Consider the following 144,179-nt stretch of genomic DNA (forward strand, 5'->3'; position numbering starts at 1 on the left):
ATTTTCTTCTCTATTACATTGGTTGCAAAGAATTGTCGTAACTTCCCTGTGAAATAAAAATCAATAATTGCACCCGTGTATTTCACTCCTCTGTTGTCATAAAACAATAGGTGTTCGACGACGTCACCTGGAAGCAAATTGACAATGCGTAGAAAAAGATACAGTTCCTTATTTTTCTACTTCAATTCCAGTTAAAACCTGATTGGCTATTTAATTAAAGAAATAACAAGATAGAACATTCAAATATAAAAAAAAATCAACTTATATTTAACTCATGCGCTAATGTGTTTCGTCATTTGTTGAATATTTTTCTATATTTAGAATGAGGACACTTGAATGGTCTTTATTTCTTTTTTTGTCACCTATGCTAAGTCAAGAAAAATGATTGAGTATTCTGATATAAACTTTCTATCAGTGATATGTGGTAAGTATGTTCGCTCCTCTTGTTTTTGAATTTTGCCAGATATTCGGAATCATCTTGTTTTGTCTATATAGTGATATTTAAAAAAAAGCCGCACTAACAAGCATACGGACCCTTATGTTTTTCTGCTTTTCTAGTTCCTTTATTTATATACCATCAATTTAAAACAGTCTTTTAAAAAGCTTGTTATTTTGAAACAGAGTAGCCAACATCCTTAAACTGTCAAATATGTTCGTTCGTGCATTTAACATTCATGTTAGTAGATTCACAAGTGTCAGAGAACTTGTACAAACATTATGTAATACTATGTAAAATATAATAATTACAATAATTACTGCACATATTCTCTCTTTTTTAGATTTCAAAAGGTGAAGAGAAAAAAGAAAAATTGTATAGTTTTAAGAATCTTATAAATGTTAGTTTTTCATATACTTTAAAATTATCAAGTGAAATTTTAATACTAATGTGTATATAATATTAATTATTTGATGTTCAGTTATGTAATAACGGCTGTTACAAATCAAAAAAAATGTTTTACATTGTCATATCGGGGCCTTACTATGCGGTATGGGCTTTGCTCATTGTTGAAGGCCGTACGGCGACCTATAGTTGTTAATGTCTGTGTCATTTTGGTCTCTTGTGGACAGTTGTATCATTGGCAATCATACCACATCTTTCTTTTTTATAAAATAGGTAGTTTTTTGTAACATTCTTTCCAAGTCCCACCTAAAAAAGTGGCGTTATTATCATATCTGTCCCTACGTCTGCTGAATTCTGGAACAATGTATCTGACAGAATATTGATGTGGTCACATAAATTAACAGGTTATCCAAATGTTAATTATAGGGTGTGTACTGACATTTGCTACACGGCGGATGGCACATGTGAAACTCTCCATCCAAGACACAATTTGTCATAGAAAAACCATTATAGGTCTACAAATGGTAGGCTATAAAGGACCCAAATATTGACAAGTCTAGTGTAAAACCATACAAAAGGGAAAACCAACGGTCTAATATCTATTCAAAACGAGAAACTTTTTTGAAAAAAACTTTCATTGTGGTTAGCCTCAGACCAAGAACTAGTTAATTAGTATCGTCACATTTATTGACAACTGATAATATTGGATGTTGTCAGGTCTTTGTTGGTTTATGTTTTATTAAGATATTAAACAGTTCTTAAAACACAGTGTGATGTATGTTTGAGCGTAATGAATTACAAATATCAGTATATTGATGAATTTGAGTTTTATTGTGCTGCGCATTAACGTTTCACTAACCTGTTCTATTACCGCATCTAACGTTATGGTCATGTGAGCATTTTCAAGCTAGGCTTTGTGCCGTACGGCGACGTATAGCTGTTTTTTGTGTCATTTTTGTGTATAGTAGAGTGTTGTCTTACTTGCAATCATACCACAACTTCTTTTTATATTAATCATTCAACGTTATGCATGGTTTTGACAAATCTCTGTATTTGTACGAATGACATGGCTAATTTAGAGCAAAAATCAGCAGCAAATCGGTAGGTAATTAATACTTTTTTTTTCATTTTCGGCATCCAAGCAGCATCAGATCATTATAAAATGGCGATTGTTTTCCCTCTGGTCCTTTAATTTTTTGGCGCGGCGCTTGCTGTTTTTTTTTCGACTTATGAGTTTGAATTTCCCTGTTTTATCTTTCGGCTTTCTTCTTCAATAAAGTCAGCTGATATTGTTTTATTAATAATATTACAAGTTTTAATCCCTTTTACCTTTTCGGACATATGTTATATTTTTTTTAATAACATGAATAAGTGTATGTTTTTGTTTCATTACGAGATACAACTTGGACTCTAAATCATGTGAATGTTGTCTAAAAATACTTTTTCCTATAAATGTGTATTTTCGATATTGTTTAGTAACATAACCATGATAACAGTGAGCGATTTTATTGTCGAATAATTGATACTAGGTTTTAATTTTTATTAATATGTATTTCATTTAGCTTTGTTGTTGCCATCTTTTGACTTTAATTAACTAGAGGAACGAAGACAAATGTAAAGTATAGTATCAATAACTGCATATGTTGTTTGAATAATCAGCTACAAAAAAAAAAGAGTTTTCTGTTATATTTCGATATTAACTAAGTAAACGACGATTTTAAACTAATCCTAGTCCATTTTTACATTAATACAAATATTTTTTTAGTTCTGCTTTCGATTCTTATTTTAAATAGATCATCTGCAAAATGTGAACTATTCAGTTTAAATACAAAACGGTAGCATTTAGATTAATTTTCCTCGTGATTGGTTGGTTATTAATTGATCATATATTGTTTGTTCTCTTATTGTAATAAAGATTGGTCAGCAGTGAACAGCTGCAGGTTAGCTTTTTCGCTATCTTTTTCCTGTGACATTACCTGAAACACTCAAAACGTTATGTGTGCGGTAGTTAAACCCAACTTTACTGTGGTATTCAGTATGTGGGAAAACGGGATGAGAGTATTAACTGTTATATATCAACGTATTTTATTTCATGTCATATGTTTTATAAACCATTGTATTTATTGTATTGTATATTACTTAATCATAGAATTATACAAATTTATGAAGTCCAATTGTGATTTTACATATAATTGTTTGTTATTTTAGTGATTTAGATGATTACACAATCTTGACCGATGGACCCCTAATTTTGACATTTTTACCTATTTGTTTTGTTCACGCATCGTTGTCAATTTAATGGAAATTTGATGTGACTGTCACACAACTGAGAGGTTAAGCTAGCAATAAAACAAGTTCATTCACCCATTTCTAACATAAGAAAATGCCTGTACCAAGTTAAATCTATGACAGTTGTTGTCCATTCGTGTTTGAGCTTTCGATTTTGCTTTTTGATTAGGGATTTTTCTTTTTGAATTTTCCTCGGAGGTCAATATTTTTGTTATAATATACTTTTTGCTATGAATGTAGATAATAAAAAGTTTATAAGTATAAAATGCAAAAAATAGCGAATGAATAACTGATATTCGATATAACTTAGAAGCCGATTGGATAATGTTTATTGAATAATACTCATGTATGGGGTTGCAGGCATACATAAATAAACAAAATAACTTACCAATACATCATAAAAGATCAATAAAAGAACAAAACATTCTAAACATATGCAAATGTCGAGTCTACCCTCCTCACTGACCTTGCCTTTCTCACAAAAAGCACCATACTGCATTTAGACCACCTGAGACAAGTGTTTAAAACAACAAACAGCTTCTTGACGACAGGTCAAAGCAATTAAAAAGATGGTATACTTGAACAATACAAACAGACATATATTTACAAACAAATAAAATTTAAATGACTACTAAACTGTAGGAGTAATTAAACAATCATCCATCGTAGGAATGCAAACTAATGACTAACATAATAACGACACAAATAAACAAATTTCAACGTTAAAGGTGGTACAAAACACTATAAAGAGATAAATCAGCTGAATGTTTTTATAATGTTCTATTGTTGAGGAATCATTTAGCGTCTCAATGATTAAAATCAGTGTTTCACAAATTGTTTTATTTCCAATGTTTACCAATAAACTATGTATTTCAATTTATTGAAAGTTTTTACATTGTTGTCAAAAGGTCAAAACAAATATGTTGTCAACATGTAATGAAAATTAAACGAGCAAATATGAACTTAGTCGATGTGTTTGGTACAACCTTAAGCTAGTAGTGATCAACAGATAGTTCCCCACATACATTTGACATATACCGATGTATGATTATTTTGTGAGGCTCGCATTTTCTAACAGTTAATTTAAAAGAATAACAAATAACAAGAAGTTCATATTCCCTATGTTTAAGTATCAGTCAATAAATTGACATATTATCAGAAAAATCTTTCAACAAATCCTAGTCTCGTTCATTGTCAAAGTGAGCACATCTTTATCATAAATTAAGAACAAACATTCAGAAACAAACAAGTCAATAACGATTATTAACACATGACATAGGTAAATAAAGGCAACAGTAGTATATCATGACACGTCTTATAGTAAGCTGAATTCACACTCAAATATAAAAGGAAAAAACATATCTTTGCTGTAACGGTGCTATAATCTGAATAATGCACAGTTAAGGTGTACATTAACTACCTCAGATATACTGCACAGTTCAAATCTATTTTTATACCTTTAGGGGCTGATCCTTGATTTTGAAAGTAGTGTTATTCTATAAAATAAAAATAAAAACCACCGAGTGTAGCAAGACTAAAAACAATTTTGACGATGTTATGCTTAGACACGATACGTTGTCCAATCCAAAAGAGAACGACCTATTCGCCCCCTCATCCGAATCTGCCATCTGCCTTGACGTTTTGACAAAGTTGAACTTTGTACAAATATCGAAGTTTCAAAAAAGGAAAAAAGAAAGGTTTCACATTCCTTTTTTTTTATCTGAGCTTGGACATAAAATAATTTATTATATTTTGTGTACAACGTAAATCTTAAATCAGTATCTAAGAATATCCGAATAAATAAATTCTGATTTGGATTAGTTTTACACTCAATAAAATTTATAACGACTTTTTGAATATTTATTCCTATAAAGTGACTATTTTGGGATAGAATTTAATGAGGATCATATTTAAGTTTGTTTTAAAACAGGGGGATTAGCTAAAGATTAATCAGACTTTATTTAGATTGAGGTGTCTTAAAAAATTCATACAGTAGACAAAAGAAATTTGGGGGGGATGGGGGAGTAAAAGATTGGAAAGAGAACGTATTTTCTCTTTATTTATTCTTAAATGTAGGTACTATAACATCTTCCTTAGACCTCGATTCATCTTTCTCTAAGCATAACATTGAGGGAAAGAAATTACAAAGCAATTAATCCGAACTCAATAATTTTTCATATACCGATTTGAAAGTACACAATATGTCAAAGTCTTAATCGTCACTATTAAATAAAAAATGGAAATAAATTTAACAGAAACGATAAAAAAAAAACTACCATTTAATCACAATTTAAGAATAAGAAATTAATTTAAAACTTACCCCTTTCTTCACCCTACAAATTACTTTTCGAGGAGCCGTGGATTGCGGAATATTGTCCCATTTCTAAAACTTCCACGTAAATTGGTTGCGTTATTTGTTTAAATAGAATAAAGATAGAAAAAACAGATACAAGATTCAAACTCCTAAGTTGAAAAATGTTATGACATGGCAACAAAGAACAATAGTCAAGACCACAAAACAAACCGGATGGTCAAACTAAAATCTATATAATTATTAACACCAGAGCAACGCAGACCTTGCTAACAATCGGAGAAGATACCAGATTTGCAGATCCTACTCAACAATCATAACCCGTCATGCTGCATATATTAATGCACAACTGGAATTAACAATGAAGTGTGTACCATCATTTTTTATGAATGGAAAAGGTTAACATGCTTATATATAGACTAATTCTCTCATACTCGTCCGCTGTAGACTTGGTACACATTTGCGTCACCGTTCTTCTGCGCACTGCGTATGGTAAGATGTTTGTTGTTCTTCAGCGATTACCTGTTGTTATGTACTGTCATGTTATTTATTAATGTTAAAAGTTTTTGCGTTTGTTAGTACTGTATTACTATATACGCAGCGTTTTTCATCAGTTTTGTTTAACATTGCCATACAAGCGGCATGTTTGATGAGAAATACAACCAGGTGCAACCACTGTTTTATAATGTCTTGTACCAAGTCAGGATTATGCTGCTGTTATAATACAGTCCGTTTCTATGCACGTTGGCGTTTTGTATGTGTGTTGTTGCTGTTCATTGATAATGTTTTTCTGTGTTCTTTTCCTCTTATAGTTTTGGATTTTGTTGTTACCCGGTATTGATTTCTATAAATCGGATAAAGACTTTGAACAACGGTATACTATTGTTGCCTTTTTTAAGCACGGATGTACTAAAAAATCAATTAAAATAAACATAACAGTCAAGCTTCAGTTCACATAATAAGTGTGTGGTTATGCGAACAATCATAATATAAAAGAAGTAATTATAACTGCAAAACCAAAATGATTCAAATATCATAATAGTTATAAAAGCAAAGCATTTAAAATCATTAGCTGTCAATTTCAAAACTATTACTAAACGTCAACTTGGTATTCTCTATTTCATAATGAAACTTTACTTTTATTCTTTATTTACTGTGGATTCATTATTATTTGTTGGATATCAATTTTCGTGGTATTCGTGGGAACAGGTAAACCACGAAATTAAATGTTCAACGAATATCTTATTTTCTATAGGCAATTAAGCAGATTTCTGCAAAACCACGAATATGCAAATGTTCCTCAATCCACGAAAATTGGTACCCAAGACAATAAAAGAATCCGCAGGAAATACATTATTTGTAAAAAAGGTGTTGCAAATTGCCATTTCAATGCTTTGTCTACTATTGGTGGCACTTTCAAGATAAACAATCGATGCCACTCTCTAGTCTCATTTTGTAAAGAAGAAGATAGTAAAAGGTAAAATAAAAAATCCGAGAAAAATTCAAGAAGGAAAGTCCCTCATCAAATGGCAAAATCAAAGGTCCATACACATCAAACAAATGAATAACAAATGGTGGATTAAACCTGGTTTTAAAGCTAGCTAAACCTATCACTAGTAAAAGTCGAAAACGTATTAAAAATGTCTAAACAAATAAGAAGAACGAACAAAAGACAAAAAAAAACAGTCTATAAAAACACATTTAAAAAGTACAAACCCAGTATCATCCTATTCGGGTGGTAATATTCTAACAATATTGATTGGAGTTTAGTTATTTCATTGTTTTGAAAGCTATATTGGTTTCAATATAGTCATTGATTGTGAAAAAAATGTTTAAACAATATTTTATTTTCATCAAACTGGCTCTAAAAGATAGTGCGGATAGTAATTTTGGAAAGCCATAAAAAATGCCGGATTTTAAGAAATTAAAAAAGAAGATAAAATTTACAAATACATATGAAAAACATATATCATACAGTTATGGTTTTTTTATTCATGAAAATAAATCTATGACTTCAAATAGTTAAAAGCGATTTAATTCAGGTAAATGATTTCATAGATGAAAAAGGCTTCGTTTCAGATGATATTATTTTGAATAATCAATTATAAAACTGGATCCCTAAACCAAATTCAGTCAGGTAATCAATACCAAAGAATCGGACAGCCATCTGTAAGTCACAAATTCAATTATTTTAGACGGAAACCAAGGTTTACTCATACATGTACTTAGTATAAATATCAAACAAAATGTATATAAGTCTTTGATAAGTTATACATTTATCAAAAAAATAAATTACTTTATCCGTATTTGGCACAACCTTTTGGAATTGCGGGACCTCAATGCTCTTCAACTTTGTACTTATTCGGCTTTATAACAATTTTGAACTGAGCGTCACTAATGAGTCTTATTTAGACGAAACGCGCGTCTGGTGTATTAAATAATAATTTTGGAAGTTTTGCTAACCATTGAACAAATTTTTGAACTCTTAAATGACCATTTATACTACATTTGTAATACAGCTGAATTTTATTAAACAAAATAATTATATGAATCACGATAAAAATATTTGAAGGACAATCTTAAACGTTTTGTCGGAAATTACTACAGCATATCCCATTTTTTGGCGGTGTTCGTGTTGCTTAGTCTCTAGTTTACTATGTTGTGTCTTCTTTAATTTTATCTGTCTGTATGTCTTTTTATTTTTTATCCCAATGGGAACAAACTGTGCCCCTCTACTTGCCGACTTGTTTCTTTACTATTATGAGGCTGACTTCATGCAGGAACTTCTTAGGAAGAAAGATAAGAAGTAAGCAATACTCTACTTTCCGCTATACAGATGACGTTCTTTCATTAAACAATTTAAAATTTGATGACTATGTGGAACGCATCTATCCCATCGAATCGGAGATAAAGGATACTACAGATACAGTTAAGTCGGCTTCATATCTTGACTTACATCTAGAAATTGACAATGAGGGTCGGTTAAAAACAAAACTTTACGACAAAAAGATGATTTCAGCTTTCCAACTGTGAACTTTTTATTTCTAGGTAGCAACATTCCAGCAGCACCTGCATACGGGGTATATATCTCCTAATTGATACGATATTCCCGTGTTTGCATTTATGATCATGATTTTCGTGATAGAGGATTACTTCTCACACGGAAGCTATTAAACCAATAGTTCCAAATGGTGAAGTTGAAATCATCCCTTCGTAAATTTTACGGACGTCATCACGAGTTGGTTGACTGTTATGGAATAACCGTTTCACAAATGATATCGGATATGTTCCTTACTTCGTAACTACAATCCCCTTCCCTTTCATAAATGTGACCTAACGAATTAGACTACTTACCGGAATTGTAATCACATAAGCAACACAACGGGTGTCACATGTGGAGCAGGATCTGCTTACCCTCCCGGAGCACATGCGATCACCCCTAGTTTTTGGTGGGGTTCGTGTTGTTTATTCTTTAGTTTTCTATGTTGTGTCATGTGTAATATTGTTTTTCTGTTTGTGTTTTTCCTTTTTAGCCATGGCGTTGTCAGTTTGTTTTAGATTTATGAGTTTGACTGTCCCTTTGGTATCTCTATTCCCTCTTTTTTTACACATAAATATGCTGCTAATCTACTGTGTTTGTATTTTGTTAACTCAATATTTGAGGAATATAATATCTTCAAGGTAAACTAAAAAAAAGATATTTGTGCACATAACATGTAAAGAATTGCGATGAATATATAATTCTTTTTAAACACTGGTTAGTTTTGTTTCTTAGTTATTTGCAGAGCAAAAGACAATAACATGTCATTGTTGTGCTATGATTTTTTGACTTGCCGTTACATGTATAGTATTTCTTTTGACAACTGAGTTATCAGCCTTTCTCTAAAATCATGACAGAAAAAATAAAAAGGGACAATCAAAGTTCATAACTAGAGAAGTAAACTATATCTTAAAAATCGAATCACAACGATAAGATTAAAAGAAGACTTCAAAAAAGATTTAATGACGCACCAATACAATATAAAAATGAAGATGTTGTATGATTGCAAATGAGACAACTCTCCTTAATAGAACAAAATAACACGAATTTAACTACAGGTTACCGTAAGGCCATTAACAATGAGTCAAGCCCATACCACATAGTCAGCTATAAAAAGCAATATCCGTGCCCCCGGGTGATCCCACGTATAACAGAGTTGCCATTGTGTTGCTCAAAGTCTCTCTGTCTTATTTCGATCCGCGGGTAGGTTAATGCGGTTTCAAATATTTTTTTACAATTTTTGGTGATTGCATCGAAATCTCATCTATTACGTCATTTTCGAAACTATACGAATTTTGATTGGCTAAATCGGACGTTGGGAGAATTTGCTATAGAGTGGTGATTTTTTGGCGTCACCGAGGTCAAAGATTTATCAACTTGTTGTTTTTCGACAACGGCATTGCGACATTAACAATATCTTCATACATGACCATTGTTCCCTTGAACACTTACAGTTTTAAGTAAGAAAATCGCCAAAAACTAAGATTCATCAACGTCAATGTTTAGCTTGTCACGTCACAGTCATTATTATCAGCTGTTGAGCACCTTGTCACAGAAGTCGGCACATGGAAATCACAATGAAAAGGTGGATTTGGCATACATTTTGAGGTAAATACGTTGTAAATTGTAACTCTTTATCACCGGTACCCATTTCTTCTTATTGAATTTGTTGAAGTGAATCAAAACATTTATAATTCGTCATTTATTTGGATAACCGACGACGAAAACCGTTGACCTATGAATCAATCAACGAATCAATAAAGTTAGCTAAATGGAAACAATGCTCGAAGAAAGATTGTTTTAATATTAGTTATATTAGACTTGATTTTTCCCAAGCTAACTGTTACATAATAATTACACCCCCCCTTAATTCCCCCTTGGTTTAGTGTATGCAATAAACTTTTCATTTTTACTTTGGTAGTAAGGGCTGCACCCCCTATATTATCATACCCAGTCTACCTATCCTTAAGCCTGGCCTCACCTGGCTACATTAAGCTTAGTCATTTTTTGTTTATACTTTTATACACCACTCACGCAAATGAACAGTGTTGGTGTGTTTACATTTTAAACAGAGAATGACATTGCTTCAATTCAGAATTATTTTTTTTTCATTGTGATTTAAGCTTAAATTTTATTAAAATAAAACATGGATTTGTTTCACAAATAGTATTTATATATATCCATTGTCATTTCTAAGTTTATAAAAAAATACCAGAATTAAAAATTATAAATGCATGTTCAAACAAATAAAATGTACTATTATTAAAGTTATATTTCAGTTATCAGGCTACTGAGATTTTACAAAACAGAGAATTTGCTCATCTCAGTAAATATATTATCCAATTTAATTTTTAGTAATAGACATGAAAATTTTTAATTGATCACCACTTTCATTCAATTGACATAAAGACTATTGATTACTTGTAGGATTTGCTAATCCAAATAAGTGACTTTAAAAGGTGTCAATCTACATTGATGTAAATATTTCAATATCATACAGATTAAATACCTAACAGGTTTTTTTAAGTATCTCCTTTATTGCCTTTTTCCTACATGTTTAACAAAAAACTTTTGGTGTGTTTATTGCTTTTAAAGTTTTGATTATGAAATTTTTATATTTGTCTTTTGCAGAATTTGTATTCACTGGGTTTTTTACTGCTTCCAAGTGAGTTGACATGTAGAAAGTCTGCATTATGATGTAAGCATTCAAATATTATATTATTGTTACTGACACTTTAATATTTTTAGCCACATGAAGTGATATGAAAGCTATTTAAGGATTAATTGCTTATGAGTTTAGATTACTCTGTCTATTATATTTATGTGTTAAGAAAGTAAACAAGCATGGCAATTATTTTATTACAAACATGTAAGTTTACTATTAGTTTTACCAACTACTGCTGATTCTAAGGGCTATAGCTTAATTAAGCTTACTAAAATTTGATTATTATATAATATTGAAGTTCTCTTTTTATATCAGAATAAGAATATAAATAAGATAAATAATTGTTATGTTCAAAATATTAATAACAGGGCACATTAAGAGCATATTATTATATAAAGCAAGTGCAAAGATTGAAGTAATAGATATTATGCATATATATAGCAATGGGGCTTATAAATTAATTATATTGTGTATAATACATGTAATATCATTTTTTTTTGCAGGATTTTAAGATGAATGAGAAACAATGGCTACTTCCAATACAATAGCACAATTGATAAAATGAACAACACACAAGGACTGCACTTTTCATGCTAAGGAAGATCAACAAATGATACCCAAACAAGGATATTATTTTCATATCAGATTCCTGTACATGAGATATAAAGAGAAAATTCATTTTCCTGAAAAGACAACTCTTTACTTATACATATGTGTGACAAAATTAATGGAATCAAGACTGTTTTAACTGTGCTAAAAGGAATACAAATTAGAAGTTAATTGACTGTATTAAAAAAACGTGAGAAAAAAATTTACTGTATGAAAAAGCAGGTTCAGCAAAAGGAAATATGTTGAAATGAATGAATAACTAACTGCAATGATTCTGGAACATGTGTTAGTTCATGATCAAACAAAGGAAAAATTTATAAGAAAGTGGAATACATATATGTGATATTGTGTCCTAATTATTATGATCACTGAGGAGAGGATGTTTCACAGAACTTTTACTTCATAAATGTGTCACTGTGTACAAATTGTGATTTCATTCAGTGGATAAATTATATTTAGCTGTGGAATATTAAAATCAAAATCATTAATAGTGTTTATTGATAATAATGTGAAACAAAAGCAAAAGTGTTAGGAATGATGAAATGTTTTCACATACAAATTAGCATATATAGATTCATCAATAGGAACACTCATTCCCTAATTTCAATGATTGTGAAACATGTTTTATAACAAAAACAAAAAATATCTATGTTATTTGGTTATGATGGTAAGTTGTGACACATTGAAAAACATACCACATGAAGTAAAATAAGTCATGTTAGCTGCATTTTATACATAATTTCAAATCAATCAATCAATGAATGTATATTTTAAATTACTTGGGTAATATGAAAAACTTTGAGGTTTTCTGTCAGACACTGATCATATATTCCCTTACAAAAACATTCACACCCCCTTTTCAGAAAGTACCAAATAATGCTTATTGAGGAGCAATTATCAATATTAATTCAATTATCTAATTACATGAAGCTTTAAAAGATGATAAATATTATAATAACTTTTCTTATTCAGTTCAACATGATTTAAACTGATGTCTGCTAGTTTTATGCTGCTTTATCCTTAAAAATAAACACCTCATTGATGGTTAGCATTGCAATTATAAAAGATAATATATTATATTGATATTAATAAAATATAGATAATCAAAACAGTTACCCAAGTTCATGATTTTTCTAATTATACAGATTTAGGCCACAGATTCATTAATTGGGGTCTGAACTGGGGGGTGAGGGGGGTTGTCAATTAGTTGCTATGATAATTTTTCTCTATTATTTTTATTCATATAGCATCTTTTCTTTACCCTGCAAAATTATTATTATATATTCTTAAAATAAACTTTACACCCTATATATACCTATATTTCTGTTTCCTGTACCTTAAAAAGAGATTACAGCTAATTTCCAAAAGCATTTAGAGCAAGACTTAGGTTACCTTGCTTGCTTTGTTTGATATTGTACCATTATAATTTAGATAACATCCAATTGAATTTCACTATAATATTTACAGGTTTAAGTTTGTCTATATTTATTGTTTGAAGATGACAATCTTAAGTGCTTTAAGCTTTAAGCTTGGGTAAATATTTATACAAACAAGACAAGCAAGTCAACCAAAGTTTCACTCTACAAGCTTTAGGAAATTAGCTGTAAAAGAAAATATTCTGCAAATTTATAAGTTTCAGAGATAATGGTACATATATTATACATACATAGAATAAATACATATTTTGGAGTTTTAAGTATGCTTGAATGAGACACAGAATACTCATTGAATGTGTACATGATGTATAAAGGGTATGTGTGAAAAAAATGTTGCAGGATTTGAAATATAATTAAATTTCCATTAGCTCTTGCACTATCATATTTGGTATAAATTGATTTAATAGTCCCATACTTACTGACCATGGCACCATAAGTTTTTTTGTTATGAAATCATCATCTATTTTTCTTAAAGTATGTTTTCTATCAGCATGTGGTAATTAAATTTATTGAGAGAGAGAAAAAGCAGGACATTGAATATATATTTCAAGCTGTCATTATATATGATGTGATTGCCACTGTGACCAACGACTGAATGATGTACAGTGTATGGGTCTGTATGATTTATGAGGAATGAGCAAGATTCATGATTTTATTGTACACTCTAAAAGTTTACACTGTTACAAGTGGCAAAACCCAAACATGAGAGGCACCTCACCTGACAAAATAGAATTCAAAGAGCTATCTGATTGATTGAATGGTGTTTAACGACACTTCCCACACTGTTGTGCAAATACACGGAGGTCAGGTTTTATTGGTAGATAAAGCTACAGTGTCCGTAGAAAAATTCAATACATAATTTTTTTGCCAAAAAACACCAAACAGAAAGAAAAGGGGCTTTATACCCCAAGCCGATGTGTAATTATAATCATTCTGATCTATTCTCCGAGTAAAATATATATATTTAAATAGTTTGTTTCTTTTATTAAATATTTGGTTATGGAGAAGATGCAACAAAAAGTACATTTAAATAAAGATCAGCAATAATTTCCCGATGACTGAAATTTTTATTTCTGTTTACAGAATTACTTCCCTTTGAAAGTCACTTGTGCGTTTGTAAACAATGTCGGACACAAAAAATTGTGAAACACGTTAACTTTGACTCAAAAGTGCTAGCGTGTAGAAATGATGAATTTTTGAGTCAAGTTAACGTACAGAAAGCTGAATATTAATATTTTTCGAAAACTGCTACTCGGTTCATGTTGTTAATACCGTTTAAGTGTTAGACGTTGTAATATCTGAAGGTCAAAGTATTTTTGGCACAATTCAGTCGAAAATCTCCGTTTATGTATTTAATCTTTTTATTCAAAGGAGGCGAGTAGCACTTTTCTAATACTTTGGTATATAAGCTATCCACAGATAACAATATTTAGAAAAACAAGACTGTCTACACGCTAGCACTTTTGAGTTTACTGTTTTCACGTTTATAAATAGATTTTGAGTGTCACGTGATAACCACGTGATAATTTGAGAATGTTATTTTTGAAAACGAAAATTTATATTGTCAACTTACTAGCAAAAATAAAAAATATAACAAATTACACTATAAATGAGTCAAAAAGTCTTTTTATTAAAAGTCGAAATTTAAGTATCATTTTTTCATTTTTTCGAAAATACAGCATTAACATACCCGCGATCGATCGATGATATATTTTTCTGTTAGTATTTGTTTTAACTCTGTGCTTGGTAACATGTTCCTTTTAAACTTGTACATTAATCACACTTATTTATTAAATTCTTTCTGTCTATATGATAAAATTTTCAATCAACCTATTGTATTGAAATGAACAGAACTGATATGTTTATGAAACTACAAATATGTAAATAAACCAAAGGATGTTTTGCTGAAGTTAGAGATACTGAAATAATACTTAACCAAAAGTATAGAAAGATTTTTGGTATACTTCATTCAATCGAAGACTAACAAAACACAAATAAATGCAAAAAAAAGACTTCTTGCGTGTTATATGCGATTTTAAGATTGGATAAATGTCTTTTACAATATGTCAGGCATGTGATAGTAAGGTTGGGAGCAGAGTTATCTCTTCCTGTAAGAAAAATTCGTCATTGGAATTCAAAACATCGAATTTGTTTCCACTTAAATGTCGCACTCCACATTCATACTTTCGGAATTTCATCTTGTTTAACAAAATATGTATATACAGTCAGGGGCATTACTTAAACAAGTAACAATTAAAATTACCTATACAAGTAATGTTGAAAACGAGGCTAATTTAAATATAATTTATATAAGTTATTTTTCTGAATATTTTTATAGGTGTCCAAGAATACAGATTTTACTAGCTTCAAATAATTTTCAAAGTTATCTGGTTATTTTTCACTTGATATATAAAAACTAGTTCTTCTGAAACACTAATTAACTTTCCGACGCACTTATCTTTCATACCGACGCTTCTGGGTCAAAGATTGGTCTCTTGGGACTATTAAATTATCATTTTCCTCTAAAATCTTGAAGGTAGACTGGTATAAATAGATAGATACTTGTGAATTAATTAAGACCTAAAGTTAATTTATAATTTGTAACCTAAATCATTTAAATATGTGCCTTAGATAAGTGTTATAATTATTGTTATTTTGTTCAAAAATGTTTAAAATAACTTATTCAGGTAATATTTTTGTCATTATTTTCAAAGTAACCCTTTATGTCTTTACTCCTCTCAAATCTGATAAATTCTATATTTTATGATATAAAATGTTGTTTAAAATCATGAAAATTACATTTTGTGTAAGTTTCTAATGAAAATTAAAATAACTCTATTAAGTAATTTCATTATTTTTAAAATAAAAAATTACTTATATAAGTAATTAAAAAAAATAACTTGTATAAGTTACGCCCCTGACCGATATAAATGAAATAGAAAAACTATCAAGTAAGTTTGATTATAATTATAAGTTCGAAACATTCAGTGCACATGATTAATATTGCGTTTTTTTTAACAAGTATGACATTCACAAAAGCCATTGGACCAAAGAGCCAGAAAATATGGAACTTTATCCTCTATTGCAAAGCTTACAAAACTTTGCCGATCATCAATAAATTAAGACGAAAGCTGAAGTCATGTATAAATTTGTATGATAATAATTAAATCCTTAGTCGAAATCAATAAACTAAAAAATATTAAACAATTGCAAGTCATGAATATTATTAGCACATAATTTATTGGTTGTTACAGTTTTATCTAATCATGCATTTCCAGTTTTTGACACAGAGTGCGGTAGTTGTGCTATATTTTTCTATCGCATTGTTTTGTGTTTTTTATTTTGGTGACAAGAGTTAATGAGAAATCATCCATTTGCAGAAAACTACATGTAAAATGTGCAATACACCAACATTTCAATATTATCTTGTTATATGTTGTTTAGGAGTTGGAATTCGATTATGCGATGCAGTCATTATAACCGGTGGCACTCTACATAAAAACAAAAGCATGGTTGCTGACACTATTTTTTCACTAGACAATATAGGTTTACAAATGTGTATAAGAGAAGCTATGCGATACAAATCATGTACTGGTTTAAACTATTGGCATGACAAGCTTCAATGTAAACTTTTGTCGTGGGACCGAAACACATCTAACTTGCCTGTATCATTAGATGACCAGCTTATCGATAGCCCAGGACATATATATACAGATATCGATAGTTGGACAATGGTAAGATCAGGACATGTATTAACTGATAACGATAGTTAGACGATGGTAAGTCCAGAACATGTATTAACAGATTTCGATAGTTGGACGATGGTAAGTTCAGGACATGTATTGACAGACATCGATAGTTTGACGGTGGTAGGTCAAGGACATGTATATAAAGATATCTATAGTTGGACGATGGTAAGTCCAGGACATGGATATACAGATATCGATAGTTGGACGGTGGTAAGTCTAGGACATGTTTTAACAGATATCTATAGTTGGACGATGGTAAGTCCAGGACATATATGTTTATATATATATATCTCTAAATCTCGTCTAAACATCAACCCAACAATGTTAGATCTGTAAATTTGCTTTCGCAAATTTTTGGTTCTTCCCTCGCCGGGATTCGAACCCATGCTACTGTGATATCGTGCCACAAAATCGCCTGCACTGCAGCCGTCCCGTTAGACCACACGACCACTTTGGCTTCACAAAAGTAAAGCCATCGGTGGGCATGTGTTACCTTTCCTCGTCAGTTTTAATCTAGCGGCGCACTACAGTACATGATATATTAGGCATGGATATGTTATTGTTACAGATCAGCTAAATTATCTATAGTAAAGGATCCTAAAACTTAATGTAAGATACAGTCACAGAAAATTATTATATTTATAAGTACGTCTGAGTCAGTGACAACTCTACAACAGATTTATCCATCGGATCACCATCAATGATGGTGATACATGGCTGTGTACAATGTCACAGAAAATAATTGTATTCATATAGATATCGATAGTTAGACGATGGTAAGTCCAGGACATATATATACAGATATCTATAGTTTGACGATGGTAAGTCCAGGACATGTATTAACATATATCGATAGTTGGACGATTGTAAGTCAAGGAAATGTATTAACTTGTATCGATAGTTGGACGATGGTAAGTCCAGGACATGTAAATACAGATATCGATAGTAAGACGATGGTAAGTCCAGGACATGTATTAACAGATTTCGATAGTTGGACGATGGTAAGTCCAGGACATGTATTGAGAGTCATCGACAGTTTGAGGATGGTAAGTTCAGGACATGTATATACATATATCGATAGTTGGACGGTGGTTAGTCCAGGACATGTACTAACACATATAGATATTTGGACGATTGTAGGTCCAGGACATGTATTAACATATATTGATAGTTGGACGATGGTAAGTTCAGGACATATATATTTAGATATCGATAGTTGGACGATGGTAAGTCCAAGACATGAATATACAGATAAGTATCGATAGTTTTATGATTTTTTTATCCAATGCTTTTCGTAAAAGAATATCTGATATTCCGTATATCGAACGTAAAAGATGCTACATATATTGACCATGATTTGTGTGCTCCAAGGACTGAGCAAAGGTTTATGCCTTCAAGGCCAGGAGTTAAATCATAAAACATGTGATTAATGAGATAAAGACAACAACAGTCTAAAAACAATCTACACAGGGACTTAGGAATCAGTCGTAATGTCGCTCCAAGCCAGGGGAATGACAAAGGAGGGGATTATGATATCAGATAGACATTCCAACTCATCAGTCGAAAATAAACATATGAATAAAAAGGAACAAGACAGACACTTAAACTATAGTACACAAAACAAAACAAACACACTTAAGATTAAACAAAACGAACCCAACAAAAACATCTGAATGATCTCCGGTGCTCCAGAAGTATAAGCATAATATGTTCTACATGTGGCACATATAGTGTTGCTGATATTAATATAAACCCAGTAGGTTTCATTCGTGAAAAGGGATGGTATTGTAGTTACGACAGAAGGAACATATCCGCTATCATCTGTTCAACGGATTGTTTATATTAGTCAACACACTTATGGTGGCGAATGCCAGATTACATTTCTCGTTTATCCTAAATATTTCAATATATTTCAAGTCGGATATATGTAGTTAAAAAAAAATAAAAATAAAAAGCTTTGTTGCACTATTTAGCAGTACACAAAACAGACATACAATTTTGGTCTTTTTGTTTGTTAGTCATAGCCATAGAGATTCAAAATTTGATCATTCTAGTGACTATTGTGTCGTGTTAATAACTGCTTGTACGAAGGCAATGTAATGAGTCATCTTCTCCCTTTGATATTTTTTTAATGGGTCTTTTGTGAACTCTACGAATTGAGTAGGGGTATATATTCCAAAGGCATTTAATCAGTTATCTCAATGTTTTCTCGGGTATATCAAATAAACGATACTTTTTTTCATTTCTTCCATTTTTAAATTTTTATTTTTCATTGTTTTGGAAATAATTAATAACACATTACACCAGTATCAATATCAGAAGGTTACCGACATGAGTAGCAATGCGTTCATCATGTACATGATGTATATGCCATAAAGTGTCCTTGCGTCCTGAAAACATTTGAATCTAGCAACATTAAATACTAAAAACTATTTAATTGAAATTATTCACATTATGTATAGAACCAATCAGAACGAGTTGGATGTAGCATGTATGCATCAGATCATTGTTCAAAACTGCAAGTTGCCTTATTGAATTGTTGTTGTCGTTCGGTGGCTGCTTTATTGCTTTATACCCAACACCTGAATGACTTAAGATTCATATCAATTTTTTTTTTAGAATTAGTTCCTGTTAATTAAGATATTATTGCTATGCTTTTATTACTGCAAAAAGGAGGACAGGGGTTATCATTTCAACAATTTAAACTTGCATTTTTATTTATTTTATTTTGAGTAAAACAAGTTTTTTATCAATATCGCAAAAAATAAAATCGTATTTTAGTCTGAAATGACAAGTTCGCATAAATTGATGCACGCAATAACTTCATAAGTCACAGCAATCTCCGTACAGCGCTCGTTTCCTTTCCGTATACCTAGTACACTACAATACAATGACATGTTTAGTGTAGTGATACGAAATAAGTACGGAACGGATGTGAGCTCTGCGCCGGAGATTGAAGTCACAGTCTCATTTAATTTCATTAACAGGATTCCGATAGCTGTTGGCCCAATCCCTGTCCTGATGGTACAAAGTGTGCTCTGTCCAAAAGTAACGGTGATTTCTGCTTATCATATGGTGAGTTTATCTGACTTTTTATTTTAATTATGAACATGATAAAAGAGAGAATATATAGTTTTAAGGCATACATCATCAATAAAGTCGGGAAAATTGTAGAAGAATTTATCTTATCAAATCAATAACTCATTTTCCGTAAAGATAATCATAAATTAGATATTGCGTATATGGGTTTGTCAATGCTAGAGTTATATCATTCAATAATAGGTCAAGCATAATTTCAATTAAGTTTGAATGGAAAACGTCACATGCTATGAATGCATCACCCAACATGCGAATCTTGATAATGTCGAATTTTTACAATCATAAAATAGTCAAAATTGGCAGAATGAAAGATCACATGACTATACAGCTGGTGTTAAACTTCTCGGACTGCAAGCACATGTCGCTATTTAGTTACGTCACCGACACATCTTTCAATTAACCGTTTGTTAACATTTAGGTTCATGTTTCAAAGGTTTTGGTTTTGCCATTTGCTTTGGGATTTTCCTTTTAGAATTTGTGACAAAGTTCGGTGATTTTCTGCAGAAACAAACAACCAGCGTTATCTGCCGCAAAATTTCCCAATTGTACATGATCACACTTAAAGGGATTTTAGCAACATTAATCTGTTTTTTACCTAAAATCATCCGAGTTCCTGTTAATAAATGCAGACGCTTCTTTAGTATCGAATCTCTCTTATTTCACAGTTCATTGGATTACCTTAGACTTTGTTCCTTATCTTGATGTTCTGTATAATTGATTTACAAGATAATGATACGTTACACCACTGTCGCTAAATAGATACACCGATATACCACTGTCGCTGAATTGCAGCATTGGTATACCACTGTCGCTGAACTGAATCATCGGTAGACCATTGTCGCTGATTTAAAATATCGGTAACCCGCTGTCGATGTATTGGATCATCGGTATACCACTATCACTGAATAAGAACATCGGTATACCGCTGTCGCTGAATTAGGACATCGGTATACCGCTGTCGCTGAATTAGAACATCGGAATACCGCTGTCGCTGAATTAGAACAGCAGAATACCACTGTAACTGAAAAAGAACATCGGTATACCGCTGTTGCTGAATAAGAATATCGGTATACCAACGTCACTGAATGAGAACATTGGTATACCGCTGTCGCTGAATTAGAACATCGGAATACCGCTGTCGCTGAATTAGAACATCGGAATACAGCTGTCGCTGAATAAGAATATCGGTATACCAACGTCACTGAATGAGAACATTGGTATACCGTTGTCGCTGAATTATGACGTCGGTATACCGCTGTCGCTGAATTAGAACATCGGTATACCGCTGTTGTTGAATTGAGTCATCGGTATACCACTGTCGCTGAATTGAATCATCGGTATACCACTGTCGCTGAATTGGATTATCGGTATACCGCTATCGCTGAATTAGAACATCGATATACCGCTGTCGTTAAATTGAATCATCGGTATACCACTGTCGCTGAAATGGATCATCGGTATACCGCTGTCACTGAAAAAACCGGTATACCACTGTCGCTGAATTAGAACATCGGCATACCGCTGTCATCATTGATATGTTAATGATATTAAACTAACTGTTTATAAAACTTCCAAAATTCTCAAATATTAAGGCTTTTCTACCTCATGAATACATCACTGTAATTGGCAAAACTTTTAGGAGTTTTGTTTATCCTCAATGATCTTTAACTTCGTACTTTATTTGGTCTTTTGAAAAAAATTTTGATTCGAGCGTCACTGATGAGTCGTATGTAGATGAAACATGCGTCTGTCGTATATATAAAATTTCAATATTGGTATATATGATGAATTTTTTCAGAACATCAATATACCATTTGCTTAATTTCAAACGTTAATGGTCCTTAAAACCTGATCTGTTTTCTTTTTATTTTGACAGACTGTCCAAGTGTTACGCTCCACAGTTGTGGATTTGAGAATGAGAATGATACATCATGTATTTTCAAGAATTCATTGCAGGATGATTTTGATTGGACACGTCATTTTGTAAGTTAAAACACTTTGGTTTCATGGGAAAACGTTCAAACTCTATATATATGTATATAATTAAGACCCTTTCAAAAATGTAGAATTTATTATAAATTAAAAACGGATATTATCATCATTATGTTGAATAGTTTTTTGGCAAAAGGATTTTATTCTGTATCTTGTGAAAAAATATCAGACATCTAAACGTTTAATAACAAATTTTAAACCTCATCGAAGTACAGCCTTATTACTTATTACTAATACTAGTAACTAATGCGACAAGTGTTTGATATTGAAATGCTATGATTTTATTTATTTGACATATTGCCATGCGTTGTAATCCAATGGAGTTATTCGTTAAAAATATATGTCAATTAAATAATTATGTAGATAAAGAAAACAATATATGGCAATGTAACACTCATGAATGATGTTCGTTTTGAAATATAAGAGATATATAAAACATATTGACCCAATATGGCCGACTTTGATGAAAATAAAACACGGAGAGCAAAATGCAGATCTGGACTTAAAGCGCTGAACCTAAGGCCTTAAGAGCAAATCCGACAAGAGATAAAAATGTCCATCAAGTCTAGTAATTTGTATTGAAGTTGTTTTGTTGCTGCCCTTAAATTATTAATTAAGTTTTGCAGTTAGTTACTATTATCTTGAATATTATAATAGATGAAAATAAACTGTAAACAGCAAAATTGTTAAGCAAAGTAAGATCTAAAAATACCTTTGAGAAGTAATTGCCCTCGTTGTAAAGTTTTAACATTTTTTTTTGTAACTCTTTTTAATTTTTACTTACATCTTCTCCTCTGAAACTACTCAGGCAAATTTACCCAAATTTGGCCGCAATCATCGTGTAAGTCTTTATATAAAAATGTTTCAGATGACCCCGCCTATCAATCATTATTGCTGATATATCTATTTATAGAACATAGGGGTAAAATGCAAGTTTTGTCTTCTATTGTTTTAAGCTTCATAGATAGAGAAAATCGGAAAGGTACAGATATGTTCAGAATAATGCACTCTACCAACGATCCAATCGATCAACGTCAAAGTGAAATTTTTACTGTTGATGTCAACTACAATTTCGAGTCAACAAAGAGTTAACGCAATGTGTTCATGAAGAGTACGAATTGAATTTTCACGCATATCTTCATGCTTGATCTTCTCTAGGCTGAAGTTCTTATCAAACTTGGTCCATCCAACATTATAAAAAGTAATAAAAAGAAAGTCACTTTAACATTTTGATAAACGGAGGCTTTTGATATAAATAAGTAGGAACAATTGTATATTATAATCGAATGTGTTTCTTATTCCTGCGTGTTTTAAAATATTGAACTGTCACTTAACGTTGTCTTTTCTTTTTGCGTTAATCTCGATATTGTCATACTCGCGCGAGGTTTGGCTAGCTATACTAATGTTTATTCATGCATTCTTTAAATTTTAAAATGTCCTGTACCAAGTTAAGAATTCTTTTTTTTTTGTATTTGATTCGTACATCTGAATAGAATAACTAATCAGAAAAGCATTTAAACTGATGAATTTTGAACAGCGGTATACTACTGTTGCCTTTATTATTCATAAAAATAAATGAAGGTTATTTTCTATTCTATTTTAGTTTTTTTTGTTTCATCGTCAAACTTTCAAATATCATGGCATACATCTTTGTGAGTTGATTAACCCCAATTTTAAATAAGGAATGATCCTTAAAACGTTTTCTGTCAATGATGTTCAAATCTTAATATTACCAAACTTTCCGTTAACTAGATGACACTATTGATATTTTAGGGTGGTACCCCTTCATCAAATACTGGACCAACAAAGGCAGCTTCCGGAAGTTACTACATGTACACAGAGGTGTCAAACGTACAGAATGGGGATAGAGCTGTACTTACAACACAAACAGCTAGCTTAACGGGTATGTTCAACCCACCATTGTTTCCTTAGAAAGTCCTGTGCCAAGTCAGGAAAATGGCCATTGTTATATTATAGTTCGTATCTGTGTGTTACATTTTAATGTTGTGTTTCTGTTGGGTCGTTGTTCTCCTCTTATATTTGATGGGCTTCCCTCAGTTTTAGCATGTAACCCGGATTTGTGTTTTTTTCATCAATTTATGAGTTTCGAACAGCGGTATACTATTGTTACCTTGTTGAATAATAAAGAAACAACACTTTATACAGATTATTTGTCCGTAGAAGTTTTTCAAATTTGTCAATTTCGAACATCTGAAACCAAATTACTAAATGTAACAAATATCAATTAAAATGAACCAACACACGTAATGAGATATATAAAACAGTAACGTACTATTTTGACATTATTAAAATATATCTATTTTTCAGCAAGTAGTTTCTGTCTGTCATTCCAGTATCATATGAAGGGCGCGCCTGGAACATTAAAAGTATTTGCTGGAGACAAAAATTCTTCTTTAACAAGTATCTGGGAGAAATCTGGAGTGCAACCATATCCTGAGCAATGGAAATATGTTAATATACAAATACCACAATTCAATAACCCAGTTGTAAGTATGTTGTTATTTTATTAGGATTTAGTGATCTTTAACTATATGTTGTATTTTTTTTAAAAAACAACAAAGACTCGGTATCCTCATTTGTAATGAAGTCAAAGAAAATGTAATGGGATTGAATTTCGTAAAACTGCAGAGTTCTGTTTTAGTTTAAAATTCTGTCATTTGCTTAGGCACTTATCGTTGAGACATCTCCTTGAAGGATCGTTTTTGTTGTTTTTGTTGTATTTTTCTTGTCACATGTATGTGTGTGACCAAACAATGAAATTGACGTAGATGCAAACTACAATTCATGCAATAACTCAAATAGCACCAGATATTCTGAGGAAAAAAAGATGTAGAAAACTGGTTTAAAAAAGGACCCACTATTATAACCGATTAATTAAATATCTATATAATAATTCGGTACTGACTTGATTTTATAGTTTACTATTTAAATGAACCATTTAGAAATTTTGTAATTAAACAGTAACTAAGTTTCCAACTGCCTCATGTAAAGTCAGCTTTAGATGAACTTTGCTAAAAATTTTGCCCTGTTTTGTTTACAGCTCTTCAACGTTTACGGTCCGGTCCGTAATTATCATTGGCTTTTAAAAAGTGTCTTTGAGCGTTCCAGATGAAAGTACATGTATATCCAGAAAATCGCTTCCAATGCATTGAATTCATTTAACGTGTTGTTTTTATATTTGTACATGTATATACATACTTACAATGTAGACATACCAGACTTTGCTGTTTCCTTCTGGTTATCCAGCAGTAAAAGAAATAGTCTAAATTTTTATTTACTTACCCAACTTTAGGTAGCACAATACAAAGATTTTATAACTCCAACTCCAAAATTTTAAAATGCTGTTACTTTCTTAATAATGCTTGAACATTTATAAAAGTGGTAGTTTTGGATAAGTAACAGATTACACTTTCAAATTAATGCAATGTTAGTATTATGCAACAATTTTGTAACCAATTATAATGTTAGCTGTGTCTAAAATATTGTTCACAAAATTTCCACTTTCAAATGAATTTAGCTTCTGCATATGTATCCCTAGAGGGTTGATTTAAATATATGTTGTTCCTATGGCCATTATTTACAAAAGAGTGTCTCAAATTTCAGATAGAATGTCTAGAACAAATTTGACACCTAATTAAACATTATTTTCTTTTATATGGTTAGGATCTTTACACTAATTAGAGATTTATGAGAGAATGGAATACCATAGAGACAATCTGAGACACACTTTTCAAGCCAATGATGTGTTGATTAAGATTTCGTTAAAATTTTCTGTTTAGTTAAAGAGATGATAGAGCTAAATTCATTCAAGTGAACTTACCCTGATTTTTCCAGTAGTTATATAATAATTGATTACATAATGATTGCATCATAAAAATATTGCATTCATTTAAAAGATTAATCTTTTATCCATCTATATATACCTCTTTTATTATTTTCTATGCATTCATAAGAAAGTTACAGCATTTCAAGGGTTAGTGATTGGAAGAAAAAAAATCTTTGTATTGTGCTACCTTAAATGTCTAATGCGCATACACTAGTAGCACGATTTCAGTCTGAAACGGGCATTTTTGTCTGATCACATTTTGATTGTCTGGATTTACCGCTAGAGAAAATCGTCAAGATTTTTAAGATCGTTAAGTCGCCGTTCAGATCGATAGCCTCATCAGGTAAATCAGTTCGTTAAGCCTTGTCAAGACGGAAAAGACTGAATCATCTAGCGGGTTGTTTAGACCCGTTAAGACCGTGTCATACCAAAACAGACCATGTATACAAAATTACGTTCAAAATTTTCAGAACTTGTTTAGATCCGTTCATTATACCGGTTTCATACCACGAGTTGCGCCCCTTCTACTCGATTACGTACTTTAGATTAATATGTATATATGTTTTTAAATTAGGATTTGTTTGAAGTATATTTTGATTAATTAAAAAAAAAAGATTAAATTTCATGTTGATTCTTTATTTCTTTTCTTGTTTTGTTAATGAACTATATATGTTGTTTATTTTTTTTTAAATGTAAGTTTTATTAAAATATATATTGGTAATTAAATCCAAGGACGTATGTTAATTGTATACACACCAGAATGTATCCCATAAATTAAACCTTAAAATGTTGTGAATACCGGTGAAAATGTTTTTCGTATTTGAAGATTAGTAACGGAAAATCCTAAACGTAACCTAAATAAAGGCAACAGTAGTATACCGCTGTTCAAAACTCATAAATCCATGGACAAAAAACAAAATCGGGGCAACAAACCAAAACCGAGGGAAACGCATTAACTAAAAGAGATAAGGATCCACAGAAATGCAGCGGAGGCAAATTAACACATGCAAATTTTTGTTGTATGTATGACATTTGCTTTAATTCGTTTTCTGTTGATATATGTCCTAGTTAACCGTTGAATATGTTGCTTTTTGTTTGTATGTTTATTTTTTTAGTGCGATTTACTCTGTTAAAGTTGGAAAAAAAATATTCCCGACATCCGGAAATTCGAAAAATGACTTCTCGGATCCCGAAACCTGAGCATAATATTGCATTTATTCAGCCTCTGTCGGGACGGTGTTAAAGTATCACCGAATAAAAATGTTCATTCAAACAATGTATCCTTATAATATTTATTTTCTAATCAATATGATATGTATATAGTACTTAGTACTTAGTATATATATATATGGCGTTAATTTAAAAAAATCTGTTTTAGTTAAAATGGTCGAGTTCGATGGCACGTGCTAGTAATCAACCGGGTCAACAGGTAACAAAATCAATGATCCATAACGTAAGAAAGTACATGCTTGTTATATATTACAATTACTCTCATCATCATTCTTAATAGAAAGGTGCCCTAGGGCTGAACGTTAATAAATAATTAATGAATTTGTGTATTCACGTATTAGTGATGTCTGGTATTCAGTTTTTAATATACATGCTTATTTTTTCAAGTTTTTAAATTGAGCAAAAAAACATGAACTGTTCGGAATTTGTTTAGTATTCAAAAGAAACTTTTCGCTTCTATTCTGATATAGTTTAGAGAGTATTCCGATAAATTGTGTCAGTTAAATAAAGTACTGTGTATTTGTATTTTATTTATTTTGTCCTAATTGTATCATTATAATATACATTTTGTATTTCACTACTATATAAACTATAAGTTGTAATGTGATTGATTATTGGTTGTTTAAAGTCCAGTGGCAAATATTTCATGCATTTCCAGGACCAGCTGTAAGTTTATGACATATATGGAACTCACCGGTGTAGTTTTCACGTGTTAAAATAGTTAAAGAATAATTAATTTTTAAAATATCGAAACATAAAGGAGGCAAGGCGCTTGGAATACCCGCACTTCAGTTCGTTTCTCTGTTTTGTCTTAAAAAAGTAATGTTATTTTGTTTTATATGTTAATATAATTTACGATAACTGCGGTGTATTCGTGCTGTCAGACGAAATATGAATATGTGCCCTTTAAATGTTTTTTTGTAATATGGATCGTTTGCTTTCGTATTGACGTTTAACACGCAGCTTTAATTACTGACTGTGATGTATGTAGAAATTGAAACGTACTAGAGAATGAAGGATGCAAGTCCAAGCTTTGAATTAAAATGGTCATTCAATAGACTAACAAATAATAGAACAAGTGTAAGTGTTGGAATGACATATACAATATATCACCTTGTGCATTGTCGAAGAATTTAAATTTGATTTTACATTGGTAACTGGACAAAATTGAAGAGAGACAGTCCAATCTTTTCTCTTTTTTGTTACGAGTACAAATAAACTGTTCTTAGTTATTTCGTAAAGCATTTCCTTTAAATAATAAAATCGCGCGTGATCTAAAAAATACTCACATTGCAGTGTACTATACTGCTTTCGAGAAAAATTATATCAAATTATAGAGCAGTCTAACGGCTCCAACTAAAAATTTAAACGCTTTTATGTTGGGGGTTGGGTCTACCATTTAGTTTGACAGATCCAATCATACAAGCTGTTTCACCCTTTTTATTGTGATGATTGGGAATTTGCATTAAGCCGTTGGTCACGTGTTGATCACGTGCCGAGTGGCACACGCTGATTTAAAAGTCATTTAACTTCACAATTACTATAGCTATTGATACCATAGATATGAGTTATATACTAATATTCTCTTATATCCATGTTCTCCGGGGCCTTAAAACGTCGTTTAGTTAGAGCCATTAGTGCTAAAACTTTCTTCTTAGTGAACTAAAAAATCTTTTCCGGTATATACACAACGGACTCGACACTTTTCTCAATATTTATCAATGATCTAGTAAAGGAATTGAACAATCTAAACGTAGGAATAGATTGAGATTATAGAATATTGTCAGTTTTATTATATGCGGACGACATAGCTATATTAGCGAAATTGGAATTGGACCTTCAAGGTATGTTGGATAAACTTCACCAATGGTGTAAGCGATGGCGAGTATTGATTAACACTGAAAAGTCGAAATGTATTCATTGTAGGAAAGGGAAATCTAAACAAACTGAGTGTAATTTCACCGTGGGCAGGAATAAGTTGGAATTAGTTAACGAGTCCAAATATTTACGTATAACATTTAGCTACAACGGTAGTTTTTTGTCAAATGTGGATCTTCTTGCGAAAAGTGGCGGACGAGCACTTGGGAATATAATTGCTAAAATCCATAATGTTAACATGATTAAGGACTTTGGATATAAATCATATGAAACATTATTCAACTCAGGTATTGTTCCTATTCTTGATTACTCGTCTGGTGTATGGGGATACCTACAATATCAGCTAATAGACAATATTCAGAACAGGGCTATTCGTTACTATTTAGGAGTACACAGATTTGCGCCTATCCTGGCTATACAAGGATATATCGGCTGGATCCCGAGTCAGTATCGGCGTTGGATCAATATGGTGAGATACTGGAATAGACTCATTCGATTTGACAACAACCGCATCACCAAATCAGCATTGAATATTGACTATGATTGTTGTGAAAGTAACTGGTGTAGAGTAGTAAAGGATATACTGGACCAGCTTGATCTAGGACATTTTACGAACTGAAATCAGAGGTCGGTTTATCTTTGGTTGAAACTAACATTTTTCGTGAATTTGAACTTGAGTAAAACTAAGCGGTCACAATTTCGATGTGGAATTTTACCATTAAGAGTGAAAATTGGTAGATACTCAAACGAGAGGATAGAAGACAGACTTTGTATATTTTGTAAAAATCAAGAAACTGAAAGCTTAATTTTTTTATCACAAATATTTTTATGTCTATATATTTTTGAAATTTACTTACGTCAACAAAAGATTAGAACGTGATATAATTGTTTAATAATTGTTTTACTTTATTTGAGGTGACTTATAGGTCCATTGGGCCGGGTGTATTACTTTTTATCATATATTATATGTTTATAATCTGTACATAATTTACAAATGTCACTATAATAAATAATTTAATTACTTAATTACTTACTGTACACGTAAAACACGAATTTGGTAATTGTCATTGTTTGTCGGGAATACACGTATTTGTCATAATTATCCATTCATTTGACTGTTTCTCCCCGAGGGCTAATCATAAACTATGCCATACGGCATGGAGAGATTACTAGAATACTTTGAAAGGGTTAAAGCTATTATTTCGTACCCAACTGTATTTAAATTTTAATTCATTTACTTATTTACTCATTCATCAATTTTATATCAAATTTTTGCTCTCTAAAATTTTATTAATTGTTTTAGTTCGAAATTATGTTAATTACCACATGATTAAAAATTAAATATTTAATGCCAAATAAGGCGCAAGCCAGAGCCGACCGTAAAAGGGCTGTATAATCAGTCAAGGTCGTTAAAAACTTCCAATTGTTCAAATGTATTTGACAGAAAAAACAGTTATAGTGTATTCATTCTTCACACAAAAAATAGAAGTAGAGAACGAAGACGACCTATGCACAAATTACACTAATTTTCAGAGAGGATTTTTTACATGCTTGATCGTGATCAAGTGTTTATATTATCTTGAATTAAATCGAAATACCCAAATAAAGTTTTAAGCGTCGTAAAACTATATATGCAGCAACGGATGCAGACATTATTTCTCGCTGCATTGAAGACCATTTGGTAACCTTCTGCTGTTGTCTTCTCTATGATCGGATTGTTGTCTCTTTGACACATTCCCCATTCCCATTTTCAATTTTGTTATAATGACTTTTGTGTGTATGAACACTATTCCTTAAAAATTGTTATATATTTCAATGATTTCTAACGAAATATTAACAAAACGTTCGCCTTGTATTTTTATAATTAATACTTTTATTGTCATATAAATAAAAAGAACTAATCTCTGACAAACATAACATATATACAAGATTATACAGTACAATATTGAAATACAAAATGTAGCAGTTCAAATTATTGTTTTGGGTCTCCCGTCCTCAGTTCTAATGACTCTTATTAAGGAAACTGTATTTTTAATTTGACTGTGAGATATGAGTTTAGTAATATTCTAAATTGAAGCATGTTTTCTTTAGAAGTGTTTTTCGACTTCGAATTGATTTTTTCGTGGAGTCAAAATATCTTTTTTTCTATAAAAGTTATATATATCATGTAAATAGTAAGAACATTTGAGAAAGAAGTGTTTTTCGTCCTCAATCTCATTACATAATTTGCAATATCTCTGATATCTAGGAATCTTAAGATGTCTGACCTTTTCTATTAAAAGAGTGTGTTCGCTAATATTATTCCATTATTCCAATTTCCTACTTTTTTCCCTATGAATTGTAAGTTTGCTATTTGTTCAATTCACAATTTCCTTTTTGTCCAATCAGAACATCCAATCAACATCATGGCATAATGCTGTTAGCTTTATCAACGTTATTTCCAAATGCAATTAGTAACTCAAAATTATGAATGAATCCACCGTTTCACAATTTACAGCTACAGGTTCAAATGAGGTACCGTATGAGAGTAAGTTAGGGACATTATATATTTCCTATGTATATATATGATAAAAATGCCCCTTCATAAATTATCTGGCTGGGAATCATACTCAAACCAATGTGATATCTTATCTACAAAAAAAATATACATTAAGAATTAAGTATTTATTACATCTATTACATTCGACATGTATATCATAAAATTAAATAAGTCAATACCATTTATACTATTTTATATATAACTACATGTATTTGATTTGTCATATTTGTAGTAATAATAATTCAACAAATTCTTTTAATAATACTTTTTTATTTCAAAATAGAATTTGTAGAATATTACTACATACATGACAAGGCAAATAGTATGTATAGATTATAACATATATTTAAGTTCTACAAAATTTAGAGAAAACAAATCATTGATAACAATTCAGGGGCGGGTCTAGCCATTTTGAAAAGGGCGGTTCCTAACCCAGGACAAAGGGGGGGTTCCAATTACAGGTCCCCATTCAAATGCATTGATCCTCCAAAAACGGGGGTTTCAACCCCGAGAACCCTCCTTTGGATCCGCGCCTGCAAATTAATGAAACATGCCTGGAAAAATCTTAAATTTCTCTGTCTCGTTAAGGACGCAATGCTGTCACATCATGTGGAATCAGGGCACAATATCAATACACTCTCTTTTTTTTTGCCCCAGGCAATTTTGAGGTTATTGCATATGCAAACCCAAGCCTTGAAGGTATTTATAACAAATATGTGATAAATTCTAATTATTGTACATCACCCACCAGTGGCTATGTTCCGGACCATATGAGTATTTGGACCATACGCGTATGGTCATGAACATATGCGTATCCTCATATGGTCCGACCATACGCGTATGGTCCGACCGTACGCGTATGGTCCGACCGTACGCGTATGGTCGGACCATATAAGTGTATACTCGTTTGGTTATAAACGGGACGGACCATATGAGTATTTGGACCATACATGTATAGGTATTTTTTTTAATAATATACATGAGAAAACTTTATAAAATAGCAATGATTGCTACATGCAATTGTATTATTTACAATTCAATCAACATTAAATAGTGAAGCCAAAATTAGTTTTCATCGCTAATTGTATTCTTGCATGGATGCGTAGGGTGACCTTTACATCCACACGGTATACCATAGATTTTATTGGGTCCTGGGTCATTCCGATATGTCTACGGTGAAAAAGCTCTAGATCTCAAATATCGTAACATCATCATGACGGAGTACATCTTATCACCAGACAACTTTAAAAAAACAAACTTGTGTCTTTGCCGGTGACGTCATTAATTTTTTTTAACTTGACAAAACACGTAAAAGTATAAAAAATTATGAATATTGCATTGCTAATGCTAATCATATTAAGTTTCAAAAGTAAGCAATTTATTTGACTCTTTGTCCTGTCGACTTTTACGTCAGGTTATAGTAAAACAGTTGACTTCTTGTGTAATAGTTCATTAAAATATTTTTGGAAGTTATCTTCCCAGGTAGACATTTTGTCATGCATTCACTCGTAATAACATATCGGTATTAAATGAAAAAATATGTGTTTACTATAGTTTTGACTAGTGATGAAATTAACTGTGTGAAACTGCTTATTTTATTTTGTTAATCTTGGTATTACTAATTTTAAATGAAAAAGTGACCTTTTGTAGTGTATTTTAAATGACGTGACAACTAGACGGGGTACATAAAGAGGTTAGCATAAATATACCTTTTAGTTACCCCGACCATACGCGTATGGTCGGACCATATGAGTATATACCCAAATGGTCATAACCATACGCGAATGGTCCAAATACTCATATGGTCCGGAACATCTATATAAATAGATTCATCATCATCATGATCATTGTAACATGTGAAGATTGGTTGGTTATGGGTTATAAAAAAATCCAGTAACAAATATTTCATAAAAATTTTAGGACGTGACAGTTATCAATACATTATTAAACATACAATACATATGAATATGTAGGGTTACTCCATCAGGGGGTTAGGTCTGGTAATAGGCCATCCCCACAACTAAACCATTGTGAATACACACAAGGGTTTAGGCAATACACTTGTGTGTATCCAGCCCTTTAAAAGGGGGAATTTAAACCATATTTTATATGTACCCTTTTCAAATCATGCATTCATCTTCCAGAAAAAGGGGGGTCCAATCACAGGAACAATTTTTTTACTAGCCCAAATTCTTACTTTGCCTTTGAACAATTTACTGTGCAAAAATTTTGTGTATTAGAACGTCGATTCATACCTGTATGCAAAAATGTTAACATTTTTCCTTCAAACTCTTGGGCGGATCAATGATTATATTCATGACTGATAGGCATGTTTTAAAATATTATTAATTTCTACTCACTAATTGTAATTTCCAGCTCAGCTTATACTGTACTGTAGTGTCCATCTACCATGTCAACGATTTTATGTAAAATAAGTTTGCCATTTGAAGCTGCCGACATGCGACAAGTAAAGAGGGTACGGTAACGTTAAATCGTTTACGGGCATATTTTCCGTTTTTAATAAAAACTTGTCAGATTTGATTAATTATCGTCGGAAAATGACCCTAATGGATAGTAATTCAAATTAAACCAGCTTTATTATGCTGTATTCATGTAATATATATAACCTGGTCTTTAACTGTACTTCAGGTACACTGGCCTTTTTCTGCTATAATATTCAAACTTTATTTTTTAACGAACTCTTCTGGTATGTAATTTTTTTTTATAAAAGGCTCTCGAATAATAAACACATTAAAAAATAAAGATGGAAAGTCAAACGCATGAGTCTGGCAAAAATGAACGGACAATGGCATGACATTAAACGGAAAACGATAAAAGACATATATTCTAGTTATATATATATATTTTTCCCTGCCTCAAATTTACTCAAATTCAATTTATATAGCTAACATTTAAAGTTAAATGAGAATGCATTCATTTACAATATTAATAGAATGCTACATCTTAAATTTAATTAATCATAATTATAAAGATCACGCATTTTCAAGTGTTCACTGCCGACATCCGTAATTATTTGATAAGGGTGTAAAAATGATCTATTGCGTCAACATGACAAATTTTTCGCCACTTACGACAGTCTGTTATTGCAAAAACATGTATTGCAATCACTTGTAAACCTTTAATATAAAGGTTCAGGTGCTTACATTCAATGAATAAATGTTATTTCGGCAATCTGTTTATTTTTTTTAGTCAATTCGCGGCGGTTTGTTCAGCAGTATGACTTTGAGCTACTTTTTAAAATATACAAAACATGTTAAATAGAAAGTAGTAAGAATACAAATGGAATATTTTTCATATTTAATTAACATGATTAAAGGGACGTGGTAGACTTTCAGTTAAAATAAACCAATAAACCGTCTTCTTTCTATTTTTTTTAAAAGGGGAGCAACCCCTGATAAACAATGAGAAAGTTTCACTCGTTTTGTGTCCAAATGATTAAAATCTGAACACGACTAGACACGGTTTGACAACGTCTCGACGTGACTTTGTATCCATTATCTGTTTTGGTCTGACACGGTCTTAACGGGTCTAAACAACCCGCTAGACGATTCAGTCTTTCCCGTCTTGACATGCCTTAACGAATTGATTTACCTGATGAGGCTATCGGTCTGAACGGCGACTTAACGATCTTAAATATCTTGACGAATTTCTCTAGCGGTAAATCCAGTCAATCAAGATGTGATCAGACCAAAATGACCGCTTCAGACTGAAATCGTGCTACTAGTGATATGTACACGTTATCCGCCATATATTTGAAATACTTGTTTATTTTTTTGGTTTGTATTGAAACTTTCATTTTTTTTTACTTGTATACGTAATTGAGTTGGAGATGTACAAAAAACAATACGAAATAAATGTCTGATGAAAATCACTCTGTTCTTATAAAATTATGAATATTACAGTGATTATTCTCATAAGAGAAATATAAAAATGCTTAAAAAGACATTCTGTCTCGGACATTTGATTGAAGTTTTAAATTTCTACAAGTTTGAGCTTTCAAAAAAGCTACGGACTGCTCAGCTCTATTCCAATTCATTTAAAGTCATATTTGTGCATGTTGTTGTTTGTTCAGTACTGGAAATATAGTATCTTCAGATCTTGATATATATAAAAGTGATGATTTAGTTTTAAAATATCAATTTTGGTTTACATACAGTATTAAGATGAACTTTTAAACTGGCTGTTTAGTAACAGTTTACTTATGTCTGCAGCGGACTATCAGAGAAGATTTATTTTTGTTCACTAAACTTGTTGAACATTCAAACATTTGAGGAATGACTGTAATATTTTGTTTCTGTCTATGAAATACATAACATTAAAAATGGGATGCACACTGAATAACGCGCGTGGCGTATGGAACGCCACACCTGTCTTATGTGGAACCCTGGTATTACTTTATGTTGTTTTATCATTACTTAATAATAGTTTGTCTTTATTTGATATGGTTTTGACTTTACGTAATGATGTTTAAATATTACTGAATATGTAATAGTTATTACTTAATGACATTTCGATATTACACGATGTGGTTTCGTATTGACTTGATATAGTTTCGTTATTATTCAATATGGTTTTGTCTTTACTCGATGTGGTTTAACCATTATTTAATATGGTTGTGTCATTAGTCAATGCTGTTTTAACATTACTTGATGTGTATGTGACTTAACGTAATTTAATTGTTTCATTATATGATATGATTTTGTTATTTCGTATTGATGATTTGTCTAGTCTTTATATGGTTTTAACATTACGTAATGATGTTTCAACACTACTTGATGTGTTTGTTTCATTATTTGATGTGGTCTTGTCATTCTTTGATGTGGTCTTGTCATTCTTTGATGTGGTCCTGTCATTCTTCGATGGAAAATTTACAAAAATAGGGCGTTTTCATATACATGTGTAACTAGTTGTAACTTGAACTCTGCCTTTAAATGTGACTTAAATTCGAAGTCCAACTCGATAACCAATTCTCACTAGAACTTAAATTATAAGCTTGACTTCTATTCGAAAACTAACTCATAGTTTATCTTAAACAGTAAGCCGAACTGTATTTGAACACTAATTAGATGGATGGCCAAACGCATTCAAGGCACATACAATATGGAAATCTATCTAAAAATATAAAGGGTTTTTCCGAATTTGTCACGTGGTTTTACCTAATCAAGTAATGGGATAACCACATCAAATAATGACAGGACCACATCAAAGGTTGACAAGACCACATCAAATAATGAAACAAACAAATCAAGTAGTGTAAAATGGTCAAATGTTGAAGCACCATTACGTAATGTTAAAACCATATAAAGAAAAGAAAAATCATCATTACGAAATAACAAAACCGCATCATGTAATGAAACAACTACATTACGTTAAGTCACATACACATCAAGTTATGTTAAAACCACACTGACTTATGACGCAGCCATATTAAATAATGGTGAAACCACATCGATTAATGACCAAACCATCTTGAGTTATGACAAAACTATATCAAGTCAATACAAAACCATATCGTGTTATATCAAAATATCATTAAGTAATGACTATTCTATATTGAGTTATATTAAAACACCATTACAAAATGTCAAAACCATATCAAATAAAGACAAACCATTATTAAGCAACGATAAAACAACATAAAGTTATATCAGAGTTCCATAGAACCTTTTTAAGATATTTGAGATTTAAAATATGACTTGAAAAGGCTGACTTGGACCATTACTTTATATTTGCATTGGTATTATTTGGGTCTCAAAACAAAAGAAAGGAAATCAAGAATTTTCGTAAATTTTTAGAAATGACCTTTCATGAGCTATAAAAAAAAATAATGGGTGTTTTACGAGGAAAAATATTTTAACTTGAATTGTATGGAAAAACAGAAAGGAGTCTGAACATTTGACACGAATTCCAAAATTTACCTAAGAACGTCCTTAAGAAAAGTCTGAAATTCTGTTTCTTATTGAATCACAAAGCTGTTGATGTATCTCAATCGCATTATACAGCAACCAATAGCATATATATGTGATGGGTAAATAGTTATCAAAGGTGCCAGGATTATACTTTAATACGCCAGACGCGCGTTTCGACTAAATAAGACTCATCAGTGACGCTCGGATCAAAAAAAGAAATAAAGCCATACAAGTAAAATGTTGAAGAGCATTGAGGACCCAAAATTCCAAATGATTGTGCCAAAATACGGCTAAGGTTATCTATTCCTGGGATAAGAAAATCCGTTGTTTTTCAAAAAAAAACAACAGGAAAGTATTAGGTCCAGTAAAACCCTTGTTTTGGCCCAAAAAAATAACAGTTTGACAATACTGTTAAAATGTAAAATGGTTGTTATTAATTGGAAAGAAGAATGCTTCTGCTACAAAAATATGGGCTGTTTTTGACAATATAATACACATATATCGGGTACTAACATCATTTAAACATGCAAAATTACTAAAATTTTCACAATTTTAGCATGTTAGTTAAATTTCAGACGGTTTACCTCTTAAATGAAAGTGGCCGAATGTGTATTCCTTCTTAATATTGAAATGTAAATTGTATGATAATACATAACATATATCATGTATATAAAGACTGAGGATGAACACAGATGCGGCCACTTTCATTTTTGACAAAACCAATCTGAAAAGTGACACTTTTGACATATTTGATAGATTTTTCAAATTTGAGCTTAGATGGGATCGTTGTAAATGACTGAATCAGTTAAAATATTTCACATCAACTAGTTGAATCAACTGAAATAGACACTTTAGTGTTTAAAGGGGCACTAGCTGACAAATTCATTGTAACCGATTTGACTCAAATTCTCATATTTGGTTTATAACAATGTAAAACATTTATCCAAACTATAAAAAGTCTAAAATAAACAGTTTACAGAGCATGGGGTAGATAATATATAGGTTCGTTTCGTGTGTATTTTAGTCCAGACGCCATCTAATTAACTATCGATTTGACCTCAGATGACCATATAAGCGATGTAAACAAAAATAAAGATACGAATAGATTAAAACAACACGTGCAATTGCATTTTTATAGGTCTGTTTGATTTGATTTTATAGATTAAAAATAGATGTTTCTAATTGTTTTTAACCATATAAGAATGATTTTATGTGCATCCAATTAGTAATCAAATGATTTACCGTAGTTTCACTTTCATTGTTGACATTCTTTTTATTTAAATAACCAGTACACGTACAATGCATGCGTTGTCAATCTCTAGCTAGGGGTTAACTTGAAGTTCACATGAATACCGGTTAGAATGATGATGACGTTTTCACTTGCAAGCGAATCAGTCAAAAATTATGTTTAATCGCTTATTTCAACAAAATTAAAGGAAATTGATTGCTAAAAGCAAATTATTATTTCATTATTCCAATTTGATTAATGATTGATCTAAAAAAAATCATACTTTATTTTTTTATATATATCGTAGCTAGTGCCCCTTTAAAAAGTATACAAAATCTTTCGTCAGATGAACCTGAAATGTGAAACCAAAACCGCTCCCTAACGGACCTACTCCTTTACAAACATTACCATATGATTGATATTTATGTCATTACCGAAGTGCTGACTACTGGTCAGGTGATATGTACCAAGATGACTTGTGTGTCGAATAAAACTAACCTAGAAGCGAAGCAAAAATTAAAAGATAGATTTAAAAAATACAGACATATGTTTGTCAAATTTGAAGAATAAGGTTGTTTCGTTGTATTGCAAGACTGTTTGATTTTTTTTTTCAGATCACGATAGAAGGAACCAGAGGTACTCACTTCACAGGTGACATTGCTATTGATGATTTGATTCTAAAAATATCGAGTCGTTGTTGTAGGAAATGGTACGTCATTATTTCAACATCATAAGAATGCTTCACACCATTGTCACTGAATTTTGTGCTAACCTTGAAAAATACCTATACACGATCAAGAACATGGCAGTTATTTTTCACTTGTCAACGTGATTTAAAGTATTTGATTTTTGTCAGTGTGTATGGCTTTTCCGTTTTCAGTGTGGCTTGTAGATTTGTCTTTTGTTTTTCTGTTTGAGGTTCACAAAAGTAAATTAACTTTTAGTTTTAAAATTTTCCTCTCTTTTTCTAAATCAACTACATTGTTTTTTTGCATGGCATTCGGTGGCATTGTGGTATATATTTTCATTAAATTTGTCAACAACAAATTATTAGCCCCACCATTTTCTTTATGTGACGGTTGAAAAGGTTTAATGTGGATCAATGGTTGACGTTGGCTAATGTCTGTCATATTTGCTTTTCGTATATGAAAACATAAGCTGTTAGTTTTCTCAATTGAATTGTTTCACATGTAGGGGCTTTTTTATAACCATTTGTAATTATAATTCATGGCCATATTGTTGCCAATAATTGCTGCCATTCACCTCATGCTAACTGCGTGGATTTTATCACATCTTCTGGTTTTGATAATGAGTTATTTAGTTTATTAACGGTTGGCACACGAGGATCAAGACTCCTCCTCTCTTTCAGTTGTTGATGGAAGTTGTGTTAATTAAGGTAGTACAATTTTTAAAATATTAATAAACAAGAGACACTTCTGTAGTTACTAAAAAGTAAAATCACAAAAATACTGAACTCAGAAGAAAATCAATACGGAAAGTCCATAATCACATGGCAAAATCAAATAACAAAACGCATCAAAAACGAATAGACAAGAACTGTCATATTCCTGACTTGTTACAGGCATTTTCAAATGTAGAAAATGGTGGATTAAACCAGGTTCTATAGCGCTAACCCTCTCACTTTAATAACAGTCTCATCAAATTACTAATTCCACCAGAAGAAAACATTACCGTAGCAGTATTTAGAGAAAAAAAGGTAAAAAACATGTTTTGGTTCTCAATGCTTTTCTACTTCGTTTTTAATTCGTCCTTTTTAACATTTCATGATTCGATCGTCAATGTTGAGTCTTTGAAGATGATACGCGAGATCAATTGCACAGTTCAAATTGGTTATTTTGTATTTCCTATTTGTGGGCATTAAGTTTTTTTATCTGTGTGTTCGTATGCTGTACATTCGTTCTCTCGTCCGTCCGTCTGTCCCGTTTCAGGTAAAACGTGTTCGGTTAAGCTTTTCGGTTAAAGTTTGTGTCAAGGTAGTTTTTCATGAAGTCAAATCATCTTTAAATTAGTACACATGTTCCTTTTGATATGATCTTTGCAATTGTAGTGCCAAATTAGAGTTACTACGTCCCATTTCACGGTCCATCAAGCAGAAAAATAATAGTGCAAGTGGGGAATCAGAAGATTTTCTTATTTCGAAAATACAATTAAGATGTTATTGGGAATATCTATAACAGTCGAATAATTCAATATACTAACATTGCTTCTCATCTGTGACGATAATAAAAGAATCATAACTTGACTTGCTGTTTGTGGTATTGATTTAACTTTAAAAAAAGGTATCACAAGTATTATTGACAGTTTTCAATAGAAAAAAACACAAGTGACATAGGAATCTCGTAACATATGAGGATATTAAGATACAACTTCAATTTACCTTAGTTTGAATTTTGTTAAAAAAAAATAGAGTGAATTTGTACAAGTTATCGGTGTTTTGGCAATTATCCTCTTCTTTATTACATTGGTTGCAATGAATTGTCGGGATTTCCCTTAAAATGAAAACCTATAAAGTACAGCCCTTGGATGGTGTAAACTTCCCAAAACAACGTGTATGGTGTAATGGTGTATGGTGCAAAGGTGTAACGTGTATGGTGTAATGGTACAAGGTGTATGGTGTAATGGGGTATGGTGTATGGTGTAATGTTGTATGGTGTTAGTGGGAAGTTTACACCATCCAAGGACTGTAACCGTGTATTTCGATCATTTGCTGTCATACAACAATAAATGTTCGACGACGTCACATATAAACAATTCAGGAATGCGTAGAAAAAGAAACAGTTCCTATTTTTTCTACTTCAATTCTAGTTAAAAGCTGATGGGCAATTTAATTAAAAAAATAACTAGATAGAAAATTCAAATATTAAAAAATAATCAACTGATAATTAACTCATGCGCTAATGTGGTTTTATGTCATTCGTTGAATATTTTACTATTTCAAAAATGAAAACACTCGAATATTTCTTTTTTTATCACCTATATTGACTTGTTTTATCATTGATATGTTATTGACTTGTTTTATCATTGATATGTTCATAATTATAAATTAACTGTAATTAATTTCATTTTAGATACACTAAACTTTGAATATTTTAAAACCTAAAGCTGCTTTACCCCAGAAATAGATTACCTAGGCTGTATTTGTCAAAATGTTATGAATTTTTGGGTCCTCAATGGTCTTCAACTTTAAAGCTTATTTGGCCTTTTTCATTTTTATTTTTATTCGGGCGTCACTAATGATTCGTTTTCAGACAAAACGCGCGTTTGGCGTAAATATGAAATTGTATATCCTTGCATCTATGATGAGTTTATTCTGCTAAGTCTAGAAAAATGATTGCGTTTTCTTATATAAACTTTCTATCAGTGCAATGTAGTAAATATGTTCGCTGTATTTGGCATTGAATTTGCCAGGTATTCGGAATAATCTTGTTTTTTTATTTCTGTATAATGAAATTTAAAAAAAAAAGCCGAACTAACAAGCATACGGATCCTTTATATTTGTCTACTTTTCTAGTTCCTTTATTTATATACCATCAATTTATAACAGTCTTTTAAAAAGCTGGTTATAGGAAACAGAGTATTAATAGATTCACAAACGGAGATATTGTTTAAACCTTATGTAACACTATGTAAAATATAATATTTACAATAACATGCATTTATAAATAATGCACATATTTCTTCTTTTTTAGATTCGTTGAGAGAAGAAAAAGAAAATTAAGACTTTTAATGATCTTGTAATTGTTATTTTTTGTAAACCTTTATAATTAGCAAGTGATATTTTAATATTAATGTGTATTCATTATTTAATAGTAAGTTATGTACTAACGGCTTTTACAAGTTACCAAAATAAGTATTTTTTTTAACATCTTTCCAGTCACACCTAATTAATTGGTCTTATTATCATATCTGTCCCTACGTCTGTTGGAATAATGATGTGGTCAAATTAATCAACAGGTTATAAAAACGGTAATGATAGGATGTATACAAACATTTGCTACATGGCGGATGGCACATGTGAAACTCTCCATCCAAGTCACAATTTGTAAAAGAAAAATCATGAAAGGTCTACGAACTTCAGGCTATAAAGGGCCGTAAAATTACAATACTAGTGTGAAACCATACAAAAGGGTAAACCAACGGCCAAATATCTATTCAAAACGAGAAAATGTTTTGAAAAAAAACTTCATTATGGTTGACCTCAAAACAAGAACTAGTCAAATAGTATCGTAACATTTATTGACTGATAATATTGAATGTTGTCAGTTCTTTGTTGGTGTATTTTTTTACTAAGATATTAAACAGTTCTTAATGCACAGTATGATGTATGTTTGAGTGTAATGAATTACCAATATCAATGTATTGATCAATTTGAGTTTGATTGTCATGCGCATAAACTTTTAACTAATATGTTCTATTATGTTCGAATCAGACGTAATGGTTATGTGAGCATTTCCAGCTAGGCTTAAGGTCGTACGGTCACGTACATTTGTTAAGATCTGTGTGATTTAGCCTATCGTAGAGTGTTGTCTTATTGTCACACAAACCACATAAACTCTTTTACATGTAATATTACTCAATCAACGTCTTGACAAATATCTATTTTCGTACGAATAGCATGGCTAATTTAGAGTAAACATCAGTAGCAGCTAAGTAGGTTATTGATACTTAATTTTATTTCTGGCATCCACACAGCCTCATATCATTATAAAGTCACAATTTCTTTTCCTTTAGTTGTTTCCATTTCTTTGCGCAGAGCTTTACGTGTGTCTTTTTCAACTTATGAGGTTGAATTTCGTTGTTTTATCTTTCGGCTTTCTTCTTCAATAAAGTCATCTGGTATTGTTTTACATAATGTTATCTTTTTAATAAGTGTATGTTCTGTGTTATTATAAGATACAACGTTGACTCCAAATAAGTTAAATGTTGCTAACATCTTAGATTATGTTCGTGCTTTTTCATAGCAATATATAGTACCATTTTAACGAAGATTTTGTTTTAAATTCCGATTATATAAATAGATCATCTACAAAATGAACACTTTTAGTTCAAATAAAAATGGTAGAATTCCAATTGATGGTTTCTTATTATTTGTTGAATATTAATTAATTAAGAAAAGACTAGATAATATATTTTACGTTAATATTGACTTAGCAATTTTAAATACTGCACGAACCTTTCGATTTCAGCTGTTCTTTTGACATTTTTGCACAATTAGGAACGGTCAATATTCAAAAATTGTATTATATCAGAGAAACCAAGATGTTACGATAATATCACCGCCTCTCTTTATTCTATTTCATCTTAATATGCAAAATTCTTTATTGTATAATTTACTTTTGTAATTTGTATATCAAGTAATTAGCATGCGTATTTTAGTCGGGGTTAACGTTCTGAACTTTATTCTATTTCATCTTAATATGCATAATTCTTTATTGTATAATTTGCTCTTGTAATGTGTATATCAAGTAATTAGCATGCGTATTTTAGTCGGGGTTATATTTGTATTGATTTTATAGTTTAATAATTTTATGCACTAAAGGAATAGCGGAGAAAATCCAAAAAATACCCAATAAAAGATTCTGTGTGTTTTATTTTAGTGTTTCTGTTGTGTTGTTGTTCTCCTCTTAGAAATGTCTCAATATCTTTAATTGTTTTTACATAGGCGGTAATGGTAACGTTTTTTCCTGTAGCTCAGTCCATATCGTAAACTTGGATATGTATGATAGCTCGTTTCGAAGCTGTGACATTTTCACATATGTTGTTAAATTTTCGGGGTACGAAGTGAGATTACTTTTTCTGTAAATTAACAAACCCCGAACATCCTCATGTGATGCGGCCCCTTGTGGTAAAATATCCCATTTTTAACATTATAAGTTCTTTGAAAATTTAATACTTTGAACACATTCAATAGCTCCATAGTTTTTACACATTTATTCTATGTTCCTCTACTTTCATAATCGCCACAAATAACTAAATTCAGTCATTTGTTAAAAATAGAAACATGTCCAATATCACTACACAGAGATTTTTTCTTTACACGTGACTTTTGGGTTCCTCATTTCGAGGTGCATTAGGGATGTTTTCCCATATTGCAATCCATAGTTCTGATTTTTCTAAATATTTTTGTGTGATCTTCATTGGTATGACATTCTGAATAAATCTGTATTTTTGTCTATTTCTGAAAAAAATAAAGTTGTTTCAGCACTATAAGGCAATGACACTTTTATCGGTATATTTATTTATTTTGAATACAAATTGTATGCATAATTAATTTCTTCCAGTATACCTTCACTAGTCAAAAGAAGGACAAAACATCTGAATGTGACCTTATATTACAATACACAGACCCTGTTAAAGCATTCAATAAAAATTTCTGGGGCCTAAAAGTGCATATTGACAGAGAAATTTTACAAAAATGAAGATTACATAAAAAACCACCAAAATACTTCTAGCCAGTGGGAATCTGGTATTTTATACTGTAGAAACCACTATAAACTACTGTAAAAGTCATTTGAATCATATAATTAGAGTGCAATGAAGTGCAAATTTTCAAAACTTGTTCTTTCACATAATTCTATTTGAGAAAAAAATGTTTTTTACATGTATTTTTGTTCAGTGAAAATCCTTTATCAGTGAGAAATCTGCATGAGGTTTTAAAGGAAACATTGCGACATCACACGTAGTATGGCGTCATTAAATAACAACATATCAAAATACGGATAATTAAAGTTTACAGTGTTACATGAGGAACAGTTGCCGCAAGGTTTAACTTGAAATATGGAGTCGAAAAGATCAGTAACCAAGCATTTTCATTCAATACCAAGACCATAGAAACAGTTTTCATATCAGTATACTTTTAACAAACCGACTGTAATTTGAATTGCATTAATACCATAAATAAACAATTTAGATCTTGCCAAATAAAACAAAATGCTTATCAGTTATTCGGGACTTTTTAAAACCTTTAGTTTGCCATCTCAGGTTAAAAAAGTAATGTTATGTCTGGAACTGAAATATGACAAAAAATTACTCAGGCTGTGTTATTATTTCGTTTAGATACATAAGTATCATATTGAGAGAGGAAAAATCAAATTCTTGAAAGTTTTATCGCAAAGAAAAAAAAATGCTTTTCCCTTGTGGCTTAAAAACCTTCATTTGAATCTTTAATATTAGAAGCAGCGAGTGTTAGCTAACTAGCTCAATATTGTTTTCAAAAGGTTTGTTGAACCTCCCCCTTTTTCACTGAGAAAAGACAATATCTTGTAATTTGCTAGTGTACATTAAAAGTAAAAATTCATGATTGTCTTAATACATGTTCATAAAATTGAGAATGGAATTGGGGAATGTGTCAAAGAGACAACTACCCGACCAAATAGAAGAAAGGTCACCAACAGGTTTTCAATGTAGCGAGAATTTCCAGCACCCGGAGGCGTCCTGTAGCTGGCCCCTAAACAAATATATACTAGTTCAGTTATAATGAACGCCACACTTATTTCCAAATTGTACACACGAAACTAAAATTAAAAAAATACAAGACTAACAAAGGTCAGAGGCTCCTGACTTAAGACAGGCGCAAAAATGCGGCGTGGTTAAACTTTACCTCTAGCCAATGTATAAAAGTAAACGCATAACAATACGCACATTAAAATTCAGTTTAAAAGAAGTCCGAGTCTGATGTCAGAAGATGTAACCAAAGAAAATAAATAAATACCTTAATTTCAAGATCAAATTAAGTACTGTAAAATACAGGTATCTAAATATTAAAATAACTTTAAGGTAACAAAATAGTACTGAATATTAAAAGTAAATTTCTAGTACTGAAGAATTTTAGTACAGAAATAGTACCTATGCAAAATTGGCTGTGTAGCTACATTTAGAAGAAACAAATAACAGTGGCATTTCCAAGTCACTTGTCATTAACTGCACATTTCTGTATACTTTAATTTTGGCTGACGTTATTTTGTTATGAGCCCATCGACATAATTTAGTCATGTGACCGTAACGTCATCAACATTTTTTCATGGTTTTCTACGGTTTAAAATGGAATTGATAATTAAATTATGAGAAATGACTGTAATATTTCTTCTGTCTATTCGAAATAACATAAAAAATGTGGAGCACACTGTTAAATTACCCGCTACGCGCGTTATTCAGTGTGCACCAATTTTTGTATGCTATTTAATCATAGACAGAAAAAATTATAACAGTCATTCCTTAAATACAATCAATCTGAGTATAATACCCTTAAATTTATAAATTGAACAAATTTCGTAAACATGTTTCAAAGATAAATACCGATTGCATTGGTGTCCGTAAAAAATACGAAGGCTTGATTTCAACTTCATCATTTTGAACTCTCGATTTACTATCTCCCTTTTCAGCAGCAATCCTCTATCTAAGAAATCATGATAGGAAACACAAGCCCAGGAATATCGTGTCAATTTGGAGATATGTACTCCGTTTGCTGCTAGAATGTTGGCCGTTCGACACAAACCGTGAATATAATGTGGGGTGACAAAAGGACAAGTACAAAGCAGGTACGGTAGTTTATCTTCGAGGAAAAGAGACAGTGATTGTGTTAACAGTTTAAAAATGTCCAATGAAGTCTTAAGCATCACTAGTTAAATAAAAAATGGGAATAAATTTAACACAAACGATAACAAAAATAAAGCATTAAACAGCAATTCAAGAATAAGTCTAAATATATTTTTTTCAAAATTAAAAACATACCAAAGTCGTTTTCATCCTTCTTTACCCTACAATAAACTTTACTAGGAGTCATTGATTGCGCAATATCGTGCACATTTCAAAAACGCTCACGTAAATTAATTCCGTCATGTGTTAAAACAGTTATTAGCCAATCAAATCGATATATAGGATTAAATGTGCACCGCTCGTATGAGCCTTTAACACGAACTTATCGTCGTTTGGGTTAATTATAGTCATCGAAGTCGTACTGATTAAATCCTATATACCGACTTGCTTGATCAATAAATATAACCATTGAACAAACTTCTTTAGGTCAGATTGTCAAATTGGTATAGTATTTGTCAAGACTTTTAGGAATGTTGGTCCTCAATGCTTTTCAAAGAGGGACGAAATATACCAAAGGGACAGTCAAACTCACAAATCTAAAACAAACTGACAACGTCAAAGCTAAAAATGAAAAGGAAAAACAGAAAAAACAATAGTACACATGACATAACATAGAAAACTAAAGAATAAACAACACAAACCCCACCAAAAACTAGGGGTGATCTTAGGTGCTCCTGAAGGGTAAGCAGATCCTGCTCCACATGTGGTACCCGTCGTGTTACATATGTGTTTACAAATCCGATAAATAGTCTAATTCGGTAGGTCAGGGGAAAGGGAAGGGGATTGTAGTTACGACGTAAGAAACATATCCGATATCATTTGTGAAACGGTTATTCCATAACAGTTAACCAACTCGTGATAGCGTCCGTAAAATTTACGAAGGGATGGTTTCAACTTCACCATTCGGAACTATTGGTTTACTAGGTTCCTTGTGAGCAGCAACCCTTAACCAGGAAAATCATGAAAGGAAATGCAAGCACGGGAATATCGTATCAATTGGGAGATATATACCCCGTATGCAGGTGCTGTTGGACTGTTGCTACTTAGAAATGGAAAGTTTACAATTGGAAAGCTGAAATCATCTCTTTTGTCGTAAAGTTTTGTTTTCAACCGACCCTCATTGTCAATTTCTAGATGTAAGTCAAGATATGAAGCCGACTTAACTGTATCTGTAGTATCCTTTATCTCTAGTTCGATGGGATAGATGCGTTCCACATAGTCACCAAATTTTGAATTGTTTAGTGACAGAACATCATCTATATAGCGGAAAGTAGAGTTAAAGGATATTGCTAACTTCTTCCTAAGAAGTTCCTGCATGAAGTAAGCCTCATAATAATAAAGAAACAAGTCGGCAAGTAGAGGGGCACAGTTTGTTCCAATTTGAATGCCAACTTCGTACTTTATTTGCCCTTTTTAACTTTTAAGGATTCGAGCGTCACTGCATAGTCTTTTGTAGACGCAACGCGCATGTATCTAGCGTAAATATAAAATGTAATCCTGATATTTTAGATGAGTTTATGTATAACATATATGCCAATACAATAAGCCCGTTCATTGAAATATAAGTAAAACACCAAGAAAACAATGGAAAAAAGTTCACTTTATACTTAACTATTTCATCAGTTATGAATCGTTTAAAGGAAAATATGTTTCATATAACCCAAAGAAATAGTTCTGCATGATATGTGCCTTGTACAGTGTATTTAAAATACTAAAAAAGGCATATAATATCATTGCTGTTTATGAAATGTTTGTCATATACTCCCTGACTTTGTATTTTAACTTTTTAATGTTGTTATTTATTTATATTTTTTTTTTGGGGGGGGGGGGGGGGGGGCTGGCGTCACTGCTGAATCCTTTGTAGAAGAGATGCGCGACTGGCGCAAATACAAAATTTCAATCGTTGTATTTATGATGAGTAATACATGACCGAACAGTTCTTTAACATTTAAGTTATCATATTTCGTGTTTAACTTTATAGTTATGTTGAGTCTGATTGGTTTGGCTATATATTTCAATCAGCTAGGAAATATATACAACATACAAACCTTGAAGAGTTGTATAATATGACAGGACCTTGACATATAATATGTAAAAGTTTGTTATACAATATGAAACAATGTGATATTTCTTTGGTTTAAGTCACTAAAGAAGTTTTAACAATAAATTTTTTCCAAGACTAATTCATATTTTCTGTTTAGGATGTTATCTTGTAAACATTAGCACTGAATCCAGCTTTGTAAACGGAACCGTCCGTTGTCATGATAATAGCTATACAATGTCTGATTGATCGAACTTCTGGTGGTAGTTCCTCACCAGTAAAGCTACCTAAAAGTCTGTTAACACCACATTCGTAGACCTACAACAAGTAAAAGATATATATAATAAAACACACAGCTTTCTGTCTTATAACATTTATGAGTGTGTTTTGGCAAATAAAGCCACTAGAAGTTTACCACTGTTCAAAAATCATAAATAGATTTAATTGAAATAAAGCCAGGTGATAAACAAAACCAAGTTAAACACATCAACTTTATGAGGAAAACAACGGACCACCATATACACTAAACTGCTTCAAAAACAAACCCTATCATACATAGACATTGACCATTATAAAACACCTGCTGACTTGGTACCCAAAGTCCTACTTTAAGTTTGGAGGCAACTCTTTGCTTTGTATCTTGTCTTGAGGAGGGATACATCCTATTTTGTAAAGATTCACTCTGATTCAAACAAAAAAAATCTCTCAAACTGACATTGTCAAGTTGCTTGATTTCTAGATTGACAACATATATGTTACGTTTGGAGATCGTATTTTTCATCAGACTGTCGGAATCCAAAGGGAACAAATTGGGCCCGTCTTGTTGTCGACTTGTTTCTTGATTATTACGAGGCTAACTTCATAGAGGAACTTCTAAAAAGTTAGCAACATCCTTTGACTTTCCGCTATATAGATGATGTTCTCTCTTACTAAATAACACACCATTTGTTGACTATGTTGAACGAATATATCCCATAGAATTAGAGATAAAGGATAATACAGATACAGTTAAGTCGGCCTCATATCTTGACTTGCATCTAGAAATTAACAAAAGAGATGATTACAGCTTCCCAAACGGAACTTTCTATTTATATGTAGCAACATTCCAGCAGCGCCTGCATACGGAGTATATATATCCAAATTGATACGATACTCCCGCGCTTGTATCTCCTATCATGGTTTCCTTGATAGAAAATTGCTGCTCACCTGGCAGCTATTAAACAAAGAGTTCGAAATGGTGAAGTTGACATCATCCTTTCGTAAATTTTACAGACGCCATCACGAGTTAGTTGTCTGTTATGGAATAACCGTTTCACTGATGATAGCGGATATCATCTTATGTCGTAGCCCTTTTCATGATTGTGACCTACCAAATTAGACCTTTTACCGGATTTGTAATAATATAATAATATAATTTGAGACGGATGCCACATGTGGGGCAGGATCTGCTTACCCTTCCGGAGCATCTGATATCACCCCAAGATGGTGGGGTTCGTGTTGTTTAGTCTTTAGTTTTCTAAGCTTTGCTTTCTGTACTACAGTTTGTCTGTTTGTATTTTTCAGTTGAAGCCATGTAGTAGTCATATTTTTTTCAATCTATGAAATTTACTGTCCCTCTAGTATCTTTCGTCCCTGTTTTATGTTTGAATAAAAGTCTACGCTTATACTTTGATGGTAGTTTTTGCTAATGTTTGGACGAGAGTCTTAGCTTATGTTTGGATGTACGTCTTAGCTGATGTTTGGATACAAGTGTTAGCTTATGTTTGGATAAATATCTTAGCTTATGTTCTGACAAAAGTTTCATCTTATGTTTGGGTGAAAATTTTAGGGTATGTTTGGGTGTTAGTCTTAGCTTATATGTGGATACAAGTGTTATCTTATGTTTAGATGTAACTCTTAGCTTATGTTTGGATGCCAGTCTTAGCTTGTGTGTGGATTAACATATAAGCTGATGCTTGGATTAACGTATTAGCTGATGTTTAGATTAACGTCTTAGCTGATGTTTGGATTAACGTCTTAGCTTATATTTGGATACAAGTGCAGCTTATGTTTGGATGTATGTCTTAGCTGATGTTAGGATTAAGTCTTAGCTTATGTATGAATGAAAGTCGGAGCTTATGTTTGGATGACAGTCTCATAACGTTGGATGACAATCTTAGAACCAGACAGCCTTGACTCTCTCGGCTTCTTGTCTGTTTAAGCTTGTTATTTGCACTCGTTATGAACAAAAGTAACTCCAAAGTAACTCCAACACAGAGTTGTCAGTTTATTTATAATCTGTGAGATTGACTATCCCTCTGGTATCTTTAGTCCCTCTTTTTTTAACACAGTTTCTTTCAAACTTGAACATCTTATAAATACCTCTATGCTATAACAAAAATACTTACCCAACGCAGCACAATATCCTAGTACTGCATTTATTCTAAAACCAGTTGTCAGCATGATAACGGGTTGTTTTTTTTATACATATTTTTTGTTAATAGTATGATACATCATTGATAATATTATGACACTAATATCCCTAACGGTATGTATTAAGAGGTACGAAAGATACCAGAGAGAAAGTAAAACTCATAGATAGAAAATAAACTGACAACGCCATGGCTAAAAATAAAAAGACAAATAGACAAATAATAGTACACAAGACACAACATAGAACACTAAAGACTAATCAACACGAATCCCACCAAAAAACGGGGGGATGTTAACAATGTTATTAAAGTTTCAGAAACGGATTTGGTTTTTCAATTTATCGTATGATGTTACCTTTAGTTACATCACATGCATGTTTAGGTAGTTCGATAATATATTGGCAATCATACAATATATATGTTGACATGTCTATTGTTATTATGATATGGTTGACAACTGTAAAAGAAACGATCTTAATGAAAGTTTTTATTTGAAATGGTATTATAAAGCGTATAGATATTTCATTGATTCGATCGTCAAGGGAAATCTTATGTGTACGGAACGCGCGTAGTCAGGAACAAAATGTAGATAAAATGAGTTTGCATATATGACTTATTTATAAACAGCTTCAAGAGAATATCAATTATACATTCAGACACCGTTAATGTTTCAAAATTAAAGTTTATAATATTTGATTGATAAATATATCTTATATAAACTGTTATTTATTACGTGAACTAATTTATCTCAAATTACCACCAATCTCTTATATTAAGATTTCATCGGAATTGATAAAGCGCTCGAGTATCTGTAAATTATTTTGGCTCAAATGTATTTGCTTTCCATCATAATTAACAAATAATCGTTTTCTTTGCGCTATATCATCATTGTTCAAACAGTTCGATATAAGTAAGACTAATGTGATTAAGTTATCGAATATTTAAAATTTATACATATGATTTACAATGTGTGAACATTAACTAAAACTGCTTTATCAATGATGTCTTGATATAAGTTTTTAACTTTCTGTCTATTCGAAATAACATTAAATAAGAATATGATGCACACTTAATAACCTGCGTAGCATGTGCACTAGATTTGTTTAATGTTATTTCGGATAGAAAGAATAGACAAAAAAATACATAACAGGCATTCCTTATAATTTAATTCAAAGTTTCATTTTAAGCCGGAATAAATCATGACAAAACGTTGATGAAGTCATAGTCGCATGACAAAACGATGTCTATGAGCTGATAAACAACATATGGTTAGCCAATAAGAAGACGCGTTACATTCAAAATCAAATTATTATCAAATGAAACAAATTCGATATCACCTTTACATAGTCACAGCAGGATTCTAAGTCGAAGTGTGTGAACCGTAAGGCGACTTTATTACCAATTCCAGCTTCAATCTTCCAAGTTTCGTTCATTTTGTGAACATACTTATTTGGGAAACCTGGTGAAGATATATTCTTCAGAAATGTTTCTAAAAGTAAACACAATGAATTTTAGACACTTTCTGCACAGCCTAAAAAAATATCTTATAAAAATGTTTTGAAATAATGATGAAGTTTTTATCGGATTATCGCAACAATATAGTTATAAATTTTGCAAGTTGTGATTTTTTTATTTTTTTTTTGGTTTGAAAGTTGCATTATCTTTATCCATGATGTATGACATCAGCGCATGAGTGCAATCAGTGAAATTCTTTTTGAAAGTTTTGGAATTGATTTGAGATCTTAATGACTCTCCTGATGTTATCGTTGTTCTTATATTAAGTTGGTTCATGTTATTATGTGAAACTCAGATTTCAAAAATAACCAAAAAAAAAAAAGACTAATGAAAATATTGGAAATACCAATTGTCTTTTCATACTTGTGGTTCAAGTAACAAAGTTCCAGAATAAATAAATTTGTGATTGATTTCATGATATGTTAAGATTGTTTTCTTTAAATCATAAAAATCATTTTTAACATGGGAAGCAAAAACTGTTTATCCAACAATAACACGTCAGTTTACCCCGGCCTTGCATAGGGTTCTTGCTCATCAATTTTAGACTTATGAGTTTTACTGTCCCTTTGGTATCTTTCGTACATCTTTTATAGTTATTACATGTAATAATTGCTGTGTGCTTTTTAGTTCAGTTTTTGTCGTTTTATAATGTTAGTATTAACTGTGTATCTTTTGTTATTGTGCATTGAGTTTTAAAATCTTAAACTAAAGAGCTGTAGGACTGAAAATAAAACTAATAAATTAAAGGAAAATTTTACCCAACAAAAAACAACAACAAAAGCTCAAAAATACCAAACGATTAGCAAACGACTGTCAGATTCCTGAATTGATGTTACTCTGATAACTTTTTCTATCGTCATATTTTTGTGAGAAATAGTTAGGAATTATCAAGATTAAGTGTGGATGTAGTTACACAAGTATACGAGTATTTTAAGAAATCAAAAAGGGGATAATGGGTATATATATATATCATACCACATCTTCTTTTTTATATAGCTTGGAAAAGTTTTGAATCCTATCTAACAGAAATTCAAGAGAAGCTTTTTACTTAAAGAAGCATGACCGAAATTACCTGTGAAAATTATAATTATCATTATGAATAATACATGCTTGTAAGATTTGGAAATAACTTAGTACATAATTATATGGTTCGTTCCGTAAAATTAAATATCCTGTTAAATTGATACTTGCATCTCCAAAAGATCATTATATTAAAGAAAATGCAAATTAAAATAAAACATTTAAATTGTGTTGGTTGTTTTTATAATTTACGAAAGAAACGTGAATAATTGTTAGAATTAAAAATTGATAAAACAAGAATGTGTCACACAGTTCCAGGATGCCTAATCCTCATTATAATTGTTTATCTTCAGTGGACCGTGAAAATGGGGGAAATCTCTTATTTTGCATTAAAATTAGGAAGATCATATAATAAGTAACATGTGTACTAGTTTTCAAATTGATTGGACTTTTAACTCATCAAAATTTACCTCGATCAAAAACTTTACCCTGTAGAGGAACAGACGGACAAACACGCGGTAGAACAGACAAACAGACGAACGAACGAACAGACGGCTCCACAGACCAGAAAACCTAATACACCTAAATGGGGCATAAAAACTTACCGTTCACAATGTACTTTAAGCAAACATGATCATTTGATGTTAACGTTATACATCTTGTTTTTTCTGAGCAAGGATTGTTAGGCCAGCAACTATCTTTCTTCTGAAAAAGGTTGCAAGAGGTGGTTTAAATAAGCACATTATAGATACCAGGATTACATTTTGTATCTACGACAGATGCGCGTTTCGTCTACAAAAGACCCATAAGTGACGCTCCAATCGAAAAACGTTTAAAAGGCAAAATAAAGTACGAATCTGAAGAGCATTGATGAGCACAATAGCTAATAAAGCTTCGGTTATCTATTCCTGAGGTAGAAGAGCCTTAATATTTCAAATATTCAAAAGTTGTAAACAGTTAATTGACATTGAATTGAAATTCACATTTAATAAAACAAAATTCTTTGATATCAGCTTGTGATATATTAATTACTGCAGGTCCCTTTGCAATACGGATGAATAAAAGGCACAGTAATATACCAGTGTTTGGAAGTAGAAAATTGATTTATAAAAAACAAATTTGGGTCACAAAATAAAACTAAAAGAAACACATCAAGTATAAAATAACAACAAAAAAACAGTAGAAACACGAAAGAACAACAAAAAAACACAAAAAACGACAATAAAACACACAGAGAAACGAATTATAGTATGATGATTGCCATTGTCTGACTTGGTACAACGTTTTAAGAAAAATGGATGGTTGAAAAGAATTTTGTGGCTAGCCAAACCTCTCGATTTGTATTGCAATGTTAGATATAAAATAGTAATTCTAACATTACATGACAAATAAATGAAAGAATATACAGGACAGAGAAATACAATATTAAACAGTGTTTTTCTGTCCTGTTAAATTGTTCCTTTTAAAAGTTTTGGATTCTCATAAATTCCATGTAAAACTTTTTGACTAGTTTGATTTCTGTAATTTATTCTTACATACTTTTGATTTTTTAACCCTGTATGCGTTCATTGCCTATGTAAATTTTAAAATTGTTTATAATCCTGGTACTTTTGATAACTATTGTATGCACATTGAACGACAAATTTATGTGACGTATATAATTTTTATGACGTCAGACACTCAAATCAATCCATGTGTTCGTAGATAGTAGATGTTATTGTGTCCTGTTAAATTGTTATACGATGATGACTGATGTACCCATATTTTGACTATTTTATTAATTGTGACTGTTTATTTAACGCATCATGTAAATGTAGCGGAATTTGATGAGACTGTTATTAAAGTGAGAGGGTTAGCGCTATAGAACCAGGTTTAATCCACCATTTTCTACATTTGAAAATGCCTGTACCAAGTCAGGAATATGACAGTTCTTGTCCACTCGTTTTTGATGCGTTTTGTTTTTTGATTTTGCCATGTGATTATGGACTTTCCAAATTGATTTTCCTCTGAGTTCAGTATTTTTGTGATTTTACTTTTTTCTGTATATTGATCTATTTTCTAGGGTATACATTTTTGCTAATTGAATAAAAAATGTCGTGGATATTTAATTTTGATGTTTTCCCAGTCTTTGCATACACGTCTTTAGACAGTTTATAATTCGTTGAACATTTGAATTTGTGGTTTAAATATACCCTCGAAACCCACGTAAATTGATATCTAGCGAAAAGTAATGAATATGCGGTACAATTGAACATTACCACATGTGTATAGTTAAAAAATGAACCAGTCTAATAATTTGTATACGCCAGACGCCGGGATCGACTACATAAGACTCATCAATGACGCTCTGGTCAAAAAAGAAACGAACGCCAAACAAAAATGAAGAGCATTGATGGCCCAAAATTCCAAATAAATGTGTCAAATGGTGCTAAGAGATTTCTTTTTATTTCTCATTATGTTTATAGTTGAATAGCTCCGTTCCCGCAGAAAGGGGTATGTAAGTAATTACAATTAGTGTATTACTCAGTCCCTTCTGTACAACCCATATTTAAAAGAACAAAAGAGTTCGAAACTGTTCAACCGATCTTTGAAATAACAGAAGAATCCGAATTGCATTTCAGAAATTGAATACAGAAACCGTAAATAGAATATTTTGTTCAGTTCATTCGGTTGCAAAAAAAATACATTGGTAAGATTATTTCCTTTTTAATATTTGAAATGCTAACAGGGGATTCAAAACATTTGAATAGAAATAAAAAAAAGTTTAAAACACGTAAAAGAAGAGGGACGAAGGATACCAAAGGGACAGTCAAACTCGTAAATCTAAAACAAACTGACAACGCCATGGCTAAAAATGAAAAAGACAAACAGAAAAACAATAGTACACATGACACAACATAGAAAACTAAAAAATAAACAACACGAACCCCACCAAAAACTAGGGGTGATCTCAGGTGCTCCGGAAGGGTAAGCAGATCCTGCTCCACATGCGGCACCCGTCGTGCTGCTTATGTGATTACAAATCCGGTAAATAGTCTTATTCGGTAGGTCAAATTCATGAAAGGGAAGGGGATTGTAGTTACGACGAGAGGAACATATATAATCAACTACTTCAATCTCTTTTAAACAATTTAATTAGTATATCCATATTTTTTATAAAACAGGCTATTTATTAATTTCATAGAATTATTAATCTAAATATAAAAGAAAACATGAACGATCCTTACCATTTTCTGAAATGTCTGAATAGCTATACCCTGGCGTACTAACCAACTGACTTTCTAAGTTCGAGTCTGACAATAGCTCGCAGCTAAGAAAATCCTTTTGAAAATTTATACTGTCGCAATTCTTTATTCGTAAGCATCCCCGAATACACATTTTAGGACCAATATTATCGTGAGTTAATATTATGTGAGAGGTAATTTTCTTGTCATTTTGGAAACTTCCACCATTTACAGTATCTTGGAACCAAATTCTAAGTTAAAGATACAAAATATAAATAAAAATGATTTTCATTTTAGATGAAACAGAAGCGCAGTTATGTTTCATTTAGTCTAACTCGTTTTGAATTATCTTCGTCAGTGCAATCAAGTTTTAATTGAAATCCACGAAATTAAATAGATCAAAATCGAAATAGTCAATTCGTTGTTTGAATTAGTAATATTGTATTCTTTGTGCTGTCAACTTTCATGGATATGATTACATAAAAGTGATAGAGCAATAAAGAGATATGGTGTCATTCCAAATGAGAATATTAGCAACTAGAGATCAAATATTAAGCAACTATTTATTCTCGCACGCCTTTGATATGTTCCAATTCATATTGGTTATTATCGAGTAAAGATTCTTTTTTCTGAGACCCTTCCCGGTACTTAAATTTGAATGTTGTTTTGATAGATTTGAACGAATTAAATATGAATTGTATTTATTAACTACCATTGTTGGTCTTGCATCATACTGATCAAGAAAGTTTGATACATCTAAAAGACACATTTATCAAGGTATAACCTCACAAACATGTTCCGTGCCATTACTTCGTCACGTGGTACGTCAGCAATAACAGAAGTGAAAGATAACGCACGTGGATCAATTACAACATTATCGATCTATGGTTTACATTTTTATTTTATTCGTTTTTTATAGTATAACTAATCGCCGTATTTGAATATAAAAAAATAAGACAACGCGTGACCGAACGACGCATGGATTAAACGAGTGCGCAGCACGAGTTTAATCCATAGCGGGGTTCGGTAACAAGTTGTCTTATTTTTGATATTCACATACGACGATTAGTTATACTTTTTATTACATTGTCAAATTGCTTTTTTTTTTATTAAACTAATGCAAAAAATGTAAGGAACTATATGGTTTTCCTACGCATGTTTTGTTTCGACGTTATCGACGTCTTGACAACGCCAAGTCAATCAATGTAATTCATTGCAACCGATGTAATAATTTTATTTAATTAATTAATGGATAGTAGGGGGAAATATATAAAAGGTAATGGAAGTTCTTGTGGAGTCAATGTTTGCTCTAATGACCGTCAAAAATTAAATTTATGAAAGGAACCAATGTGTGAAATACACGAACAATTTCGCGAAGACTCTGCATGTTTAAATCAATATAAACTTCATCTTATGCTGTCGGATATTCTAATAAGAGTAGCACGGACGAAGGCATTGCATAGAAAAACTTTGTCGGAAACAGTTTTCGTTTGCTCGAATAATTTTCTAGATGGATATCCGACGGACAGAAATCCATTTCCAAAACTTACAATGGGTTATGACACAAAATTCATCATCATGAATCAGATGTTAAAAGACGTAAATTGATTGACTGTGAGGATGACAATTCATATTTTGAAGAACTTGATTTAAGTCTTGAAGTAACTGATCAATCTTTGTCCGAAGCTGTCTGTAGTTTTAGCGTTGTCAACCCAACAATTACATGTGCGTCCACACAATATGAAGAAACTGACTTTTTACTTCACAAAGACAATTCATATGCACACGCATTGACTTTCTTATAGGGTGAATTTGCCAAATAAAACTTTCATGAAGTCAGGAGAAAGAAGTGCAAATATAATTAGATATACGTACTTTGTCAACTGCCTGACATATTGTGACCGATAGTGACTCCTGACTATAAACTGGTGTAACTCAGGAAGTTTTTTCTCTTTGGTCGGGTGTATGTCCTAGATAACGCTTTCAGCTTTCAACTCGACATTGCCAATCAAATAATGTTAGTTGTAATGAGGTGAAAACTTGACTTGAGGTTTAGAATTTTTGATAGCCTAGCATGCAAAATGTTTAACCTTTGGATCCAATTGTTGTTAGATAAGTTGAAAGCTCTTATAACTTGGCTTCCAATGGAAACATTAAGAGTCTGCTGCCCACAGAATTTGTCTGAGAAAAGTACCCTCGAACAACGTGCATAATAGATTGTGCTGAGACATTTATCCAAAGACCTAATTATGTGAAAAGTCGGGGCGAGACATATATCAACAATAAATCGCATAATACGGCTAAGTACTTGGTAGGTATGTCTCCTCATGGACAATTTATGTTCATTTGTTGATGTGCAAGTGACAAATTTATTGTTGAAAAAAGTGACTTTCTTAATTATCTGTTATCTGGTGATGAAGTTATGGCTGATAGAAGCTTAACAATAGAGGACTTTCTTTTCCCCCGAAGGGTTAAACTTAATATGCCGTCCTTTACTAAGGGTAATCCACAATTGAGTGCTGAAGTCTCAATTCTAAACAAAGTACGTGAAAGAATCCATATAGAAAGAGCAATCAGGTGAATGATAGTGTTTCAAATGTTGAGTGGTACAGTACCTGTGTCTTCACTAAAACTTTATGACAAAATTCTTATTGTTTGTTCTGCATTGTAAATTCAAAATATGATCTCATTTGAGGTAAATGTACGGAGGACACCGAATAAATTATATCAAAACCATTGTTGTACCGTATATAATGTTCTAGTAAATATGTCTCATATGTCATATAAATGGTATTGTTTTGATTTTTGCGTATAGATAGTGTGTCTTTGTATTTTGTTTTACAACTTTTCGGTACTTGCACATCATGTACATCGTAACATGTACTCCAAATGACTATTGTTCCAAACACTTTGAAAAAGATACAATATATGTGTAATATGTACCAAATAAAACAACCACTGTGTGAATAATAATAATGAGCCAATTACCATAAGACAAAAATTCTACTACAATATTCTCACCACAGATATTTTAACATAACATGACATTATAAAATGTTACTTGTAAAACTAATACTTCATCACCCCATGATGAATATCATCACTGTGTGAACATTGTGTATCATTAATCTCCAATATTAACATTATTGATCTACATGTATATTCTTACATACTCAAGAATCAATGGAGATACAAAATGCCATTATTCTTAAATTGCAACCTGTATGAATACAAATGGAAGAAAAGGCCTTTATCCACTTATAAGATGCCAATTTTGAATTGTCAAGAATTTCCTGTTTACAAAACTTTGATTGTTTTGGAAAAACTAAGGATTTTTTTTATCCCTTTTTATAGCTTTATGGAACTGTAGGATCCTCAATGCTCTTCAACTTTGTATTTGTTTGGCTTTATAAATATTTTGATAAATGTGTCACTGATGAATCTTGTGTAGATGAAACGCGCGTCGGGGTTATCAAATTATAATCCTGGTACCTTTGATAATTTGTACATTAATCAGGTCGTTAATTTTCGCGTTCATTTGTCATTTTTGGGGCCTTTTTAAGTTGACTTTGTGGTATGGTGTTTGCTCTTTTTGAAGACAGAACGGTGACCAACAGTTATTTATTTCTATATAATTTGGTCTCTGGTGTAAAAAAGTCAAATAACAAAAAACCGAACTCCGTTGAATATTCCTAACGAAAAGTACCTAATCAAATGACAAAATCAAAAGCTCAAACACATCTAAAGAACGTATAACAACTGTCATTTTCCTGTCATTATCCTGTCTCGGCACATGCGTTTTCTCATGTAAAAAATGGTGGATAAAACCATGTTGTTAAGCTAGCTTTATCTCGCACTCGTATGCCAGATGCATAAAATTCCATATATTGACGTCAAATCAAACATCAATTAAAAATATAAAATAACTTTTAGACAATAAAGGACAGTTTAAAATCCAGTTAGAAATAAGAAAGAAGCACTGACCTCCGAAACTAACATATCAATTATCAATCATATTAGTCTAAGACAAAACGTCTTTGCGCAAGACCAAATGTTAAGTATCAATATGATGTAGGACGATGCAAAAATGGCAATAGGAAAATACAACGCATATTTATTTCTAGTCTATCAAAAGAGAAAGCCAATTTGAGTACTAGGCAGGTTGTCATATATATAGAAACAAATCCATACTTGCAGATTGTCAATATAAATTGGAACATATCACAGGTATGCGAGAGTAAATAGGTGCTTATTTGATCTCTTGTTGCTAATGATCTCATTGGAAATAACACCAGATATCTTAAGTGATTGTTCTATATCTGTTATGTAATCATGTCAATATTCATAAGTTATGATAGTTGACAGCATAAACGATGCATTATTTCTAATTCAAACAAAGAATTGACAATCTCGTTTTTGATCTATTTAATTGATTTCAATTAAAACTTTATTAAACCGACAAAGGTAAATTAAATCGAGTTAGAATACATGAGACATAACTGTGATTCGTTTTCAGCTATAATGAGAATCTTAATATTTTACATAATGTGTCTTAAAATTGGTATTTGCTTCCAAGATACTGTAAACGGTGGAAATTTCCAAAATAACAAGAAAATGAACTCTCGCATTATCTTAACTCGCGATAATATTGGTCCTAAAATGTGCATTCGAGAATGCTTACGAATAAAGAATTGCAACGGTATAAACTTTCAAAAGGATTTTCTTAAGTGCGAGCTATTATCAAATTCGAACTTAGAAAGTCAGTTGGTTAGTACACCAGGGTTTAGCTATTCAGACATTTCAAACTGGAAAATGGCAAGTATCATTCATGTTTTCTTTTAATTATGTTGTCTTTTATTTTTAGAATTTTTTTCTATCTAATTAATAGAATATAAAATGGTGTTTAAAATTTTAATTAACTTATTTAAGAAAGGCAAAAGATGGCTAAAAATAAAAAGACAATCAGAAAATTAATAAAACACAAGAAACAACATAGAAAACTGAACACTGAGCATTGCAAACTGTAATGTCGTGTTGCTCCTGTTATACACATTCGATAACTAGACTAATTCGGTAAATCACATTGATGAAAAGGGAATGGGGATTGTTATACAACTTAAGGAACATATCTGATATCATATGTGAAACGGTTATTCAATAACAGTCAATCAACTCGTGATAGCGTCCGTAAAATTTTACGAATGGATGATTTCAGCTTCACCATTTGTAACTCTTTTGTAATATTTTCCTTATAAGCAACAACTCTCTAGCAAGTAAATCATGATAGGGCATACAAGCGCGGGAATATCATATTAATTGCGAGATACACACTTCGTATAAAGCCTGCTGGAATGATGATACAAAGAAATGGAAGGTTCACAATTGGGACGCTGAAATCTTGTTGTTTGTCTTAAAGACTTGTTTCATTGTCAATTTAAAGATGCAAGTCCAGATATGAGGCAGACTTAACTGTTTATATTGTATCCTTTATCTCTAGTTGGATAGGATAGATATTAGTCAAGATATGAGGCATACTTAACTGTTTATATTGTATCTTTTATCTCTAGTTGGATAGGATAGATGTTAGTCAAGATATGAGGCAGACTTAACTGTTTATATTGTATCCTTTATCTCTAGTTGGATAGGATAGATATTAGTCAAGATATGAGGCATACTTAACTGTTTATATTGTATCCTTTATCTCTAGTTGGATAGGATAGATGTTAGTCAAGATATGAGGCAGACTTAACTGTGTATATTGTATCCTTTATCTCTAGTTGGATAGGATAGATGTTAGTCAAGATATGAGGCAGAATTAACTGTTTATATTGTATCCTTTATCTCTTGTTGGATAGGATAGATGTTAGTCAAGATATGAGGCAGACTTAACTGTTAATATTGTATCCTTTATCTCTAGTTGGATAGGATAGATATTAGTCAAGATATGAGGCAGACTTAACTGTTTATAATGTATCCTTCATCTCTAGTTGGATAGGATAGATATTAGTCAAGATATGAGGCAGACTTAACTGTTTATGTTGTATCCTTTATCTCTAGTTGGATAGGATAGATATTAGTCAAGATATGAGGCAGACTTAACTGTTTATAATGTATCCTTCATCTCTAGTTGGATAGGATAGATATTAGTCAAGATATGAGGCAGACTTAACTGTTAATGTTGTATCCTTTATCTCAAGTTGGATAGGATAGATATTAGTCAAGATATGAAGCAGACTTAACTGTTTATAATGTATCCTTCATCTCTAGGTGGATAGGATAGATATTATTCAAGATATGAGGCAGACTTAACTGTTTATATTGTATCCTTTATCTCTAGTTGGATAGGATAGATGTTAGTCAAGATATGAGGCAGAATTAACTGTTTATATTGTATCCTTTATCTCTTGTTGGATAGGATAGATGTTAGTCAAGATATGAGGCAGACTTAACTGTTTCTATTGTATCCTTTATCTCTAGTTAGATAGGATAGATGTAAGTCAAGATATGAGGCAGACTTAACTGTGTATATTGTATCCTTTATCTCTAGTTGGATAGGATAGATATAAGTCAAGATATGAGGCAGAATTAACTGTTTATATTGTATCCTTTATCTCTAGTTGGATAGGATAGATATAAGTCAAGATATGAGGCAGACTTAACTGTTTATATTGTATCCTTTATCTCTAGTTGGATAGGATAGATGTTAGTCAAGATATGAGGCAGACTTAACTGTTTATGTTGTATCCTTTATCTCTAGTTGGATAGGATAGATGTGTTCATCATGCGGTCACCACATTTTAAATTATTCAGTAAAAGAACATCATCTTTATAGCGCAGAGTAAAGTGAACGGACATTGTTTACTTTTTTTTTCATCCTAAGAAGTTCCAGTATAAAGTCAGCCTCATACAAAAATAGAAACGAGTCAGAAGAGGGGCACAGTGGGTTCCCATTCGAATTCTAGCAAACTGTAGAAAAACACATCCTCCAAACGTCACAAATATGTTGTCAATCAAGAAATCAAGCATCATGATAATGTCAGTTTCAGAGATATTTTTGCTTGAATCAGAGTTATCCTCTACAAAGTGGGATTTATCTCTTTCTAAGACACGAAACTTTTATCTTCGTTTGCCATTCTTTTTTTATGAAACAAAGCAATACCATCTCAATATTATCCTTTATGTATGTGTTGGTAGGTAGCTGTTTTTGTGTACTGTAAAATTGTTTCTTTTAAAAGGATGACTGCTGTACCCACATTTTAATAATTTAATTTATTGTGTCTGTTTAGTAAACACATCATTGTAAACATAACTGAATTTGATGAGACTGTTATCAAAGTGAAAGGGTAAGCGATATAAACCCAGGTTTAATCCATCGTTTTCTACATTCGAAAATGCCTGTACCAAGTCTGGAATATGACAGTTCTTGTACATTGGTTTTTTATGTGTTTTGTTATTTGATTTTGATATGTGATTTCGGACTTTCCGAATTGATTTTCATTGAGTTCAATATTTTTGTTATTTTACTTTTTTTACACAATAGGACTTTTTCCTCCCTAAGACATAACACTTGTATCTATGGCGGCCATTTTTTTTTTTTTTATGAAACAAAGCAATTCCAACTTTTTTAATTTGAAATGGGGAATACTTGTGTAAAGTGTAGAATAGTCAAATGTTTTAATACTATTGCAAGATGAAAGAGTCTTAGATTGTATGTACTCTTAGATTTTTTGAATTTTTTAGTTAGTATCTACATCTGATAAACCCCACCTCTAGAAAAGGCAGTTTCACAATAACTTAAAAGCCCAGCTTTGATTGCTTAAAAGATAAATGTTACGAATTGGAAAGAGGTATTGTGGAGCACTTGGAAGACTTAGCATTATACCGTTGTTTATAAGGACACTTCTGTAGTTTAGGTATTCAATACAGAGATGGAAGATCCAGGTCTTCATCTTAGGAACGTAGAACAGACATTTGAATATCCGGGATTTCCTCTTTGATAAGTGTCGTGAGGGTATAAGTTGAATTTCCAAGTGAATTGTCAATACCTTATAATCGGATTTCAAATAGGTGTTGAGCCACAGGTACTGGGACTGGGTAATACACTTGTTGCTAATACTGTCATGCTGCTAACTGCAGTACAGGAACGGAACTTTTTAACTATAAACATTATGAGAAATTGGAAAAATCAACCAAAAAACCATATCCGTATTGCGTTTAATTTTATAATAATATTATATCACAAGCTGACTTCCATAAATTATTTTTCGTCAAATGTGAATTTCAATGGTGTCAGTTCAACCAACTCGTGCAATCTCTTTCAGAAGGCAGAAAGTTGCTGGCCAAATCATCCCTGCTCAGAGAAAACAATATGTATCCCGTCAAAATCAAATGCTCATGTTTGCCTTAAGTACAAGTTATCCGGAGGTAAGTTGTTCTTATCCTTTTTAGTTTTTTACAATTATTCACGATTCGTTCATGAAGGATACAAAAACATAACTTAATTTTTTCTTACCAAATCTATTCATATCTGCGTTGTTTTCAATATATAGGGAACATCTATTATGATCTTTGGACATGTAATTGTAAAATTAAACAGGAGATTTTACCTCAAGGAAAGAACTATATTACCATGTTCTACGTTATTTTCCAGATCTAACAAGCACATGTATGTTCATGTGCATTATGCTATTAATAACTATGTACCCGTCATATCAGTCACGTGTCTTTGAGTATTAAGCTTCACTTGCATCAGTTATCAGAGGAGCATCAATTCAGGAATATGACAGTCGTTTGCAAATTGTTTGATGTGTTTGAGCTTTTGATTATGAATTTCTTTCCTATTATTTTTAGTTTTTAATTTTAATTCCTACCACTCGTTAGTTAAAGATTAACCGACTACGAAATTTTAAAAGGACCAACATTAACACAAACATGACAAAACGACTAAAAACCCAACAAACACACAGCAAACACTACATGTAACAATTATACTTGATTAACACGATATAAATGGCCGAGGTAAACCCAAGTGTTCTTGTTGGGTTAACAGTTTCTACATCCCATGCTAAAAATGTTTTTTTTATAATGTAAAGAAACAAACTTAACATATCATAAAATTAATCACAAAACAATTTAGTTTTTCTTACTGTATATGACTTTTCAAATATTTATTTTTCCTTCTTCGTGCAAACTTATTTATTTTGAAACCTTTTTACTTGAACCACAAGTATGAAAAGACAAATGAAGACGAGTGGTATTTCTTTTATTTCTATAGTCTTATTTTTTGTTATTTTTGAAATCAGAGTTTCACATTATAACATGAAGCAACTTAATATAAAAACAACGATAACATCAGGAGAGTCATAATGATCTCATATCAATTTGAAAACTTTCAAAAATAATTTCCCTTATTGCACTTATGCTCATATGTCATACATCATGGATGAAGATCAATGCAACTTTCAAACCAAAAATTAAATAATCTCACAACTTGCAAAATCTATAACTATATTGTTACGATAATCCAATAATAACTTCATCATTAGTTCAAAACTTGTTTATAAGACTGTTTTTAGGATGAACAGAAAGTTTTAAAAATTCATTTTATAAACTTTTAGAAACATTTCTGGAGAATATATCTTCACCAGGTTTCCCAGATAAGTATGAATACAATCTCAACGTGACTTGGACGATTAAAGCTGGAATTGGTAATAAAGTCATCTTACGGTTCACACACTTCGAATTAGAATCCTGCTGTGATTATGTAAAGGTGATATTGAATTTATTTTATTTGATAATAATTTGATTTTGAATGTATCACATTTTCTTATTGACTAACCACATGTTGTTTATCAGCTCATAGACATCATTTTGTCACGTGGCTCAGACTTAATCAATGTTTTATCCTGACTTATTCCGGCTTAAAATTGAATGTAGAATTAAATTATAAGGAATGACTGTTATATATATTTGTTTTATATTCTGTCTATTTGAAATAACATTCTTAAAAATCTGGTGCACACACAACGCAGATTATTAAATGTGTATTATTTTTTTTACTGTTATTTCGAATAGACAGAAAGTTTAAAATCATTTCCAGACATCATTGATAAAGTAGTTGTTTATAAATCATATGCAAATAGATGTAAAATACCTTTAAAGGACATCAAATTATAAACTTGACTCTCTATTTTCCATTATTCCTACTTGTATCGAATTGTTTCAATAACGATGATATAAAGCGTAGAAAACGATGTGTTATTCAAGATGGAAAGCAAATAAATTTGAGCCGTATAATTTACAGAAACTCGAGCGCTTTATTAATTTTGATGATTTCTTGATATAAGAGATTGTTGGTAATTTGAGAGATAAATAAGTTAACGTAATAAAGAACAGGTTATATTAGAAATATTGATCAATCAAATATTATAAACTTTAATTTTGAAACATTAACGGTGCCTGAATGTATAATTGTTATTATGTGAAAGCTGTTATAAATAAGTCATATATGTAAACTCAATATAGCTACATTTTGTACCTGCCTACGCACGTTTTGTCTACATAAGAATTCCCTGGAGAATCGAATATTTTAAGGCTTCATATTACCATTTTTAAAGCAACTTTCATTAAGATCGTATCTTTTACAGTTGTCAACCATATCATAACAATAGACACGTCAGCATATGTTGTATGATTGCCAATATACTATTTAACTACATAAAAGAGGGACGAAAGATACCAAAGGGATAGTCAAACTCATAACTCTAAAACAAACTGACAACGCCATGGCTAAAAATGAAAAAGACAAACAGAAAAACAATAGAACACATGACACAACATAGAAAACTAAAGAATAAACAACACGAACCCCTCCAAAAACTAGCGGTGATCTCAGGTGCTCCGGAAGGGTACATCAACATGCATGTTATGTATCCTAAGGTAATGTTGTACGACAACTCGAAAAAAAAACGTATCTGAAGCTTTAATAACATTGTTAACATCCCCCGCCCCGGTTTCTGGTGTGGTTTGTGTTGCTTAGTCTTTAGTTTTCTATGTTGTGTTTTGTGTACTATCATTTGTTTTGTTCTTTTATCCATGGCGTTGTCAGTTTATTTAAAATCTATGATCTTGAATGTATTGTGCGTATTTGGGGTGGTTTTTTTTTATTCTACATAGGCTAGATGTATAAGGGGAGGGTTGAGATCTCACCAAACATGTTTAACACCTTTCAATGTTTGGGGTCTCCGCCATTTTTCAATCTAGTATGCTATTTATTTTCATTTTAGTTCATTTATATACATATTTTGGAGTTAAGGGTGTCGTCCATTATACTGAACTAGTATACAATTTATTAAGGGGCCAGGTAATGCCCACCTCTGGGTACGGGGTTTTCTTGCTACCTTGAAAACTCATTGGTGGCGTTCGGCTGTCATCTTCTCTTTGTTCTGTGACATATTCCCCATTTCCAATATGAATTCTAACTTTTTATGACACAATATGAAAAAAAGAAACTTCCATGACACTTTTGTTGTAGTCTTATAATAAAATTGGTACAACTCAGGAATTCGTCCTTAACTAAAACCAAATACATCTCGATGATAATTCATTTGCTGATAATTATCATGTTCAAATTGTACTTTACGTTCATACTTTTGTTGCCTATAATCTCAGCCTCAACCATGAATATCAAACTGAACATTTTGCAAGAGCTTATCACCCCAGCCTAGAGCTTCTTAAATTATGTTTTCAACGGAGTAGACATTTTTTGTTTAAGGGAAGCACTTAGAGTTACTTGTGTTTAAAACTTGTGAAAATTACAAGATTAAACAGAAAACCAGCCGGAAAAGAAAAAACATTATCATCCAAACATAAGCTAACACACATATCCAAACATAAGCTGAGACTATCATCCAAAAAATAAATTCGATTCTCGCCCAAACATAATCTAAGACTTTCATCAAAACATAGGCTAAGACGTTAATTCACACATAAGCAAAAACTTGCAACAAGGCATAAACAAGGCATAAGCCAAGACTTTCGATCAATCATAAGCTAAGTCTTTCAAAGCAAAGAGTTGAAACCAAACATAAACTAGGACTTACTGTACCAAGTCAGGAAAATGGCAAGTGTTATATAATGGTCAATATATGTATGTACGTTTGTTTTTGAAGTAGTTTAGTGTATATACTACTAGTGGCTTTATTTTCCAAAACCCACTCAAAAATTTTATAAGACAGAAAGCGGTGTGTTTTCTTACACAGATTCAAATATATCCAGTATTATTGCATTAAGGTTATCCTTATTTTATTTGTTGTAGGTCTATGAATGTGGTGTTTACAGACTTTTATTTAGCTTTAATGGTGAGGAACTACCACCAGAGGTTCGATCGATCGAAAATTGTATAGCTATTATCATGACAACTGACGGTTCCGTCAACAAAGGTGGATTCAGTGCTAATTTTTACAAGATAACATCCTAATCAGAAATCAGTCATAGACAAAGTTTATTGTTACAACTTCTTTAGCGACGTAAACCAAAGAAATAGCACATTGTTTCATTTTCTATAACAAACTTTTACATATTATATGTCAAGGTCCAGTCCTACTATAAAACTTTTCAAAGATAAATTTTTATTATCGTTTGTGTTAAATTTCTTTCCATTTATTAACTTATTAGTGACGATAAAGACTTTGACATAAAATGCAAAACATACAGCCCGTAACAGAGTAGTGATCGAATTCGCGTTTCTTTATCGTCAGAATAAGCTACGTATACGTTATCGACAAACTTATTTCAGAAGTGAAATTTAATTTTCATCATCGACAAAATATTTCATGTCCAACGTGTGAGTTTTCATTGTTTAAGTCGAAGTTTTTTAAACACAGTTAAACATTTTTCATAATCAACCTCTGTCATTGGCATTTTCATTTTAACGGTAAAGGATCAAATACAGGATCTCCGAAATTTCTATCATTTGTTACGAGGAAATCATTATTCAATCGAACATATGTCTTTGTTCATGATACATATTATGAAATACAAAGGAGTTGAATTAATCAAATACTTTCGAACTGACGGAAACAAAAATACAGACTCTAGAATGTGTGTTCTGTCAGAAACAATGGCTTCGTCGTGCGAATCGACGAGATCATGTTACATGAACTGATCTTAGCTGTAGAAACAGTTGGTGCGACCTCGATTAAATCTTTATCAATTTAATATAAGCGATAAATATTCATAACTACAATGATAATGAATTTATTGGAGTCACTTCAACTGTTTCTACTGTAAACATGAACTCGTCGGTTAGTGCAATGAAGGCACTTTTAAAGATTGAGATTGTTGGTTTATTCTTTACACCTTCGTGGTATTAAAATTATTTTAGTGTTTATTTAAAGTTAAGTTTATTTTCAAATCTCTTCTGTTTAAAATTGTCGAAACTTCCGTTTAAGATTTCTGTGGTTATCTATCTATTCTATAGTTAGGACCATTTTATAATAAATACCCTTTTCATTTGTACAAGAATACTTTCGTTATAGAAGTATAGATCTGCTGGTTATAGATTTTTCTTTAAAACTTTCATTATTGTGCCGACGCGCTATGAAATTCAGATTAATTTATAAATGAAGTTGTCTATAAATTTTTGGTCATAAACACAAATCTTTTAAACAGTTCGACGAGTGCATCAATGTTACAGTAGTCTGTTTACTGTAAGTTACTAGGCTTGGCCCGATTCATCTGTCATTTATGGAAACTAATTCAGCACTTTCTGAGACATTCATTTTTATTTTACCATCAGACATTTGTAACTAAAGGAAAACTCTAAAAATTAAAGAAATTTGACATTATATACTGAAACTTTCTTATAATCAATTAAACGACTGCTTTTCCTAGATTTTTCATGGTCATGGTCCTTGAAATGTTCTGACCGTCCTAAGATTTAATTTACGGAAATGTTTCGGTAAATTAAATTCAAATCCGAATTGAATGTTTATGACGCACAAAAAGAGAAAGTAGAATATCTTGATGACCAAACGTATGTACACGTTGGGGCGATTTAGAGCTTTTCAGAAGGAGTGAGATTCCACCCTTGTTGAAAGCCTTGTGGAGACCTCTAGATTTTTAAATTCCCTCCGTTTTTCTCATCGATGGAGTGTGGTCTCTCTGTAAATTGTCTCATATCTTTTCATTTTCCTATTTACCGAAGGTTCCATGTGAAAATTCCCATTGCATCATATCTGTTAAACTAAATGTACAAAACAGGCTCAAGAGAAGGCGACATTTCTTTTTCAAACCCGAACTAGAAATCCGTTTTTTTTCTAAAAGAGCACCTTTCATTATCGTCAATGAGTTAAGGCATGTGAAAAATTATATAATCATACACAAGAAAGAAACCGTGAACAGGCTTTCAGCAATAATTTTTACGTTCATGAATTTGATAAAGAACAGATTTAACAAAGAAACTGCCCGGAACCCGACGTAAGAGTACACGTTTTACTGCACGCGTAGTCGGGTGCGTTTACTACGAGGAAACTTGTACCCAACTACGCGTAAAGTATGAGTACAGAATCGTCTTATACAGGACATTTTCTATGTTATCTTAGTATACTATCCGACAGTTAAGAATAGAATCTGGTCAAATTTTGAAGTTAAACCTGTGGGAATTTTTGATTTTTGCCACGGACCATTTAATTTTCATGGAGGAAGGGGCCTGGTAGTTTTTAGAAAACAATATTCTGAAAAATCAGAAATACGGAATATTATATGTGAATGGTTATGACATCCGTTTACCCTACATGTTTTTAAAGTCAAAGAAAAATGTTTTAAGAACCAGCTCTGTGTAATTTGACTATATACAAGGACGTTAATATGTTTACTCTGAATTGAAATTATCTTTTCGAACTTTTTTAGTAATTGAGAACCTATGTTGTTTATAGGTAATAGGTGAAATGTTGCATGATCCCTCAAAATGACAGCAAGCGCAGTTTTCCGGACGATTTTCATTTGTACACTGCTAAAAATTGGCCATGGTATAATATTTTGGAGAATATTTTTTTTACTGACTTTTACTAAAAAAATACTCTCTGTGTGTGCCATTGCAAGAAATAGTTTTGCTCGGTTTTTTTTCATATTAAAAAAAAAAAAAAAATTTTAAAAATTGTACTAGAAACAAGTTTGGCATGTGAAACGGACGAAGACATATTTTAACAGAAGTACAAATACTAGTCCTCCCTTTTGTGTATACATATGAGAAAAAATTTCAAAGTTATTGATTGAATTCAAATCTATTACACATACGGTACACATTGTAGTTCGAAAAAATAAAGGACTTCATTCCAATCAAACACCTTTTTTATTGTTTACCAGTATATTTCTTTTAGTTTTGGGTAAAATTGTGAAGGAAATAATACTATCAAGACGTCCTTCCATAAATCTTTTTTTTCTGTTCTGACTTTGAAGAAATTACTACTTTTCGAAATCGATCGAAATGGTGCATGAACATATTTTGTTTCATATTATAAGGATTATTTTCAATATTATCGGTATTAAACTTGATTATCGACACATGAAAATTTGTCAGCATTGTCAATCTTTTTTAATAATGTTAAAGTACCAATAGTTCAGTCATTACTCAATTAATTTTGTCGATAACGTAGCTAATTTTGACGGTAAAGAAACATCAATTCGATCACTTCTCTGTTACTGGCTGTATGTTTTGTACAGTTACTTTATGGAAACCCTAGCTTTTTTTCGTTCTAGATTTGTGGTAGACGCTTACATTTGTTTATATTGTGCCCAGTTACAAATGTATACCAAGATAAATGCATAATTGATTGTCTAATTTTAGAACAAAGAATGATTAGACTTTGCAATATGTGATTTCACTAGAAAATAAGCAGAGTTTCTTTTAAAGTTGATTATCTTAATAGGTTTTTGTTGTAATTCGGTACAGTTTGTTTTTATTAATTAAAAGATAATAAGCTGTTAAAGTATTGTTGAATATGACAACTTATATTTGGTTGTGAACAAGTTTTCTACGTCCAACTTTTTGGTAAATCAAATAAATAATGATGCAAAATCGCATACAGCCAAATTACATCAGCAGAAATGTAAGACACAAATGCAAAATTCACCATAGCATAATAACACAATGAAAGGATATATAAGTATGTAGCCACTTCAAATGGATTTACCCAAAAATGGAATAAACAATGGAATTTATATATCTGATAACTATGTACTAGAATTCATCAATTCACATGTATCTATCCACTGTTCCTCTGGTATCTTTCGGCCCTCTTTCATATATTCCGATACTTCAGCTGATGGTCATGTTAGCATTTATCTGAATGCTTTATGAACAATTTCATGAAGAGCTTTATGAATTAAAGTCAAAGTCATTTGTTCAAACTGTCGGGTAACATTCTACTCAAATCAAAACCATTAAAAGTTTATTTTGCTAGCTTATACGTGCCGCTTCTTTATTCCTGTCTTATGTTGTCATTTTTTATATATTTTATCAAATTTTAATCCACATCTAAATTGTATATAACTTGCCTTAATATATCTCATATTCGATACTCACTTTGGTTTTTTGGGATAGATTCATGTAAATTGTTGAAGTGAAGTAACACTCCATCTAATGTATTCATATTTCAAACAATATAATGGAGTAACAGGTTTACATTAATTAAACTTTATATTTACCATTTACCTAACTACTGTTTTGGGTTTCGGTATCGGTTTCGGTTTTGTTATCGGCTTATGGTAAACAGGTCTAATTGAGAACTTTCCATTTATATGTAGCAACATTCCAGCAGCGCCTGCATACAGAATATATATCTCCCAATTGATACAATATTCCCGCGCATGTATTTTCCATTATGATTTCCTTGATAGAGGTCTGTTGCTTACAATGAAACTATTTAACCAAGATATCAAAATAGGGAAGGTGAAATCATCCCTTTTTAAATTATACGGACGCAATCACGAGTTTGTTGACTTTTACAGAATAACCGTTTCACGGATGATATCGGATATGTTTCTAGCGTCGTAACTACAATTCTCCTTCCCTTTGCATGAATGTTTACAACCGAATTAGACTATTCACCGAATTTGTATATTACGAGCACCACGACGGGTGCCACATGTGGAGCAGTATCTTCTTACCCTTCCAAAGCACTTGAGATCACCCCAGCTTTTTGTGGGGTTTGTGTTGCTCAGTCTTTAGTTTTTCAAGATGTTTTTTGTGTACTTTTATTTGTCAGTTTGTCGTTTTTTTCATTTTTAGCCATGGCGTTGTCAGTTTATTTTTTATTTATGAGTTTGACTGTTCCTCGGGTATCTTTCGCCACTTTTAAATTACTTTAAAAATTCGAAATATAAAAGACAACATAATTAAAAGAAAACATGAACGATCCTTACCATTTTCCATTCTGAAATGTCTGAATAGCTATACCCTGGCGTACTAACCAACTGACTTTCTATGTTCGAATCAGACAAGAGCTCGCACTTAAGAAAATCCTTTTGAAAGTTCATACCGTTGCAATTCTTCATTCGTAAGCATTCTCGAATGCACATTTTAGGACCAATATTCTCAAGAAATAATATAATTCAAGAGTTCCTTTTCTTGTTTTTTGAAAATTTCCACCGTTTACAGTATCTTGGAGGCAAATTTTAATTTCAAGACACATATTAATATAAATAAAAATATGAATAAAAACGGTTTCCATTTTATTTTATTTTATTTTTTTTCCAGTTTTCCCCAATACTTTATAATGTTAAATATTGAAAATATAAATTGATTAATAAGGTGAAAAACTAAATATACTAAATCGCGAGCAACATTTTCTGACACATACAAAAATTCATAACTCATCCCATCCGCCCCTATAAGTGTAGATCAGACTTTTTTTCTAAGGTGACTTGGTGGGATGTATATTTATAGGTCTTGAACTTTCAGCACTCCGCTACAGAAAGTCAAAATTTTGTTCAATATCTTAACCTGCTTAGAATGTCAAAGTTAATACATGTACCGGTATTTTACCATACCGAAATAACTATAATTTAACATTTTTAAATGTTATCATTATTTGAAGGATAACTCCCGAGAAAACAATACATTAAAATATCATCATTTATTGAAGGGTAACTCCCGAAAAAAACAATACAGACATTTTTCTCCTTTCTCTTACAAAAGATAAGTGTCTTGGGATTTAATCATTTATAATCAATTTACCTGTCAGATCTACTCGAGTGATCAGTTAACTAATGATACAGACCCACCCTTGACATGAATAATTAAAACCCCTAATATCGCCGTAATTCATTTGATATCGATTTAATTATTGCTTCTTCAGTCTATGGAAGAAGCGTATCGATAAAAACTTTTCTTATATCAATGAGCGAAATTGTCTTATATCAAACTGTAAATATGCAGACATTCCATGCGGGAAATGTTGTTTTCGGCCACGAAAAATTAAGAAAATACTTACTTTAAAACTTATTGTTCAAATATAAATAACACTTGAGTCTAAATATAAATTCAGAAGTTAGTTAGAAGCTAAAGTTTATGTCCGTGTAAAATTTGAAGTGCTGTGTTTTTCTTATATACATAAATAAACAATGCGATGCTTTTAAAATATCTTTTTTTTTTTAAACGTAATAAATATCTTTATTTCAAATTTGCTGTTACAATTTACCAAGTTTACAGCTTGTAACTTAGTATCCCTCATGTTAGTTTACCTAATAGTTTAGGGAAACACTATTTGGTAAGATATAACTTATTCATAATATTAGTATCTATAGTATAATTTATTTCACAAATATATTAAATAAATATTGTTAATACACATACAGATCTTTGTTAAAAAATTTCTTGTCTTTTTTTTTATATCTTAAATTTTCCGGAATTATTTCCGTTATCGATTTTATCGAATGATCCGTGTTCCATTGAAAGAAATTGGGCTTAGTTTAGTTCGGCAAGCATGTGCGTTATGGTGGCACGGAAGTATTTGCTTTCCAGAATTTAGGTTGCTCTTTTGTGTACCCTACTTAGGTAAATGTATCTAAACAGTGTGATTGGACAAAAAATACAGTATCAACTGAACATACTTTCCCAAACTGAGTGATGAATCAGGTGTAGAAAAATATGAAATAATTTTATATACAGATGAAAATGAATTTTTGAGAATTTTTTTAAATTTTGCATTCACTGCACCATAAAAGACCTAAAAGTACTAGTGGCCTTAGGATTTTAAAAATAGCAAAAAAAGTAAACGGTCATGGTACATATCCAAATTCATTTCTGAATGGTAAAATGAAAGTACTTCAGTTAACTGTGAATGTAGAATTTTTTGCAGTGTTAGAAAGTGGTGAAAATTCTAAAAAGGCTATCATTATCCCTTATGGCCAGGAAATACTACCGTGCCACCTTAAGGGGGATATATATTTTTACACTAAATCAATAAAGGAACTTTTTTTACCTATGCAATTTGTAAGTTTATCAATACAAAGTTGATTAAGGGCAACTATGATAAAAACAAGCCTTAAATTCCACCCCTGAGAGTAAAAATTGCTGATTCAGCAAATTTTGCCTGATCTGTAGGTAATAATGTAAAAATTTACCTAGAAAGTAGAAATTCATTATTTTTATGTAACTTGCACTACATTTTTAATTATAAATGCTCGCTTTGACTTTTCGCAGTGTCTGACACATGTGCAACCACTGGAATTTGAGACGCGACATTCTTCGGTTGCATGTACATCCTATTATTTTCACCGAAATAAATAAATTGCATAATTTCTTATTTTTTTCAACACAAGTACAGCTATACTAGTTTTCTTGAGGTTTAATTTGTAGTTCTGATGTAACATGAAACCAGTTGGAGCTTTAGGGGAACTAGTAAGAGGTTAAGGGGTCCTTACTTATTCATTAAGCTCTCATACTGGTCTGAAATAGAGATAGAAATAGGGGTTTCTTTACATTGAATATACCTTATTTTTGACAAAGAATGTATTTATGATGTTATATCAGCAAGATTAAATGGTTTATTCATTTTCCATGCAAATACCATTAGTTGTTAAGATTTTCTGACAGTGAAAAGCACAATAAAGGCAAATTGATTATGTAAGGGGACATAATTTAACTTAATGCATACATGAGAAATAGACAAACAGTCAACTTAGAGATGTGTTCTAGTACATGTATTGTCAAACAGATTTTGGAATAATAGTTAACTGCAATCTAAAGACTCTTGTTGTATTATTCTCATAATCTGAAAATGTTGGAAGTAATATAAGGCATGCTGTAAAATGTGGAATGGACTTTAATACCAGTTTTCATGATTTGGTGCTAAAACTGTTTCTTTCAGTCAGATTAACCATAAACAGAGTTGGCAATCCACTAATTCCTCCTGAATCATCATGTTTGACTTCTGTGTTGATTTGAAACATCATATATTTGGGTTTTGTTCACTCCTTAAGTAAAAATGGTAAGATGAAAAAAAAGTGAAAATCTGCCAGATGGGGTAGGGATGTAATGTTTCATTTTTTTTGGTAAGAAATAAGTGCAGACTAGTATTCTTTATTGTAATATGTTCCAAAATAAGAAGTCTATGCATCATAGGTGTCATGACTGGTTTCAAGTTTGTTATGTCTTGGTTAAGGTGGCACGGTAGTATTTGCTTTCCAGAATTTAGGTTGCTCTTTTGTGTACCCTACTTAGGTAAATGTATCTAAACAGTGTGATTGGACAAAAAATACAGTATCAACTGAACATACTTTCCCAAACTGAGTGATGAATCAGGTGTAGAAAAATATGAAATAATTTTATATACAGATGAAAATGAATTTATGAGAATTTTTTTAAATTTTGCATGCACTGCACCATAAAAGACCTAAAAGTACTAGTGGCCTTAGGATTTTAAAAATAGCAAAAAAAGTAAACGGTCATGGTACATATCCAAATTCATTTCTGAATGGTAAAATGAAAGTACTTCAGTTAACTGTGAATGTAGAATTTTTTGCAGTGTTAGAAAGTGGTGAAAATTCTAAAAAGGCTATCATTATCCCTTATGGCCAGGAAATACTACCGTGCCACCTTATCGCATTACCGAGTGTGTCTAATATTCTTTTATAAACAGGATTTAACTTATAAAGTTTGGTAAGTATACCATTTTTGTTTAAATCTCTACTAATCTATTGTATGTCGTCGTGTATATGTATTACACAAATTATAAATCATTCATTTTAGCGTGCACAATTCACAATGTGTCTACACTATGAATAAATAATTAAATAATCGTGATTACACATGTTTTTTCTTTTATGTTTATGAATAAAACAATAATATGTACCATTGCGTTGCTTATGCATGGTTGAACATTATTACAAATATATTTGTAACACATGCCGACATGCATGATTTAACCTGTGAATAAACATGACCATATATGGCATGTAAACAATTACCAATAATTATTGTGTTTACGTTTTATACTTTTATAATGAAATGTTCAGACATTTAAAACTGATTTAATTCTGATTTTTTTGATAATCTTCAATGAATTTATTTGTTTTAAGAATTGTCTTACTATTATTTTTGTTATTAAAATTGTTCATTTCAATAATATCTGAAATTTCTTTTGGAAAATTTTCAAAATGTTTATTTTTTTGGTTTTCTTTTCTGAGACATGATATGCTTTATATAATGAAAAGGATATTATTGTTAATATGTAGTTAATCTCAAAGTATGCTGAGTCTTCAATTTTGTACCCTATTACTAGATTTTCAAGACTTAAAATGTTTTTGTCTATACCTAGGGAGTTCATTAATTTCATTGCTATTTTTAGGAAGTCTGTATTAAATAAGCAGTTGACAAAAAAGTGTTCATAGTTATCTTTTTCTTTACAATGCTTACATAAGTTGTCTTCAGTAATTTTCCACTTTTTTAATAGTTCATTACATGGCAGAATGTAGTGAATAAGTTTCCATCTAAATATTTTCAATCTGTTGACAGTGAGATATTGAAAAATAAAAACAAAGTTATTTTTGAACTTGTTATTTAAATTTTTGTCAAGTAATTTTTCCCATAAAAGAAAACCGTTTGGTTTTTCATGATTTTCTTTTAGTTTGAATATTTTATAGAGTTCTCTAGTGCTTGTTAATGGAGTTATTGTTGTATACCTAATTTTTAAGTCGTTAACAACTTTAACTTTAGTTTTGACGGATTCTTCAGTACAAAGAATTAATTTCCACTTCTTTGGTATAGCTTGTTTTAACATATATATTTGGTTTATCCAATTTTGTTGATATTTAAGCTTAGATAAGATTGTAGTTTCAGAGATTTTACCTTGTTCATCAATGATATCATTTATATTAATGCTAGATGAAAACAAAATGATATAATATTATTCAATTTAATTGATTTCAATTAAAACTTCATTTCACTGACAAAGAGAAATTAAAACGAGTTAGAAACATAACTGCGTTTTGTTTTGTTTTATGTTTCTAACTCGTTTTAATTTCTCTTTGTCAGTGAAATAAAGTTTTAATTGAAATCAATTAAATTGAATAATATTATATCAAAAACGAGATTGTCAATTCTTTGTTTGAATTAGAAATATTGTATCCTTTATACTGTCAAATATCAATAATGATATGATTGCATAAAATGTGTAGAACAATGAAGAGATATGGAGTTATTCCCAATAAGAACATAAGAAACCAGACACCAAATTAGCAACTATTTGTTCTCGCATGCCTGTGGTATGTTTCAATCCATATTGGAAATCATCGAGTAAAGATTTTTTTCTATTTATATGAGACCCTTCCCGGTACTTAAATTTTATTGGTGTTTTAATAGATAAGAAAGAATTAAATATGAATTGTATTTTTTGATTACCACTTTTGGTCCTGCATCATATTGATACTTCAAATTAAGTATTGCAAAGACGTTTTGTCTTGAATTACTTTTTACGTCGTTACATTTGATACGTTAAAACATACTGATTGATACGAAAGGGGGGGGGGGTAATTTCCTATTATTGGGTATACGGGGATGTGCCAAAAATATGGGTCATAATTTTGCGAGATTTTCTATAAGAATGACCCTCCTTTTAAGTGACATCCTATGTTAAAATGCATTTACATTTGATAACTGTATATTGATTTGGGGTGTGAACTACATACCATATATATAAATATGCTATTGAGAATTTTACATTATAAAATATATGTGCACCAAACGATGTCAATTCATATATAAAAACTTAAGGGTAGCTGGTATATTTATGAATTATAAGTAATGATGAGTTTATGCTTATATTATAATAAGCATGGGTCATATTTTAAATATTGTATATAAGTATAGGTCATTCTTTTTTAAATATTTATATAACTATAGGTACTGAATTTCAATGAATGTTATATTAAAATGGGTACGTTTTTTGAGGCAAAATTGGCACACCCCTACCAAAAAAATATCGAAGTTACCCCCCCCCCCCCCCACCCCCCTCGTGGATTGATATGTAAGTTGTGAAGGCCATTGTATCTTAGTTATTTTTTATAATATTTAATACTGTATTTTGTTGTCCAAAAGGTATATCATATTGTTAACTAATGTTTAATTTATAAATTGTTTTAACCTCTGTTGGATAGTCCTTCGAATTTAATGTTTACGTTTTGAGCAATGTAATGTAAAACCACTGACCAATATTATTAGAATATAACGCACAAGAAAACGTTTTAACCCTGCCAGCCTTCTTTATGTGCCTGTCCCATTGCATGAACCTGTACTAAAGTTGTTATCAATAGCAAATGCTTGCCAGAATGGTTTTCAGCTTTTTATTTTAGTACGAACTGTGTCCATATTTTTTAATGTTTAGACAATATACGTATAGTGTCTTGAAATATGAAATTTATTTGTATGAGGCTTAGAAACGGGAAAATGCGAGGTTCTACCGAGCATTTTCCCGTTTCGTGCCGAATACAAATAAATTTCATATTTCAAGACACTATACGTATATTGTCTTTATACTGAAATCGAAAAAAAATATTTAAAAATAAAAAAACTATGTTAAAAAATTGTTAAAAAAACTGTTTGGAATTTCCCTCTTGGGGTACCATTTTGGGGTATTTCCCTATGAGCGTAGTCCAGGCGGTAAAACATTGACATATTAAGGAATTAGAAAGGGAAAATGAACTTAATTAATAACATTTGATAATCATGATATATAAATAACCAATTTGCAGACATAAAAGTTTAAATTCATAAAAGTTTGACCATTGTTACTTTACGTTGTCATGGTCGTGACGTGATGTTGTTGATGAAATACAATAAGGAGGCGGGGCTTATAGGTTAGTTGGGGTCATTGACGTATAAAGCTAACGTTTATACGTATAGCTTTATCTGTATAGTAAAATAGCTGATTGCAGTATAATTTTGCTTATCCGCCCTGTAGTTGTTAGATTATATGCCTTCAATGTATGTTTGATAGTTATCGCATTAAACATTGTAGAAACTATGCGATCCATATTTGCATATGAAAGCAATCTTCGAAACTGAAAGTTCCTATCTTTGATTGATAAGTGTTTCATACAATTTTCTTCTGCAATGTGGAAAGATCTTCGTCATATTTACGTCTCACCTATACCTTTAATTTGTTTTTAATGGATCAAAAGATGAAGACCATTGATAAATACGACTCTTACTTTCGAAGTGAAGCTTATTACAACATTGTGACTTCCGACAGTGATTATCTTCTTACGGAAGGGTAGTAGCTTATGGTACAAACAATATTGATTTGAGCTTTCATAGGGTTTTAGGGAAACGATACTATAACCTTTAAACCATGTCCTTCATTTCGACCTTTAAGCAGCACGAAACTTAGCATTGTGTAATAAAAACGTCAATACTAATATAGCTTCGCCGCATACTGTATGTAACTGCCTTGTGTCAGGAGCCTTTAATTCAATAGCTGCAAGGTATCAAGTGAACAAATTGAGGAGAGTGAACAACCAATGAACATATTGTTTGGTAGCACGCAATGTCAATGTACCTCCTGGATGTTAACATTACCTAAACTTTAATATACGTCTTGATAAAGTTAGGACGAGAAATGTTGAAGCACAGAATAAATGTTACTCATTTTCTCTAACTGTTCAACCTTGTTCTTTCGTTTCCATATAGATTAGACCGTGAATTTTCCCTTTTACATGGTTTTACACTAGTAAGTATTGGGTCCCTTTATAGCTTGGTGTTCGGTGTCAGCCAAGGCTCTATATGTTGAAAGCCGTACCTTTTCCTCTAATGGTTTACTTTTATAAATTGTTATTTGAATGGAGACTTGTCTCATTTGCAATCATACCACAACTTCATATTTCTATTGACACATTCGTGTCATCCCTGTTATCGTTCACTAAAACATTATCATTTGAGCTTAATGAACCAGTAATAGGTTGACTTGTAATTGAGGTTGGATTGGTAGGTCTGATAATTCAGGATTCGTTACAATCAGAGCTCCCTCTGCCGCTACATTCACCACTACCACCATGCCCGTGTGTAGTATTAGATTTTGGTTGCATGACTGTATTGTTTCCGACAAATCTACGTATTATTCAATCAGATTATGTATGAGCTTTAGAAACAGGAAGAAAAGCTAGGCTCCGCGGAACGCGAAGATGACACCCAAAGTGACATAATTCACAAAAGAAAAATCCCAATGACACCCGTGCTCAATATGAAGCGGGATAACAGGAGACTGTATTAGAACATGTACAAAAAAAACAAAAAAATATTTGTATACCTGTTATTGTACAATAGAAGGCGTATTGTAGGATAAATCGTAGAAAGAACGTGTTATAATGTCAGTAGACGCGTGGTTAGATCGTGTTGCAATCATTTAACTCTTTATATGGTCGTGTGAGAACGTGATGAGCGTGGAAAGGTCTTGATAAGCGTAGTGAGGTCATAGAATAAGCGGCATGAGAACATGGTATTATCGTTGTAGAAGCGTAAAGAGGACGTAGTAGCATGGTGAAAGCAACGAAAATTTACATTTTCATGCCGCTCATACCTCGACCTCACATGGATCTGAATTTATCTTAGAACGCGGTGAGCGTTGTGCAATCGTCGTTTAGTGCGGCTGGGGCTTTACATGAATCAATAAATTACAAATAACAACTTTAGTCCTACCTTCTTCAATGTAAAAAAAAAGGGTATTTTAATTATATTTATAGAAGAAAAAAGTCAGGACAAACATAATAAGGATTGAAATATAAATTCATTTTTCTGACTCAGGTTGTGAATTTTAGTATGTATATAACACTTATGTCAACACAAATTCGTTACATTCAGCAATAAGAAAAGCACGGATGAAGCAATGGAAAAGAAAGTAAACATCTGAATCTTCCAAAAAATATACTGAAGATGATATTATTAAAATGCTGGACTTTTTGATCGGCAATATATATTTGTTGAGTTTGGAGGATTTAAATTTCAACAGATAGTCGGTATTCCAATGGGTACGAATTGTGCACCCCTGCTGGCTGATTTGTTTTTGTACTCGTATGAAGCAGAATTCATTCAGAACCTTCTAAAAGACAAAAAAGAAAAAGCACCTTGCGAAATTCTTTAATTTTACTTTCCGATATATTGATGATGTTCTATCATTGGATAACCCCTACTTCAGCCAATACTTGCATCTCATATATCCCAGTGAACTTGAAATTAAGGATACTACTGTTACTAGAAGGACTGCTTCATACCTTGATCTTTTCCTCAATATTGACGTAGATGGACGACTTCACACGAATATCTATAATAAACGGGACGATTTCAACTTCCCAATTATCAATTTCCCATTTCTCAGTAGTAACATACCCTCTGCCCCTTCGTATGGTGTTTACATATCACAATTGATACGTTATTCACGTGCTTGTTCACACTATACCGACTTCATATACAGGAGTGTGTTCCTTACGCAGAAACTGCTCCAACAAAGTTATAAGGAAGACAGATTAAAATTGACAATACGTAAATTTTATGGACACCATCACGAATTGGTGGATCCATACGATATGTCTTTGACCAAACTAGTTAAGGACATTTTTACAACATGGTAGATTGTGGTTTGTCATTATGTCGTCTAATCTTTTAATTAACAAACGTGACTTATTCCCGTTTGTGACTGTTTTGTTGAATGTGAATTCGCATTACTATAAGACGTGTTACGGTACTTGTCTATCCAAAATTCATGCAATTAGTTTAAATGTTTAATGTTATATTTGTAATGCTCATCGCATTTGCTAATGTGTTGACGTCTTTTTATAATATTTATGGGTTATAGAAAGAAAAAAATAATCACCGCTTTCATTTATTAGATCTAATGTTGTTCAACGTAATCTGTACGATAATTTACGTTTGAAGTTGGATTCATAACACATTGGACATATATATATTATAGTTAATTGCTATTAATAAGTATTGCAATATGCATTGTGTCAGTATTTAGTTCTAATATAATCTTAAATCAATCCTAATTCTATCTTACTTTTGAGATATAGTTTTTCATATGTGACGTCATTTTTGTGCTGTTTCAGAAATTTCATAAATTCAAATGTGACGTAATTTTTGTGCCTTTTCGCTATCGTATGTGACGTCATTTTTATTTATTGCGATCTTTTATATTTAGGCGTCACTGATGAGTCTTGTGTGGACGAGGCACGTTTTTGGCGTATTGAATTTTAAACCTGATGCTTTTTGTTATCTATTAATCATGTGTTTCTTTGTCTAATACGTTCTCCTATCTATTTGTATTGTTGTCCTATAATATTATGTTGTCATTTAAATGTTATATTTAACATCGCCATTAAAGTGCGAGTTTTGGCATGCCACAAAACCAGGTTTTTCCTTTAAAAATGTCCTGTTCAAAGCCAGGAATATGGCCATTGTTATATTATTGTTCGTTTCTTTGTGTGTTACATTTTAACGTTGCGTCGTATGTTTTCTCTTATTTTTTAGTGTAAATTCACATTGCGTTAAGACGTGTCATGGTACTTGCCTATCCCAAATTCATGTATTTGGTTTTGATGTTATATTTGTTATTCTCGTGGGAGTTTGTCTGATGCTTGGTCCGTTTCTGTTTGTGTTACATTTCAGTGTTATGTCTTTTTCTCCTCTTATATTTAATGCGTTTCCCTCGGTTTTAGTTTGTTACCTTGATTTAGTTTTTTTGTACATGGATTTATGAGTTTCGAACTGTTGCCTTTATTTATACACCTACACCCTAAAATAAAAGTTATGCTAATATGTTACATATAACCGAATGGATATGTTGTACGTGATGTTTTACTCTAAAGCATCTGTAGAATATATTAATTCTGTGGTTATCTACAATCTCTATCTATTTTCATATATGAAGACTACAGAAGAGCTAAAACAGAATGCTTGGTCAGAGTTGAAATTTGTTTTCTCTGTTATTAAACGTATTTTCATGCATATTCATTTTCAGTGCAATAAAAATAACAAGAACACATTGTCAGTTTGTTTGAAACCTTATTATTACATTCTTTGATATATCAGTATTACAATCAGCTCAGAAATGTAAACACTGACTAAAGCACCATTTACATTGCAAAATGTAATCTGAGTTCAGACTAATATAGAAATGTTTAAGGCACAACACGACTTCAAATAATAAAAGTTCAGTACAGTTTGTTTTTAAAAAACATATGTTGATATCACTGATACATATTTTGCTCTTATGATATAATCTTGTACACATTTGCACTGAATCCGAATGTGTTGACTATGTCATCCGTTGTTAAAATAATTACAATACAATTGCTGGTCGTCTGAATTTTCTTTGGTAACTCTTTACCAGTGAAGCTTCCTAACGGTTTCTGTATATTGGTGCCACAATCGAAAACCTTCAATAAATGTAAGAAAAAGTATGATTTATACACAATCATTAACAGATGCGGTTGATCATGCATAATTTAACACAATAAATAATTGAGATAACATCTTTGATAGGTTTTTTACCAAGTAAGGAGTGTTATTTAATCTGAATGAATGTGAATAGCAGCTTGTGTAGTATTGACTGTTTGCCATCTAGAAAATTTCTACATTATCATTTATGATCGTACAACTTGCCAATTAACACAATAATAGGTATTGGCAATTTATACGAAATGTAGGTGTGAGAGTGCTTATCATGCAATTTTTTCATGTAATTATTATAACTATTTTAAAAGTAATTGATCAGCGCCGATTTTAGAACGTTTTAGGGGATATTGATATAAACCTTTTTTTAAATGTTATGACAGTCCCACAAAACATGCTGACTTGAGAACGTTTAAGTTCGGATATCAGTCTTTGAAATGCATTGATGACAGTTAATGACCGGTTTAGTAATCCTGGTACTTTTGATAACTAATTAGATGACATTTTTTTACATTATTTTCATGTTTTTAACCTGCATGAATAACGTCTCAATATTTAGTAACCGGTAATCCACCCCTTCTGGACCAAAGATGTGAACCTTTCATGCAAAAAAGATATAAGAAACACTAGCTACTATTCTGATTCAACTTTGTGATATATACCAAAGGGACAGTCAAACTCATAAATCTAAAACAAACTGACAACGCCATGGCTAAAAATGAAAAAGAAAAAAAGGAAAACAATACTACACATGACACAACATAGAAAACTAAAGAATAAACAACACGAACCCCACCAAAAACTAGGGGTGATCTCAGGTGCTCCGGAAGGGTAAGCAGATCCATCTCCACATGTGGCACCCATCGTGTTGCTTATTGATCAACTTTTGTATAAGACCAAAATAGTATTACATGAACATGTGCATCACACATACTTAGTTTATTTTTTAATTTTGCTCTTATTTGTCCCTTTTATTTGTGTGCAATATTTGAGAGAGCCTAGGTGAAGTGGTTAGTGCATCGGACTACTAACACAAAGGTTCAGGGATGAAAATATCTCTTGCACGTAAACAACACCCTTGTAGATTTCGAACTAGAGCAGGCTAATGTCGCTTCAAGGCAGCACTCGCACCCGCAAAGTGGAAAGGGATAAATATCAGTTGCAACACTTGTTTCCGAATCAACTATAAAACAAATATGTTTAAAGAATGTACATTTGAAGAAATTGCAAATTCAAACAAATTATGAAATACACTTTTTAAAGTACTTGTTGGTGTTTATATTATGTCTTTTTTCTTGTTTTTCTTCTCTTTCGTGAACTTAAATCTTTTATATGTATATATACATTTACCTACTGATTTGTTATTATAAGCGTTAACTTTTTTTTTACAATAAGATAATTACAAAATTACTTTAACAAAGTCGTAGCCTTTTTCAACGTCAAAATATGTAAACTCTAAGGCGAATCGGTTACCAACTCCGACCTCAATCTTCCAAGTCTCATTCAGATTGTAATCATACACATCTGGGAAACCTGGTGAAGTAATGATTTCCACAAATATTTCTAGAAGTGAATAATAAAAATTAATAAAATATTAATTTAATTTTTAAATGACAATGTTTGTTAAATAGTATTTGTTTTGTTAAAACAAAATGAAAATAATCTGTTAAGTTATAATCATGATAATCAGATTTAAGTCATGATCATAACTTTAAAAATATTACTTTTAAAGAGTTTACTATTTCAGATGTTATCTTTTGCATTATCTAAGGTTGCATTGACCTCATTCATGAAGTATACACTCGAGAAGAGCAATAAGTGAAAAGAGGTTTAAAGTTTCTAGAATATACTATAGAGCTTTATGCAGCTATCGGTTCCTATAATACAGACAAGGAAATTCCCATAGAAACTCCCTTTACTAATAAAACTCCGCCACTATTATTTCATAAAACATTACATCCTTCGATGATAAGATCAAATGCAGTACTATTTTATGCAAAATTCAAATCTTAGGATTATAAAACATAATTTCAATATTTATATATCTCAAACTTCTAAGAGTTTCAACTTAATATAAAGTCTTATATTTTCCTCTGAGTCCCCTTGACAATTCATCTTAAACGTTTTTCAACTGCATAAGGGTATACTTAATTATGTTCTACCCGTATTGAATCTAAAATGCAAGAAGATCTGATTGATTTAGGCATCTCGACTGAAATAACATGGGAACATTCATAAATGTCACGACAAACACGCGTACGGACAAACTTGTTAGATTTGGAACATAACTTAGTATATGTATAATTATTTCTTCGGCTCATTTCTACTCATTTCTGTCCCCAAATTGATATTTTGTGCTGCATATTTATTTAAATAGCCATAATGAAAATAGATTTGGTCAAGAAAATTTAAACTATGGTGCGAATCTGATATTGATTAATAAAACGTTTATAATTTTAAAGACCACAAATAATAAAAAAAAAACTTACCATTTGATGTATCATACTTTAGGCAAACATGAGCATTTGACTTTGACGGAACACACCTTGTTTTCTCTGGGCAGGGATTACTTGGCCAGCAACAATCAGTCGCCTAAAACAGATTGACTAGGGGTTATGTATATTGAATTCCAAGTTAAAAACATACCCAAAATATAAACTCCTAAATAAGGATCAAAATTAACTAAATTTCGTAACTTACTTATATATATATATATTCATAAGTACGTCTGAGTCAGTGACAACCCTACAACAGATGTATCCATCGGATCGCCATCAATGATGGTGATACATGGCTGTGTACATAATGTATATACAACTCGTCAAAACATCAACCCAACAATGTTAGATCTGTAAACACGACCACTCTTTTTTTTAGAGCCCAGGTGGTCGTGTAGTCTAGCGGGACGGCTGCAGTGCAGGCGATTTGGTGTCACGATATCACAGTAGCATGGGTTCGAATCCCGGCGAGGGAAGAACCAAAAATTTGCGAAAGCAAATTTACAGATCTAACATTGTTGGGTTGATGTTTAGACGAGTTGTATATATATATATATATATAAGTTAGATACGAAATCTATGATAATGATCATAATTATGATAACATGTTCTATTACATAAACTTCATTTGTGATGCGAGATAAACGTTCGAATTTCGCTCAGTCTAAATAGTTCTTTGGTTTTGTTCGCGCAAGTATGAACAGAGCATATAGTATTTAAAGGTACCAGGATTTTAATTTAGTATAAACTATCCATTGTTGTATTATCAAGGCTCTGTTTTTCGACCTCTAATTGAAATAATAGAAGGAGGTCAAAATGCATTACACACATATCAAGCGCATGTGACTGCAAAATATTAAATTTGATTGGTCATCTGCTTTCGAAAAGGTTAATGATAAGATTATTTTCTTTTTTAAAATTCAAAATACATAAGAAATATGAAAAAAAATTACTACCCAAATCTCTTTTCATCAATGAAAGGAGTAAATCCATATTTCTAAACAACAAATTTGTAATTTAGATAGAAACGTAATCTTAATATAAAAAACATTCAAAAAAGAAAACATGAACGATCTACGCTTACCATTTTCCAGTCTGTAATGTTTGAATAGCTATATCCTTGGGCACTAACCAACTGACTGTTTAAGTTCGAATCAGATAATAGCTCACATTGAAGCGAATCTTTGTGAATGTTTATACCTTTGCAAATGTTTATCCTTAAACATTCTCGAATGCACATCTTTGGGCCAATATTGTCGCGAGTTAAGATAATACGAGAACCCATTTTCTTATTTTGTTGGAAATATCCACCATTTAAAGTCTCGTTGAAGCAATTCTTAAATTTGAGAAACAGAATATAAAAAACAAAGATTCTCATTGTTGCAGTAAACGAAAAACAGTTCTGTTTCATGTAGTCTAAATCGTTATAATTACCCTTGTTCAGTTGTCGGAGTTTTAAAATTCGATTTAAATTCGATGAATTTTAATATATCAAATACGATGATGTCATTTGCTTGTAAACATTATTGATATTTAATATTTACAGAATGGATAATATTATTATGCAGTCATAACTTTTTGAATGAAAATTGATATGTTTACATTTTAAGTGATATAACAATAAGGATGTATGGTATGATTGCCAATGAGAACTATATCATCTAGATATTACATTAATTGCTATTGGCTGTCGAAAGCCTGTGATGATTTTTACTCACTCTGGAAAAATTGATTTTTAATTCATATATAAGGTTAAGGTACGTGCATCCACCTATATACAACTTAATGACTAATTTAGTGTTGTAATTAAAAATTTAAGGATAGAATAAGAATGAATATGGAAGTGAATGAAAATTCATTTGCAGGCTTCTAAAATTTTATCTTCTATTTTGTTTTATAGATTTGTTGCTGATTTGTCTTATATCATTACTTCTAAAGAAGACATTTCTGAATATGAATCTTTTATCTTATTCTGATGCATTTGATTTTGAAGTTCAAACAAATTCTATTTTAATCGTTATTGAAAAGACTTAAATTTCGAAATGTTTCGAAATAAGTGCATTGAAGTTAATGTGATCACAACCAACATGCTATCGTCACAGAAAAAGGCAAATTTAGATGGCATATCGACTTATACAGGCCATTTATTCTAATCACAGATTTTCAGATGAGTTAGTGAGTCAAACAGGAATGATGGTTTTATACACCTACTGATGAACTGCTGTTCTGTAAGATTATCAATTGTACATGTTTTTTGTGTGTAACAAATTACTGTACAAAAAGGATATATGATTTTTTATTAGTTGTTAGTGGCTTTGAACTAGCTGTCAGATAACTGCGAGTACTCTCAGATCTGTGCATTGTGTCTTCTTGTGTCGGGATGTATAAGTACCCGGCAACGTCCATTTGTAAATTTTGTCCATCTGATGAGTTAAGCCTTTTTCAACTGATTTTCATAGTTCATTCTTATGTTATACTGTTATACCACTGTCCCAGGTTAGGAGGAGGGTTGGGATCCAGCTAACATGTTAAACCCCGCCACATTATTTATGTATGTGCCTGTCCCAACTCAGGAGCCTGTAATTCTGTGGTTGTCGTTTGTTTATGTGTTACATATTTGTTTTCCGTTCATTTTTTTACATAAATAAGGACGTTACTTTTCTCGTTTGAATTGTTTTACATTGTCTCATCAGGACATTTTATAGCTGACTATGCGGTATGGGCTTTGCTCAGTGTTGAAGGTCGTACGGTGACCTATAGTTGTTAATGTAAGTGTCGTTTTTGGTCTTTTGTGGATAGGTGTCACATTAGCAATCATATACCACATCTTTTTTTTATATATGTAACAATTGTTGATGTTTCACATGATGTATTTGGTCATTGACATTATATTCAGGTTCACACTCATAAGAATTTTACATTACCAGATTCACTGCGGAACGAGATTTTGTTTGCCAGTTGAATGTAACGTGTATATTTTCTTCTAAATACCATATAACCTCGTATTTTTTGAATTTCCATCATGTCAGATTTTCGAATATTTTAACAAGTAAGTCTTATTTTTCATGTTGATTGTAACCTGCAGTATGTGTGTGCCTTACATATAACAAGTAACAAGTAGGGTGTTTTTTTAGCAATAATTATGATTGCATATATATGATCAGGGATTTTTTTACTTACTTTCAAGTGGACATGATCAAAATTGTAAACCAAAATTACCGGTATAAGTCGATTTATTCTATTTTAAAGTAATTTCTGGCAATTTGATTGGCTGACATTGTTCTCTATTAAATTTCGCTACATTTTTTTATTTCGTCAATTGTAATTATCTCCCTTAATTTATAACGTCAATTGAAATTATCTCACATATATCATTGACATAATAAAGAAAAATTAGGTTGCTTTATAGTCATAATATTTTCTTTTTTTTCACAGTTTTAGATTAATTATCTAAAATATATTTGGTTGATATTGTCCTTATATGATCTTATATTGAATCTGAATATAATAAAATGTAATGTAACAAACTCAGGATAAATTTTTTACACAGTGTTAAAACGCCTTACCCGATATGATTTTTTTTTACCCGATAAGTTCTTGTATTAAGACAATTGCACATTGTGTAAATAATAATGTCATCATAAAAAAAATTTCTAACGATAGTATATAACTTGTGTGTTATCACATTAACTTTGATTTATTTGAAATAATAAATTCTAATAACAAAATCGATGCCAGTTTTTCGCGACATGTGTGCATTTCGACAATCAATGTATCGTAATAATCGAGGTCAAAATATTTCTTTTTTTGAAATCTTACTAAAAAGATGAAAAGCTATAAACCCAAAAGGGCAAAAGGCATAGCCAAAGCCGGGCAAGAAATCAGAGCTTTGACTGTTTACATTCATTGCATCAGGGTTAATCAAATGATAGTGGATGCCTTTATGTGGGAACTTATCAGTGAAAAATATGATTTGTATAAGGGGCTTCATAGATAAATATAGTGAATTATGTTGATACGATTTTTTTAATTCAGGAAACGTTTGTTTTATTGTGAATATTTAATTGAAAAATCCTGCATACAAAAATTAAGGAAATTGTACACGTCTAAGTAACACAGATAGTTAAATGTCTGTCTCATATGAGAAGTTTTTTTTATTTTTTTTTAAAAACTTCGCATTTATTTTCATTCTTTCAAACTTCATGACACCTCACAGTTTAGAGATTATTGAAGTAAAGATGTATTTGTGTAATCAACTTCTAGTACTAGTACTGAATCATATATCAATGTTACTTATTGTTTCTTTGTTTCCTGAATTTTACATGATTGTGTAATATTAAAAAAATATATATGCTTACCATTGTCCAATCGTAATCTTTGAATTTATATACCTTGGCTTACTGATCAGCTGACTTGCTGAGTTTAAAAAGGTTAAAAAAGCTCACAGTTAAGAAAATCCTTATGAAAGTTTATGCCTTTGCAAATCTTTATACGTAAACTTTCTCGATTGCACATGTTGGGACCGATATTGTTGCGAGTTTAGATAATTCAAGAGTACATCCTTTTGGTCTGTTGGAAATTTTTACCATTTACTTATCTTGAAAGCAAATCTTAATTTTAAGACAAAGAATATAGATAAAAATGAGTTTCATTTTTTGTATTATATATACCGTTTAAATCGTCGAAGTAATTAGATTTTCATAAACATCGATAAAATTCAATCTATTGAATACGAGAAATACAAAGCTATGTTGATCTTTATGACGTACAGAAATCATAGTTCTGCTAAATATTGTGCAACTTTCGGGTTGCATATCGCATTCGTATATTCAGGCAGATCATTGGGAGATTTATTTCCAAAAAACAGATATCGTGTTCATAGTTGCAGTTGAATAGTAAATAAAAGTCTTTAATTTTTAGATTTTAAATAACTCAAAATTGGAAGATAACAACATATGTCTTATGCAATAAAGTGTAATCTTATATCGGCTTTAGGAAATGTCTCCTAATTATACAAATAAGTAAGTAGGTCGAAGTTGTATACCTCTGCATATGAACTGTATGTCCCGTAAAAATATAAAATTTGAGTTCGGTAACAATTACTGTTGTAGTTCGGTCAAAAATATATGCTGTTATATGAATATCTGTTCCGACATATTCCATAAATGTTTAACAATATATTTTTGTTAACACTCAAAGGTACATGTAACAGGCTCATAATTCAATACGCCAGAAGCACGTTTTGTCTTCATAAGACTTATCAGTGACGCTCAGATCAAAATAGTAAAATAGCAAAACAAGTACACAGATGAAGAGCATTGAGGTACCATATCGAGTACCGTAACATAAAAGGTTCATATCGATTACCCATGGTGAACGCAATGCTGTATGACGGGTTAATCATATAAATGTAATGTGTATATTTTCTGCCATAACATTATATGATCTCGACCCCCTCCTTGACCATTCATCAAATTAGAATTATTGAATTCGATTACTATGATAATTGTTATAATCGCTGTAGGTCTGTTGACATAGTTCAAGGACCTTTGAAAAAAATATATGGATAGCTTTACGCTGTTGTCCTTATCTTATGTATGCATCTCCTACCAATTAGTTTAAAAATGTAATTGCTCAGTTTTCAAAAAAATGATAGTTGGTATACATTGCACAACTTTGTTTCTTTGTGCATCTATGCTAAGCACAATTTTACAATTGGCTTCCACTTCAAATGAAAATAATAGTCCCACAGTCTTAGTAACTGATTAAAAAACTAGTTATATTCTCACTCACTACGTTCGTCCGAATATAAAGTAATTAATATTGTATGGCCCACAAAAAACAAACGACATAAAGTAGGTGTGCTACTCGCTATAACCTTTAATTCAATATATTATAACAATGTATGTATCACATACAAACATAATAACAATAATATCATAATTCCAATTACAAATTCACATTAAATCAACCGTGAATACACGTGTCTACATTAGCGAGAGTCGATGGTCAGAAAGGTGACCGCACGGGTTTTAAGTGCGGACAAATGGTCACATGTCATGAATATTCAGGAACTACTTACGTACGACGAACTAAATTTTATTTATATTCTCCCTCACTACGTTCGTCCGAATATGAAGTAATTAATATTCTATGGCCTACAAAGAACAAACGACATAAAGTATGTGCGCTACTCGCTACAACCTCGAGACAAAGGGAAAAATAGAAAAATCATAGCAAAATTGAGCTAAATAATATCACCAAAAATTTAAATATCCAAAACCCGTTATATACCAACCGTTAGTTGCTTTTTAACAGAATCTTTGATATAACCATCTTTAGCAAAATCGGTACGCCACCTTCCATGCTCTTTAATTAAACGACCAGAAACGTCCGTTCTTGCAGCAGCAGTTGCACCACCACTGCACAAACTATGAAGACAAAAAAGTTTACAATCAAGACCAATCGCTGTTAATGCGCCCAAAAGTAACTCCCTAGCTCTAGTATAAGATAAAGGACGATTAACCTCTGCTAACTTATAAGAATTTACTGACTTAAAAAATCTAACAGAACGAAACACATATTGATTAAAATCCACAGCCAATTTAGCTAAATTAATGTATGTCAATAACCAAACTACTGGACAGGTAGGCAAATTTGTTTTAGAAATTATAACATTATTATCCCTTCTATATACATCAGTTTTCCCAGATTCAATATTCAAAGAAACATAAGTGTCAAAAAACTTTATGTTACACATTTTTGAATTTGCTATCTAACTGTAGCGTAAAAATCCTGCGTAACCAACTAACATCATAGCACAAATTCTAACATTCGGCAAGTGAGCACGATCACTACCAATTTTGTCCACTATCTGCTGTAAATGATCTGCTGTAATTGGCTCTTTCTTCAAAACTGGTTTACTTAAAATTCTCTAAGCTCCTTCAATCATCATCTGAATAAGCTTGTCTTCACACGGATTGAACCCTTTTATGCTATAAAAATGAGCTAATAACACTGATTCAGATACGGATTGCTGCACAAGGCCACTAATATAAACTGCAACGGATGATACACTTGCAGGTAACGGAAGAAACTTAATATGTAATACACCATTCTTTAAATTTTTTGAAATACACACCAAACTTTTTATTTGTAGAAATTGCTTTACTGCTTCTCACAATATTGAAAATGCTTTTTTCACATCCGGTAAACTGTTGATTTGAATTCGCAAACTGAGAAATTTCCCTACATGTTGCACTGTCCTGTAATAAAGAAACATACATAAAACTAAGCACAACTTAGCTTAATAAATATAAATATATCCTATAACAGAACAATAATGCAAAGTGCATCTTAAACACCTGCACAAGGTCATATTTCATATTTTAAGCCGCACACGGTGCATTTCTAATCTTAAATCGCACAATGTGCGTTTTTTGTACTGTAACCGCACAAAGTTGTTCTAAAAAAAAGTCTGCACAAAGTGCATTTTTGCATTTAAACTGCACAAGGTGCTTTGCGATTATATACTGCACAAGGTGCCTCTCAATTATAAACTGCACAAGGTGCTTCGCAATTATATACTGCACAAGGTGCTTCGCAATTACAAACTGCACAAGGTGCATCTCAATTGTAAACTGCACAAGGTGCATCTCAATTATAAACTGCACAAGGTGCTTCTCAATTAAAAAACTGCACAAGGTGCTTCTCAATTATATACTGCATAAGGTGCATCTCAAAAAAAAAATTGCACAAAGGGCATCTCAATTATATACTGCACAAGGTGCTTCTCAAATTATAACCACACAAGGTGCATCTTAATTCTTTAAAGCGATATACTCTGAACTAATAATGTATACATATGTAAGCGTGTGGGTACATTCCGTAGTAATTACCTATTTCGATACGTGTATTTTACCGTGTAGCAAAACTTTACACCCGATAGTAAAAGTGTGCATTGAACCGTACAAAGGAATGTGACCTCCTACGACGAACAATCAAGTTTAAAAACAAGGGCGTTACTGATGAATGGGGATTGAGCAAAAACGCTGTCTCTGTCTGAACCAGATAAAAACAAATATTTAGGACGATGAAATTCAACAACATCTGTGATAAAATCGTAAAATTTATTTTATGTGTTGTTCCAAACCATAGGTCAAAATAGAGCAGACTTCAATTTTGGAACTACCAATACACATTTTGCACGACAAGTTAACATATGATTTAAAACTCGACAAACTAAGCAGACTGGAGGCACAATCCAGTTGTTTTCTCCTGACCAGTCGAAAGCGAAAGCGTCGACTCCTGTGGTTTCTGGAACCCAAAACTTTGAATTAAACCGTGCAATTTTATGATTCTTATCGTCTGCAAATCTGTCAAACGTAAATTTCCCCCATCTGTTATTAAACATCAGCCCAATCATCAAAATCAAAAATTCTACTTAAGTAATCTGCTTGTACATTCTCGGATCGAGGGATCCACTCAACCTCGATCGTAATACTATTAACTATGCAAGTTGTATAAATATTCATAGCAAGTTCATGTAAATCAGGCTTCATGCTGCCAACTCGACAAATATGCACGACATTTTGATTGTCAGTATAAATTTTTACAAGTTTTCCTGCTAACTGTGCAAACATACTTTCTAATATAAACTCGACAGATTTCATATTTCTCCATGTGGAGCTTTTAAGTCTTTCTTGTTCGCTAAACATATGATGAGCAATTTGTAAAACATTACCATCGACAAAACCTGCTCAAGCATGCATACTGGCGTCGGAAAAAACAATACGTTCTGGGATCTTGTTATAGGACATACTAATAAATTAGGTATAGATTTACAATTACTTTTCCAAAAATCAAGTTCAGTTTTGACTTGGATGGAAATTTCAAAATATGAGTCCCAGGTATTTCTCTGGCAAACAGACAAGCATAAATTACGTGTCATCAATTGGCAAATCTGACCAAAAGCTGGGATCAAAGATATGATTTTTTCAAGAACACATGCCAAGTTTCTAGCAGTTAAACGATTATCTGAAAGAATTTTTTAAATTTTTAACTGTATTTTTTTAATTTTCTTTCTGGAAACTTCAATGACACCAGATACCAGATTCCATGAAAAACCTAACCAGTCTAGTTTTTGCACTTGTGAAAAAAATGATTTTTCAAAATTTGGTAAAAACCCAGATTTCAATGAAGTATGTAAAACAGATTTGGACATGCGTACACATCTTTCCCTGCTGTCACAAGCCCATCCGTCGTCCAAATACACAATAATCGGGAAACTTTGTGATCTCCAAAAGTTAACTAATGTACGAACAACTTTAGTAAAAATATGTCCAGCTGAAGATAGCCCAAAAGGTAAAACTAAGAAAATAAAATATCTTTCTTGTCCATCAATTACCCAGGAAAACCTAAAATTTTCTGATGTTCTGGATGTATATTAATATGAGGATAACCATGACGTAAATCGAACTTTAGCATGAAAAAAACCTTTTTTTGCGTATTGCTTGGCCTCTTTAACGCCTTCAAAATTTATTTTCTGTTTTTGTACATACTTGTTAACATGTCTCAGATCTAAAACTAATCTCTCTTTCTTCGTATCACTGATGGCTACAGTTAGAAGATTTATAACATAAAGGTTTATTTGAAACTTCAGTAATACAACCATTCATTTTTAATTCTGTAATAGCTTTCAAAACAAAAGAGGAATTATTAAATGCTGATCTGTTATTATTCAAATAAACTGATAGATGTTTTTGAATAAAAAGAATAACGTAACCAAATTTTACAGAGCTTAAAACTAATTTAGAAGGTTTTAAACTATCTTCCCAAAACTGAACATGATCTTTTAATCGATTTTTTACAGTCTTAAACCCATCAGTATATTCATAACTATCAAATTCTATATCATACTCAACTTTTTCATTAAGACAGGAAAGGAGCACTTGTAATAGTGACTGGTGCTGACTTGGCACTGCCGAAGGTACGTGCTTTGAAGGGACAGAAACGGGCAGTGTGTCCTGGTCTTTTGCAGTAAAAGCACAGTCTGTCTTTGTACTGCTGCTGGGAGTTGTTTTGTTGACTGTAGTTGTCATTTATTTTTTAGTAAACATTCCCATCAAGAAAATATGTAAAAGAAAGAAGTCAAATGAAAGAAACTGTAATTGACGACCCTTCTTCTAACTACTATTACATTTTATCAATCCCCTTTACTTTTAATAAATGTGACATATCGAATTAGACTATCTATTGGGTTTTGTAGTAACATGAGCAACACGACGGATGCTACTTGTAGAACAGGATCTGCTTACCATTCCGGAGAACATCCAGTTTCTGGTGAGGATCGTATTGCTTAGTCTTTAGAAGGTACACCTCTTTTTTGTGGCCCCATTGCTTTCAATGTTCCTCAAATTAAAGCAGACACAGCTCTTTCATTTTAATATTAAATAAAGTGAAATTCATTGCATGTTGAAGCGCTACTATAGTGTGTTTTGTACTGAAAACATCAACATACCTTTAATGACATTTAAGAAATAACTTGTTTCTGGAAATTCGATTACTACAAAACAGGTAATTCAGATCTGAAAAACAGGCAAAATCTACCTTTTTTTTTTAATTTGGTGCATTTTTTTTTCTAATATCCAAAATTATAAGTAAAAAATGTTCAACAATTATCATCAGCCATTTAGCTTTCATTTAATACCAAAAAATACATAAACATTCGACATATTTAGAATGTTACACTCATGCGTGGGGACTATGTTGTGTTAAATATGTCTTACTTGCTGGAATGTGGTTGCTGGCCGGGCCCGAATTGGTGGTGTTATACCTTAAGTTTTCTATGTTGTATCTAGTGTACCAATATTTGTCTCTTTGCCTATTTCATTTTTAGGCCAAGAGTCTTCCGTTTATTTTTTATCTGAGTTTGACTGTTTCTCTTGTATCTTTTGAACCTCTTTTCTTCCAAAATGCAAAATACTTAAAACAACAGTATACAAACAAAACATCGTAAACCAAGGACCGAGCAACATGAACTAAATGAAAACGTTTTTTTTTTTGTAGCGTGGTTATTTTTTTCGAATTTTTAGATTGTTTTTCATTTTTTCTTTTTCTCCTACAAATTATAGATCATTTTCCTCAACGTTACTTATATATACTTGCTTTTCAATAAATAAAGCATTAACTAAATATATATTTAGATTAAGAATGTATATGTCAATTTCCATTTATTGTTCCACAACATATTGATATTATATATTTGTCTTGGATACGTATGACGTCCTTACATTAAATATGATAGGGGTCAACTGAATGATCATATATTGTTGGACAAGATGTACCGCAAATAATGAATAAACCATGTGGTCCCAAAATAATTTTAACTGAAATTTGACCTATATCTAAAAGCCTGACATTGCTGTTTAATTTTTTTGGAGGTTCTTGATCTTAGTTTGATGAGTCAAATTCTTTGAGATTTATCTTTGGATAATCAATGTCAGTCACATGATCGACCAACAGTGATAAGTGAAACTCTAAATATCAAGTAATTGACATACAAAATCCTACTCGAATTTAATGCAATGGTTTATATTAACCTACCCATATATACGTGCGTTAGTTTATAAGGAGTATATACATAGTGTGGCCAAAAGTATTCGTCACTTCAGATTTTTTCCTATAAATTGTATATAAAACTACATTTATCTTCCAATTAATACGAAATTTCAGTGTTTGTATTACAAATTATGATTTCCTTGACATATGGTTGCTGCTTACAATGATGCTTTCAAATAATGACTTTCAAGAAGGGAAGTTGAAATCGTCCCTTCATTTTAAGGACGCAATCACGAGTTGGTAGATCATTATGGAATATCCGTTTCACATGTGATAACGGATATGTTTCTAATGTCGCAACTACAATGTCGTAATTCCTATCGAGAATTTAATCTACCAAATAAGACGTATTACCGGGTTTGTAATAAAAAGAGCTACACGGTTCGTGCCATAAATGGATTATGATCTGATCACCCTTTTGAAGCACGTTAGATCACTCCCAGTCATTGGTGGTTGTGTTCAATCTTTTTTTTTCTTTGCTATGAGTTGTGTACTATTGTTTGTCTAGTGTTTTTTTTTTCTTTTTAGCCATTGCATTGTATGTTTATATTCAACATACGAGATTGAATGTTCCTCTGGTATCTTCAGTCTCTCTTTTAGGTATAAACTATTCAAAAGTTTTTATGCTGCAATTAAAAGTAAAGTACGATAAGTAACTAATCATTTCAAATGATCAGAATGCTGTTATTTGAAAAAGTATGATATGAAAGAAGAAATTGCAACTATAAAACCCAAATTATTTAAATACAAAAAAAGTTCGAAAGTTCAAACATCTTACCCGGTTAGCAGTCAATTGTAAAATTTCTAAAACGCTCGTTAAAAACATCTTTTTAATAATGTACGTGATTTTGTTTCACATAAATAATGCATCAAACGGAACAAAGTTGGTTTTGACGGAAATATCAATAACTGTTTGTTTTCAAAATTTCCACGGAAAGTTTCACATAAGTGTTCAAAATTCGTTTATCATTTTCCATACTCAACAATGGTAGCATTTCTTTCCATTCTTCTGCTCAATCTCATCATGTTGACGTCGATGACCTTGCGGTCATAAAACTATCGACGCAAATTAGCGTACTCAGAATCTGAAATCAACCTTTTAGAATATGGGATTTAATGTTCGAGTACATATTTTGCATGCCAATTCTGATAACAATTAGATTTGAACAATCATTTACCAACTGCTGCATAGCCCATGTCATACGATTCTATACAGCAACACACTTCCTGTTTGGATATAAATGAACTTTTTGAAAAACTACGGATTTTCTTATCCCTGGCATATATAACCTTAGTCGAATTTGTCACAACTTATTTGATTTGGGTCCTCAATGCCCTAAAATTTTTAATTGTTTGGCTTTCAATTATGTTGATCTGAGCGTCATTGATGAGTCGTATGTAGACAAAATGCGCGTCTGAGGTATCAAATTACAAGCCTGATACCTTTGATTACTCGATATAGAAATCATTTTACACTTTTATGTCGGCTGAAGTAAATTGAAACATTTAAGTAAGGCTTCGCTTGCTTCGAGTTGTATTTATGACGAATTATATATAAAATTAGAGATGAATATGATAAAAAAAAAAACGGCCAAGTAAGTGCAATGTTTACTGAAAGAAAGCTTTATAACTAATAACATGGTTCATTGAACAATTATAACATTAAAAAACATTATACCTGCGACTATAACCATTTTTTTTAATTAAAAGCTCACGCATCTTAGCACATCAGCAATGAATTTAAAGACGGAAACCTGTAGTCCCTCTGGTATTCTTTTATCATAATAAAAACTTAAGCCGATCTATGAAACGAAATACGTCAGGTATATGACCGTTGTTTTTCAGTGGATTACTTAGTTGATAACGTTTCATTTTGTCATATTTTAAGTTCCTTTTTTCGAATTTACTAAAGAGTACGGTATTGTTTACATATTAGTCTACTGTGTTTATACATTGCACTGTGCTTGTTTCTTTTATAGCTAGGACTTTACATTTTGAGTGTGAAAAGAACTATTAGTGGAAACTAAATGTGAAATGTGTAATATATCAACATTTAAATATTATCTTTTAATATGTTGGTTTCGTGTTGCAATACACCATTGCGATGCAGTCTCTATTTTTGGTGGCACTTTCCAGGAAAACAAACGCATGGATTCTATTCCTATTCTTTCACTGGACAATATAGGTATACGGGTGTGTCTTAGAGAAGGGATGAGAGTCAAATCATGTAATGGTGTTAACTATTGGAAAGATGGTCTTCAGTGTACCCTTCTGTCTGTATCAGTAAGTGACAATCTTATTGAGAGTCCAGGGCACGTTTATACAGATCTTGACAGTTGGACAATGGTAAGTAATAAAGGTTGTTCATTTTTGTACTTATATCTCTAGAACTGTTGAATGTCAATCATTTTTTTATTGACTTTTCCAGTGAAGTACATAACTCAAAAGTGTTCATGACGTCAGTGTTGTTAGTCCACAGACATGACAGATCGAAATTCAGAAATTTTGAGGATTTTTATCTTACATAAGAACTTTAAATCCACATATGCATTGCCTGAAACAAGTTATCAGCCTTTTATTAATGGTTTAATATTTAGACACAATTACTTTTTTTATTAGAGCGATGTGCTGCTGTTGGTTGATCTTTGATTTTGTTTTGTTCAAATTATAAAAAAAAATATTTAAAAGCGATAAAGAGTATGACATAGTGAGAAAAAAAATTGTGAACATGCTGTTGTGTTTTTCGATGTTTTGATGTCACACTCTTGTTTCGAGTGAGGGTATGGGGTGGTATTAAAACGTTTGAACCTTCATTAGTTTCACATGTACGACGTCAGGAATATGATGTTCAGTGGTTGTCGCGTCTTGTATTTTTGTATAGATTGGATCGTTGGTTTTCCTTTGTGAATGGTTCCAAACTAGTCCTTTGTGTGGTCTAGCTTGCTGTTCGGTGTGAGCCAAGGCGTCCGTGTTGAAGACCTTACTGTGACCTATAATGGTTTACTTTTACATAATGCGACTTTATTTTGCACTCATATCACATCTTCCTATAAATATATGCATTATAATGCATTCTATTATAATAACCAGTACATGCTTTTATCAAAGAAATGCACTAAATTACAATGTATTTTGCGAAGTAATAATGCATTTAAATACTCACTAAGTTTTGTAAATTAGTCATTTTGAAAACCTACATGAAATCACAACAGATTCTAGCATATTTATCAACTTCATTGAATTTTCAAAAGATATTTCTGACTATCCGACTGTTTCAAAAAACATATGAAAGTCGATAGCTCTTCTATATTTGGTTTTATTGTTTTAAGATATACATCTCTCATATTCACTTCAGAAATTATAGAGATGAAGTGTGATACGTATTTTAACTTGATGTTAGCATTACTTTTTTAAATGTACAAAAAAAGGCTACCAATTTTTTTTTTCAATTATTCCTCATTTCAATCAAAACACTTTACTCAGACATTCTTTCCTAATCATATTATAAACAAAGAACTTATGATCTATGACAAAGTATCAAAATGGTGAAAAAATAATTTTAAACTAACTAATTATTGTTTTATGACCATGTTTAATTATCTGATATATTATCATAACAAGGTATTTATTGATATATTGACAAATATGGAAGACTTTTACAGTAATGATTTTCAAATATCTCTTTTTTTAAAGTAAAATCTATGAAATAAAATAAAATAACAAAAAGAACTACATCTGATTTATAGTGTTGTGTTATTCACTCCAGTGATGTATGTGTTAATATTTTAATGATTATTGTCATTAATTAGAGTTAATCAAGAACTATTAATTTCTGTTTTTTTGTTAAAACTAAAACACTGTGTAAAAGATTTAAGTATTTAAGAGTTATGCATATAATCCAATGTAATGCATGCAATTACATATGTTTTTGCTTTTGTTCTGCATTAAGTACACGTAATGCAAAGTTACTGCATTACACATTCCATGCAATTACTCGGGAAATTTCCATGAATTACAATAACAAACTTGCAGTACCCCATGCCTGATGCAAACTGTATGTTGCCTTACTGGTGATGCATTTTGACTTTTGCCGTTGAGTTGCTTTCTCATCGACAGATTCAACTAATCTCATTTCATGCAAATTCATAACAATTCATACAGGGTTTCCCCTGGGTCAATTATTTTTTTCGCCACCTCTTTCGCCAACACAAACGTGTTTCAAAATAAGAACAATTATTTCAGTACAAACTTTTATCAACAGGATTCCGATAGCTGTTCGCCCAATCCGTGTCCTGATGGTACAAAGTGTGCCCTGTCCAGAAGTAACGGTTATGTATGCTTATTATATGGTAACTTAATTTATTTATAGATAATTGTTTTTTTGTTTATTTATGGATGTGAAAAATGTATCTTGTTTAGGCATACTGCATCCTTTAATGGTATCAGTTTATAATAATAATTCTGCTGTTTTCGATATTTCAACTGAGTGTTGCTTATGGAAAAATTAGTATTTCGTATATGGTTTCATCTATTTGAGAATACATATAATTATGATTTGATCATGCATGACTTCAACTAGGTGTATGAAATCATTGATGACAGATTTTATAGTCTTCTCACACGAGAAAGAATACTGGTTATTCCTTATAGTTTTTTTTTTTGTGGAAATAATTCAATGTTCAGTTTGGATCAAATAACGCCCTTCTCTTCTGTTTATGTTGTTTTTATGTGGAATCAACTCTGAAGTACAGCCGCCGATATTTGAGTATGCATTAGTAAACTAATGTGATTTCTTTTGGTGCTATCTATTCAACATGTGTTATACTGTTAACACACTTGAAAACCGTATCACTCAATAAGTGTCATATATCATAACAATTCAACAGTACCTTTGTGCCCTTGACTAGATCATAAGTTCATTTTAAATAGGTGATGACATTTTTAGAACATATAAAAAGACTATAAATATTTTATACATATATATTATACGTACACTAATTATACAATTATGTATCTCTGTTATGGTATTGATTACCCTAATAACATCAATTATTTTTTTTTCTAATTAAAATATGTCAATTGATAGTTAAAAATTGGATATATCATACAAGGTTTAATCTTTGCTAGAATTCAAATTAGAAAGTACTAAGTGATGCACGACTTAAATTAATTCATAAAATTGTCCTTGTCATATAAATGAGTGAATTGTATGAATTCCAAAATTACCATTTCGAGGGACTCTACATGATAGGCGTCTCCTAAAATGAATGCATCAACCGTCATGCGATCGACAATTAGTCAAAATCACACAATCTCGAAAAGGAAACAATTGTTACAAAAAACACAGATCAAATATATTAAGTTGGTTCCAAACACATTGACTGAAATTAATTTTGCTCTTAATTTTTATAAAATATTCACTTTGACCCATGGACAAGAATATAATAAGTTTCAAAAACAACATGAACCATATATTTTATCGGGGGAAAATGTTGGATATAGAACATGATTATAAAGGTCAGCTAACTTTACAGAGTATCTCCCTGTAATGTTATGTAGCAACATTAAGGATGTTCGCTGTCATGTATTGGAATTTTTGTCAGATTTTCGGAATCCTCTGGTTTTATCCATTTGAATGCTTTATAACATTTTGACCATTGACTTCCATTTTTTTTATTCTTTACATGTGTAATGATAAGCCATTTTTAAAGTCTTATAAAACTTTAATCATTTTTTAATTGTTTTTGAGAACTCAAACTCAATCTCAATGATAAAGCTATGAAAAATTAAGAGAAAACATATTCCCGTCAAAATAGCAATGGCTTATATCTAAAAAAAAAAAAAAGCACATTGACCTGCAAATTTGTTTAACCTTTTTGTTCCTCTATTATTCACCTATCAATGTATATTTGTTTTTTGAAAAGCTACTTTTTTTTAAAACTGAGCTGCGAAGTCCCTTAAGATATAAGACAACAATAACATGTCAGTAGTGAGTTGAAACACAAACCCATCGGATAATTTTTTTAAAACGAAACAATAATTTAGTAAAGGTTTTATGTAATGTTCATATACATGTATCATTTTAATAGATCCTGTGCCAAATCCCTGTGAACCAAACCCATGCAATAACGGTGGCATATGCACTGAAATAACGGCTGATACATTTAGTTGTGATTGTGATTCGGCTTGGACAGGAGACAGATGTGACGGTAGGAATAATACATTAAAGTTATTTTCAATATTAAGTACTCTTCATTCGAGACTGATTATGTTCGTGTAGCTCCAAATGGTAAGTTAGTATTGACTGGTCCTTAAGGAGTTTAATAACCTAGTGTATACGTTTGTCAAGCTCCAGTTGCAATATACATGTAGCTATCTTTTAATAAGAATACCATAGTTAATCATTTTATGCTTTCTCATTATATTAAAATGGATTTGTGTGCCGTTCTCGTGTGAAGTTTACCAGGATCGTTTCTAAATTTACGGACACGGTAAACAACATTTCCGTTACAATGAGGATGTGCTATCTCGTTTGAAATGATTTTTCTACAAACTCAAAACCAAATCTTTCCAAAAACAAATGTTTTAAATAATGTGTTTATACATGTATCATCCTTATAGATCCTATGCCAAATCCCTGTGAACCAAACCCATGCAATAACGCGGGGAGTTGCACTGAATTAACGGCTGTTACATTTAGTTGTGATTGTGATCCGGCTTGGACAGGAGACAGATGCGACGGTAGGATTATTACATTGAAGTCATTTGCAATATTTTATTACTGTTCATTTGATACAAATTATAATCGTGCAACTACAAACGGCAAGTAAGTTCTGATTGGTCCTTAAGAAGTTTTATAACCCGGGTTTCAGGTCTGTCAAGCTTCAAATGCAACACAGCTTACTCTAAATAGGAATACCATAATCTAGCATTGTGTGCTGTAATATTTCATAATAATGGACCTGAGTGTTATACTCGTGTGAAGTTTACCAGGATCATTTCTTAAATCCCGGGCACGGTAAACAACATTTTAGTAACTGTGAGGATGTGCTATCTCGTTTGAAATAATTTGTCTACCAACTTCAAAACCAAATTTATCAAACAAAATAGCGAAGGTTTTAAGTTATGTTCATAAACATGAATTATTTTAATAGATCCTGTGCCAAATCCCTGTGAACCAAACCCATGCAATAATGCTGGGAGTTGCACTGAATTAACGTCTGATTCATTTAGTTGTGATTGTGATCCGGTTTGGAGAGGAGACAGATGTGACGGTAGGATAATAACATTTAATAGTTATCAAAGGTACCAGGATTATAATTGTGTACCCAATACGCGCGTTTCGTCTACATAAGACTCATCACTGACGCTCATATCAAAACATTTATAAAGCCAAACAAGTACAAAGTTTAAAAGCATGGGGGATCCAAAAAGTGTGTTAAATCATTTGCAAAATTTTATTACTGTTCATTCGATACTAATTATGTTCTTGTAACTCCAAACAACAAGTACGTTTTCACTAGTCCATACATCTTTTTTGCATACTGCAACTAGTTGTGTTTATTTCCTAAGTATAGTAACACAGCTACATTTTGTACAATGTCAAATTCATCGTGGATCACTTTTTCTATATACAGAGGTTCATTAAGGGATGATGATAAGTTTGAAATTTAATTTACAATTTAAATAAGCTATATATATATATATATACCTATCAATGTATTTATTAAACAATATAATGTCAATGTCAGAAAGAAATCCATAGAACCTCGCCCCTTCCCGCTCTCTCAGCCTCATACAAAAAAGCTTATATTTTTCTGACATTGACCTGATATTGTAAATATATCCCAGGTTTTACTTTTGTCACGTGTCAGATGCAACACAGCTTTATAAGAGTACCATAATCTATCATTGTATGCTGTCATATTTCATTATAATGGATCTAGGTGCTGTTCTCGTGATAAGACAAAATTTCAAGTCATACCATAGTGAAGTCATTGATGATATAAACCTTAATTGTCTGTAAATAATTATTTTATTTTTCATTCTTTTTTCTAGCTTGCCATAAAATGAGTTTTCCCTTTACTGTTTATATCTATTTAATTCGCTTTCTATGATTTTTCAAGATATTTTACCGTGCTAAAGTCAGTTTTAAAAACAAAAAAGTCTTCTTTTCATTCTGTTTGTACTGTTCAAAATATCATACGAACTTAGAATAGCGATTGAAAATTTATGCTTTTCCTACGCTGTGTCCGATTGTTGTCATATTGACGTAAAGCGTATATTTATTTCTCGATTTATCCTTTTTCTGACATATTGGTTATTTCTACTTAATTAATGTATAGTTTATTTGATCTAAGTTCTTCATTGGTCGAAATTTCTTGCTTTCATCTGTCGATTACGATTGTAACGTCATGAAAACAGCAATTATGTCTGATGACGTCACGTATAAAGATCTTTTGGCAGGTCGTTCGTAAAGAAGGATTAAGATTGTCTGCGTATCGTTCAATAACCATTAGAGAAACAGATTCCTCCACCACATCTTGTGCAATACGATATTTATCCACTCTCGACAGTTAAACTTTAAATATGTAATACGCTCGGTCAGAATTGCATTTTAAAGTTAAAAAATGTAACTGTTTCGAGTCAACCGTCAAGTGGATATATATCGTAGCACACTCATTGCAGTGAAAACACTGAATATTTTCACACAAGACTTTTCAATAAATATAATTACTATCGTTGGATAATCACTGCACCTTGTCCTTATTAACCCTGCGCTTAATATGGAATTAAGGTGTTCATTCTGTTCGTCTCTTTGAAATATTCGGTTAACATCTGATTGTCTAATTCCCTGATTGTTTGGTAATAGTGTTGTATTTCATTGTTCGACAATCTCATTTTTTATTGTTTCATTAGTATCTTCCTATCTGTCATATTTCAGAATTCATATCTGAATGTTCACTTGGTGGAGGAACATGTGGCAAGCTTGCTAGTTGCGGTGGACCCCATAGCACTGGCGGCTGCAGTCATAGTTTAAATTATGTTTGTTGTTTTGACGAGGTAACTATACATGTGTGTGCGACATCTTTCAATCATATTGTAGACTTAATGATATAATCGAAACAAAATAATCAGTTCCAATTTTATTGCAGCTAAGTGACAATTAAAATTGATGTCATCAATTCAAACCGTATTCACAAAATGCTGATTACCACCAAAAGGAACATAAAGTTAGGTAAAAATCACACGTTTCTCTTCCAGCCCAGTATAAATTTCCTGTTTACAAAACTTTGATTTTTTCTAAAAACTAATGATTTTCTTATCCCAGGCATCGATCATCTTAGCCGTATTTGGCGCAACTTTTTCAACATTTGGGTCCTCAATGCTCTTCGACATATCCTCTTTGATTTTAGTGTCACTGATGACTCTTATGTAGACGAAACGCGCGTCTGACGAATTAAATTATAATCTGGTATCTTTAATAACTTTACACTAAATATATCTCGACTTATCATCACTTGCCACAATTACATTCGAAATCTGAAGTTAATGTTTTATGAGTGTCGTCATTTTAAAATAAACGATTTGGAAAGGTTGTTTTAAACAAACATGACGATTAAAAAATCATTAAAATGGATCATCAAATTTTAACAAAATAACGGAAATAAATTCACATCGCTTTTATGTTTATTTTTTGTCAAATGGATAATTATTCATTTCAAAACTTATTTCCTATGTGAGTGGTTTTAAAATGTCAAATGTCTTACTAACATTACAAAGTTGATCAATAATACTCAAATATAGCTTTTGGAACAATTTCCCACATCAAAACCTCCATATAAACGTTTAAAAGAGGGACGAAAGATACCAAAGGGACAGGCAAACTCATAAATCTAAAACCAAACTGACAACGCCATGGCTAAAAATGAAAAACACAAACAGAAAAACTACAGTACACATGACACGACATAGAAAACTAAAGAATAAACAACACGAACCCCACCAAAAACTAGGGGTGATCTCAGGTGCTCCGGAAGGGTAAGCAGAAACTTTTCCACATGCGGCACCCGTCGTGTTGATTATGTGATTACAAATCCGGTAAATAGTCTAATTCGGTAGGTCAAATTCATGAAAGGGAAGGAGATTGTAGTTACGACGTAAGGGACATATCCGATATTATTTGTGTAACGGTTATTCCATAACGGTCAACCAACTCGTGATGGCGTCAACTCGGGATGATTTCAACTTCACCATTTGGAACTCTTGGTTTAATAGTTTCTTTGTGAGCAGTAACCCTCTATCAAGAAAATCATGATAAGAAATGCAAGCACAGGAATATCGTACCAATTGGGAGATATATACCCCGTATGCAAGTGCTGCTGGAATGTTGCTACTTAGAAATGGAAAGTTCACAATTGGAAGGCTGAAATCATCTCTTTTGTCGTAAAGTTTTGTCTTCAACCGACCCTTGTTGTCAATTTCTAGATGTAAGTCAAGATATGAAGCCGACTTAACTGTATCTGTAGTATCCTTTATCTCCAATTCGATGGGATAGATGCGTTCCACATAGTCATCAAATTTTGAATTTTAACCTTTATACGGAGTTCTATACAAATGTGATATGTTTATGTTGATTCATAAAAACTGGATCATTATTATAAGATCTACAAGGAATTTTTTAAAAACAAAATTCTAAAATTGATCCCTAAAAAAAAGGGTAAACGATACCAGAGGGTCAGTCAAAGTCATAAATCGAAAATAAACTGACCACGTCGTGGCTAAAAATGAAAAAAACAAACAGACATATAATGATAATGGTTATTAAAAGTGTCAAATATATAACTAATACCTAAAATATAGCTTTTGAAACAAATTCCTACATCAAAATCTCAATATAAACGTTAAAACTTTATACGAAGCTCTATACAAATGTGATATGTTTATGTTCATTCATAACACACTGAATCATTATTATTTCGTTTGCAGTCATATGCAGGGATGGGGTGTGGCCTGGATACTACGTACATAATGGTGTTCAATACCCCTGGTCGATGTCAATACAGTTTGATGCAAATTCAATAAGCGGAGGAGGATCCGATAGTGTTGGCACATTTACCATTGACGGATCTTGGGATCCATTATCTAAGGATATCAATTTTGTGAAAGCGTATACTTCTCATACTGTATCTTACACTGGTCAAGTTACAGCTGACGTGTGTACAATGTATGGTCTGTATCAAGTAGGAAGTACGACTGGGGCTTTTAACATGACAATTTGTACTTGAACGTTTTCAATTTATTTTTTTGCTTATATTTAGCTAATCACATGTGTTTTAGTATTTGATTTTGACATCTGAGAACGTTTAGGTATGATTACATAATTGATGTTCAAATTGCAATCGGGCATTTTGATGCAAAGCAGTAGGTCCGGTAAGGACTCATTTTGGCCTCAAATTTCAGTTTAATCTGACGAAAGATTTTGACCACATTTTTTTTTTAAAAACTTAAGTGTCTATTTCACTTGATTCAATTAGTTTGTGTGAAAGATTTTAACTGATTTAGTCATTAAAAACGATCCGATTCAAGCTCAAATCTGCAAAATCTCTCAAATCTGCCAAAACACGACACTTTTCAGATGTTTTTTGTCAAAAATGAAAGTGGCCGCATCCGTGTTCATCCACAATCTTTATATATGTTATGTATTAATAAATTACAACTTACATTTCAATATTAAAGATGAACACGAATGCGGCCACTTTCGTTTTACACGGAAACTGTCTAAAATTTAACTAAAATGATAGAATTTTGAAGATTTCAATAATTTAGCATGACTTAATGGTGTTACAACTCGATATATGTGCATTGTATTGTCAAAAACAGCCCATATTTATGAAGCAGAAGCATTCAACTGTCTAATAAATAACTAAAAATTCACATTTTAACAATTTTGTAAAACTGCTATATTTTGGGGCCAAAAAGGGGCCTTACCGGACCTACTCCTTTAGTAAAAAGAGTATATATATATCTTTATTTACCAAAGTCATAACAACTATAGGCATACAACATATAAACTACACAAGTATACATAGATAGCAGAAGGTAATGTGTTAAACATATTTCATCATGTTACATGTAGATCTTAATTTTTGTGCACGAAATATAAATTTACCCAAATTACATAATTCTTTAAGATTATTAGAACTCATTAATTGTATATATTTATACATAGAAGGTTTTCTCCAATAATATGGTTTTATAAAATAAGATCTAAGACCTTGATAAGTAGGGCATTTTAAAATAAAATGCATCTCATCTTCAATTTCGTTTTTACAAAAACTACATATTCTATTACTTCTTGGAATTGCAGAATAGCGACCACATTCTATAGCTAAATCATGACTACTAAGTCTTACGATGCCACTGCTGGTGGACGTTTCGTCCCCGAGGGTATCACCAGCCCAGTAGTCAGCACTTCGGTGTTGACATGAATATCAATTATATGGTCATTTTTATGAATTTTCTGTTTACAAAACTTTGAATTTTTCGAAAAAGTAAGGATTTTCTTACCCCAGGAGTAGATTACCTTAGCCGTATTTGGCACAACTTTTTTTGGAATTTTGGGTCCTCTATGCTCTTCAACTTTGTATTTATTTGGCTTTTTAACTATTTTGATCTGAGCGTCACTGATGAGTCTTATGTAGACGAAACGCGCGTCTGGCGTATAAAATTATAATCCTGGTACTTTTGATAACTATTTACACCACTGGGTCGATGCCACTGCTGGTGGACGTTTCGTCCCCGAGGGTATCACCAGCCCAGTAGTCAGCACTTCGGTGTTGACATGAATATCAATTATATGGTCATTTTTATGAATTTTCTGTTTACAAAACTTTGAATTTTTCGAAAAAGTAAGGATTTTCTTACCCCAGGAGTAGATTACCTTAGCCGTATTTGGCACAACTTTTTTGGAATTTTGGGTCCTCTATGCTCTTCAACTTTGTATTTATTTGGCTTTTTAACTATTTTGATCTGAGCGTCACTGATGAGTCTTATGTAGACGAAACGCGCGTCTGGCGTATAAAATTATAATCCTGGTACTTTTGATAACTATTTACACCACTGGGTCGATGCCACTGCTGGTGGACGTTTCGTCCCCGAGGGTATCACCAGCCCAGTAGTCAGCACTTCGGTGTTGACATGAATATCAATTATATGGTCATTTTTATGAATTTTCTGTTTACAAAACTTTGAATTTTTCGAAAAAGTAAGGATTTTCTTACCCCAGGAGTAGATTACCTTAGCCGTATTTGGCACAACTTTTTTGGAATTTTGGGTCCTCTATGCTCTTCAACTTTGTATTTATTTGGCTTTTTAACTATTTTGATCTGAGCGTCACTGATGAGTCTTATGTAGACGAAACGCGCGTCTGGCGTATAAAATTATAATCCTGGTACTTTTGATAACTATTTACACCACTGGGTCGATGCCACTGCTGGTGGACGTTTCGTCCCCGAGGGTATCACCAGCCCAGTAGTCAGCACTTCGATGTTGACATGAATATCAATTATATGGTCATTTTTATGAATTTTCTGTTTACAAATCTTTGAATTTTTCGAAAAACTAAGGATTTTCTTACCCCAGGAGTAGATTACCTTAGCCGTATTTGGCACAACTTTTTTGGAATTTTGGGTCCTCTATGCTCTTCAACTTTGTATTTATTTGGCTTTTTAACTATTTTGATCTGAGCGTCACTGATGAGTCTTATGTAGACGAAACGCGCGTCTGGCGTATAAAATTATAATCCTGGTACTTTTGATAACTATTATTTTGGTAATACATGTCTTATAAATAACTGGTATTGGTTTACATAAATAATTTTGTAAACAAAAATTTTGAACCATATATCTATAACTTGTACATTTAACTAAATTATTCATTTGGCTGTCAAAATCTTGCTTCAGACAATCAAACAGGCGTTGTTTAATTATCAAGTAAAAACTACTGGAGAGCTTACTATCTAAACATAAACCTTGATTATACCAAATATCACCTAACCCTATGCTAATTTGTCTTATTATTTGGACATTTTTGTAAATCGTCATATAAAAAAAAGTAACAGTTTTCCAAATACAGTTTGAAGTACATAACAGCTTAAACCAGTATTTAAACATTCGACATTTTCTGGTGTGCAATAATGGTAATCTACCTAGCTCATAGTACACCATGACATTACTAGTAGAGCTTTTTACTTTCATAATATTTTTACAATAGCCCAGATGTATCCTTTCTATAGCTGGTGCCTTGTGAGCACCCCAAATTTCACAACCATAACAAAGTACACTGTTTATATAAGTATCAAAAAGTGAAAGTAAAGTTACAAAATTCAAATATATCTCTTTTACATTTCTCCTTAAGGCAAACACAGCTTTTCTACCCTGTTCTGAGAGTTTCTGCTGTAACACATTATATTTACCATTAAAATTTAACAAAATACCAAGATATCTAAACTTATCTACAACTTCTATTTCCTGGTTATTATAATACCATTTTTCATTGTCATGTATTTGACGCCCTTTCTAATTTTCGTTTTTGCTATATTCACACTAAGTGACCATTTGGAGGTACAGATGGGTGCACTCCTAACCTGTACAGCAAGTTAACTTGATAACCAGTCATTTGGACTGGTCAAAGTTAACCTGTGACCGAATATAGGACTGCTCTGACCAGTCCTAGGACCAAAATCTAGTTAACTTGAAAAGCGGACTTGGTCCTAGGACTGTTTTTATGTCTGCCAAAAAGTTAACTTGGAAACAGGTCCGCTATTGATATAAGTTAACTTCGAACCAGTCATGTCATAAGTTAACATAAGTTAACTTCGGAACCAGTCCTGTCATAAAGTTAACATAAGTTAACTTGGAAACCGGTCCTGCCACAAAGTTAACTTCTGCTTGGACAAATCCGATCAAAACCAGACCTGTTCCCAAGTTAACTTTTGACTGGTCTGCTCAACACTTAGTTAACTTGTAACCAGGACCGCTCTTCGTTGATTTAAAAAAAAAATAATACCTTTTTTTCGTAGTATAAACATAGAAAATAAAGTAATTTGAAAATTAATACTTCCGTTTTATGAACAGGATTAAATACAAATATTTGAAAATAAGTACGCACAGAACGTAACACAAATTTATCTGTGATCTGACAATCTATCTATTATAAAAACGATCTCGGTTACAATGATAACAGGCACTGAATATATATATATTCCGAGATAAAAATCAATCATATTATGTATATTTTTGAAAAGAAGTATATTTGATGTTAGGTGTGTAACGTCCTTGTTAGTTATACACCCTTGAACTATGCAGCCACAATCAGCAATAGTTTAATTTATTAAAATAATGACTACAAATTTTTGCTCGCCTAAATTAAGTGTGCTAGCATGTCCTCTTTTTACTCAAAAAACTGATACGTAACAAAATTTCAGTAGTTTTGATGCCTCCAGTTGACCTGAACAACAAAATTATTTGACCGCATCCACCAAAACTGACCATATATGCACTTTAATTTGTAAATCTATATACCCGCATAGTAAATCAGCCGTATTTTTTTATGTCAGGATTCAATGTATAATTCAATCATGACAATGGACAGCAAAATTGCAATATAATAACAAAAAAGTTTTATTCGCATAAATTTAGGATACCAGCATGTCCTCATTTTATTCAAAATATTGATACGTAACAAAATTTCAGTAGTTTTGATACCTCCAGCTGACATGTACAACAAAATTATTTGACCGCATTACCAAAACTGACCATATGTGAACTTTAAATTGCAAATCTATATACCAGCATAGTAAATCAGCCTTATTTTTAATGTCAGGATTTAATGTATAATACAATCATGACAATGGACAGCAATATTGCAATATAATAACAACAAATTTTTGTTCGCCTAAATTAAGGGTGCCAGCATGTCCTCTTTTTTACTTAAAAAACTGATACGTAACAAAATTTCAGTAGTTTTGATGCCTCCAGTTGACTTGTACAACAAAATTAGTTGACCGCATTACCAAAACTGACCATTTGTGCACTTTAATTTGTAAATCTATATACACCATGACGTACCCGCATAGTATTTATAATCAGCCATATTTTTTATGTCAGGAATCAATGTATAATATAATCATGACAATGGACAGCAATATTGCAATTTAATAACAACAAATTTTTGTTCGCATAAATTTAGGATACCAGCGTGTCCTCCTTTTATTCAAAATATTGATACGTAACAAAATTTCATTAGTTTTAATACCTCATGCTGACTTGGAAAAAAAAACCTATTTGACCAAAACTGATCATATGTGCACTTTTATTTGTAAATCTATCTACCCGCATAGTTAATCAGCAATATTTTTTATGCCAGAATCAATGTATAATACAATCATGAAAATGAACAGCAATATTGCAATATAATAACGAATTTTTGTTCACATCAATTTAGGATACCAGCATGTCCTCATTTTATTCAAAATATTGATACGTAACAAAATTTCAGAGGTTTTGATACCTCAAGCTGACTTGTACAACAAAATTAGTTGACCGCATCCACCAAAACTGACCATATGTGCACTTTAATTTGTAAATCTATATACCCGCATAGTAAATCAGCCATATTTTTTATGTCAGGATTTAATGTATAATACAATCATGACAATGGACAGCAATATTGCAATATAATAACAACAAATTTGTGTTCGCATAAATTTAGGATACCAGCATGTCCTCATTTTATTCAAAATATTGATACGTAACAAAATTTCAGTAGTTTTGATGCCTCCAGTTGACTTGTACAGCAAAATTATTTGACCGCATCAACCAAAACTGACCATATATGCACTTTAATTTGTAAATCTATATACCCCCATAGTAAATCAGCCACATTTTTTATGTCAGGATTCAATGTATAACACAATCATGACAATGGACAGCAATATTGCAATATAATAACGACAAATTTTTATTCGCATAAATTTAGGATACCAGCATGTCCTCATTTTATTCAAAATATTGATATGTAACACAATTTTAGTAGTTTTGATACCTCCAGTTGACTTGTACAACAAAATTATTTGACCGCATCCACCAAAACTGACCATATGAGCACTTTAATTTGTAAATCTATATACCCGCATAGTTAATCAGCCATATTTTTTATGCCAGAATCAATGTATAATACAATCATGACAATGAACAGCAATATTGCAATATAATAACAACAAATTTTTGTTCACATCAATTTAGGATACCAACATGTCCTCATTTTATTCAAAATATTGATACGTAACAAAATTTCAGTAGTTTTGATACCTCATGCTGACTTGTACAACAAAATTAGTTGACCGCATCCACCAAAACTGACCATATGTGCACTTTAATTTGTAAATCTATATACCATGTATACACCCATAGTAAATCAGCCATATTTTTTATGTCAGGATTCAATGTATAATACCATCATGACAATGGACAGCAATATTGCAATATAATAACAACAAATTTTTGTTCGCATAAATTTAGGATACCAGCATGTCCTCATTTTATTCAAAATATTGATACGTAACAAAATTTCAGTAGTTTTGATACCTCCAGTTGACTGGTACAACAAAATTAGTTGACCGCATCCACCAAAACTGACCATATGTGCACTTTAATTTGTAAATCTATATACCCAGACAGTAAATCAGTCATTGTTTTTATGTCAGGATTTAATGTATAATACAATCATGACAATGGACAGCAATATTGCAATATAATAACAACAAATTTGTGTTCGCATAAATTTAGGATACCAGCATGTCCTCATTTTATTCAAAATATTGATACGTAACAAAATTTCAGTAGTTTTGATACCTCCAGCTGACTTGTACAACAAAATTAGTTGACCGCATCCACCAAAACTGACCATATGTGCACTTTAATTTGTAAATCTATATACCCGCATAGTAAATCAGCCATATTTTTTATGTCAGGATTTAATGTATAATACAATCATGACAATGGACAGCAATATTGCAATATAATAACAACAAATTTGTGTTCGCATAAATTTAGGATACCAGCATGTCCTCATTTTATTCAAAATATTGATACGTAACAAAATTTCAGTAGTTTTGATACCTCCAGTTGACTTGTACAGCAAAACTATTTGACCACATCAACCAAAACTGACCATATGAGCACTTTAATTTGTAAATCTATATACCCGCAGAGTAAATCAGCCACATTTTTTATGTCAGGATTCAATGTATAATACAATCATGACAATGGACAGCAATATTGCAATATAATAACAACAATTTTTTGTTCGCATAAATTTAGGATACCAGCATGTCCTCATTTTATTCAAAATATTGATACGTAACACAATTTTAGTAGTTTTGATACCTCCAGTTGACTTGTACAACAAAATTATTTGACCGCATCCACCAAAACTGACCATATGAGCACTTTAATTTGTAAATCTATATACCCGCATAGTTAATCAGCCATATTTTTTATGCCAGAATCAATGTATAATACAATCATGACAATGAACAGCAATATTGCAATACCGTATAGCGGGTTATTTTCGCGGGTGTAAAATTTCACGATTTTCATTGAATAAGGTATACGAAAAATTTTGGCGGTTATTATTTTGGCGGATTCAACCTTTTTAACATTACCTTTGCATGTACACTTTTAAATTGGCGGAATTTATTTTAGCGATTTTGTTCGATCCGCGAAAATAAGCGAAAATTTACACCCCGCGAAAATAACCAGCTATACGGTATAACAACAACAAATTTTTGTTCACTTCAATTTAGGATACCAACATGTCCTCATTTTATTCAAAATATTGATATGTAACAAAATTTCAGTAGTTTTGATACCTCCAGCTGACTTGTACAACAAAATTAGTTGACCGCATCCACCAAAACTGACCATATGTGCACTTTAATTTGTAAATCTATATACCATGTATACACGCATAGTAAATCAGCCATATTTTTTATGTCAGGATTCAATGTATAATACAATCATGACAATGGACAGCAATATTGCAATATAATAACAACAAATTTTTGTTCGCATAAATTTAGGATACCAGCATGTCCTCATTTTATTCAAAATATTGATACGTAACAAAATTTCAGTAGTTTTGATACCTCCAGTTGACTTGTACAACAAAATTATTTGACCGCATTACCAAAACTGACCATATGTGCACTTTAATTTGAAAATCTATATACCAAGACAGTAAATCAGTCATTGTTTTTATGTCAGGATTTAATGTATAATACAATCATGACAATGGACAGCAATATTGCAATATAATAACAACAAATTTTTGTTCGCCTAAATTTAGGATACCAGCATGTCCTCTTTTTACTTAAAATACTGATACGTAACAAAATTTCAGTAGTTTTGATTCCTCCAGTTGACTTGTACAACAAAATTAGTTGACCGCATTACCAAAACTGACCATTTGTGCACTTTAATTTGTAAATCTATATACACCATGACGTACCCACATAGTATTTATAATCAGCCATATTTTTTATGTCAGGAATCAATGTATAATATAATCATGACAATGGACAGCAATATTGCAATTTAATAACAACAAATTTTTGTTCGCATAAATTTAGGATACCAGCGTGTCCTCCTTTTATTCAAAATATTGATACGTAACAAAATTTCATTAGTTTTAATACCTCATGCTGACTTGGAAAAAAAAACCTATTTGACCAAAACTGATCATATGTGCACTTTTATTTGCAAATCTATATACCCGCATACCATATGGTACCGAGCGCCTTAACGTCTTCTCCTGGCGCTCCTGTTCACATTTGTAGGACCGTAAATGTACACGTCACGTAATCAATAATATTGGGAAAACTATTAATGCAAAAAATATTCTGAATAAATTGAGAATGTCAGAATTTCATCTCTTTATTCATAATAACAGTCACATCATAGATAGGAGTTCATGATGGTGTACTACGTGTAAAACAAAACTATTATGCCACATCATCAAAGTACCAACGAATCCGTACCAACACTGACATGTCTGAATTCATTTGTACTATTTACAATGATTTAATAAAAAAAGTATACGAGGTTCTCTTCTTGGAATCTATTATGTCGGTTGATTGATTTTGTTTATAGTTAAACGTCAAGTGGCAACTATTTCATTAAAATGCGCATTGAGTATAATTTTAGGACGTCCCATATAAATATCGGCAATGACAAATCGACGAATTTGACGAGATTGTTGATAGTATTTACCACACCGTATGCTTACGGACACTGTACAATTTCTGTTAGAATATTCTGCGGGAAATAGAATAGTAAATCCAATGCAAACAAGTTGAATATCAATGAAATATCCATGCAAGTATAAATTTATGCATAAAGTAAAATTTAGGAAGGGACAGGTAAACAACGGGGAACGAAGTAACGTAGACAATGTTGCCGATATCCCGTGATATAAGAATATTGTTCCGATGCGTTGGATAACCTTTCTATCCGCCTTCTAATAAAAAAAACTCTGTGTGATCGTATAGCCATTTTTTATTTATATAAGAATACATGTATATCAAATAAAAGAGAGCATTTGTATAATATCTAGTAGAGTCTAGCGAGTAAATAATAAATGATATCTGTGGAAAAACAATGCGAATGTTGTTTACATATTTTAATGAAAGCTCAAGTCTGATAAGAAAACTCTTATAACGATAATCTGCCATAAGCAGACCTGTCCTCAGGTCTGGTCAATAGCAGACTTGTCCACAGGTCTGGTCAAAAGCAGACCTGTCCTCAGGTCTGGTCAGGAGCAGACCTGTCCACAGGTCTGGTCTGAGGCAGACCTGTCCTCAGGACTGGTCAAAAGCAGACTTGTCCACAGGTCTGGTCTGGGGCAGACCTGTCCTCAGGACTGGTCAAAAGCAGACTTGTCCACAGGTCTGGTCTGGAGCAGACTTGTCGATAGGTCTGCAGCAGTCCTAAAAAAGCAGACCGTAGGTCTGGTCCACCGACGACGAAGTTAACTTGCTTGACTGCTTAAAAATTCTCAAGTTAACTTAGAAAGCAGTCAACAAGTTAACTCTAAGTTAACTTTTGTCAAGGTTAGGACCGCACCCATCTGTATAATCATACAAAGTATCAAGTAATGTTTGTAACCCAGATACAGTTTCTGAAAAAATAACCATACCGTCAGCGTACATTAGTAAAAAAAAATTTAGTTCCTTCATCTCATAAGGAATAGAGTCACTATTTATAAAAGCCATTTCACAATCATTGACATACATAGAAAAAAATATCGGTGATAAGACTTCACCTTGCATCAAACCTACTTCATTAGTAAAATAATCAGAATTGAACCCATCAACACTTACACAAGAAGTTACATTAGAATACATTGCTTTGATAACCATTAAAAATTTACCTTCTATTCCAATTTTTGATAGTTTATACCATAACATATATCTTTGAACAGTGTCAAAAGCTTTTGTGTAGTCTACAAAACAACAATAAAAACGATTTTTGGCTGATAAAGATTTGAAAATTAATGATGTAAGAGCAAAAATAGCATCTACTGTACCCAGACCGGGGCGAAAGCCGAACTGGGCATCAGTCACAATATCAAACTTTTCCGACCAGTCTATTAAACGTTGATTGAGAACGGACGTTAATAACTTTCAAAAATTACTGACTAAACTAATCCCTCTGTAGTTGTTCGGATCAAGCACATTACCCTTCTTGAATATAGGTATAAGTATGATGAGAGAATAAATGTTTGAAAAAAATGTTAAAAGTAATTATAAGTTTAATAGCTCTCAATGAACCATTCTAGGAAAAGGGTTTATTGTTACTTAATTTCAATCTATTAAAAAATGTAAACTTACTTTAAAGATAGGTGACATTTGAAGATTGAACAAAGTTCTATCTATACCTATTTCACAGCACTAGTTTATCATTGGTACTGAGCAGTTTTTAGTAATATGTTAATAAATGTTTTCATCTTTTCTATATTGTCTTTTCCGCGACTAATGATTTGTGATTTATACTGTTACTGATTATTCAAAGTGTTTTTTGCTGAAAAATATTCACGGTAACTGTTTACTATGATGTGTCGTCATAATATCATAATATTTTTCAAACGGTCAATCACAAAAACTGTGTAAATAATTTAACCCTATTCAGGCGTACAATATTTTAATCCTGCTGATATCTAAGATGTTTCTGTTTACTTGCCGTCATATAAGAAGTTAAATCACAAAAACATTCCGATGAAAATTTATTAAGGGAAAGTCCCATATTATGAGCACAATCAAAAGCTAAAACGCGTTAAACGAATTGATATCAACTGTCATAGTATTGACTTGGTACAGGTATTTTCTTATGTCAAAAATGATGGATTACACCTGGTTTTATAGCTAGCCAAACCTCGCACTAGTATAACAGTTGCATAAAATTTCATCATATTGACAACAAAGCGTGCAGAAAAAAACGATATAGACCAAGAACATAGGGGAAATGAGAGACAAGGATACACAAATAAACAAGAGTGCAATAACACAGTGACAGTACGAATAAGGAAGGGACCACGTCAATGTTAATCTTATAATCCCTTTTTCAAATCTATATTATGAAGCAGTCACTTTTTGTAGATTTCTAATTATACGATTACTTTTTATGACATAGCATCCAGAAAGAAAAAATGTTGTTTTGGTTTGTAACTCAAAATTTTATTGATATTGGTTATCCATTCATGATGCATAATCAGAACATGAAAGTAAAAATAATACACTAAAACCCAAAGACAGCTGGCACTACTACTACTGATCTACATCTCAAAGTCAATGTATGACTTTCTTCTACGAATGGTTTGATTTTTTGTATACTAGAATTTTTCGTTGTTCGTGTTCTCATTTGTATATAGTACATGAAAAACACAACACACGATGTCTATCACATATCATTTTATGGAGGTTTGTTGCCGATAACTCTTAATAATTGCTCAAACAATGGTCTTTGCGTCTAAAACAAATCGTCAGTGTCTTCATAATGAAAGCGGTTAGAAGGTCAATACAATAACAAAAAAGAGCAATGAAGCAATTTTTCTGACTAAGGCCGTCTTTGTAACGGAATAAAAAGAATGATATTCTCAATGATCTTAACAGTTTAAAAACAGAAAAATTATCATTATTGGTCATAATGATATTTATTATCGGCCAACAGATAAATTATCACGTTGTGATTGGTTTAACGCCGTCACGTGGTGACCCCCTATGAGACCGTAGGGGGTAAGTAAGTTTTATAGGGGGTTCATGACGCGTTAATGGTGACGTCATCTATTAATGTCGTTGTGTTTCGTTGTTTAATTTTTTTTAAACATTTATAACTTTTACAACTAATACAATAGAATATACATTTTACTTTGTGGCAATACTTTGGCTACAGAGTATTCTATAATATTTTGTTGAGGCGCCAGGATGACTACCGATTACCTCACACAATGGCTATCAGCTGACCTATGTTGACATAGTGTCATAAAAACCCTGATAATTAAACACGGTTACACCACCATCTAACATGGGGAGTGAACGGGGAAAACACTCATATTACCAATGCTCCAGTTAGTAGTGCCCCACCTGTTGGCAGGTGTAGGTCTCCCCTCTATAAGATGAGGTGGAGGAGGTCCCAGAGGTTCCCATCTGTAGACCCCATTGTTACCACTAACCACATTTGCCAAAGCTGCAAATTGTAGAACTTGTCAGGCCCAGAGCAAGGGCTTAGTGAAATAATCCCCCATTTACTACCAGTCTCCCTGGACCGCCACATGAGAGCCCAGTCCAAAACGCAGCAGAAAAAATCCAGCGTCCGATAAATTCGTTATACTGTTAACTACTGACCCCATACGGATCCATAGAGTGGGAATGAAATCCATAAGGGATTCGGCCTCCATCCTCACACTTATGGATTTTACTAACCCTCTGTGGATTCGTAGGGGGTCAGTAGCGAACCATATAACTTATAATATTAATCTACTTTTCACTCAAAATCAATGTACTATGATTCTTACAATATCGCTTCCTAACACGACGGGTGGCACATATTGAGTGATATATACTTACCCTTCCGGAAAACATGAGAAACACCATCGGTGTTTGGTGGTGACCTTCTGTCTTAGTCTTTACGTTTCTATGTTGTGTTTTATATACTGTAGTTTGTCATTTTGGGATTTTTATTACGTTTTTTTTGCGAAATGTCTAAACGTAGTTATTTTATTTTCGATATATCAGTTTTATATCTTTTGCTTCTGTATAATTATACCATCTAAATTACTTTGAATAGTAATTAAACATGAATGATTTTCTTCATGTCTTAGAAAAAAATCCTCTTCAAAAGGCGAATTGACACAGGATTTATATTTTCAAATTTAGTATTTACATTTTGTTTAGCGTTTGCTAATTAAGAGCATGATCATTTTTAAGATACAGTTACATTATAGGTTATATGTAATATATATATTTCAGCAATAGTTGTTAATTTAAAGCTGTTTTCGTCAGCAGTGATGTGATCTTGCTATGAATATTAAATCTCATAACTTTTATTATTAATAGTTCATATAATATAGAAACAACAAAGCCAGTTCTTTACTCTGAGAAGTTTATGTATCAAGCAACACACATCGGCTGATTGTTAATCTACATTGTTATAACTGCAGAGGTTGGTCAAATGGTAATGCAGTTCGATATATAGATTATATTCGAGTTTGCCCTCTAAAATAATGATTATAAAATGTTTAATGCCGTTTATTATGAGCTCAAAGCGTGAAAACTTCATACAGTATACCAAAGGTTGATAAGGAACCAACTGTATCGAGCTGTTTGGAGAAAATATAATCAGAGATGAAGTGTATAGCTTTTAATATCAACATATATCTTTATCGTTGTAGTTTTTCTTCTTAATACGAACACAATATGCTACTTAAAGTAGTGTCTGGAAGTACAATCCTGAGAAATTTCGTAAAAAAGCAATCATATCTAAAATAAAGGGGACAACATATTGTTAGCCAACATTGCGTGAAACTTCAAATGAGAAATCAACCTTAAGTACCAGGGTACTGATAAAGAAATAGAAGAAAAGGGTTGTTTTTATCTTCTTTGTTTTATACATTTTCTGTTACGTTTAAACTAGTTTGTAAATAAACTGTCAAAGATGATTCACTCACTGGAAACGGATTATACGTATGTATACGTAAAACACTACTTATTGTAATACTAAGACTTTTGCTACCTCAGGAATAGATTACCATTGCTGTTTTGGCAAATTTTTTGGATTTTTTTAATCTTCAAAGTTCTTCGTACTTTATTCGACCTTTTTAACAATTTCTAGCGTCACGGATGTGTCTTTTAATTTTGTAGACAAAACACGCGTCTGGCGTAAATATACATTTTCAATCCTTGTTTAAAAGATTGAGTTTATTTGCCTTTTTTATAAGTAGTAATAGCTTAACTGATTCTTAAAATTTTAATCATACCGTTATAACATCAAATAAATTGTCGAATAGAATTAACAAATAAGAAATTTCAATCCATAATGAACTGTCCTGTTTTAACGAAACGCAAATAAACAACTAAGCTGTAAAAGAAATTTTACTATTTTTTTGTTTACTTCAAACCAAGAGCAAATTTATCTAACAACTTCAAAATGTGTATCATTATCTAATAACTTCACTAGATGTAAAGATATAGAAAAACGGCACAGAGTACGTTTTAATCTTCAGACGACACAAGGTCTATCTATTATTTACAAATCGCACAAAGTACTTCAATTTTACTCCTTGCAAAACGAAGAGATATATATATACCACTAAAATGCATATTATCTATACGTTATTAACACGAAGATTAATTAACTGAATTTTTACATTCATGTGTGACATACACATATATCCGTATGAGAACAAGGTACATTTCCAATTTTCAATACACTAATAAAGATTTATATAAAAGTATTGTACGTTCTGTGATGTTAACCCAAATAAATACGGTTAATGACCTCGTTGTTATTATATTTCACCCGTTATTATAATATGACTTGAACCGTATATAAGAATGTGACCTCCTGGGATAAACAATCAAGTTTAAAAACAAGCACTTTACTGAGTAATTGTGTGAAAGAAAACCAACACCGTCTTTGAATGAAATTTACAATAGGAAATATTTGGACCATCAAATTCAATTTATCTGTTTTAAAGTCAAAAAAATTATTGATTCGTTCCAAATCATAGGCAAAACAGAGTTATTCGATTTAGGACATTACAGTTCACATTTTGCTTCACCAAAAACAACTATGATTTAGAACTGGCAATTCATCTTAATTGAAGGCACAAACATGTTTTGCTCATATTTGACCAGTCGAAATACTATCAATTCAGAAATTATTGTGAGGCCTTTATAAATGCTAATCATCGTAATAATAAGGACTCACATTTTAACATCTGATATATATATAGAGAATAATACATGGCAAAATCCGTATCATATGTCGTATCATTCCGAGACATCAATATCAGCCCGAGGCCGGCCTTTAGGCCCGAGGGATGATATTGGTCGAGGGTGATACGGCATGTGATACGGATTTTGCCATGTATTATACGCTTTATCATATATTTTAACAGAAGAGTTTTATATTATACGAACTGTTTTCTGATCCATAGCACTGGGTTACCTTCAGTTCTGCTTTTGTCTTGTTTCAAAGCTTAAAATAACTGCTCAATTATTTATACGAAGCACCTAGGTTACCTTACAATCTGTTGTTTTGAAAATATTTTGTTTATTATTGTATTATTGAGTGTTTTGTATTTTTTATAGTTGCATTTAGTGTGCCAAAAAAATTGTTGTAAAAACTTGATGTTCGTGACGTTACATACCAAACAATGACGTCATTCAAAAAATTGACCTATTTTTAGAGAAAAAAAAAATCTTTTTTTTTTTTTTAATTTTTTTTATATTTTTTTTTTTTTTTTTATAGAAAAAAACTTCTAAAGCAAGAAAAAACCTAAAAAACTGACTTAAGTTTAAAAAAAAAAAAAAAAAAAAGTTATGCGTTACGGGTTTTACCATGCGATACGGGGTATGCGATACAGGTTTAGCCATGCGATACGGGGTATGCGATACATGGTAGGTGATACAGACTGGAAAAAAGAACCTTTATTAGATATACAAAATAGCTGTATTTTGTACTAAATATATGATAAATATATATATATCTGTTTGCAGATTTTCTTGATATCGAAAAAATTAATCGCGCATTGTTGTCCATTTTTCGAAAATCTCAATAATCATTGCACGCAATAATTTCTGAATAACAGAAAGTAATTTCCATAGTATTAGTAAAGTCACCGTCTTCACTTGAGTGCGGATAAAAAAGGATACCAAATACTTAAAACCGTCTGGCACACAAACATCCATGAAAAACATATATATGTGACCAAAAGCTGAAATCAAATTCATTATCATCCGTAGAACTGAAGCAACATTTTTTTGCAGTTGGAAGGTTATCTGTATAATTCTTTTTTTTATTATTATTCTTTTTTTGCAAGACATCATCATTAGAATAAAATGTTTGTAATTGCTGTAATAAGTATTACAAAACGACCGAGCTCCTACGCAAATTTCAAAAGGGGTTGTAATAAAATAATTAACTGTTATCAATTAACGGAACAGGCAAAAAAAAAACGCCGTATTCCTGAATTGTTGGGAAAATTTTCCACATATGACCATTCTATTATAATATTCTATTTTATGATTTTTTTACACATTGCATTTTTGCATGAAGACATCATAATCTTATAAGATGGACCGCTAATATTCTATTAACTTGAAAAAGGATTTGTTTAGATTGTAGAACAATAAAAATTTCATTTATAACGTAAATTTGGGTGATAAATATTGTGAATTTGTAATACATATCTGGCTGTTTTGCATTCTACCCTCTTTTTTATCTGCTTCACAAATTGTCGGCATCCTTCCGTGTAACAAAGTTGATATATAAATTGTCAATATTCAGATGCACCATCGTGAGGAGGTCAAAGTATATAATGAATGTTGTTAAGATCGCCTTATGTTACTTATTTATTGTATTGATTAAGTTGTCTCTCTTCCTACATCAGATCATATAATAAAGTCGTGAATACTTGTGTTTTCGTCAAGTATATACATACCCTTCATAAATCAGATATTTCAAGAATCCCTTTATTTTACTTCTTACCACTTTATAGTAAATATTTCTTATCGGATGAACTTGTCTTGTCCATCTTATCATATCTGAAATTCAATGTTTTAATGTATCAGAACTTCAATAATTATAAGAAATTAGTTGAATGGACAAATTTGGTTGGTGGCATGAGGTTAATTAATATAAACTCTTAAGGAGTTTTGTTAAATTATACAAGGGCAAAATAAGAGCTTATGAAAGAATGATTTTCATCAGATGAATTTGTTCGAGAATACTGCTTGTTCTCCTAAATGGTCAGTTTTTTCAATATTTTTTAATCTTATAAACAACTAATGAAAAGTCTAAACAAAGAGTTGACAGAATTAAATTCACATCAAGCGAATTGTCTACACCGTACTTAATTTGCCACAGTAGATAGATTCCAAAGTAGGAACGTGTTCATAACGCGTAAGCTTCATTGGAAAACAAGTAGCATCATTCACGTAATACATTCGTAATATAATTGTATACACATAAATTGATGCCCTACTAAACAAAAGCTAGGGGATGCCTCAGTCTAAGCCAAGGACAATTGTATGGACAATAGTTTACAACAACAAGATAAACTGAGCTTTGAAATGTATATACCGAATTAAAATTAGGCTTTTCGAGTCCACAATGTAAAATGTAACTAAAAAATAAAAACCCTGATACGGTCTTGAATTTTTCAAAGTAACATCACTTCATTTTTTCAAAATCATATAATTTTTCAAAAGCCTTTTCTTCAATCTCCGTACTGCCGTGTTCACCTTAAGGTAAGATCATTGTGTCCCTAAAACATATACTACGCTCTACTACGTCCCAATTGTTTTACATGTTACTCATGTTTAGATTTCATGCAATAGATAATCAATGTGATCATTGTGTTGCATAAGTATACATTAACTCATCATCATGATCATATATACCAGGACAAAATTTAGTATATACGCCAGACGCGCGCATAAAATTATTTATTTAGAAAGAGAATTTTATTATAATTATTTAAAAAATAAAATGATGGTAAGCAAACTAAAACTCTTCCAATTTACTTGTTCAAAACTAATTATATTAATCATCTATCAAAAATCGATCTTCACATGACCTCTCCTATATCGGTCTGGATATCACCACAATATTCTAATTTCAACCTGAGGTGGTAGTCTCTCAATTATTGTGAAGGGATTCTTGCTTCTGTTGCATTGTGGTAACACCAATTGCAACATCTACAGCAACCTAGACTTATTGACCAACTAGGATCCATAACAATATATCTTTCGGTTGTCGATGTAATGACGTCGGCTTTCTTTAGGGCTGTAACACAGTAAATGATGTATAGTGGCAAGTTATCATTTTTTTTTTGTATAATGTAAAGGTTGATAAAAGAATAATTTTATTATATAATACATGCGACACTTTATGACAAACATTCTCTATATAATAGACTTGATTATATATACTATGCTAGCGCTTGAGACCACTCAGTTACCTAGACTGAACTAAGAATGCAGTTATACAAACTGTTTTCTGTCAGGATTCTTCACTGTAGAGAGAGGTTGTAGACAAGGAAATCCTTTATTCCCTTATGTTGTCTTGCTATGGGCAGAAATATCAGGCATTTTAGTCAGAAATAGTAAGGAGATAAAGGGTATTACTTTAGTTGATACAGAATTTTTACTTTCGCAATATGCAGATGATACATCATTGATATAAGATTGCTCCAAAGAATCGCTTGATTCCTCTCCTCGTGTTCTCAAATTTTATGGTAGAATGTATAATTGTAACACAGTACATGGTATATAAACAAAACGCTTGAAAGGATTGCTGATTATTAACTTTTTATCGTAAAGGATCTTAATATGCAGTCACATAAAAATGATTTAACACATAAGTCTAAATATTTGACAACTCTACTACAGATTCATCTCTCACTAGTGAATGTGATACACGGCTGAAAACACATATTATTGATCTTGACATTAATTAGGAACTTTCCGTTTTGAAATTTCCTCGGAGGTCATTACTTTTTTTAATTTCATAACTTAATTACCAAATTAAATTCTACACATTCTGATATACACCTTTCTGTAGAAACTATCTTTTTTTTTTTAAATATGTACTACTTTCTACTAAGTTCTTTTTTACCGGTATCAACCAGGTGGTGATACATCTTACTAAGCCTATTCGGCTTGTTTTTGCAAGACTTCTGTTCAAGCTGGTGCAAGGTACTGTTTTTATTTTGCATTATTATAAGATTTTAGTTTGCTCTGTGTTGAATGCCTCATTGATAATCTTAGACGAGGAGCAGCAATACTGATTGTTATTCATAAGTGCCAGTTGTTTGTTATGTTCCAGGGTCAAACATTCACGATTTTATTTCCGTTATTATTTAATCATGACAACAATAATATATGTTTCAGGAATCGTCCAAATTCAGCCGTTTCCAGCTGAATTTGTCCCGATTTTTATGGTACTCAATCCGATATGAATTCGACGTGTATCTCTTACATGGTAAAAACCCTTGAATCTGTACAGACAGCGTCTCGATGAAACCTAATGCGATGCGATAGAGTTCAGACAGTGACCAGAAAAAAAATCTTGGGTCACAGATTCGCAATTTTTGCTGCCGTCTTTGATTGAAATTTGTAACAAATCTTATCAAAATTCTATGATTATGTATGATAAGGTTCAGTCGGAACGCAATCCTATCACAATTTCCTGTAATGCATTGCAGGCCTTATGACACGGGTTATAACACGGGTTATGTTCTTCTCATATATTTTATGATAGTATGACACTAAACCCCTAACAGGAGGGATTGTGCATGATATTCATATGATGAAGACATAATCTTTCAATCAGTTTAATTGAGGTCTGGAGCTGGCATGTCAGTTAACTGCTAGTAGTCTGTTGTTATTTATGTACTGTTGTCATTTCATTTATTTTCGTTTGTTACATCTTTTGACATCGGACTCGGACTTCTCTTGAACTGATTTTAAATGTGCGTATGGTAAAACGTTTACTTTTCTACATTGGCTAGAGGTATAGGGGGATGGTTGAGATCTCATAAACATGTTTAACCCCGCCGCAATTTTGCGCCTGTCTCAAGTCAGAAGCTTCTGGCCTTTGTTAGTTTTGTATGATTTTTTATTTTAGTTTCTTGTGTATAATTCTGAGTTTAGTATGACGTCCATTATCACTGTACTAGTATATATATTTTTTAGGGGCCAGCTGAAGGACACCTTCGGGTGCGGGAATTCTCGCTACATTGAAGACCCATTGGTGGTCTTCGGCTGTTGTCTGCTCTATGGTCGGGTTGTTGTCGCTTTGACACATTCCCCATTTCCTTTCTCAATTTTACTTGTCTGGACTCCGTTGCATTGTTAGTTGTAATTGTCGGCACTTTTACATGTAAATCATTGCCGAATTAAATATTAACAGCGGGACAATTCTGGAACGATTTTGGCAAAGACTGTTTGCATTCGGCAAGAAAACACAGAAAATTGTTACGATTTTAATCCAATACATCAGAACATGTCACGACAGTCACGACTGTATTCCGACTTTCCCCGAATGTTACGGACGCACCCAAATGTCTGGTTGATTGACCGACATTTCCGGACCATACCCGATCCATAAGGATGCGTAACAAACGTAGACGAATTCTTAAAGACCGTGTTATAAAATTATAATCCTGGTATTTTTGATAACTATTATGATATTCCACTTCAATGAGGATAGAAAGCCGACTTTTTAACTTTTCTTATCTTAGCGCTTTCTGGTCTCAAACAGAGCTAAGATTGGCACTGTGTGAACTAAGCAATAACCAACGGTGACGGAAGATATCTGTTAGAAAACTATTGCAATATTCGGGATAGTTAGGTACTGTCGGAATGCAAACATATCACAATCTGATGTATCCGTTGCAACGGCTTGGTCTTTACTCTTAAGTATTGTGTTATGTAAGTAAAGATACTCTGAAAATGGGTATTTTGACAAACTTCGTCATACTATCGTGACTGTTCCAAAATGGTTTGATAAATTAAAGATGGTTCACATTTGGCAAGTTCTGGTTGCAATCTGTACTAAATCGGCAAGAAAAAGCACTAGCAAATGCCTTTAGATCATGCTATCCATTAAACACAGCTACGATTTTGATCAAATGCAGCAAAATTTATCACGACAGAGTCACGAGTGAATCTAATGAATTTGACGAATTTGCCTCGAAATATAGGAACCGTAAAGAATTTTTAGAAAAGAATGTTTCTTTCTCTTCAACCCATGCAAGTATAAAGGTTACAAATCAAAGGAAGATAAAAAGATGCGTACAAAATATTGGATTTAAAACACATATATATATATATCTATTTGAAAACAAAGAAATGCATATATAAATAAAAGTAATCATATAAATAAAAGTATAAAATACAAACCAAGTAAAAGTAAATTTACAAAAATTTCTTAACTCCAAACAAAATTTATAACGGAAAGTTCCTAATCAAATGACAAAATCAAAAGATGAAATTCCTTAAAAAAAATGGATAACAACTGTAATTTTCGTGACTTTTTTAACGTATTATATTTTTATGTACACCATCGTGGATTGAACCTGGTTTTAAAGCTAGGTAAACATCTCACTTGTATAAAAGTCGCATAAATTGACAACAATGAGTGGAGATGATTTTGGTATTTTGCAACTAAGAATTTTGATTATTTCAAAATTAAAATCGTCTCGTTTGTCTTAGATTCTGGAACTAAGATGAACGTGTATGTCAAATTCGAGGTATAAGTCTAAAAATGATACGGAGGAGGCCGTGTCTATATTTTTTTTATTTTTTTTTAAAGAAACATGTTAAAATAAATAATCTTAATGTTTAATATGTTGAGATTATTCCAGATGGAATCGCAAGACCATCCAGAAATGTATAATCCAAATCAGTACCGATGCACTTACTATGTTGATGATTTTATCGATAGAGACTTGCAGTTGAAAGGTCGCAGTGCTAAAAAAAAATCTGGAAAAGTACCATATCAAAAATATCGATTCCCAGGAAATTTAAAACGGAATGTCACTTACTCAATATCATACTCAAAAGCTCAAACCAAATAAACGAATGAATATATATAAGCTAAGGTAAACAAAGTAAAAATGAAGATCGTGAAACTTCTTAGTGTCCAAATCGCACTTCAGGAACAGATGCGTTAAACATTTTAAAGTCAATAACTTAAAAACGTAATTGCAAGGCACATAATCACTGAGTCAGTTTCCGTATATTATTGTTCCATATTAAAGGGAACGATGACTTCTTTGCCAGATTCTAATATAACTTTGAGTTTATGGTCATCTTTATCATAACTCACAACCCGTCTAGTCATCATGTATTTAAGCAATTCATTAATGACTCCATTGTCAATCATCGTCAAAGCCCCAGCTGCGATTATGACTCGTTTCAATTGCTGGAAACCAAAGGAATATCCCAAAGTGCAAGTGACAGCAAAATTCTCGCAAGTATCCATTTGTCGATTACTAGTGTATGCTTGTAATGCATCAGGATTCTCCTTAAAATATTGAGCAACCGCTACAGACGCTTGATATGGTATTCGTGTAAACTGCGGTAAAAAACAGTTCCTAGAATTTTCTCGATAATTAACCATCAGCACGTCTCCGTATTTATCATATGCTAATGTCTGCTCTCTTATCTCTGCTTTGCGTTCGGAGAAATATCGTTCATCACAATTAATTTCAATCACTTTTAGTTTTCGGTCGTCTTTGTGAATATTCGTGACAATGGCATGGTGAGAATATAAACCAGGACCACCAAATCTAATATGCGCCCCTCTGTAAAGATTATTGAATTCGGCTACTGTTGTAGATGGCACAATTTTCAATACATCTTTAACAGTATTTGCAGCTTTCACTTGGTATTTCCAAAAACTGGAAAAAAAACTGATCAATAAATTTATCTTGACAAATTAATTTGTATTATATTAATTTTGAAATATTAGTTTTACTGCATGTGAATTATCTAAACAGTATTCACTCATAAAGACATACTCATCAAACAGAAACGATACAGCACGTTGAAAAATAAATATGTCTTTTTTAGTTACTAGTAATATGTTTAATTCGTAATCTGATAAATGTCAATAAAAACACCTTTATAACAAGACGATCAAGTATTATTTGTTAAGTTTATTCGGAATATTTATCAACAATGTCTTTGTAACGGTTGATGAACTTTAAAAACAAAAGATTTGTTTCATTCAATGTAAATTTTCTAAAATGGTAAGAATGCATGGAATTCCTAAGAAGAAAACTAAAAATGTTAAAACTACGAATGAATTAAAATGTAGAACCATTAAGAGCTATATGCCAACAAATAAAGACGACAGTTGTATACCGTTGTTCGACATATACAACATATACAAAGCACCAAAAGAGAAGTGAACAATCTGTAAAATAGATTATCTAAAGTGTCTTGCTTTTGGGAAACGATTATAACGTAATGTATCTACATAAACTACACACTGTTATATGTCAAACGAATACAGTATACTATTGTACTATGATACTATTTTAGGTGGACATTGTTTTTTTATAGATATAGCTTCCAGATTTTGGGACTAGTAATACCCCTTTTTGGCCCGAACATATAGCAGTTTTACAAAATTGTTAAAATGTAAACTTTTAGTTATTTATTGGACAAAACAATGCTTCTGCTATATAAATATAGGCTGTTATTGACAATACAATGCACATATATCGGGTAGTAGCACCATTAAGTCATGCTAAATTACTGAAATCTCCACAATTCTAGCATTTTAGTTAAATTTTAGACGGTTTCCTTGTAAAACGAATGTGGCCGCATTCGTTTTCATCCTTACTATTGAAATGTAAGTTGTATTTGATGATAATACATAACATATAAAAAGGTTGTGGATGAACACGGATGCGCAAACTTTCTTTTATGACAAAAAACATCTGAAAAGTGACCTTTTTCGGCATATTTGGGAGATTTTTTATATTAAAGCTTGAATCGGATCGTATTTAATGACTGAATCAGTTAAAATCTTTCACATAAACTAATTGAATCAAACGAAATAGACATTTAAGTGTTTAAAAAGTGGTCAAAATCTTTCGTCAGATGAACCTGAAATTTGAGTCAAAAATCGGTCCTTACCGGACCTACTCCTTTAGACTAATGAGGCCAATAACTATTCTCCAAATGAATTTTGTTGGTAAAAATAGCATTTAGCAAAAAGTTTATTTTAAGAATATACCATTCTTTCACATCAGACTCGGACTTCTCTTGAACTGAATTTTAATGTGCGTATTGTTATGCGTTTACTTTTCTACATTGGCGAGAGGTATAGGGGGAGGATTGAGATCTCATAAACATGTCGCAATTTTGCGCCTGTCCCAAGTCAGGAGCCTCTGGCCTTTGTTAGTCTTGTATGATTTTAAATTTTTGTTTCTTGTGTATAATTCGGAGTTTAGTATGACGTCCATTATCACTGTACTAGTATGCATATTTTTAGGGGCCAGCTGAAGGACACCTACGGGTGCGGAAATTCTCGCTACATTGAAGACCCATTGGTTGCCTTCGGCTGTTGTCTGCTGTATGGTCGGGTGGTTGTCGCTTTGACACATTCACCATTTCCTTTCTCAATTTTATTTCAAACTGAAAACGTAGCTCATTGTAAAGTATATTTAATGTTCATCTAAAAAACATCATTTTTTCACATTTCCAATATATAAATTGATTAATCCAATTATTATTCCGTATTAGAATATCATTTCAAAAGTAAAAGACAATGTTTTGAATTTAATCTTCTATACATATATATTAAAAACAAATGCTTAACTGATACAATTGTGGTAAAATTTTCGAAAAGACAGAGAATGAACTTGTTTGTCTTAATTCACATTGTGTATTAATGCCAACAGCTGGCACCAACACTTACATTTGCGTATCATCCAAAACGGAAATCCAAATATCAAAAAGCTAATAAAAAAGACGTATAAGTAGTAGACGTTTTGTTTAGTTTTATAAAAGATTAAACCTAAAAATAATTCTTACTTTACAGTGCTATCGAAAGATTTCTTCGTGCTCTTCCAAACATGAGATTGTTTCAAAAGTTTAGAGATAAAACGATGATCCTTTACCATTATTTCTTCATGAGAAATAAGATGCACAACCAATTTCACTCTCTGCGGAAAGTAAAAGAGATTTAGACAATTTCTTTATAAATGTTCTGTAATGTTATTAATTTGTTTCTAAACATCTGTATTTGTGTTCTGGAATCATTCAAGGATTACTTGAACCTGAAATAAGAAAACAAAATGTTAGAGAGGTCATAATTATGTACTAAAAGTTTACAATCTTAGACATTTTTAAAATAAAGGATGTTCTACATCAAGAATATATTGTCTAAGGTGTGTTTTGGAAAAAACCTTTCAAATAGTTGTGTTCCCAATACTTTTTAATTTCTTTATCTTCATATATCTTTATAAAGTAAAATTACTGTTATTATTTCTCGAACATGGTTAGGAAAAGACATGCCAAAATTCCGAGATACTTCAGACTAAAAACCATTCCGGGAGAACACACAGCTTATGTCTGTATTCGTCACGAATATGATATTTCTAATTTTGAAGTTGAAATTAAATTGTTGAAAAAAAAGCTAACAAATATGAACATCACTACAAAAAGGATAGATAAATATATACTAAACTTTTGATGCAAAGTTAAAAGATGAGATCACACAGAAGGTATCAAGAATTCAAGAAGATCTGAGTTTCAAAATGAAGAAATTTAATCTGTACAAATCTGGAAGCGGAAACAGCTAAGCCTTGAATAATACGAAAAACATATTCTGTGATCTATTTGTTACTGACGAAAACACACAGCTTGATAACAAATAAAAAAAAATCTTTCTAAGGAAAGAAAAAAAACCTTCATATGATACTGACAATAACATTACAAACAAGTATGAAATGATCTCCGCCGATATTTCCAGCCCCGAAATAATCTACAATTTCAGCAACAAAGCCTACTTCTAAACAACAAATCAGAATTCCTACAATTTGAGATTAAAGAAATCCCTAACTTATAAGAACGAAAAACAATTTCATTAATGATTATGGTATTACATACACAGGAAACAAAGTACAGAACCATTTGATAGGACAAAGAATGATGAACGACAAGATTAAGGATAAGGAGTAGTTTTTAGGCTATATACTACATCTCGATATATATATGATTGTTTCGCATATTCCGAAACAAAGAATAATAGGATTAAAAAAATATATAAACTCACCAAAGGTCATCGAAATTTAGTTAGATTTCCAGTATTAATTTTCACAAATAATAAAGCGGCAGACAGTTACAATCTTAATTCACTCTGTTGTCAAAATAAGGTTCTATTATAATTATATATATATATATATCTTTATATAAATATGTGATCATTTAACGAATTTGGAAGCGATCCAAGTACGACTAATTTGATTATAACAAAAGATTTGAATTCGTTGCTGTTTTAAACTCCCCAATCGTCTTCGAAATTACAATGTTACTATTTATAAATTTGAATTTAAAATCCTTAAGAATATCTGTATTAGACAAAGTATTTTATTTGAACTTTATTAGACTCTTTTGGGAATCATTAATGCAACTTTTGTACCGATACTGATCAAAGGTACCAAGATTATAATTTAGTACGCCAGACGCGTAGAATTGACAAATTAGAATCAAGATATTTATGATGAGTATATTTGTATCATTATATATGCGGATAGTGGATATTTTTCAAATTTGCAACCATACCATATCACTATAGTACATCTTCCTACTGATAATTCAACTGTTTATGTACCAACCATATCTTCCGATGGAAAAGTGCAAACCCACAAGTCATTACTATACTAGAAAACTGATACAAGTTAGATACTTTTTTTATCATACCGAAGAGAAACCTGATTGAGCACATTTTTCATTCATTCATTTATTAAGAAGTACCGGCTAAATTTAAAACTGATAGAAGACTCTATTCAACACAATGTCTATTATCAAAAATGTTCAGAACACAATACCTGTTAACTTCAAAGACAAAACTTTCTTTGCCTACTTGTGTCAGACCACCAATTAAAAATCACAATCTGTTCAACCAAATTAGCAATTTTCACATCTTTCTCAGTATTCTTACTTAGTTTAACTTCATAGAAATCAGGTATGTGCTAAATTGTACGTGCATCACCTTTCTAAATGCTAATTTTCAATTAAGATGCCTTTAAAGCCTTCTAAGAAAAATACTCACCTTCGAACAGAGGAACTCCAAAAATAACCCCTGATTTTCTGGAAATCTTCAATTAGTATATTATGGAGTGCATTAATCTTTAACATTTTATGCCAACTCATAGAAAAGTAAATGTTGTCTCAAATTGGTTTAAATACATGTCTTTTTCACCAAAAATTGCATATCTGCAAATTTTTGGTAAGTTTAGAATAGTAAAATCACTATGTGTGTCAGAGTAAGTCTACTTTTACATGGTTCTAAATCGGAGGGGGGTAATTGGTAGTCTGACACCTACATTAAACACATCACATTACAGATTTTTAAACACGTGATAGTTTGAAAGACTAACTTTATGGACGCAAACTTCAAACTTTGTGAATTTGATTGTTCTAAAGCCCTATGGAAATACAATTCCGCTGATTTTATTGTTTCGCTAAAGATGAACAACTTGGTCAATAGTTAGCTAAATGCGGGCAATATCGAATCCTTGTTCCATCAAATGGGACAATAAATGTATGTTATTGCTGAGTGCAGTGTAGGACCATACCATAGAATGAATAAAATATCAATAAACATTTGGTAATGCATTAAGAGGTGCATTCATAATCTGCAAAGTACAAACAGCGCACGAATTCACATGTGAACAACCATCATTGACGAACAGGATATTTTAAAACGTGAACAGCCGTCCTACTGACATCAATAATAGATACCAAACTTTGATTGAAATTGCATTTGATTACAAAATACAATGGATTTTTACTAAATACTAAAATTAAACGAAAAAAATAGATTTTGCAAGATCGGTAGGGTGTTTAAAGAATTCTACAGTTAAAACGGCTTTTATAATAACTTTAAGACATAAGCAACAAGCGAGGTTATTCAATTATGTATTAATGTATATTTTAAAGATCTTGACACAATCTTCAATTAAAATCTTAACAAGTATAGTATTTTTATGTTTGTTAAAAATCTTAAAATATATTAGAGTCATAGTAGGTACAATTTCTCTTTTGTATTGCGTGTTTGTGGTTTTTTAACGGTTATTTTCACAAATTTCTAGATATATAAATAAAGGCAACAGTAGTATACTGATGTTCAAAACTCATAAATCGATAGACAAAAACAAACCCGCGTATAAACATTGTTGCGACAGTAAGTACACGGTGATACAAATGCAGCTAAAATGCACAAAACATACCATTTGATAAATATCAATATTTAAACTGCGAATGTATGATTACTCTATATTATAAAAGGTTATCCAGTAGAGCAATTCCAACCAGTTCAATACCTGGTGTTACACAGATGTTTTTATGAGATAAGAATGAAAGGTACTAGAAGGACAGTCAAACTACTAGATCGAAAATAAACTGGAAACGCAATGGCTCGAACTAAAAAGACAAACAGACAAATAATAGTAATAGTCAAAACACAAGATAGAAAAGTGTAAGCAACACGAACCCCTCCAAAACCTGGGGACCATCTCAGGTGCTCCGGAAGAGTAAGCAGATCGTGCTTCACGTGTGACAGCCGCCGTGATGCTCATATTATTACAACTCCATTAAAAAGTTTAATTTGGTATGTCACATTAGAGGTGAAAATGTTAGTGGATTGTAGTTACGAAATAAAGAACATATCTGTAAAGCTGATCGTTTTATGTGGTAGACAAAGTTTGAGGTTCATAAACAGTTGTATAAAGGGCAATGTATCAAAGCACACAAGCTGCTTTTGAAGTGTAAGACTGACAACTATTCAGATACAATTTTGGAAAAGGGTGCGATCAAAAGAAACTGTTTAATTCAACAAACAATTTAATGGGTAACACGAAGACCGTAGTTTTGCAATCACGTGAGTGCGATAAAGAAATATATAATATGTTCGGCGACTTCTTCCTCAAAAAGGTTGAAACCGTCTATCAAATGAAGATAATTCCTCTCTTAATGGAAATGACGTTTTCTGCGCAGATATCATGCTCGACGGACAGGCACTTACTCTCTTAACATCTGCGTCCGTGGATGAAGTTCGGAAGATACTGTCAAAGACTCCGTCGAAATCGTGCGAACTCGACCCGTTGCCAACTTCGTTATTAAAACCGTGTACGGACAACTTAGCACAAATCATAACAAAAATAGTGAACAAATTATTACAAGACTCAAATGTTCCAAAAACATTTAAGAAAGCAGTTGTACCACCCTTACTGAAGAAACCGGGATTAGACAAAGACGTTTTGAAGAACTATCGACCAATTTCTAATCTTCCATTTATATCGAAGGTCCTTAAAAAGGTTGTAGAATGTCAATTAGAGAACCATCTGCATAGACATAACTGTATCGATTTACAAAAAAACACAAACCGTATTTAATGGTATTCATGGAAACTATTAGCGGAAAATATGAGTAGTCATTACGAACGCAAATATCATGATACGTATACATGTTGTTTACCTTTAGCTGTACTTTCTTTTTTTCTATTTTTGAGCTAGTGTTTAAAGGGGCCAACATATAGGATATATTTTAAAGTAAAGACAGTTTATTCAGAAAATAATTTTCATTTATCATCCTTGATGAAAAAAATCTTTGCTTGCGTTTTCTTTACTTTACCCTTTTCCGACGTGTTAAAAAAATGGTTTAAGTAAGATGTAAGCCTTTTACAATCTATTCTGTAAAATATTAAACAGATGTTCGGCCTGCGGGCTCAGACCTGACCAATATTTTACAGAATGGACTGTATCGGGGCTTATATCCCTTACATATTAAACCCTAGGAAATGAAATATCAACTCTCGTATCTTAAGTTTTGGTATCAAGTTTCTCATGTATGAAATAGATATAGACATATAAAAAATCATGTGATCTACTTTTTAATTCATCAAATAAACATTATTCATAATTATCCAACTTTACTTTCCCCAGAGTCCGCATAAACAACTTACAAACTACAAAAATGTCAGTATTCACCTCAAAAGCCAACAAAACCTTCCAACCTATAAACAGACTTGTACAAAAGGGATGGAGGTACGATATTGTTGTCAGGTCAATAGAGATTACGTATTTTGGCTTTAATGATGAATCACTAAAAGAGCCTTTGCATCGGAATTAAAGACATTCATTCTATAACCGGTTGTTGGCAATAATACCAAACCCCTAACGGGAGGAATTGTGCTTGATATTTATATGATGAGGACATAATCTGTCAATCAGTTTAATTGAGGTCAGGAGCTAGCATGTCAGTAACTGCTAGTAGTCCTTTCCCTTGTCACCATCTTACGGTGTTTATATATCTCAACTTGTACGATTCGCTCGTGCATGTAACAATGTTTTAGATTTTAACGAGAGAAATTTATGTATTACTGAAAAATTATTACACCAGGGTTTTCGATATCAGAAACTAGTCATCTGTATAAGGACATCATTCGTAAATTTAGCTCAACATGAAGACTTCTTATACGTTTAGGTATTTCACATCCAAATTTTCATGGAAATATTCTTTATAAAGCACAAAAATATTAGTATTCACCGCAGAAACTAACAAAACCTTTAAATATACTTATTAAGAAGGGATATAGTTACGATACTGTTGTCAAGTCATTAAAGATTGCATATTTTGGCGTTAATATTGATTCATTTATAGGGTCTTTGCATCGGAACTAAAAACATTTATTCAAAAAATAGTTGTTGGCATGACATGGGTTATGTTCTTTTCATATATGTTATGATTGTATGATACTAAACCCCTAACGGGAAGGACTGTGCCTGATGTTCATATGATGAAATCATAATCTTTCAATCAGTTTAATTGAAGTCTGGAGCTGGCATGTGAGTTAACTGCTAGTAGTCTGTTGTTATTTATGTATAATTGTCATTTTGTTTATTTTCTTTGGTTACATCTTCTGACATCAGACTAGGACTTCTCTTGAATTGAATTTTAAATGTAGGTAATGTTATGCGTTTACTTTTCTACATTGGATGGAGGTATAGGGGGAGGGTTGAGATCTCATAAACATGTTTAACCCCGCCGCATTTTTGCGCCTGTCCCAAGTCAGGAGCCTCTGGTCTGTGTTAGTCTTGTTTTATTTTTATTTTAGTTTCTTGTGTACAATTTGGAAATTAGTATGGCGTTCATTATCACTGAACTAGTATATATTTGTTTAGGGGCCAGCTGAAGGACGCCTCCGGGTGCGGGAATTTCTCGTTACATTGAAGACCTGTTGGTGACCTTCTGCTGTTGTTTTTTCTATGGTTGGGTTGTTGTCTCTTTGATACATTCCCCATTTCCATTCTCAATTTTATTTTTGTTAATTTATGTTTAATTGTCATTTTGTTTTGTTTCTTTTGTTACTTATTCCGTCATCGGACTTGGAATTGTCTAACACTGAGATTTACTTTGAGTATTGGTGTGTGTTTGGATGTTTTTCTACATTGGCTATGGGTAAAGGGGAACGGTTGAGATCTAAAAAAACATGTCCAATTTTCTTCGGTATTAAATGAGCGCTGTTTCCCATCCTTTAAGAGTATGTTTGCATATACACATGTATTCTGGTAACCGACTAAACTAATGCGTTTTTTAATGAAAACAGTTGATCTTTCGTCCCTGTCAAGTACTGTTCGTTATAATACCGGCATTTTCCTTCCAATTCGAGTTTGATGAGTTGTATGTTTGGTTTATCGGACGAGTTTTATATGTTTGCATTCCTTTGAAGCATGAAAGGAAATTTTCAACAGTGGAATTCTTGTTACTTGAAGGTCTCCACTATGTATTGGATACCTAAACAACACAAAACCCCAGTAAAGTATCGTTTCATCTCAGCCACTAGTAAGTGTTCTTCAACTAATCGTTCAGTGCGTTTAAGGTAGATGTATTGTCTAATTTATAATCCATAGAATATTTTGATAATTGGACAAAATTTAGTTTACATCATGATTTGTAAAAATAAAATAATAAAAAGAATGGGTCACGGGGCGTATTTTCACGCTACACGGTGTTCAAAATT

At 31.8% G+C, this 144,179-nt stretch overlaps 3 protein-coding genes across 3 annotated transcripts; 2 read left to right on the top strand and 1 right to left on the bottom strand.

Annotated features, from left to right (window-relative positions):
- The first annotated feature begins 17,893 nt into the window (after positions 1 to 17,893).
- LOC134690226 (MAM domain-containing glycosylphosphatidylinositol anchor protein 1-like) lies at positions 17,894 to 69,988 on the top strand. The gene is made up of 6 exons (XM_063550202.1): positions 17,894 to 17,986; positions 19,928 to 20,015; positions 21,916 to 22,022; positions 23,805 to 23,934; positions 24,360 to 24,538; positions 69,827 to 69,988. Exons 1-6 carry the CDS (start codon positions 17,894 to 17,896, stop codon positions 69,986 to 69,988), a joined length of 759 nt encoding a protein of 252 aa, XP_063406272.1.
- Positions 69,989 to 86,112: 16,124 nt separating this feature from the next.
- On the bottom strand, positions 86,113 to 90,392 carry LOC134690538 (uncharacterized). The gene is made up of 4 exons (XM_063550499.1): positions 90,038 to 90,392; positions 88,945 to 89,047; positions 87,867 to 88,018; positions 86,113 to 86,439 (listed from the first exon to the last, which is right to left on the bottom strand). The coding sequence occupies exons 1-4, from the start codon at positions 90,362 to 90,364 to the stop codon at positions 86,272 to 86,274; spliced, it is 750 nt and encodes a 249-aa protein (XP_063406569.1). The 5' UTR covers positions 90,365 to 90,392; the 3' UTR covers positions 86,113 to 86,271.
- Positions 90,393 to 102,720: 12,328 nt separating this feature from the next.
- Positions 102,721 to 111,860, top strand: LOC134690227 (protein jagged-1-like). The gene is made up of 5 exons (XM_063550203.1): positions 102,721 to 102,918; positions 104,834 to 104,921; positions 106,662 to 106,781; positions 107,727 to 107,846; positions 111,562 to 111,860. Exons 1-5 carry the CDS (start codon positions 102,721 to 102,723, stop codon positions 111,858 to 111,860), a joined length of 825 nt encoding a protein of 274 aa, XP_063406273.1.
- The last annotated feature ends 32,319 nt before the right edge of the window (positions 111,861 to 144,179 follow it).

Source organism: Mytilus trossulus, chromosome 11, assembly GCF_036588685.1.
Source record: "Mytilus trossulus isolate FHL-02 chromosome 11, PNRI_Mtr1.1.1.hap1, whole genome shotgun sequence".
Classification (NCBI taxonomy): Eukaryota; Metazoa; Mollusca; class Bivalvia; order Mytilida; family Mytilidae; genus Mytilus; species Mytilus trossulus.

Coding starts and splice junctions, on each gene's coding strand:
- LOC134690226 (XM_063550202.1), top strand. CDS start 17,894: ATGGTAAGTCCAGGACATGTATTAACAGATTTCGATAGTTGGACGATG. Junction 20,016..21,915: donor TGATTTCTGCTTATCATATG/GTGAGTTTATCT, acceptor TTATTTTGACAG/ACTGTCCAAGTGTTACGCTC. Junction 22,023..23,804: donor TTGATTGGACACGTCATTTT/GTAAGTTAAAAC, acceptor TTGATATTTTAG/GGTGGTACCCCTTCATCAAA.
- LOC134690227 (XM_063550203.1), top strand. CDS start 102,721: ATGGATTCTATTCCTATTCTTTCACTGGACAATATAGGTATACGGGTG. Junction 104,922..106,661: donor TTATGTATGCTTATTATATG/GTAACTTAATTT, acceptor TCATTTTAATAG/ATCCTGTGCCAAATCCCTGT. Junction 107,847..111,561: donor GAGAGGAGACAGATGTGACG/GTAGGATAATAA, acceptor TTTCGTTTGCAG/TCATATGCAGGGATGGGGTG.
- LOC134690538 (XM_063550499.1), bottom strand. CDS start 90,364: ATGAAACAGAACTGTTTTTCGTTTACTGCAACAATGAGAATCTTTGTT. Junction 89,048..90,037: donor ACATTACAGACTGGAAAATG/GTAAGCGTAGAT, acceptor AATCTGTTTTAG/GCGACTGATTGTTGCTGGCC. Junction 88,019..88,944: donor AAAGTATGATACATCAAATG/GTAAGTTTTTTT, acceptor ATTCACTTCTAG/AAATATTTGTGGAAATCATT.